Source organism: Erinaceus europaeus, chromosome 20 (genome assembly GCF_950295315.1).
Source record: "Erinaceus europaeus chromosome 20, mEriEur2.1, whole genome shotgun sequence".
NCBI classification, from domain to species: domain Eukaryota; kingdom Metazoa; phylum Chordata; class Mammalia; order Eulipotyphla; family Erinaceidae; genus Erinaceus; species Erinaceus europaeus.
The window spans coordinates 39,290,574-39,434,752 of record NC_080181.1 but is presented as its reverse complement, the minus strand read 5'-3'; the positions used below and the strand labels follow the sequence as shown (position 1 = coordinate 39,434,752).

The following is a 144,179-nucleotide window of genomic DNA, read 5'->3' as shown; positions in this document are numbered from 1 at the left end:
GAAATAGCTCACCTAGATGTGAACTTCTTTTTTATTTAGATGTGAACTTCTATGCCACGTGTATAACTCACATTTGAGCCCAACCTCCACCTCATTGGAGGAAGCTTCAGGGCTGTGATCTCTTTCATCATCTCTGCCTCTGTCTCTCTGTCTCTGTCTAAAATAATTACCCACAAATGAACAGAGTTGTAAAAATGTGTATACTAAAATCCATTCAAAAACAAGAGGTAGATCAGGTAAGGGCAGTTGATTATTTGGTGATGAAAGTAGACAAGGAGACTAGATTTTTAGTGCATATCATAACTTAACTTATACAGATGTTGGTTTGTAATGACACATAAAACCTGTAAATTTTTCTTCCAACCAAGGTTATCCTTGAGGCTCAGTGTCAGCACTATGAATCCATGAATCTCAGCCACCATTTTTTTTTTTTGCTTTCCATTTTATTTAATAGCACAGAGAAAAATTGAAAAGGAAATGGGAGATAAGGAGGAAGAGAGGGAAAAAAGACACCTGCAGACCTACTTCACAACACGTGAAGCATACCCCAACCTGAAGGAGGGGAGTGGGGCTGGAACCTCCACCCATGTGCATGCTAATATGTGCATTCAACCAGCTGCACCACCCGCTTTGTCTGTAGAATATTTTAGATCAGTGTATCTTCAGTTAAAATGCTTTAAAAACAATTTTACGTTAAGGAAATTACAGTTCCACAAGAAGCTATAATGTATCTCACAAACCTTAGAAGTCAGCTGAGCCTCTCCTTAGCACACAGATGCTAAATCTTGCCTGTCTAAATCATAGTTTCTAGTATCAAAGCCGAGATGTCTGCAGCTCTTTTTTGATTATTTCTGTATTGGGGGATTAATGTTTTACAGTGGACAGTAAGTGTAATAGTTTGTACATGCATAACATTTCTCAATTTTCCACATAACAATACAACTCCCACTAAACCCTTTAGCATCAGGTTTCAGGACATGAACTCTCCCCCCAATCAACCTAGAGTCTTTTACTTTGGTGCAATATACCAACGCCAGTAGACGTTCTTCTTAGTGTTTTCTCTTCTGATCTTGTCTTTCAAATTCTGCCTGTGAGTTAGATCATCCCATACTCATTCTTCTGTTTCTGACTTATTTCACTAAACATGATTTATTGACGCTCCATCCAAGATGGGCTGAAAATGGTGAAATCACCATTTTTAATAGCTGAGCAGTATTCCATTGTGTATATATATCACAACTTACTCAGCCACTCATCTGTTGTTTGACTTCCAGGTTTTAGCTATTAAAAATTGTGCTAGGGAGTCTGGCGATACTGCAGCGGGTTAAGCACACGTGGCGCAAAACACAAGGGCCTGCGTAACCGTATCTGTTAGAGCCCGGGCTCCCCACCTGCAGGGGTGTCGCTTCACGGGTAGTGAAGCAGGTCTGTAGGTCTCTCTTTCTCTCCACCTTTCTGTCTTCCCCTCCTCTCTCCATTTCTCTCTGTCCTATCCAACAACAGCGACACCAATAACAACAACAATAATAACTACATCAACAACAAAGAACAACAAGGGCAACAAAAGAAAATAAATATTAACTTTAAAAAAAAAATTGTGCTGCTCTTTTCCCATATTTAGGAGCTACTCTCTTCCCTGATCCATCTTTCTAGCCCTTTTTCCAGCCATGACATCATCTCCCCAGACACTAACCTGGATTCATCCACATATAAGATGTCAGGCTCAGGCAAAAACTAATAAAGTCATGAGCCCTTTGGGATATACCTAAAATTGATCTACTAGTTATCTTCAAAATGGAGACCCCAAATATTTATCTGCACTATTCCAGCCTTTAGCTTCATGATTAATCAGCAATTTGTACGGCTTTATATGCTGACTCTTTTTCAGCCACCAGGTTCCAGATGCTACCATGATGCCAACTGGACTTCCCTGGACAGATGATCCCATCAGTGTGTCCTGGAGCTCTGCTCCCTCAGAGCCCTGCCCAACTAGGAAAAGAGAGAGACAAGCTGGGCGTAAGAATTAACCTGCCAACACCCATGTTCAGCAGGGAAGCAATTACAGAAGCCAGACCTTCCACCTTCTGCATCCCATAATGACCCTGGGGTCATACTACCACAGGGTTAAAGAATAAGAAAGCTATCAGGGGAGGGGATGGATACAGAGCTCTGATGGTGGGAATTGTTCCCCTCTTATCTATAATCTTGTCAGTGTTTCCATTTTATATATAAATACATTAGGATAAATTTTTTTAAAACTGTGCTGCTATGAACATAGATATACACAAATATTTTTGGAGTATGCTTGGCTCCTTAGGATATGTCCCCAGGAGAGGAATTGCAGGGTCATAGGGTAGGTCCATTTCTAGCCCTCTGAGAGTTCTCCAGACTGCTCTCCACAGAGTATGGAACAATTTACATTCCCACCAGCAGTACAGGAGGGTTCCTTTGTCCCCACAACCTGTCCAGCAAATCTTTTCTAATGTATGACATTCTCACAGGGATGTGCTGCTATATCATTGTTGTCTTTATTTGCATTTCTCTGACAATCAAAGACTTGGAGAACTTTTCATATGTTTCTTGCCTTTTGAATCTCTTCTGTGGTGAATATTCCATTTATGTCCTCTCCCCATTTTTGGATAGGGTCATCTGTTTTCTTGTTGAGTTTGGCAAGCTCTTTATATATTTTGGTTATTAGCCTCTTGTCTGATGTATGGCATGTAGAGATCTTCTCCCATTCTGTGAGGGGTCTTTTCGTTTGGGTAGTGGTTTATTTTGCTGTGCAGAAGCTTTTTAATTAGATGTAGTCCCACTGGTTTACGCTTGCCTTAGTCTTCTTTGTAACTGGATTTGTTTCATTGAAGATGTCTTTAAAATTTATGCGGAAAAGAGCTCTGCCAATATTTTCCTCTAAGTATCTGATAGTTTCTGGTCTGACATCCAAGTCCTTGATCCACTTAGAATTTACTTTTGTGTTTGGTGAAATATAGTAGTTCAGTTTCATTCTTCCTCATGTTTCAACCCAATCTTCCAATACCATTTGTTGAAGAGACTCTGCTTTCCCCATTTAATAGTCTGGGCACCTTCATCAAAGATTAGATGTCCATAGTTGTGGAGGATTACTTCTGTGCTCTCTATTCTGTTTTTTTTATTATTATTGTTGTAGTTATTATTGATGTCGTTGCTGTTGGATAGGACAGAGAGAAATGGAGAGAGGAGGGGAAGACAGAGAGGGGGAGAGAAAGACAGACACCTGCAGACCTGCTTCACCGCCTGTGAAGGGACCTGCCTGCAGGTGGGGAGCCGGGGTTCGAACCAGGATCCTTATGCCAGTCCTTGAGCTTAGCGCCACCTGCACTTAACCCGCTGCGCTACAGCCCAACTCCCGTGTGCTCTCTATTCTATTCCACTGGTTAGTGTGTCTATTCATGTTCCAGTACCAAGCAGTTTTGATGACAATGGCCCTATAATACAATTTGAGATCTGGGAGTGTGATGCTTCCAGATCTGTTCTTTCTACTCAAGATTGTTCTGGCAATTCTAGGTCTTTTCTGGTTCCAGATGAACATTTGTAGCATTTGTTCTATTTTCCTAAAAAATGTGGTTGGAACCTTGATGGAGATTGCATTAAATTTGTATATTCCTCTAGGTAGTATATTCATTTTAATGGTATTAATTCTTCCAATCCCTGAACATGGAATACCTTTCCACTTCTTTGTGTCTTTTTTATTTCCTTGAATAGTGACTCATAATTTTCAGTATACACATGTTCCACTTATTTGCTTAGGTTTATTCCTAGATATTTTATTGTTTTTGTTGCTATAGTGAAAGGAATTGATTTCTGGATTTCATCTTTTTCGTGTTTGCATAGAGGAATGCCACTGACTTTTGTACATAAATTTTGTAGCCTGACACCTTACTGTATTATCTGATGATTTCCAAAAGCTTCTTGCTGGATTCCGTAGGCTTTTCTATGTATACTATCATGTCATCTGCAAATAGGGAGAGTTTGACTTCTTCTCTTCCAGTCTGTATCCCTTTAATTCCTTGCTCCTGCCTGATTGCTATGGCAAGAACTTCCAACACTGTGTTGAATAGTAATGGTGATAGTGGGCAGCCCTGTCTAGTACCTGATCTGAGGGGAAATGATTCTAGTTTTTCACCATTGAGTATGATGTTGGATTAGTTTTTCACCATTGAGTATGATGTTGGTTTGCTATATATGAACTCCATTACCTTGAGGAATTTTCCATCTGTTCCCATTTTTTGTGGTGTTTTTATCATAAAGGGATGTTGTATTTTGTCAAAGGCTTTCTCTGCATCTATTGATATAACCATGTGGTTTTTGGTCTTGCATTTATTGAAGTGGTGGATCACGTTGATTGATTTACATACATTAAATCAACCTTGCATCCCTGGGATAAACTCCAGTTAGTCATGATGGATAATGTTTTTAATATATTGCTGTATTGAGTTGGCTAGAATTTTGTTCAATATTTTAGCATCTATGTTCATCAGAGCTATCAGTCTATAGCTTTTTTTGTTATTGTTGTTGTATCCCTGTCTGCTTTTGGTATCAAAGTGATGCTGGCTTCATACAAGCTGTGTCTTCAATCTTTTGGAAGAGTTTTAAAAACAGAGGAATTAGCTCTTTCTTGAAGGTTCTGTAGAACCTTTGTATCCCTGTATCCCTGTCTGCTTTTGGTATCAGAGTGATGTTGGCTTCATAGAAGTCGTGTTTTCAATCTTTTGAAAGAGTTTGAAAAACAGAAGGATTAACTCTTCCTTGAAGGTTCTGTAGAACTCATTCTTTCCAGTGCACTGTTCATTTCTGGTTTGTGGTGATGTACAGGACAGAACCTGAGACTTTAGAGTTCAGGCATGAGAGTTTCTTTGCATAACCATTATGCTATCTTTCCTCCCTTTATCTGTCCAGAATTGTATGCCAAGCAAAACTGTTCACCTCCTGGGCCAAAGTTCTCATTCAGGTGGGGAGAGAGAGGGGAATGAGGCAGGAGGCATCACAATTTTAAGTTTCCCCTGATGCCCTTATACTCTCATGTGCTGTTCAATACAAAGATGTATATAGAATGTATCTGATCTGGTCCATGATAAAAGCAATGTTAAGATAATTTTAGGACAGTTAAAAATGATACCTCAAATTATTTACTTCTTTATAAAAACCAAATTAAAAGGTAACAGGGGGGTCAGCACACTGGATTAAGTGCACATAGTTCGAAGCACAGGAACTAGAGTAAGGATCTCTGTTCGAGGCTCCCCAGCTCCCCACTTGTAGGAGGGTCATTTCACAAGGGGTGAAGCATGTCTGCAGATGTCTATCTTTCTCTCCCCCTCTTTTTCTTCCCCTCCTCTCTCCATTTTCTCTGTCCTATCCAACAACAACAACAAAAAAGGAGGAAAAAAATGACCCCCAGGAACAGTAGATTTGTAGTGCTGGCACCAAGCCCCAGTCATAACCCTGGAGACAAAAAAAAAGTAATGGTGGGGAGATGACAGATGACAGAGTGGAAAGCACCAGAAATATCTCTCTCCACGAAAACCAATGCTTTTATTGGCAGGATCTTTTTTATATAACTAGATTGCAACTGTAGAGTATATATTTTTTCTTGAAAATTTGACTTTTATTATCTGATTTCATCAGAAAATGAAAATAAAAGTCATAGACTTGGAGAAAATATTCTCCAAACCATACATAATAATAATACCAACATAATAACAAACCAACAAATAGAAATGGATATATCTTATGATTCAGCAATACCACTCCTAGACATACACCCAAAGGCCGTGAAAACACTAATTTTAAAGACATAGGCATCCTTATGTTCATTGCTGCACTATTCACAATAGCTCCATTTTGGAATCAGGGGCACTGGACTTTGGTGGTGGGCAAATTTAAAATTATCTTTTAGGGGGTTCCAGCTGTGGTGCAATTGGTTAAGCACACATATTACAGTGCACAAGGACCTGGGTTCAAGTCCCTGGTCTCCACCTGCAAGGGGAAAGCTTCATAAGTGGTGAAGCAGGGCTGCAGGTATCTCTTTACCTATTTCCCTCTCTATCTTTCCCTTCCCTCTCAATTTCTCTCTGTCACTATCCAACAATAAATAATAATAATAATAATAATAATATTTTAAAAGAAAAAAGTAATAAAAATTTTATTTATAAAAATAATAATAATTTAAACTTGTCTTTTAGTTTGATCCCCAGCCTAGAGGAACATCTTAAAAACAATCATTTGTAAAGAAAGGTATTTAAAAACTAAAATGAAAGTAAAAAATTAATTAAGTGGAAATATAATGCAGTGATAGAAAATTTAAGAGGAATTAAATGAAGTTATGTAGTTGAAAAGTAAATTACTGAAATGAACATTTTAAAAGAGAGGCTGGAGGTGGTCAGGTGGTAGTGCAGCAGGTTAAGTTCATGTGGAGTGAAGCGCAAGGACCGGCTTAAGGATCCAGGTTGGAGCCCCCAGCTCCCCACCTGCAGGAGAGTTGCTTCACAGGTGGTGAAATAAGTCAAAAGGTGTCTATCTTTCTCTCTCCCTCTCTGTCTTGCACTCCTCTCTCCATTTCTCTCTGTCCTATCCAACAACGATGACATCAATAACAACAACAGTAGTAACTACAACAACAATAAAACAACGAGGTCAACAAAAGGGGGGGAAGCTAAATTTTTTTTTTAATTACAAAAAAAAAGAGAGGCTGGGTGAAAAGGCAGACTTGAATGAAAAGGATCAGTAAATTTTGAGATAGCACAAATGAAATTATTGAGTTTGAGAAACACAAAGAAAAAAGACAGAGGAAAAGTGAACAGAGCCTAAAGAACCTATGAGAAAGTATTAAACCAGTCAACACAGGTATTGAGAGAGCAGAACCAGAGAAAGAGAAGGACAGTTCATTTCAGGAAAAGATGGTTGAAAACTCATCAAATTTATGTAAGATGTAAATTTTCATAACTAAGAAGCTCAACAAACTCAAGGAGAATACATCCTAGAGTATAATACATCCTAGAGTATAAGATAATAGTTACAGCGAGTTAATAAAGACATAAAGGCAAATTAGAAATATGAAAGCAGAGAGGACTAGTGAAATCGCTCATTTGGTGAGTGTGTTTTAAAAAATGTAGAAGGGGGAGTCGGGCTGTAGCGCAGCGGGTTAAGCGCAGGTGGCGCAAAGCACAAGGACCGGCATAAGGATCCTGGTTCGAACCCCGGCTCCCCACCTGCAGGGGAGTCGCTTCACAGGCGGTGAAGCAGGTCTGCAGGTGTCTGTCTTTCTCTCCTCCTCTCTGTCTTCCCCTCCTCTCTCCATTTCTCTCTGTCCTATCCAACAATGACAACAACAATAATAACTACAACAATAAAACAACAAGGGCAACAAAAGGGAATAAATAAATAAAATAAATATTTTTTTAAAAAATGTAGAAGCATTGGGTAGCATAGCGTTAAGTGCACGTGGCCTGAAGTGCAAGGACCTGCATAAGGATCCTGGTTGGAGACCCGGTTCCCCACCTGTTGTTAAAATTCGGAGGCTCCAGCCGGGCGGGCTTCACTGGCGGGTAACAGAGACGACCAGAGACATACGGCTTGGCAGGGAAGCTGTATTTCTTTATTCAGGAACAACGATTCATAAACTAAACCAAACTAATCACCAAACAGAACTCTGCTGTCTCTTTGTGGCGGCACAAGCACTCTCTCTAACTCTGCCACTCTCCAACTCTGGAACTCTAGAACTCTGAAACCCTCTCTCGGGGTTCCTTGGGGCGGGGCCAAGCAGCCCGCGAAACTAACTGGACGGATCCAATTCTCTTGGCGGGAGAGAACTAGAACAACCCAATGTAAAGCATACAACACCCACCTGCAGGGGAGTCACTTGAGAAGCAGTGAAGCAAGTCTATGGTGTCTTTCTTTCCCTGTCTTCCCCTCCTCTCTCCATTTCTCTCTGTCCTATCCATCAACGACAACATCAATAACAACAGCAATAACCACAACAATGATGAAACAATAAAGATAACAAAAGGGGAAAAATAGCTTCCAAGAGCAGTGGATACGTGGTGCAGGCACCCAGCCCCAGCAATAACTCTGGAGGCAAAAAAAAAAAAATGTAGAAGCATTATGAAATACTAGTATTATCAGGATAATTCTCAGAAAACCTAATTTGTGGAGTAGGTTTACATATTTGATGTACTAAAAAAAGAAAAAAAACCTGGGAGACCAGGCAGTAGCGCCCCGGGTTAAGCACACATAGTGTGAGACCCTTATGGGGAACTCGGTTGGAGCCCCTGAATGGAGGGAGAGGGAGGGTCGCTTCACAAGAGGTGAAGCAGATCTATAGGTGTCTGTCTTTCCTCCTCTCTATCTTTCCCTCCCCTCTCAATTTCTCTGTCCTACCCACCCCAATTTTTTTGTGAAAAAAAAAAAGGCTTAGTAGTGTAGGCACTGAGCCCCTGGAGGCTAAAAAGAAAAGAAAAAAAAACTGTAATGCAAAAGTTCTATGTTAGACAAAATAGTTTTTCAAAAAGAGGTGAAATTAAGATAAAAATATTACTAAACTTTCTTTTTAAGAAAGATCTCAAACTATATTACAAGGCCATCATCATTAAGACAGCCTGGTACTGAAACAAAAATAGGCACACAAAGCAGTGCAACAGAATTGAAAGCCCAGATCTAAACCCCTACACCTGTGGACATCTAATCTTTGATAAGGGGGCCCAAAGTATTAAATGGAAGAAGGAGGATCTCTTCAATAAATGGTGCTGGGAAAACTGGGTTGTACCATGCAGAAGAATGAAATTGAACCACCTTGTCTCACCAGAAACAAAAATCAACTCCAAATGGAACAAGGACCTGGATGTTAGACCAGAAACTATCAAATACCTAGAGGAAAACATTGGTGGAACACTTTCCCACCTAAACCTCAAGGACATCTTTGATGAAACAAACCCAATTGCAAGGAAGACTAAAGCAGAAACAAACCAATGGGACTACATCAAATTGAAAAGCTTCTGCACAGCCAAAGAAACTATCACACAAACAAAGAGACCCCTCACAGAATGGGAGAAGATCTTCACATGTCATACATCAGACAAGAGACTAATCACAATATACAGAGAACTCAGCAAACTTAGCACCAAAAAAGCAAATGACCCCATCCAAAAATGGGCAGAGGATATGAACAAGACATTCACTTCAGAGGAGATCCAAAAGGCTAACAAACATATGAAAAACTGTTCCGGGTTGCTGATTGTCAGAGAAATGCAAATAAAGACAACATTGAGATACCACCTCACTCCTGTGAGAATGGCATACATCAAAAAGGACAGCAGCAGCAAATGTTGGAGAGGCTGTGGGGACAGAGCAACCCTTCTACACTGCTGGTGGAAATGTAAATTGGTCCAGCCTCTCTGGAGAGCAGTCTGGAGAACTCTCACAAGGCTAGACATAGACCTTCCATATGTCCCAGTAATTCCTCTCCTGGGGATATACCCCAAGGATTCCATAATGCCCAACCAAAAAGATGTGTATACATCTATGTTCATAGCAGTACAATTCATAATAGCTAAAATCTGGAAGGAACCCAGGTGCCCAACAGCAGATGAGTGGCTGAGAAAGCTGTGGTATATATACACAATGGAATACTATGCAGCTCTTAAGAACAATGAGCCCACCTTATCTGACCCATCTTGAACAGAGCTAGAAGGAATTATGTTAAGTCAGCTAAGCCAGAAAGATAAAGATAAGTATGGGATGATCCCACTCATCAACAGAAGTTGAGAAAGAAGAACAGAAAGGGAAATTAAAAGCAGGATTGGACTAAATTTGGAGTAGGGCACCAAAGTGAAAAACCTGGGGTGAGGGTTAAGGTGGATATTTGGCTTCCCGGGGTGGCGGGGGGAGTTGGGGGTGTGATGAGACACAGTCTTTTGGTGGTGGAAATGGTGTTTATGTACACTCCTATTAAAGCGTAGTCATATAAACCACTATTTAATTAATATGAGAGGGGAAAATTTCATCATATGTCTCGAACTTCTTAAAACACAGACTGAGTCTTTTTAATACATAGGCCGAGTCTTTGATATGTTGACTCTCTCAAAAGCCTAGACCAGGGAGAACAGAAGCAACTGTTAGCACAGATATATACAAGATGCTGGATTACAAGATACAGCAAACCCTAACAAAGGGACTTTTTAAAGTTAACCCAATTACCAAATAATGAGATGATAACAATAACTAACCATTGTCTTCTTGAATCCTAAGACAGCAGAACCTCACATTTCCACTATAGAGCCTATATTTCCCCCAGTCCTGGAACCTTAGGGTAGGGCCCACTTTCCTGCATGCTTCTCTCAATTCAAATAAAAAAATATTGCATCCACGGATCACAACCCAATCAACACGAGTGCCACCCCAGCATGCTTCACTTCAGACTGTGTCCAGAGACTTCAGGTGTGGAATGACAACCCTTCAGCTTCATCACTCGGGTGAGACCTTTCCTTTCATAGTATTCTCCAGTTCTATTCCAGGTGGTCCACTCCCTAGTAAAATCCCCAAACCTAGATATAGTCCAGGTCCCCTGAGATAGAGCATATGTTCACAAGTGCCTATAAAGCAGGGAAAAATATATACCTGAAAGCAGAAGTACACAAGAGTCTGCAGGGAGTATCCCCCCCAACACTTCATCTGCACTATTCCAGTCTTTAGGTCCATGATTGTTCAACAATTTGTTTGGCTTTGTATGTTAACTCTCTTTTCAGTCACCAGGTTCCGAATGCCAGCATGATGCTGACCAGACTTCCCTGGACTGACAACCCCACCAATGTGTACTGGAGTTCCGCTTCCCCAGAGACCCACCCTACTAGGGAAAGAGAGAAACAGACTGGGAGGCTAGACCAGTCAATGCCCATGTTCATCGGGGAAGCAATTACAGAAGCCAGACTTTCCACCTTCTGCAACCCGCAATGACCCTGGGTCCATACTCCCAGAGAGATAGAGAATGGGAAAGCTATCAGGGGAGCGGATGTGATATGGAGATCGGGTTGTGGGAATTGTGGCAAGCTGTACCCCTCTTATCCTACGGTTTTGTTAATGTCTCCTTTCTTAAATAAAAAAATTTTTAAATGCTAAAAAAAATTCCTCCATTTGAAAAACCACTTCAGAAGGCCGGGTGGTGGTGTACCTGCTTAAGCACATACAGTACTACGCACAAGTATCCCTACAAGGTCCCAGATTCAAGTCCTTGCTCCTCACCTGCAGGGGGGATGCTTTATGAGCAGTGAAGCAAGTCTGCAGCTCTCTCTCTCTCTCTCCTCACCCTATTTATCTCTGTCCTATTGAATATAAATAAATAAATAAATAAATAAATACATGCCAGACTGCAAATGAAAGCCTGTGGGGAGAGTAATGAATGATCCAGAAGGAAAGTTAACACACAAAAGAAAATCACAAAAGTGAGTATTTCAATTTCTGTTTGTAGTTCTATTTCTTCATCCAGTACACGATTTAAAATACAAACACCTGTGGAATGTTTGAGGACACTAACTATTTAGAGACACAATCTCCAGCATTAGTAGCTGAATAGAGATGAAGACTGAGCTGAATCGGGGCACAGTTCTTGGATGCTATTAAAGTTAAACATTCAAGTTACAGTGCTATAATTTTGGAATATGAAGGGTAGTCACCATGGTAACCATAAAGAAAATAGCTATAAAATGTACACATAAAGCAATGAGAGAGAAAGAAAAGAAAAGAAAAATGAGAAAGGAATGAAAATATTTTACCACAAAAATACCTAGATACAAAATAGTGCCACAAATGAGTGGACTATATATCATGATGCACATTTAAAACAAGTAGCAAAACAGCAGAAACTAAATCCTTTTCCAATGATTATATTTGTATAATTAGGTTAAACTCTTCGATCAAGAGTAGAAGAATGGATAGAAATCATGACCATGGGTGGGGGGGGGGTGGTCAGACAATAGCGCAGCGGGTTAAGCGCACATGATGCGAAGCTCAAGTACAGAACTAAGTATCGCAGTTCCAGCCCAGGCTCTCCAACTACAGGGGAGTCACTTCACAAGTGGTGAAGCAGGTCTATCTTTTTCTCTCCCTCTCTGCCTTCCCCTCCTCTCTCCATTTCTCTCTCTTAGCCAACAACAATGACAACAATAAAAACAACAACAAAGGGGAAAAAATAGCCTGCAGGAGCAGCGGCTTCCTAGTGCAGGCACTAAGCCCCAGCAATAACCCTGAAGGGGGAAAGAAAAAAAGAAAAGAAATCATGACCCTGGGTCCATACTCCCAGAGGGATAAAGAATAGGAAAGCTATCAGCAGAGGGGAAGAAATAGAGTTGTGTTGGTGGGAATTGTGTGGAGTTGTACCCCTCTTATCCTATGGTTTTTGTCAGTGTTTTCTTTTTATAAATAAAAATAAAAATTAAAAAAATAAATCATGATCTGTCTGTTTACAAGAGATTCATGTTTGATTTAAAATCATAAATCGGCTGAAAATGAAAAGATAGATGAAGTTATTCCAGGTAAATAGTGACCAAAAGAGAGGAGTAGTGAGTATACTAAAACCAGACAGCAGAGACTTTCAATTTAGAAGTTTCATTCAAGATTCAAAAATAATATTATATGTTAATAAAATTTAAATACAAAGGAAAGCATACCAATTTAAAACATTTGTTGTGCTAATAGCAGGGCCTTCATGTATATGAAGAAAATCTTGCATCACTATATGGGGAAAATACAGTTTCACATTAGTGATTAGAGATGTAGATATTTCATTGCTAGTTATAGATGGAGAAAGGAGGCATGTAAGCTATTTTCCAAGATAGATTGTTTATTAGACCACCAATCAAGTAAGTCTCAGTAGATCAAGTCAACTCTTGATAAGAAAATCCAGTGGCAGTATCATAAATATATCTGACAAGTGACTGATATTAGAACTCAATAACAAAATGACAGAAAAATAAGAAATTTGTTTAAATTAAGCAACACAGCTGTAAATGTCAAAAAGTAAATGTCAAAAGTGTCAGAAATAAAAACCACAAAAGATACCAGAGACATTTAGAGAAGAATGAAAATGAAAACCTATTGAATGAAAAAAGTAATGCTAAAAGAAGCATTTATGCCCTATGCCTTATACTTATTTTTAATAAAAATATAGTAAATTAACAATCTAACTCTACAATTTGTTTTCCCTCCAGGGTTATTGCTGGGCTCGGTGCCTGCACCACGAATCCACCGCTCCTGGAGGCCATTTTTCCCCCTTTTTGTTGCCCTAGTTGTTGCAGCCTCATTGCGTTTATTATTGCCATCGTTGATGTTGCTTTGTTGTTGGATAGGACAGAGAGAGATGGAGAGAGGAGGAGAAGACAGAGAGAGAGGGGAGAGAAAGACAGACACCTGCAGACCTGCTTCACCGCCCGTGAAGCAACCCCCCTGCAGGTGGGGAGCCGGGGGCTCGAACCGGTATCCTTACGCTGGTCCCTGCGCTTTGCGCCACGTGCGCTTAACCCGTTGCGCCACCGCCCGACTCCCCTAACTCTCCAATTTTACCTATTAGCTTACAAGTACAAGCTAACTACAAGGACAAATTTAAACCAAAAAAAAAAAAAAAAAAAGATAGGAAGAAATAATAAAGATTGAAGTGAGATACCCATGGAATAAAAAAGGAATAAAGAAAATCAACCGAACTAAACACTTGAGTCTTTAAAAATAAGAACAAATTTGTAAATAAAAAATGTTTTAGGAGAGAGAGGATACTCAATTAAAAATTAATACAATCAAAAGACAGTAACATAATGCCACCAATTCTAGAGGAATAAAAGGATTGCAAGAAAGTACTATAAGCAATTATACACCAAAATACAGAATAACTTAAGTGATGTGGAAGATTCCTAGAAACATCAAACCTATCTATACTGAATCCCAAAGCAACAGAAAATCTGAATAGATCTATAAACACTAAGGACATTGAACCACTAGTCAAACACTGCAGAACAAAAGCCCAGAATTAGATTGTGACTCTAGTGAATTCTAACAAATACTTAAAGAAAAACACCAATACACTTCCCAAACATGAAGATGATGGAACACTTCCTAGCTTCTTTTTTTTTTCTTCTTTTTTTAAATCACTTTATTGGGAAGTTAATGGTTTGCCATACAGCTGGTGACACATGGGTGCTATTTTGCATCTCCCCATGAGATATGTCTTCAAAACACTCTCACCTCCCACTTTTCTTATTCTATGAGACCAGTTTCACCCTATTATCAGAGTCAGATAAAGGCCTAAAGGTAAATAAACTACTACCAGCATTCTTTTTGATGAATGCTGACACAAAAAGAATTCTCAACAAAATGTTAGCAAATACAATTCAACTGAATATTAGGACTGTACACAATGACCAAGAAGGATCTATTTCTCAAGGACATTTGTTCAACAAAGAAAGTCAATATATATAATTCCCCAAATTATCAAATGATTAAGAAGAAAACATGATTATGTTGGACTGGAAGAAATAGTTCACGTTGGCACCAGGAGGTGCTATGATCCAGGAAAAAGTTCCAGTGCTGTAGTGCTGCATTTTCCGCTTGTATTCTTTCTATTTCAATGAAAAGTGGCCCAGGGTCCAGGTGGTGGTGAATCTGGTTAACCATATACATCACAGTGTGCAAAGACCCGGGTTCAAGCGCCTGGTCCCCAGTTGTAGGGGAAGGTTTCACAAGTGGTAAAACAGGTCTACAGGTGTTTCTGTCACTTCCTGTCTCTCCCCCTCTCAAACTTTCTGTCTCTGTCTAATAAATAAAAAGATAAAAAAAGAAATTTAAAAAATAAACATTAAAAAAAGTGGTCCAGTAATATTGACATCTTGCATTTAAGTTACTTTGGCTCCACAAAAGAAAAGATTGTTTCAATTGATATGGTAAAACCATTTGACAAAGTTGGTATCTTGTAATATATTTACATAACAATAGAATGTAACAAACTAAGAATAGAATGAAACTGTAATCAGGTTAATGACCTATGAAAAAAGGCACTGTATTGCAAGGGGAAAGCTTTATGAACAATGAAATAGTGCTGCAGGAGTCTTCTCTTTTTCTCTCCCTCTCTCTTTTCCCCCTTCCATCTCAAGTTTCTGTTTCTAATAAGTAGTAAATAAAGTATTAAAGAAGAAAACCACTGTACCATCATATTCAATGATGAAAGACTAAAAGTGTTTCCTCTAAGATTTAAAAAATCACCACTATGCTTACTACTGTGCAATCTATTAATAAACATTACAGCCAGAGAAATTAGGAATGAATAAAATATTATAGAGAAGGGAAACTTTTGTTTGATTGTTTTTTGTTTTTTACTTTTATCTCAAGGGATATTTCTGGGGCTCAGTGCCAGCACTAGGAATCCACTGCTCCAGGAGGCGATTTTTTTCCATTTTTTAAATTTCTTTATTGGGGAATTAATGTTTTACATTAGACAGTAAATACAATAGTTTGTACATGCATAATATTTCCCAGTTTTCCCTATAACAATACAAACCCCACTAGGTCCTCTGTCATCCTTTTTGGGCCTGTATTCTCCCCCCGCCCAACCCACCCTAGAGTCTTTTACTTTGGGGCAACATACCAATTCCATTTCAGGTTCTACTTGTGTTTTCTCTTCTGATCTTGTTTTTCAACTTCTGCCTGAAGTGAGATAATCCCATACTCATCCTTCTGTTTCTGACTTATTTCACTCAACATAAATTTTTCAAGGTCCATCCAAGATCGGTTAAGAACAGTAAAGTCACCATTTTTTATAGCTGAGTAGTATTCCATTGTGTATATATACCACAACTTGCTCAGCCACTCATCTGTTGTTGGACTCCTGGGTTGCTTCCCGGATTTGGCTATTACAAATTGTGCTGCTACGAACACATGTGTACACAGATTTTTTTGGATGGGTATGTTGGGTTCCTTAGGATATATCCCTAGGAGAGGAATTGCAGGATCATAGGGTAGGTCCATTTCTAGCCTTCTGAGAGTTCTCCAGACTGTTCTCCACAGAAGTTGCACCAATTTACATTCCCACTAGCAGTGCAAGAGTGTTTCTTTGACCCCACAACTTCTCCAGCATTTGCTGCTGCTACCTTTTTTGATATATGACATTCTCACAGGAGTGAAATGGCATTTCATTGTTGACTTTATTTGCATTTCTATGACAATCAAAGACTTGCAGCACTTTTTTGATGTGTTTCTTGGCCTTTTGGATTTCTTCTGTGGTAAATATTTTATCCATGTCTTCTCCCAATTTTTGGATGGGGTTATTTGTTTTCTTATACTTGAGTTTGGCAAGCTCTTTAAATATTTTGGTCTCTTGTCTGATGTCTGGCATGTAAAGATCTTCTCCCATTCTGTGAGGGGTCTCTTGGTTTGGGTAGTGGTTTCTTTTGCTGTGCAGAAGTTTTTTAATTTGATGTAGTCCCATAAGTTTATGCTTGCTTTGTCTTCTTTGTAATTGGATTCATTTCATTGAAGATGTCTTTAAAATTTATGCGGAAAAGAGTTCTGCCAATATTTTCCTCTAAGTATCTGATAGTTTCTGGTCTGACATCTAAGTCCTTGATCCACTTGGAATTTACTTTTGTATTTGGTGAAATATAGTGGTTCAGTTTCATTCTTATGCATGTTTCAACCTATTTTCCAACATAATTTTTGAAGAGACTCTGCTTTCCCCATTTAATATTCTGGACACCTTTATCAAAGATTAGATGTCCATAGATGTGGGGGCTTACTTCTTGGATCTCAATTTTATTCTACTGGTCAGTGTATCTACTCATGTTCCAGTATCAAGCAGTTTTGATGACAATGGCCCTATAATACAATATCACATCTGGGAGTGTGATGCCTCCAGTTCTGGTCTTCTCAAGATTGTTTTGGCAATTCTAGGTCTGATCTGGTCACAGATAAACATTTGTGGCATTTGTTCTATTCTCCTAAAAAATGTGGTGGGCTCTTGATGGGAATAGCATTAAATTTGTATATAGCTCTGGGTAGTATATTCATTTTGATGATGTTAAATCTGCCAACCCATGAACATGGAATATCTTTCCACTTCTTTGTGTCTTTTTCAATTTCCTTGAGTATTGACTCACCATTTTCAGTATACAAGTCTCTCATTTCTTTGGTTAGGTTTATTCCTAGATATTTTATTGTTTTTGTTGCTATAGTAAATGGAATTAATTTCTGGATTTCAGCTTCTTGTAACTTAGTGTTTGCATAGAGGAGTGCCACTGACTTTTGAATGTTAATTTTGTAGCCTGACACCTTAGTGTATTGCCTGATGATTTCCAAAAACTTCTTGCTGGATTCCATAGGTTTTTCTATGTATACTATCATGTCATCTGCAAATAGGGAGAGTTTGACTTCTTCTCTTCCAATCTGTATCCCTTCGATTCCTTGCTCCTGCCTGATTGCTATGGCAAGAACTTCCAACACTATGTTGAATAGTAATGGTGATAGTGGGCAGCCCTGTCTAATACCTGATCTGAGGGCAAATGCTTCCAGTTTTTCACCATTGAGTATGATGTAGGTTTGCTATATATAGACTCCACTATCTTCAGGATTTTTCCATCTATTCCCATTTTTTGTAGTGTTTTGATCATAAAGGGATGTCGTATTTTGTCAAAGGCTTTCTCTGAGTCTATTAATATGACCATATGGTTTATGGTCCTGCTTTTATTGATGTGGTGAACCACGTTGATTGATTTATGTATATAAAACCAAACTTGCTTCCCTGGGATAAACCCCACTTGGTCATGGTGAACAGTCTTTTTAATATACTGCTGTATTCAGTTGGCTACAATTTTGTTCAATATTTTAGCATCTATCATTTTGTTCAATATTTTAGCATCATCAGAGATATTGGTCTGTAGTTTCCTTTTTTGGTTGTGTCCCTGTCTGCTTTTGGTATCAAAGTGATGTTTGCATCATAGAAGCTGGGAGGGTGTATTCCAGTGTCTTCAATCTTCTGGAAGACTTTTAAAAATAGAGGTATTAGTTCTTCTTTGAAGGTTTCGTAGAATTCATTTGTAAAGCCATCTGGTCCAGGACTTTTATTCTTGGGAAGGTTTTTGATAACTATTTCAATTTCATTAGCTGTGATGGGCCTGTTTATGTTCCTCTTTACTTAATTTTGGAAGTTCATAGGTATCTAGGAAATCATCCATTTCTTCCAGGTTCTTTAGCTTGGTGGCATAAAGTTTTTCATAGAAGTCTCACATGATAGCTTGAACTTCTGTGGTGTCTGTTGTGATATCTTCTCTTTCATTTATGATCTGATTTATTTGGGTCTTCTCACTTTTATGTTTTGTGAGTCTGCCTAAAGGTTTGTTGATTTTGTTAACTCTTTCGAAGAACCAACATTTACTTGCATTGATGTTTTGTATGCTTTTCTTATTCTCAATGTTATTGATTTCTGCCCTAACTTTAGTTATCTGTCATTCTGGTTGCTTTAGGGTTCCTTTGTTCTTCTTCTTCTAGGTCTTGAAGATGTGTAATCAGGTTATTTATTTGTGCTTTTTCTTGTTTCCTAATGTGTGCTTGTATGGTGATGAACTTCCCTCTCAGTATTGCCTGAACTGTGTCCCAAATATTTTGATAGCTTGTGTCTTCATTTTCTTTTCTTTTCTTTTTTTATTTAAGAAAGGAGACATTAACAAACCATAAAATAAGAGGGGTACAATTCCGCACAATTCCCATAACCCGATCTTCATATCCCCCCTCCCCTGATAGCCTTCCCATTCTCCATCTCTCTGGGAGTATGGATCCAGGGTTGTTGTAGGTTGCAGAAGGTGGAAGGTCTGGCTTCTGTAATTGCTTCCCAGATGAACATGGGCGTTGACTGGTCGATCCAGACGCCCAGTCTGCCTCTCTCTTTCCCTAGTAGGGTGGGGCTCTGGGGAAGCAGAGCTCCAGTACACATTGATGGAGTCATCTGTCCAGGGAAGTCTGGTCAGCATCTTGCTGGCATCCTGAACCTGGTGGCTGAAAAGAGAGTTAACATACAAAGCCAAACAAATTGTTGAACATCATGGACCTAAAGACTGGAATAGTGCAGATGAAGTGTTGGGGGGTATTCCCTGCATGCTCTTGTGTACTTCTGCTTTCAGGTATATATTTTTCCCCTAGTTTATGGGCACAGTTGAACCTATGCTCTATTTCAGGGGACCTGGACTATATGTTTGGGGACTTTATTGGGGACTGGAATGGAACTGGAGAATACTATGAAAGGAAAGGTCTCACCCGAGTGATGAAGCTCAAGGGTTGTCATTCCACACCTGAAGTCTCTGGTCACAGTCTGAAGTGAAGCATGCTGGGGTGGCACTCGTTGCGTTGATTGGGTTGCGATCCGCGGATGCAATATTATTTGATTTGAATTGAGAGCAGCATGCAGAAAAGTGGGCCCCACCCTAAGGTTCCAGGACTGGAGGAAATATAGGCTCTATAGTGGAAATGTGAGGTTCCTGCTGTCTTAGGGTTCAAGAAGACAATGGATAGTTAATGTTATCGTCACATTATTTGGTGATAGGGTTAACTTTGGAAAGTCCTTTTGATAGGGTTTGGGGTATAATACCCAGCATCTTGGATATAGCTGTGTTACCGGTTGCTTCTGTTCTCCCTGGTCTAGGCTTTTGGAAGAGACAACATATCAAAGACAGTCTATGTATTAAAAAGACTCAGTCTATGTTAAGAAGTTCTAGACATATGATCATTTTTCCCCTCTCATATTAATTAAATAGTGGTTTATATGTCTTCAATTTAATAGGAGTGTACATAAATACCATTCCCACCACCAAAAGACTGTGTCCCATCCCCACCACCCACCCCTGTCCCCCCACCCCCCGCCGTGTCGGGAAGCCCAATGGCCACCCTCCCCTTCACCAAGGACATCTTTGATGAAACAAACCCAATTGCAAGGAAGACTAAAGCAGAAACAAACCAATGGGACTACATCAAATTGAAAAGCTTCTGCACAACCAAAGAAACTATCACACAAACAAAGAGACCCCTCACAGAATGGGAGAAGATCTTCACATGCCAAACATCAGACAAGAGACTAATCACCAAAATATACAGAGAACTCGGCAAACTTAGCACCAAAAAAGCAAATGACCCCATCCAAAAATGGGCAGAGGATATGAACAAGACATTCACTTCAGAGGAGATCCAAAAGGCTAACAAACATATGAAAAACTGTTCCGGGTTGCTGATTATCAGAGAAATGCAAATAAAGACAACATTGAGATACCACCTCACTCCTGTGAGAATGGCATACATCAAAAAGGACAGCAGCAGCAAATGTTGGAGAGGCTGTGGGGACAGAGCAACCCTTCTACACTGCTGGTGGAAATGTAAATTGGTCCAGCCTCTCTGGAGAGCAGTCTGGAGAACTCTCACAAGGCTAGACATAGACCTTCCACATGACCCAGTAATTCTAATTTTATTGATGTTTATCTTGTCATATATGAGAATAGCTGTTCCTGTCCATTTTTATGGGCCACTGGCTTCTATGATAGTTTTCCATCCTTTTACTTTGAGTCTGTGTTTGTCTTGTTGAGTTAGGTGGGTTTCCTGTAGACAGCATATTATTGGGTTGTGTTTTCTGATCCATCTTCCTACTCTGTGCCTTTTAATAGGTAAATTCAGGCCACTGGCATTTATTGATATCACAGATTGAAGATATTTTAATGCCATTCATGTAGATTTTTAGAGTGTTCTGATCTATGGCATATTTATGGTGTTCTGACTGTTTATAGTAGAACTTCCAGAACTGTTGCTTGTCTGAGAAGGTTTTCATGCCTCCATCTAGACTGAATGACAGTCTATCAGGATACAGTTGTCTTGGTTGAAAGCCTTTCTCATTGAGCACTAGATAGATATCTTGCCATTCTCTTCTGGCCTATAGTGTTTGTGTGGAGAAGTTTGCTATTAATCTTATGAGTTTTCCTCTGCAGGTGACTCTTTTATGTTTTTCTCTTGCAGCCTTCAGGATCCTTTCTTTATCCTTATTCCTTCCCATTCTAAATATGATGTGTCTTGGTGTCTTTATGTCTAGGTTAATTCTATTTGGGACCCTCTGGACTTCTTGAACTTTTATGTCTTTTATGTTGTCTAGACTAGAGAAGTTCTCAGCTATTATGTCCTGAAGGATGCTTTCTTCCCCTCCCTCTCTTTCTTCCTCTGGTAATCCAGTAATGCGTATATTATTTCTTTTGAAGTCATCCCATAGGTGTCTGTTGTTGTTTTCAGTATCTCTTAATCTGTTTTTGAGATCTCTTACTTCTTTTTCAGTTGTCTCTAATTCGTCCTCGATTTTGCGAATTCTGTCTTCAGCCTCATTTATTTATTCTCTCTCCCTTCTACTGTTGGGGGAGTCTCTCTCTCCCTTCTACTGTTGGGGGGGTCACCTCATGTGGTGAAGCAGGTCTGCAGGTGTCTATTTTTCTCTCCCGTCTCTGTCTTCCTCACATCTTTTGATTTCTTTTTTTTTTGTCCTATCCAACAACAACAATGCAATGTCAACAATAACAACAACAACAAGGGCAACAAAATGGTAAAAATGGTGTCCAGGAGCAGTGGATTCTTAGTGCAGGCACCAAGCCCCAGTGATAGCCCTAAAGGCTAAAAGAAATATTTTTTTTTAAAAAAAGAGCTAACTGTTAATAAGTGCACTATGTAGGAATCTTAAAAACAAGCTAAATGGTGTAAAATAAGTGGAGACAAAGGGAGAATTGTTAAATGATTTCACTTAGAGGTAACTCCTCAGAACAGTCTTGGTGACTGAAAGAAGAGCCATAGTTCCTAGCAACTAAAGTGGGGGAGGAGAGGATGGTGAGCTTTTACTGAACTGTTAAAAGAGTTTCAGTTGGAAGGAGTGAGAAGTTCACGAGGCAGGTAGTCATGAAGGTTGTGTAACACCAGTGAACGCTACACTGTTGAATGGTACATTTAAAGCCCCAGTTTTAAAAATGCTAATTGACTGTTAAAGTAAAAGGCAATTGACAAATTAAGCTATGTAGAAATATCTGGTGTGGTGACAGTAAATAAGAAAATAAGACGGGGGGGGGGATAACAATATGTTGTGAGCCACTTAGATAATTCACCTTGGAAGGTGACTGCTTTGTCACACATATGAGACTGATGTGCAACCTACTGCACTAAGGAGGCAACTGACCTTTTGTCACACATATGACCCAGGTCCCAGCAGCCCCCCCCACCACATTGGGGGAAAACTTCCAGTGGTCTGGTGTTTTCCCCTGTCTCCCTGTCTCTCAGTTTTTCTTTTTCTTTTTTTTTACCAGAGCACTGATCAGCTCTGGCTTATGGTGATGCGGGGGATTTAAACTGTAACTTTGGAGACTCAGGCATGACAGTCTGTTTGGATAACCTTTATGCTATGTACCCCCACTCAGTTTTTTTTCTATTGGAAAAAGTTTTTCCAGAGTAGTGAAACCAAAGTGATGACAGAAAAGGGGGAGAAATATATTATTATAGGAACCATCTATCTATTACTCATGAAATGATTCTATAGTGCTTAGTACAAAACAAAATGAAACAGGAAATAAAATGATAATAAAAGATGGAATAACTGATGAATTAAAAATACACAGAGTGCTTTTCTGTGAATATTTATCACTTAGTGCAGTCTATACCATACCTCTGGATTTCTGTTTTTTTGTTTTTTGTTTTGTTTTGTTTTGTTTTGGGTGTTTTTTTTTTCACCTTTTATGACATTTCTATTTTAAAAATCCAAATCAGTTGGCATCATTTCCTAGGAATTTTCTCCTGTCTTCAAGTCAGACTTGATTTTTCTTGACCTTTTAGTTTCCTTAGCGGAATAATACCCTTCAGTTTCAGTTTGGACAAAGCACTCAGCTCTGTTTTGAATACATGTGACCAAATGAGTTTATCATTCCATTAATGAAGTAATCCTGGCACTTACTCAATTTCCACCATAAGCTGATCATATTTTCAGAAAGGATTTGCTCCTCTCAACACAATATTATTATTATTACTATTATTATTATGAAATAGCTGGAATTAACCTTTTCTAGAAGCATCTTCTTTCCATGAGCAGTGAAACTGTTCCTTCTTGCTTACAGGACAAAGTTAACTTCCTAAACCCATATTTCCATGTTGTTGAACTTGACTTTGCCTGCCTGTCTTACTGTCTTTCTTGTTGTCTTTACCCTGCATTTGGTTCTCCATAAATATATAATTATGCACAGTCCTATGAATGCGTTTACTATGTAAGATTGAGTTTTCAGCTTTGGACATGTTTTATTCAGCTTCTCAAGCACTGTTTTCTATTGACCACACTGCTTCTCATGGTTTAGCCATCTCATTACATCATCCACACAAACACAGCCTCTTTTCTTTGCCTCTGTTCCAGGTAAGACAGAAAATTGGTGGTCTCTGGGCAAGTGGATCCTTGCCAAACTTCCTCAAACCCAACTATTTTAGGCTCTCCCACTGAAACCCATCTTTCATCCAGTCTAGACAACACTAAAGTTATGTAGAACTGGGGAGCCCTCTACTGCCCACAAAGAAATATAACATCTTTACCTGCTGTTCATTCAGTAAAAAAAAAAAAAAAAAAAAGGAAACAAATAGGAATTCAGCTGATAGACTGTTATTTCTCAAGGCAGCCATTACAATTCATATTAAAATAGACATTATCGAAATGGTAATGAATATTCTTCTAAAGTGTAAACTTATAGGAGTCTCTGACACATTATTACTGTTTCACTATTCTCTTAGGTGCAGCTGACTTGGGTATCTTCTACAAATTCATAGATACTAGGAGGAGGAACTAGGTCACAAAATTTTTTTTTTGGATTGTTTGTTTTTGCCACTGTAGTTATCTCTGGTTTTGGTGCCTGTATTAGTCTATATTTCCCAGCAGCTTATTATTATTATTATTATTATTATTATTATTGATAGAAAGTGAGATGTAGAAGACAGAAATATCTGCAGCATTGCTCCTCAGCTCATGAAGTTTCCAACCTGCTGGTGGGTACTAGGAACTTGAACCTGGGTCCCTGATGGTGGCAATATTTGCATTACACCAGATAAGCCACCACTAGGCCCTTAGATCACCATTTCTTACAGGGAGGAGGTAGGCATTTAAGACATGTACTTAAGCATGATATTAAAGAATGGATCATGTTTAAGGTAATTCTCAAAGGTTTAATAATATGAATTGAATTTTAAACAGTAGAAAATCTACCCAAAACATGGGGATTTGTGAAATAATTCATTAAATACAGCAGTTATTTTACCATTTGCTAATAACACTTTGAAAAGATATTGCTGTTGAGAATTAATGTCCCATAACCCTAACTAGCCCAAAAATAATCCCTGGACTGCTTGTCTTTTGGTAATGTTGTTTGTTTGTTTTTAATAACACATGTCTTTGCATCATAGTGTGTAAAAAATTCACATGATCTGAATTCTTTGAATGGCTCCATGCTTTGTTATTATTGTCCATATGAGAGGAATATAGCTCTTTCTCACTGGCACTTTTAAACCTAGAATTTTAACTTCTAGTAGGTGAATACTACATTAAATCCACTCAAACTGCTTTTTAATATAAACAATTTTGGTGATCTGGCATCCTTATTTTAGTGTATATCTTGTCACTATTTCATTGTGAAATGAAAAAAAACAGAGCAGTACCTGTGGTCTCTTACAGTCTTCCTGCCTGTCTTTACCTTTTAAAAAGTGTGTGTGGGGGGCAATGTGTTCAATTGGTCAATTCTAGAAGGAGAGGTAGAAAGCCTTTCAAATGAGTATTTTAACTAATTTATATTTTATAGTGAACCACTAGGTTAAGAGTTACTTAATACTGTGGCTAAATGTATATTCATAGTAACATTTTATATTTACAACATCTACATTTTGTCTCCTTACTCAAACAGATTTATCTCTTCTCATATTTGAAAAATCTTAGTTTTGGGAGTATGCAAAATTATCAGCAGGTAGTTTCAACTTGAAGTACATGTATTAGACATGACAGAAGAAGAAAGACTTCAATAACTAAAAAATTAAAGAGTCTTTCTAGAGAGTTGTTAGAAATTTGCCTTTAGGGTGGGAAAGGAAGCATAATGGTTATGCAAAGAGACTCTCCTGCCTAAGGACCAAAGTTTCAAGTTCGATCCCCCAACCACCCCAAACCAGAGTTGAGCAGTGCTTTGGAATAAGAAAGGAAGAATAGAAGGAAAGAAGAAAGGGAAGGAAGGGAGGGAGAGAGGGAGAAAGGGAGGGAAAGAGGATTTTGCCTTTAACCCTACAACTATTCTATTAGAAGTGACAGTGAAGATCAGGGAGCTGTGCATGGATAGCACAAATGGCTTGCACTGGAGAGGTTGCAGGTTCAGTCCTAGACACTACTAATAGCCAGAGCTCAAACAGTGTTCTAGTTTAAAAAATAAACTAAATAAATAGTAATTGTAATCTATGAAAATACAGAACAGGTGAGGAATGATTATGTAACCCTCAGTGTGTTTATGGAGGCTTTGTTTTCATGTTTAGGAGGCTTTGTTTTTATGATTGGCTGTTTTCACTAAGTATTCTTTTTATCAAAAGGCATATGTCTCCTGAGGGAAAAGATGTCCCAAACTTAAAAATCCAGGAATATACATGGATTTGCGGCCATCTTTCTGGTGCCCCTTGAAAGAGCCTGTGTTTGTTTGCCCAATTGCCATTAGTGTCATCCTCATACTCTGCATACTGACACAGCCACACATACTCCTAATACAGAACCGACACAGGGTGATGGGTACTGTACGCACTCCTCGGGCTTCTGGGGGAAGCTCTGGATCCTCAACCCCGATACTCAGTGTTAGTGTCATAAAATGGAGGGTTAAGGCTTCAGCTGTCATCTATTCCAGAGTTACTTCTGCAGCTGTAAACTACAGATTTGAATAAAAAAAGAAAGAAGTAGGGGGAGAGACTGTATAATGGTTATGCAAAAGGACTACCCCGCTTGAGGCTCCAAAGTCCCAAATTCAGTCTCCCACAACACCTTAAACCAGAATTGAGCAGTGCCCTGGCCTCCTTCAGTCTCTATCTCTCTAAAACAAAAAGGATAAATACACGCATATTTTAATATTTTTATTAATTTATTTTATCTTAATGAGAGAGACATACAGACAGGCACGGGAGTACTTCTCAGCTCCAGTTTATGGTGGTGCTGGGGATTGAATTTGGGACCTCAGGCTGGAGTCTTTTGCATAACCAATATGCTATCTCCCCAAGCTTTTTTTTTTTTTTTTTTACTATTTTTAATTTTTAAGTTACCTTTATTTAATAGAGACAGCCTGAAATTGAGAGGAGGGGGAGATAGAGAGGGAGAGAGACAGAAAGAGACACCTGCAACCCTACTTCACCATTTGTGAAGAATTTCCCCCCTTCAGGGGGCTTGAATCTGGGTCCTTGAGCATTGTGATTTGTGCGCTCAAGTAGGCGTGCCACCTCCCAGCCCCCTATTTATTTATTTTTTTTAACAAAAGAAAAAGGAAGGATCACAAGATTCTTCCTAATGACAAACGATGTAGGCAGACTCCTCTCTTCTAGTTGAAGACAAGAGGACAAGGCTAGGAGCATGCCAATGGTCCCAGAGAAGAGGAAAGTTCTCTAAGCAATGGCCTCTCGATTGCTGACCACTGCCATTGCCACTGCACCTGCACCCTGGTCTGGGAAGGGGAACCTGTGTCTGTGATGCTGGAGGCATTGAGAAACTTCAGCAGAAATCCGGCCTATCCCCAACCAGGCCAAGCCTTGGGTCCTGAGCACCCCCACCCCCTCTGCGCGGAGCCGACCTGAGGGCGCATTTGATGAGAGTGTGGCGACCTCTACCGGAGCCTCTGCAGACGAGCATCTCCCCAACCCCGAGACGACAGACATGTGGCGCTCAGGAGAGGTGAGCGATCGCGCGAGTGCGCCGGGGCGCGGGGCTCTGCGGCGGGGCAGCGCGCGGCCTCGGGCGCGGCGCAGAGCGGAGCCGCAGGGCGGCGGGGGAGCGCGGGGAAGCGCGGGAGTCGCGGGGCCCGGGAGCACCCGGCAAGTTAGCGGTGGCGGCATGGGGCGGTGACGCCGCTGCACTGGCCTCCGGCAGCGGGGCGCGAGCGGGCGGCGGCAGAGCGGGACGATGCACCCTCGCCGACGGCTCGCCTCCCGGGATCTGCGCGCAGAGTGAGCCGGGGGTGGCGGGGTCAGCAGGTACTGGGCTTGGTGGGCGGTCCCAGCACGGACCGCACCCTCTTCTCCGGGCGCGGGAACTGCGTGCTGCGTGGCAGCGAAGGGGAGGCGGAGAGCTGCAGGGTGTGCAAACTTTGCCCCCCGTGAATGTGGGGTTGCAGTCCGCGCTGGAGGGCAGGGGCGTCCTGGGCGCTGCAGCCCTGCAGACTGGGGGCCCCTGGGCGCAGCGCCCACTGGCCAACCGGTAGGAATTTGGGGCGTGGGGACCCCCCCCCCCTCTGCCGCCCTCACTGGAGTCAAGGGCTGGGGGGGGGGGAGCCAGCCCCCGGGAGGCCCTCTTTACTGTCCCAGGTTTTGACGCGAGAAAAGACCCGGCTCGATTCGCGGGTGGGCGCATGCCCAGGAAGGGGGGTGCTTGATGCTGGGGTCCTTGGAGCAGCAGCAGCAGAGCTCGCTGGTAGTCAAGCAGGAAGGTGCTACCTGGCGGGGTGCAGGGCTCGGACCCCGGACTGGAGCCGCTGAGGGCCGGAGGGCTGGAGGTGCCCTGTGCACTGCTGCGGATCCGGATAGAGGCCGCCCTAGCCGCGCTGCCCGCACCCGCGTGGCCGAGGTTGCGGCTCCGCAGTGCCACCCCCGCGCCCACCTGCACTTGCGAAGCGTCGTGGGTGCCCGGGGATCGTGGAAGCATTGTTTCTTTTGGGGGGCGCGGGGTGTGTGTGTGGGGGGAGTCCTGACTTGGGACTGAGGGGCAGCTGGAGCAGCCGCCCGCGTTTCCCGCATGCAGCGCCGCGTGCTCTCCGCCAGGGCCAGTACTCCTTGCCCGCGTTGAGCGACTAGCCTCAGGACTCGCCCAGAGGAGCACCACAAGACCCCCTTGCCATCTCGACATAGGGGCCTTGATCTCTGAGTTGGAAGTACCTGTTGTGTGTTCCCCACTTCCTGGAGTTTGGCCAGGGTCCCCTTGGGGAAAAGATTTTTCTCTTGAGCATTCCATGTTCCTATGTCAGGTGCACTTACTTGCTTTATGCGCATGTTGAGAAATAATGTGCCATCACTGAGCTGAGCTGAGGTTAGTTGCAGAGCCCAGGGACAGTGCCTGCCTGGATTTCCAATACATTCATTAGGACCCAGCAGAGAACTGAGAAATCCCCCCTTCCCCAAATGTAGTGCTTTTGAAGTGATTTAGACTTGGGGACAGAATGCTGTGACAGTGGCAACCCTCTTAGAAGCAGTTCTATATCACCATCATCTGTTTCTTAAATGTGCCTTTTTCCCCCCCTTTTTCCACATACTTTCTCTCAGCATCTTGCAGAACAAGGAGTAACTTGCTGGCTTTGAACGCGTGGCCAATATTTCAGAAAGGTAAAATCACCCCACTTGTGGATTTGAACAACACAAAATGCAGTCACTCATAGAACTCCAAGCAATTATTCTAGTAATGTGAGGAATGGCTTACTTGATAACACAGTAAAAGTAAAACAAAGGAGTTGAGACATGGCAACAATAAATTAGAATGATTCTGCACTTTTAGTAAAAGGGATAATTAAGCCCCGTTATAACTTGTCATTATTTATGCCCCCAACTTACTGCCCAATGAACATAGAAAACACCCTCTGTGGAGCCTTTTGGAGAAACACCCTAGGTTCCTTTGTAAACTGAGTGTCTCTGCTGTGGGGTTTGAGTCCAGGAGCTGGAGCCTGAAAGCATGAATGTTTATACTTCTCTTTTTTTGTGTGTCCCTTTCAGTTTCAAGATCCAATTGGAGAAAGGAACAGTTATTCTTCCAAAATTACCTGCCCCAACCAGTATTCTTATTGGGAATGGACAATGGAATGTTCTCTAGCTTTATCATGATCAGAAACCTCCTGCTTTTTTGTATTTCCATGAACCTAGCCAGTCACTTGGGGTAAGTTATCATCTGAGCTTTCATTTTATGATGTTTTAGGGCACAAGGGCCTTTCAGAAACTTTGCTGTGTAGCCTTGGAGTCCCACACTCTTTCATTTGTTGTAAATAAACAAAACAGTCCTTGCCCTACCCCACGCTTTTTCTCTGAAGGAGGCTGCTCCAATTATGGGGTCTCAGATATGAGTCAGAGGGAAGAGACAGATTATGTTTTCAGAAAAGGCAGAAGATGGTTTTAGAGTCAGCTGTATTTCCTCCTACTCAGGTTGAAACAAGATTCTGAAGTTCAGGGGTATTTGCTACTTGTTAGGCAAGATAGTGTTTAATCTTCCAAGCACTCTCCTTGGTTCCATGATACAGAGAAATTAGCCTTGAAAGCCAACGACTCACTACTTGGAATTGATAAGAATAAGACCTTGAGGTTCTAACCTGAGCAGAAGAAAGACTCCCAGCTGTGACCATTAAATCCAGGAGCAGAAACCAGAAACTACATAGGAAGATCTGCAGGGCACTCATGGACACTTGGCGTCATCAATTCCTTGGTTCTTTTATCTTGATCTGTAAATACTAATTTATTTGGATAGACACAGAGAAAACTAAGAGGGGAAGGAGAGACAGACTGGGAGAAAGAACCAAAGATACCTGCAGTCCTGCTTCACCATTCTTGACTAGGGGCTGGAAGCTGGGTCCTTGCACACATTGTAGCATGTGTGTTCTATATGGTGTGCCGCTGTTTCTCCTCCCTTTTGTAGATGGTTTATAATTATTTTAATGAAAGACAGATATGGGAAAGAGATAGACAGATAGATTGATAGATAGATAGCTATAGAGGGTGGAGATACAGTGAAACCAGAGCACTGCTCAGCTCTGGTTTATGGTAGTGCTGGTGACTGAACCTAGGACTCAGAGCCTCAGGCATGAAAGCCTTCTGCATAATCAGTATGTTATCTCCAGCCTACAAATCATCTTGACCTTTAATATCATGGTATGAATTCTAAGCCAGTGATAACTAGTATTCAAGATAAATGATCTTATGAGGTGCTCATGTCCTTTTCTTGTCCCCTCTCCTCACCAAAAGTGTCCAGATTAATCAAAGAGATTGTAACTTGAAGTTGATGGAATCAAGACATTAAATCTCAGTAGAAATGTTGCAAATACTCTTTCTGCCCAATATGGATTCAGTCTCTCTCTCTTTCCCTCTCCTTCTCCCTCTCCCTCTCTCTCTCTCTCTCTGCATGGGGAAGGGGGTTGTCTTGAGGGTCTTGAGTCCACAGTGGAGAGATACCACAAGATTAGGTCCCTGACAGTCTCTGTTTATACTCTGGACTCATTTTTCTCTTCAGATCTTTTGAGGACAGGAGAAAACTGAGACTGAGCCAGTGAGGACCTTGGCATTATGGTATGGGCCATCCCAAGACATTTCTGTCCCTTTGTACTATGAGGGGAGCATGCACAGATCCATGTTAGTCCAAGATATTTGTTCTATTGCAGTCCTGCTGATAGCACTTCCAAGAAGTTTCTTGGGATGGAACTGTTATCCCTGCTTTACTGCTCGCCTTGAGTGAATACCCCCACTCCCCACGACCTCCAGTTTCATTATCCATTCAATGAATGTTTTGTTTCCCAAGGTGTCTTTCAGCTATTAAATCCTATTAGCCACGATGCTCCCAGTGTTTCACTGAATGAAAATTTTGTGTATAAGTGATGTCTTGCACAGTATTCAACTCCCAACACAGTAGATTGGGAAGTTGGTCTGTTTACGGAGATACCTCCTGTATTTAACAACACTTCAGAGGTGAAGGATGTACTAGGATTGGAAGCACGTGTTTTCATTTGAGATAGTAGTTGAATATTCAGTGTGAATTTGCATTTTAGCGGCATGAAATTATCACACTCTCAAGTAGATGCAAGTCTAAAATGAAGTGCTTAAGGAATTTAGCCATTATACACAGTTATTCTATATTTCTTACTTGACTGGATGGTATTTTGAGGTGATTTTCAAAGTATATAGATAAGTTTTGATTTCCAGAAATTCTGAGCAAATAGTAGAAGCTTCTGTCTCCCTGGAAAAAATAACTGTTAGAGAAATTTTGCATCTTTTTAATATAAAGTTGATAGTTGACTCAAAAACAGTACTTGTGAAGAATCAATAATATTTGAGGTGCAGAAGAGCATATACTTAAATGCACCACAAAGAGATAGTCTTCTTCATAATTTGGTATGTTTTCTTCCCCTTGCATTTATGCATTTTTCTTTACATTGCTAAGGTCATATTATGTATTTTGCGCATTTTTCATACCTAGTATTTTGTTATTACAAGCTCTTTACAATGCATGATTTTAAAATAGAAGCATGTTACTACAGGATAATAATTATTTATCATCAGCTATTTCTCTTCTTTGGGGTGTTTACAACATTTCTGATTTTGTTGTTACCAGTTTTCCTACAGTGACTGTATTAGACTCATAGTTTTAAGTATTTTAGGCCATTGATATTAGAAGACATTCTTGGAGGCCAGGTGGTGGTGAACCCAGCTAACACACATATATATATATATTATCTACTACCATGCACAAGGACCCAGGTTCCATGCCCTGATTCCCATATGCAGGGGGGGGACTCTTCATGAGCACTGAAGCAGGTCTGCAGGTGTTTATCTTTCTCCCACTACCTCTTATATACCCCTTCCATTTCAATTTCTCTCTGTTCTATCCAATAAAATAGGAAGAAAAAAAAAAGGACAAAATGGCTCTCTAGGAGCAGTGGATTCATAGTGCTGGCACTGAGCCCCCAGCAATAACCCTGGTGGCAAAAAAGGCGGGACATTCTTATAAGAGGAATTTCATACTGTGTTTACCTCTTAATTCTGTTAATCCAGTTGCTTTTGATGAGACAGGATCTGTAGAATAGTAGAAAGCAGAATTTCTTATACCTTGGCCAGCTGGGCATGGGTTTCAACAACTACAAAAGAGAACCTGACCTCTGGGAACATAAGTTCTTATTTAAATTTCTCCTTCTTACACAAGGCTTCTTTCACATGTTTCTTACTCAGAATGCTCTTTTTAAAAAATTATTTATTTATTTATTTTCCTTTTTGTTGACTTTGTTGTCTTTTTGTTATTGAAGTTATTATTGTTGTTGTTATTGATGTCATTGTTGTTAGATAGGACAGAGAGAAATCGAGAGAGGAGGGGAAGACAGAGAGGGGGAGAGGAAGATAGATACCTGTAGACCTGCTTCACTGCTTGTGAAGTGACACCCCTGCAGGTAGGGAGCCGGGGGCTCGAACCAGGACCCTTAGGCTGGTCCTTGCTCAGAATGCTCTTTTTAAAAAATATTTACTCTTATTTTTTTATCTTTTTTTTCAGTATTTATTTATGCCCTTTGGTTGCCCTTGTTGTTGTTGTTGGATAGGACAGAGAGAAATCAAGAGAGGAGGGGAAGACAGAAAGGAGGAGAGAAAGATATACACCTGCAGACCTGCTTCACCGCCTACGAAGCAACCCCCCTGCAGGAGCCAGGGTTTGAACCGAGATCTTTATGCTGGTCCTTGCACTTTGCGCCACGTGCGTTTAACCTGCTGCTCTACCGCCCGGCTCCCCACTCAGAAAGCTCTTAAGAGTCATTTTGTTGACATTTTGTTGTTTTGTCAAGTCTTAGAACAGCAGCTACTTGATACACATTCTTGGCAAAATAATAGCTTTCATTGAGGGTAGATAGCATAACAGTTATGCAAAGTGATTCTCATGCCTGAGGCTCCAAACTCCCAGGTTCAATCCCCCGCACCACCATAAGCCAGAGCTGAGCAGTGCTCTGGTTAAAAAAATAAATTATTAATAATAATAATAGCTTTCACAATCCAGAGCACCTGCTCCTATGTGATCTGTTTTAAGTATATCCTAAAAATCTTATATGCTAACTACCGTGAGTCTGTGACAGTGAGGAGTAGTTATGGAGAAGTTCACAAGCTGGGAACTGTCAGGATTCCTCATGCCACACTTCTCGGAGTGCTGCCCTCCCTTAATCTTTTGAATCCTCTCACTTAACTGCATATGGTTTACTGGGCAGGTCTAAATCAGACTGATCTGTAGAGGAAATAATGTATTTCTGAAAGGTAGTCTCTGTGTCAAGGAAAATAGAGAGGACTTTCTGTTGTGACACTAAAGAAGGGAAGTGTATGTTGGGGACTGAGGGTGGGGGGCCCTCTGTTTTGTCCCCCCAAAGAAAGAGTTTATGTCACAAGTTGCAGTGAATGGTGATGAGGAAGCACAAAAGATCCCAGTTTGGATATTTTGGGACAACAGAAATGTCAGCACATGAAAGAAATCAGGCAACTGGTAGACTCTAAGGGGGATTACAGAAAACCAGCCAAGAACCCCCGAGAGGGACAAGTTCTGGCTTTGGTGTGTGTGCAAGGCTATAAGAGTGTTTGTGAAATATATATAGGTTTGAAAATCAGAACATTTCTAAATGTAATGGGTGAAATATACTGGATATATGATCATTAATGTAGAACTGCTTTGGAAACCTCAGTATTGTTTCTTCTTCCCTTGTTCAGATTCCCAATCTAATCAGTCATCCTGGAGCTCACTTTCAGTGGCCTTTCTAATTCCTCTGGTGGTTTTGAATTATATAACAGAACATGAGTCAAATATGTGTCACCACAGAGGCCTAACCTGACAGCCAGCTGTATGTGATGTCATGGTTAGAGACACAGTATTTTTTGAGATATTATAACTATCTTAATGAGGCCAGGAATCAAAAGTACCCAGCATAGAAAAGCTGGCACAGAAACAATATGTGAATAAATTCAGTGTCAAAATGTGTAGTGTTAAACTTAAACAGGGCTTGATTGATCAACATTTAAAAAATCAGACTTTATCAGATTCATTTGACCAGTGATAAATTTGAGAACACTGAACTCAATAAAGTAGATCTGATTACAACCCCCACCCCATGAATTTAGTTGAGTTAAGCATTTGGTTACATTTAGAGGCATATCCATCAAAAAAGAATGTGTCAAAATTTTACTACAGATAGCTACTGCCCCAAAAGACTTTGGGAGACAGTATTTTATAACAGGCTATACAAGCAGATTCCTGTAGAAGTGAGTTATAAATATGACTATTCTTTGTCATATGAACAAATGCCAGCGGTATTTACTGTCATCATTATTTTGTCTTTATGAGCATGCCAGCCTCCTCGTTTGCTTTCATGCAGAAGGCTTTTACTTTCTCTCTCTCTCTCTCTGTCTCCAGGACAGATCTAGTCTTAACCAGAGCAGAAAGTACATTCTCTCTGCACCACACAATGTCTTTTCAAAGGGTGATTCTTCTCTTGTCACCCCTCAGATGGCAACTTCTTCTGCTATGCCTGCAGGTTCACCAGGACCAAGACAAATGGTCATTGTAATAATTATGAGAGTACACTGTTGTGCCAGTGCAGCTAGGACACACGTGGGTGCTTGGGCATAGAGTGGAGGCTGCAGGAACCACCAGAGATGACAAAGCTAGTTCGCAACTAGAGAAAAGGCCAACACTGCCTTTTTTTTTAAAAAATTTCTTTTTAATATTTATTTATTCCCTTTTGTTGCCCTGGTTGTTTTATTGTTATAGTTATTATTGTTGTTGTTGATGTCATCATTGTTAGGACAGAGAGAAATGGGGAAGATAGAGAGGGGGAGAGAAAGATAGACACCGACAGATCTGCTTCACCACTTGTGAAGCGACTCCCCTTGCAGGTGGAGATCCAGGGGCTCGAACCGGGATCCTTATGCCAGTCCTTGCACTTTGTGCCATGTGTGCTTAACCCTCTGTGCTACCGCCGGGCTCCCCCAACACTTCGTTTTTAAGGTATCAAAAGAAGATACTTCTAAAAGATTCGCTATATTTATTTATTTAAGAATTTCTTGTTTTATATACATATATTTAAATATTTATTTTATCTTCATGAGAGACAGAAAAATACAAAAAGAACAGAGCACTGCTCAGCTGTGGCTTATAGGGACTTCAGAGCCTCAGGCAGGAAAGTTTACTGCAAAACCATTATGCTGTCTCCTCAGGCCTTTTTATGTATATTTTATTTGCTTATCTTATTGGACACAGAAAAATCTAGAAGAGACAGAGGAGAGAGATACCCACAACACTACTTCTTTCTTTCTTTTTTAAAGTTTCTTTAGTGGGAGATCAGTGTTTTACAGTTGACAGCAAAACACAATACTTTGTACATATATAACATTTCCCAGTTTTCCACATAACAATTCAACCCCCACCAGGCCCTCCTCTGCCATCATGTTCCAGGACCTGAGCCCTTCCCCCCAACACAAGTGTCTCTTACTTTGGTGCAATACATCAACTCCAGTGCAAGTTCTGCTTAGTGTTTTCCCTTCTGATCTCGTTTATCAACTTCTATGAGTGAGATCATCCCATATTCATCTTTCTGTTTCTGACTTATTTCACTTAACATGATTCCTTCAAGTTCCATTCAAGATGGGATGAAGAAGGCAAAATCACCATATTCCATTTGTATATAACACTATTTCATCACTTTTGAAGCTTTCTCCCTGGAGGTAGGGACCAGGGACTTGAACGTGATTTCTTGAATATTGTAACATGCATGTTATCCTGTGTGCACTACCAGTCCCAGGACTGGCTTTGTAAAAGAAACTTAACATGTCTATGAGGAAGTGAGCTAAACAAAGCTTAGGAGGACAGCAGCCCAAGTTGAGTCAGCTGAACTTATCTGCAGTCTGCTTCAAGATGAGGCCCTGGTGGGACTTCAGGAGAAGAAGGAGGGTATGTGTGTTTTCAGATGTTTTGAAAATGTGAAATTTTATAACATTAATGTCTGAGCCAGATGTGAGGTTTCAGGGGGATTACTGTTGGAATTATAAGTAGAATCAAAAGTAAAAAAAAGAAATGTTGTCACCTAGCTCTGATAGTGGCTCCAGCCATTCTCTGTTTTGTTAGTATTTCTCTGATATGTGCAGAATGAATTTTTTTCAAGATACATGCTATTTCATTTTACCCAAATCCACTTTCTGTTGGTGAAAAGTTGAGGTGTTTTTGGTGGATTTCATTCTTGGAGAATTAGAGAATCAGGATACAGCTCAGATTCAGGACTTGAACTACTGTTACCTGCTATAAACACTCTTGGTGCTGGCCCAAGAATATATGTTCTTAGGAACCATATATTCTATACATGGATCTATCCATCGGGAAGGAATGACTGACATAATCTTGAACTCAAGTAATGTGTCTCTAATGACAGTTGGGTTTATTGCAACTGTAGTAAAATTAAACAAACAATAGGTACTATGAAGTATAACATATACTCCTAACAGAAAGGGGTCAGATAATGGAAAAGTCCAGTACACACTATGAAACAGATATTAACCTGTTCATTAAGACTCAATTAGAATTTATTTCCCAATCTTTAAAAAAAATCAGGAGATAAACCTAAAAACAAATGAAGCTCAGAACTGGTTCATTTCCAGTTTTCTTTATTGGAATAATATGAGATGGAGGGAGGGAGGGAAAGAGAGAGAGAGAAAGAACGAACCCACTGGGTATCATTTGTAGTACATTTAAGTCTTGCATTGCCACTGAGCTAGAACCCAAGCTGCTCACTTTCACTTTGAACAACAGTAAATAGACCATCACTCAGCCATCAGTTTAGCTCCTATTTCAGGACCCTGGGCAAGCCTGTTTGAGCGCCATTTTGATAGCAGGTAGACAAGTTATCCTGATCTCTGCTGCTGCAGACACGCTGTATTTGGCATCAGAATGCCTACACTCACCTAAAATGTAGTGTCCTAAATTCAAAGAGGGCTTCATAGTGGAGCCTCTATCAAGAGTCTCATGTGGTCCATACATTTCTGAATGCATCTCAGATGCTGAAAGAAATCCAGCTTTGTGGGCAGGGAGATGGCCAGTCTCCAGGCTACTTGTCCTTCTGGGAGATGTTATCAGAAGACACCAAAAGTTTACTTCACCTGGCAGTGTATGTGCCTCTGGACCTGGGACTCTTCAACATCATGACCCAGAAGTTGAGCAGAGAGTCCCAGACCAGTGTGTGAGCAAAGCATACAGTCTTAATCCCATCTGTGTGTTGTGTCACCTGAGGTAGAACAGTCACAGGTTGAGGGCTTGTCATCTGAGGGATACTGCCCTGCCTCTGCACTAGTATCTTCCAGACCCTTACTCTGTGCAGGCACCATCCCATCCAGGGACTGAGACACATAAGTGGGAAGAGAGGACAGTCTGTCTTAAGGAAGGTGCATTTTGGAAGTAGGAGGGAAGGAGACAGTGTGCTGGGAAGAGGGCTTGGAACAGGTGTCTGAGAGACAGGAAGACCTGAGCGATGCTATTTGTGAAGCTGGAACAGATGGAAGGAGCAGCAAGCAGAGGGGCATTCTTGTTACAGCAGGACAGCTTTGAGGCCAGCATGTAGATGGGGGAGATTGGTAGGAGGCATAATCAGAGGCAGAAGGGTGGGGCAGGGGAAGAAATCTCTGTGGAAAGGTCTTTTTGGTTTTTTTGGTTTGTTTTTTTTACCTCCAGGGTTTATCAGTGGTGCTCGGTGCCTGCACTATGAATCCACTGCTTCTGAAGGCTATTTTTTTTCATTTTGTTGCCCTTGTTATTTATTGTTGTTGTTGATATTATTATTGTTGTTATTGTTGCCAACTGTTGTTGGATAGGACAGAGAGAAATCCAGAAAGGAGGGGAAGACGAATAGGGGGAGAGGAACTAGGAATATCAAAGGAGACCACCTGGGACCACAACAAGATAGGACTAGAACTACTCTGGGAACCCACCAAATCACCAGTGAGTACAAACACATGTGGCTCGTGGACAGAGAGGAGCCCAAGGAGAAACTTCTTGGGCTAAAAGCCTGTATCTACTCCCGAACTGCTGGTAACAGTCTGGCAGTTTGCCAGTTGACTTGCCACTTCCAGTCTGTTTTACCAACAGAAAGACTGCTGAAAGGAGGAGAGAATCGCCTAAGGCTCACCAAATGCAGCTGTGAGTCTCCATTGTTACTGCCCCTTGGAGGCTAGTGCAGCAGCCAGAAGGCCCTGTGCTGACTTCAGGTGAGGCCAATGCAGAGAACTGGCCCAGAAACTGAGAAGAGCTACACCCTGGTGGTCTGGAAGTGATACTGTATAGTGGGAGCCTTTCCACATTGTTCTCCTGATGAATTGGGGGGACACAGTGAATAATTGAAAATGGATTCCAGAAGAATTTAAAGACGGGTGCTGTCTTTGTTGATCTCACAGCAGCCTATGACACGGTCTGGCACCGTGGTCTCCTAGTCAAGATCTCAAGATGCCTGCCTCCATGGGTGCCCAACACTATATCGTTTCTTCTCCAAAACAGAAGATTCCGGGTGCATCTGGGTGACAAGTCTAGCAGATGGAGACCTGTCTCAAGTGGCCTCCCCCAGGGCTCTGTTCTGGCTCCTACGCTATTTAATATTTACATCAATGACCTCCCAGAAATTTCTTCAAGGAAGTTCATCTACGCCGATGACATCTGCTGTGCAACTCAGGCATCAAAGTTCGAGGAAACACTCACGAAAGACATGTCTCTGATATCTGATTACTGTAAAAAATGGCGACTAATCCCTAGCACTGCAAAAACGGTATCATCTGTTTTCTATCTACACCATGCCTTGGCCTCGCGTGAGCTTAATGTGCAGCTTGGCGATACGAGAATCCGGCATGAAGCCCAGCCAGTCTATCTTGGCATTACTCTCGATCGCACTCTGTCATTTCACCATCTCATAAAAACTGCAGCAAAGGTGGGCGCGAGGAATAACATCATTGCAAGACTGGCCAGCTCCTCATGGGGCGCGAGCGCTTCCACACTACGATCATCATCTCTGGCATTATGCTATTCCACTGCAGAATACTGTGCCCCAGTATGGTTCCATAGCCCCCATGTCCACTTGGTCGATTCCAAATTATATTCCTCCATGAGGATAATTTCTGGAACCATCCGTTCCACCCCGGTTCCATGGCTGCCAGTTCTTAGCAACATCGCCCTGCCAGATATTCGTCGGGATGCGGCATCATCTAAGTTCATTTCCCACGTCTACGCTCGACCGGACCTGCCAATATATGTGGGTGGTTATCTTCGCCTACCCTGTCCAACACTTGATGTCTCGTCACCCAATCTGGTCCCCTACGCCTACACTGAACTTCTCTGTTCCAGACTCTTGGAAACAGAGTTGGCAGTCAGCTGAGGTAAAGAACAAACACCTCATCACAGACCCCTGCAAGCGTCAACCCGGCTTTGACCTAGCACGTTATGATTGGGCCCTCCTCAATCGCTATCCAACAGGCCATGGCCGGTGCGCCGCTATGTTCCATCGCTGGGGAGCCAGAGACGACCCGAACTGCCCCTGCGGCTACAGACAGACTATGATCCACATATTCAACGACTGCCACCTCTCCAGATTCAAAGGAGGTCTCGAAACTTTACATCAGGCTCAACCTGACGCTGTTGACTGGCTACAGAAGAAGGGCAAATTGGGGGTCGGGCGGTGGCGCAGTGGGTTAAGCGCATGTGGCGCAAAGCGCAGGGACCGGCGTAAGGATCCCGGTTCGAGCCCCCGGCTCCCCACCTGCAGGGGCGTCACTTCACAGGCGGTGAAGCAGGTCTGCAGGTGTCTATCTTTCTCTCCTCCTCTCTGTCTTCCCCTCCTCTCTCCATTTCTCTCTGTCCTATCCAACAACGAACTGCATCAACAAGGGCAATAATAATAACCACAACGAAGCTACAACAAGGGCAACAAAAGGGGGGAAAAAAATGGCCTCCAGGAGCGGTGGATTCATGGTGCAGGCACCGATCCCAGCAATAACCCTGGAGGAAAAAAAAAAAAAAAAAGAAGAAGGGCAAATGCTAGAAGAAGAAGTGAATAATTGCCACAGAACCCACATAAAAACGGAACTTGTTTGGAAACTCACAGGGCCCAGTAATACTTCCATCTTGGCTCTGGCTGCTGGAAGAGTGGCTAAATTGAGCCCAGGGCTTTGGATTCTTGGGGTTTGGGAGTCTTTGTGCATAACTGTGTACTCTATCTCCCCCACTCTGATTTATCTCTTGATCAAGAGTGTGTGATTAAGCTAAAAATCCTGCTTATAGTTAAAGAGCCCTGAGGATCCCATAGCCTGAAGAGAAGAAAAATAACAAAAGAGGCTTTAACAGCTGCTCTGCTTCAACTCAGGGACTGAGCTAATATTGAAACAACTGTTAATTTCCACAACTGTGAACTCTTTAAGTACCTTACTTAGACACAAGTCAATCCAGGCAACAGTGATCAGTAGTTTGAAAAGTACTGAGAGAGGGACCTCATAGCATACTATATACAATGGTTAAACCAAGAAGAAACATTGGAGAAATGAACCAGGACAAAAGCCCAGCTAAAAGCAGAGATAAGGAGAGAAATATGGACACCTACAGACCTGCTTCACTGCTTGCAAAGCAACCCCCCTGCAGGTGGAGGCCAGAGGCTCAAACTGAGATCCTTGCCCCTGTCCTTATGCTTCATGCTATGTGCGCTTAACCCGCTTCACTACTACCCAGCCCCAGCAAAAAGTATTTTTAAATGACTGAAAGCAGGGTTGTGACATGAGTACTTTCATTTTATTTATATCTCTCTCCTCCTTCCTCTCCCTGGTCCTCTACCTCTCTCCCTTTCCTTCACCTTTACCCTCACCCTCACTTTTCCCTCCCCCTTTCAATTTATCTCTGTCCTATCAAATAAAAGAAAAAAAGAAAAAGAAAAATTGAGAATGTAAAATAGAATTGACAATGTAGTTTATATTGCTCGCTCTGGAAGGAAGATTTTACTGGAATATAGATAAGAAAGGTATGACTAGTGCCACAAGAGAAGGGAGAGATCTCCACAACAGAAATTTATTGCGGAGAACTTGTCAGTGAGTTGATTCCTGAAAGGGAAGATGGAGTGAATGGCAAACTTTTAAGATGGAACAGTGCATTACAGCACATAAAATTGCTGGTGGGAAAGCCCAGAGAGGGAGATTAAAATCTTATGTGAAAACAGCCAAGTTGGTATCTGTGCTACATAATCACATATGTGAGCATTCAATGGAGTTGGAGCCAGGAAAGGAAGCTGAGTCTGGAAAGAGGGTGGGACTAGGTGAAGGGGGTGTGGCCTGTTTAAAGGGTTCTAGATTTTAACTTAACTGCAAGATACTGAGTTGGACTTTAAGAATAGGGAAAAGAGTAGAACATTTGAAAACCAGTAATTTGGGGTAGACTTACACTGTTTGGGGAGTTGACAGGATGGGAGCACATATTTTAAAAATTTTGTTGGGGTCAAGTTAATAGTTGACATTACTAACTAACATATAGGCATAACCTCTCAACGCCCCTTGATTCGTGTCTAGGAGATACAGCAGGACCCCAGTGTCCCTTCACCTGTTCCCTTACCCTCCTTCACCAGAGTCCTTTGCTTTGGTCCAATATACCACACCCAGTTCATGTTTCTTATGTTTTCTCCTACTGTTTTACATTCTTTAGTTCTACCTGTAAGTGATGTCATTAGGTATTGGTCTTTCTTTTTCCAGCTTGTCTCACTCAACATGATGTCTTCAAGTTCTGACCACACAATTACAAAGGAACTGACCTCATCATTTTTTAACAGCTGCAGAGTGCTGCACAGTACATAGTACTCTTTTGTGAATGTATACCATAACTTCTTTAGCCATTCATCTGTCGTTGAACAGCTGGGTTGCTTCCAAGTTTGGGCTATTACAAACTCCTCTTGTGAACATTGGTGTACACAGTTATTCTTTTTCTCCTAGATAAATCCCTTAAAAAAGGATTTCTGGGTCATAGTGTAAGTCCATTTCTAGAGTTCTGATGTATCTCCAGACTATTTTCCAAAAGGGTGGGACTATCTTACATTCCCATCAGCATAGTCGAAGAGTCCCTTTCCCCTACAACCAACAGTTGGTATTTCTGTTTTTTAATGTGTTATATTCTCACAGGTGTAAAGTAGTATCTCATTGTTATTTACATTTATTTACCTGATCAACAGTGACTTGGAGCATTTTTTTCATATTATCTATTGGTCCTTTGGATGTCTTGTTTGGAGAAGATTCTGCCCATATCTTCCTTCCATTTTTCAGTAGGGTTGTTTATCTTCTTTATTGTTGAGTTTGGTGAGTTCATTATGTATTCTGGTTATCAGTCCTCTGTCCAATATATAACACACGATTTTTCTTCCATTCCATGGCACGGGGGGGGGGTGCAGGGGGAGTCATCTCTTTGTTATGGTAGTGGTTCCCTTTGCCATGCAGAAGCTTTTCAGTTTGATGTGGACCCTTTAATCTGTGTTTGCTTTTGTTTGCCTTGCAATTGAAGATGTTTCAAAAACATATATAGAAGAGAGTTCTGCCTATGTTTTCTTAGTATTTGATATTATTGAGTTTGACTTCTATATCTTTGATCCATTGGAGTTAACTTTTGTACATGATGAAATTTGCTGGTCTAGTTTCATTCTTCTGAGTTTTTCAACCCAATTTTGCCAACCGACAAACTGGGGGCTCTCTTAGTGTCCTGGTATGTGTCATCATCATTATTTGAGTCCCATTATAGCAGGAAATGACTCACCAGTGAAAACCTTCATTGTCTAGCTAGTGTCTGTCATGTTTTTTCTCATTTCTCTCTCTCTCTGTCTCTCTTTCTCTCTCTCTCTCTCTCTCACACACACACACACTTATTTTTTACTACTTTATTTATGTATTGGATAGAAACAGAAGTCAAGAGGAAGGGGGGAGTTATAGGAGGGAGAAAGAAAAAGAGACACTTGCAATACTGCTTCATCATTTGTGAAGCTACCCCCCCAACCAGATGGGGACTGGAAGCTTAAACCAATGTTCTTGCACAGTGTAACATGTACACTCTACTGGGTACACCACCACCTGACCCCCTGGACATATATTTTAAACCTGGTTAACTAAAGGGGTGTGTGTTGGGAATTTGAGGGGAAAATACCACAAAGTGCATCCATTTAGAGGTGCCTATTTAATTAACTTTAGCAAGCAAACAAATATATTATTTCTCAGAAGTAATTTCTGAGAAGTAATAATGGAGAAGGAAAGCAAAAAGGACAGCCACTTAAGAGGACAGATAAACTGGCACTTAAAAAACGATCCTCTTCAATTCCCAAAGTCAGTCCCCATTAAAACCAGTCAGCAGTTGCCATTTGCCAGTATTGATCTCAGCTTATGTTAATCAAAAGTGGCTGTCTACATGGGCAGAGATAATATCACTAAGAAATGTGTCACATTTTGTCTTCAGTAGTGCCACTTGTGGTTGGACAATGCTCCAAAGATTTTTCTTCCCCAGAAAAAATAACTTAACTTTTGAACTGAAATACAGAGACATCATCAGGCATCTGCTGGTAAAATGAAATGCTTTATACAGTGAAGCCCCAGCTTCGGTCATGCTCTCCATCACATTGGAAGGAACTTAAGTGCTGTTAGATCTTTCCTTTACTCTTCCTTTCTTCTTCCCTCCCTCTCTCCCCTCTTTCCACCTTTCTTCCTTCTTTTCTTTCTTAGTTTCTCACTTTGTTTAATAAGATTCTTTTTTTTTATTTTTCAAGCCCAACACCCTTTATTGAGGACATGTTGATTTGTAGGAATTTTGTTACCACAAAGTTACATTTCTACACTGTCCCAAATAGGTATCACTATGTTTCATTCTCATACAAGCCATCGTCTTATTTCACCAGAGACCTACATCCCTAGCCTTCCTGTAGTAGTCCTCCCTTCCCCCTTCTAGTTCCCTGACCTGCTGAGATAGACTATAGTCCTTGATTCAACCTTGTATTATCCTTTGCATTGTTTCTTAGATTCCATCTGTGTATGTTCCTCTACATATGGTAAGGTAAGGCTGGAGCAGTAAACCCTGATTCATAATAACTTTAAAAAGATAAAGTCTACAACATATTGTGGTTATTATCATCAACATTATTATTATTAAGGATTATACTAGTGATATACCTATATATATGACATGTGTAGGAGTAAGATTCTACAGTGTCTCAAAAAGAAAGATAAGCTCATACAATAATGAATAATGAGTGAATTCTTTTTTAAATTTTGTATATTTATTTTCCCTTTTGTTACCCTTATTGTGTTTTATTGTTGTTGTAGTTATTATTGTTGTTGTTATTGATGTCATTGATGTTAGATAGGACAGAGAGAAATGGAAAGAGGAGGGGGAGAGAAAGATAGACTACCTGCAGACCTGCTTCACCGCCTGTGAAACGACTCCCCTGCAGATGGGGAGCCAAAACGGGGGCTCAAACTGGGATCCTTACTCAAGTCCTTGCGCTTCGCACCACATGTGCTTAACCCACTGCACTACTGCCCAAATCCCTAATGAGTGAATTCTGCTGCAAGGTTAATCATGTGTTGGTTGCTAGCTGATTTTGTAGAGAACTTTCTCGGGATTCCCTGACCTGATGTGCTTCAAACTCTTTTATTTTTCTTTCCACTCTTTCCTTCTACTCTTCAATTAGAAACCTTGCTGATAGACTTAGCCACCCACTTCTGTTCCAGCTGTTGCCCCTGAGGTTCTGGCCTTTGTGCTTTTGGTCTTGTCTCTGCCAACTCCATATTCCACATGGTACCCAGGGCCACAAAGAAAGGAAGTGTCCCCTGCTTAAAGTGTCCTGAGATTCTCATCACCTTCTGGGCACAACTTGTAGTACAGCATGGCAGGCAAAATTCTTGCTGTGTTAATGAGTTAATTACTTGTAACTTCTTTTTTTATTAGTGATTTATTATTGATTTATAAAATTATGAGGTAACAGGGGTATGATTCCACACCTCTCCCATCACTAGAGTCCTGTATCCTTATTCCCTTCACTACAAACTGTAGTAGTTTTCCCAAGTTATAGGTTGACTATTATTTCTATCACTATCTATAATTATATATACCTGCCTGTTTTTCTTTTTTAAATAATTTATTTCTTTATTGGGGAATTAATGTTTTACATTCAACAGTAAATACAATAGCTTGTACATGCATAACATTCCCCAGATTCCCATTTAACAATACAACCCCCACTATGTCATTCATCATCTTTCATGGACCAGTATTTTCCCCACCCACCCCAGAGTCTTTTACTTTGGTGTAATACTCCAATTCCATTTAAGGTTCGACTTGTGTTTTCTTTTCTAATCTTGTTTTTCAACTTCGGCCTGAGAGTGAGATCATCCCATATTCATCCTTCTGTTTCTGACTTATTTCACTCAACATGATTTTTTTCAAGGTCCATCCAAGATCGGCTGAAAACGGTGAAGTCACCATTTTTTACAGCTGAGTAGTATTCCATTGTGTATATATACCACAACTTGCTCAGCCACTCATCTGTTGTTGGACAACTGGGTTGCTTCCAGGTTTTGGCTATTACAAATTGTGCTGCCAAGAACATATGTGTACACAGATCTTTTTGGATGGATGTGTTGGGTTCCTTAGGATATATCCCCAGGAGGGGAATTGCAGGGTCATAGGGTAGGTCCATTTCTAGCCTTCTGAGAGTTCTCCAGACTCTTCTCCACAGAGGTTGGACCAATTGACATTCCCACCAGCAGTGCAGGAGGGTTCCTTTGACCCCACACCCTCTCCAGCATTTGCTGCTGTTACATTTTCTGATGTATGACATTCTCACAGGAGTGAAGTGATATCTCATTGTTGTCTTGATTTGCATTTCTCTGACAATCAGAGACTTGGAGCATTTTTTCATGTGTTTCTCGGCCTTTTGGATCTCTTCTGTGGTGAATATTCTGTCCAAGTCCTCCCCCCATTTTTGGATGGGGTTATTTGTTGTCTTGTTGTTGAGTCTGGCAAGCTCTTTATATATGTTGGTTATTAAACTCTTATCTGATGTATGGCATGTAAAGATCTTCTCCCATTCTGTGAAGGGTCTCTTGGTTTGGGTAGTGGTTCTTTTGCTGTGAAGAAGCTTTTTAATTTGATGTAGTCCCATAGGTTTATACTTGCCTTAGTCTTCCTTGTAATTGGATTCGTTTCATTGAAAATGTCTTTAAAATTTATGCGGAAAAAAGTTATGCCAATATTTTCCTCTAAGTATCTGATAGTTTCTGATCTAACATCCAAGTCCTTGATCCACTTGGAATTTACTTTTGTATTTGGTGAAATACAGTGATTCAGTTTCATTCTTCTGCATGTTTCAACCCATTGTTTCCAACACCATTTGTTGAAGAGACTCTACTTTCCCCATGTAATAGTCTGGGCCCCTTTGTCAAAGATTAGATGTCCATACGTGTGGGGCCTCATTTCTGGGCTCTCAATTCTATTCCACTGGTCAGTGTGTCTGTTCATGTTCCAGTACCAAGCAGTTTTGATGACAATGGCCGTATAATACAGTTTGAGATCTGGGAGTGTGATGCCTCTGTTCTTTTTTCTGTTCTTTTTTCTCAAGATTGTTTTGGTAATTCTAGCTCTTTTCTGATTCCAGATAAACATTTGTAGCATTTTTTCTATTCTCCTAAAAAATGTGCTTGGGATCTTGATGGGGATAGCATTAAATTTGTAGATGGCTCTGGGTAATATATTCATTTTGATGATGTTAATTCTTCCAACCCATGAACATGGAATATCTTTCCACTTCTTTGTGTCTTTTTCAATTTCTTTGAGTAGTGACTCATAATTTTCAGTATACAAGTCTTTCACTTCTTTGGTTAGGTTTACTCCTAGATATTTTATTGTTTTTGTTGCTATAGAAAAAGGAACTGATTTCTGGATTTCAATTTCTTCTAACTTAGTGTTTGCATAGAGGAATGCCACTGACTTTTGAATGTTAATTTTATAGCCTGACACATTACTGTATTGCCTGATGATTTCCAAAAGCTTCTTGCTGGATTCCTCAGGTTTTTCCATGTATACTATCATGTCATCTGCAAATAAGGAGAGTTTGACTTCTTCTCTTCCAATCTGTATCCCTTTAATTCCTTGCTCCTGCCTGATTACCTGCCTGTTTTTCTATGGTCCTCTCTTCTCTTCCTTTCTAAGTCACACCTATACCTATTACTAGTGTCCTTCCTTTTTTCCTCTTCTCTCTCTGGGTCCTGATGGAATTGGAGTTCAGAACCCTCTGGTCATCTTCCCCTAACATTCCTCCCTCTGGGGTCATGGATCAAAATTATTGGGGGTGGTGCAGAAGGTGGGAGTTCTGGCTTCTGTAACTACTTCTCTACTTGACATGGACATTGGCAGGTCAGTTCATACTCCCAGCCTGTTTCTGTCTTTCCCTAGTGGGGTAGAATTCTGGGACACATTGGTGAGGCTGTTGGCCCAGGGAGTTGAGGATGGAATCATATTAGCATTTGCAACTTGGCCGAGAGGACTTAGAACTTATTAGAATGGGGAAGCAATTACAGAAACTAGACCTTCCGCCTTTTGCAACCCACAACGACCCTGGGTCCTTACTCCCAGAGGGATAGAGAATGGGAAAGCTATCAGGGGAGGGGATGGGATATGGAGATTGGGTGGTGGGAATTGTGTGGAGTTGTACCCCTCCTATCCTACGGTTTTGTTACTGTCTCCTTTCTTAAATAAATAAAAAAATAAAATGAAATAAAAAAGAACTTATTAGAGTTCTTGCATAGCCTCTGAAACCATCAGAGGTGTTCTTCTCTTGTCTCTGACCTAGAGAAAGCTTCATTTCCGTCCCGTGGACTGCTTAATCATCTTACCTAATGCCTAGATCCTATATCTGTCATATACTGTTGTCATCTTCTGCAAACACAACCAATTCACCTAGAACACAGTTGTGTCCGTGCCATCAGGAATGCCACCTTTGCCATCTTTATGTCTTTTGCACTAACCATATTGCCAGGTTTGGAGTAGATATACAAAATACATTTCTTGGACAGAAGTGTTGGAATAAGCACTGAGTTCAACCCCATGGCCTTTCAGAAGATGCTGTGGAGGACAAAAGGTCCCTGAGGTCATTTAGAGTCACTGGCAGTTGGCTACTGGAGCAGCCTTTCCATTTCCACCTCAGACGCAGTCTGAGTCACTCTCCACCATGGCTGCACATGAGGATCACTTGGGGATCTTAAAAAAATACAGGCTCCCATTCGCTCCCAAAGCAATTAAACTTGAGTCTCTAGGGCCTAGAAATTGAGAAGAAGCTAATGCAAGAATCCCAGAATCAGATGCCTTGAAGATGCCAGATGTAGGGCAACAGAAAGAGGTGGGAAACTTGCACAATTTCAAGTTTGCCCTTTCTTAAAGACATTCAAGCTAGTTTTTTTCTTAATGCACTCTGCTGGTGAAATAAACCCATTAGAGAACCAAGTTTCACCGGTTTCCTGCCCCTCATACCCTCTTATAAGAAGCTTCTGAGTGGCCTGAACTCTCGGTCTGGCAGGGCACCATTACATAGCCTTTTAGGAAGCCCTTCCACTCCCTGAGCATTTCTCTCCCCATCTAAGTCTCTACATATTTCACAACCATGGAATAGGGGGTTCTATGATTTTGTTTCATTACTTCTGAAACTGAAATCCCTGGAAGAATTCAGAGTTAAAGATAGAGTCTTATATTGGCCAACAATGAGGCAACAAAATGTAAGAGAAAAGAAAATGAGGATGTTCTTAGTAAAAAAAAATAATTGGCTCTACATTCCCTTCATGGTCACTTCTCTGGAACATGAATAATTTGAAAAATTTGGAACTGTTCACATGGATTAAATGTTCCTTTTCGTAGAAAATAGAATGCTAAATAAAAGGAAATAATGGTTTTTATTTTTATTTTTTTATTGCCTCCAGGATTATCACTGGGGCTTGGTGCCTGCACTATGAATCCACTGCTCCTGGAGGCTATCTCCCCCCCCTTTGTTGCCCTTGTTGTTTATCATTGCTTTTATTATTGTTATTGTTGCTGTCATTGTTGGACAGGACAGAGAGAAATGGAGAGGAGGGGAAGACAGAGAGGGGTAGAGAAAGCTAGACACCTGCAGACCTGCTGACCTGCTGACCGCTCGTAAAGCAATCCCCTTGCAGGTGGCGAGTCTGGGGCTCAAACCAGCATCTTTACACCAGTCCTTGCACTTTGCACCATGTGTGCTTAAACTGCTACCACCCGACCCTCCCAATGGTTTTTATTTTAAAAGAACTCAGTTAATTGACTCCAACTAATACTGTTCCTTAATTTTTTTGTCTTTTTATGTCTGGTTTATTGTACTTTTTTAACATACTACATTCGAAGTTCACCTGTTTCTTTGCAAGCAGTAAAATTGTACCATTCTTTCTTCATTTATTTATTTAGCTGAGTAGTATTCTTATGAGGATAACAGTCACATATATTTTAGCCTTAATCTGTCATTGGGAACTTAGGTTATTTCCATGTGTTAAACTCTTGTAATGCTACAGAGAATATAGGGGAACAGATAACCTTTCAAGTTACTGCCTTTGTAGTCATTTGATAATTACTTGTAGGGGAGAATAACTGGATTATATGGTATTTTTTACTCTTAATTAATTTTTTATTTTTTTAAATTTTTATTTATTTATTTATTTATTTTTCCTCCAGGGTTATTGCTGGGCTCGGTGCCTGCACCATGAATCTGCCGCTTCTGGAGGCCATTTATTCCCCCTTTTGTTGCCCTTGTTGTTGTAGCCTCGTTGTGGTTATTATTATTGTCATTGTTGATTTTGTTCGTTGTTGGACAGGACAGAGAGAAATGGAGAGAGGAGGGGAAGACAGAGAAGGGGAGAGAAACACAGACACCTGCAGACCCACTTCACCGCCTGTGAAGCGACTCCCCTGCAGGTGGGGAGCTGGGGGCTCGAACTGGGATCCCCACGCCGGTCCCTGCCTCTACGCCACATGTGCTCAACCCACTGCACCACTGCCTGATCCCCCTCTTAATTATTTTTTAGGAGTCTCAAAACCCTTTCCAGAATGGTTATACCAATTGACAGCCCCACAGTAGTGCACGTTTCTACCGGTTTCCCCATCTTCACCAACACCTGTTATTCCTTGTCTTTTGGGTAACACTCATTCTCAAAGGCTGAGGTTCTATCTCATTGTGGTTTTGATATTTATGTTTCCTAATGATAAATCACGGTGAATAGCTTTTCCTTTGTGTGCTGGTCATATATATTCTTACGGTGACTGGGGATCTTTGCTTAGTAATGTGTAATCGATCTATCAGGTGATTCGCCTCTTGGCCTCCTTTAGTTTATTCTTGAAGCAACCCAGCCTGTACCCATGATGACCTAAGGATAAGGTCAGCTTGGATTTATTCATTATAGTTAAGAAAAACTGAATTTGAGCTAAAGAGCTAGGCTATAGTTGACTCATGTCTGAGGCACTAGAGGTCCCAGGTTCAATCTTGGCACTGCCATAGGCCAGAGCAGAGCAATTGTCTGGTAGAAGGAAGGAAGGAAGGAAGGAAGGAAGGAAGGAAGGAAGGAAGGAAGGAAGGAAGGGAGGGAGGGAGGGAGGGAGGGAGGAAGGAAGGAAGGAGAAGGGAAAGGAAAGAAAGGGAAGGGAAGGAAGGGAGGAAGGGAGGGAGGGACGGAGGGAGGGAGGAAAAAAGGAAGGAAAAGAAAGAAGGGACAGGAGGCACAGCAAGTTGTCCAAACATCTGCTTGACAGAAGCTGAGCAAATACACCCTTCATATTCTGTGTTAAGAAAGGGCTTTTTAATACCACAAGATATTTGTAAGATCCTAGTTAATACAGCAATGAAGTACCATCCAATTAAGTATTAAACTTTATAGTGAATGGTGACATAGATTAGTGATATGCGTCCTCCCCCTCTCTCACACAGATGATAGAGAGATGAATAGCTTGATTAGACCAAACTACAGCATTGCAGCTTCCTTCAATGCCATGAAGGCTGGCTTCAAACTTCAGTCATACACATGACAAAACAGAACTATCCAAGTGAACTATTTTGCTTGTTCTGTAGTATGCTTTCTCTGCTACTTTATATGCTCTCACTTCAGTTAAAGATACAGTAGGAATTTGTTTTTCCAAAAAAATTCCTAGAATTGAATAACCAAACTGCGAAGAGTTTTAAGCACCATGATAGGTAAACGGTAAAGCCCTATTTAATTTAAGCAATTATTACTTAATCAGGCAGGTGGAAAATACAGTTTCTTTCTTCTTAAATTTTTTTTGGTAATAGCTTTATTTATTTATTTATTTATTTATTTATTTATTTATTTATTGGATAGTGACAGCCAGAAATCCAATGGGAAAGGGGTGATAGAGAAGGAGAGAGACAGATGCCTGCAGCACTGCTTCACCACTTGCAAAGCTTTCCCCCTGCAAATGGGGGTTGGGGGACCTGGGTCCTTGCACATTATCACTCGTGTGTTCAACCAGGTGCATCACCAGGTGGACCATCCTAATACATGTAATACATGTAATACATGTCTTTGTATTACAATAGTGAGATCAAATGCATTATTGTCTTAAAGAGTGACACTCTAGTAGATCGTAAAAGGGAAGTTGACATTTTATCTGTTTATTTATTCTATTTTTATTATTTATCTAGGCTTTAGCACCATATAGGTTTCAGATGTGCAACTTTGTCACTCCAGTAACTGTATCTATTTCATGCTTCATGATCCACACAAATCTAGTCTCCTTTCTCTGTCACACAGAGACCTTTTTGCCCAGTATAGCAGCCTCTCAACTCCCTTTTCCTCTGGTAACCAGAAATCTGATCTCTGTATCTAAGAACTGTCAGGCTGGGGAGCCAGATGGTGGTACAGTGAGTTAAGCGCACATGGCAGAAAATGCATGGACTGGCATCAGGATCCCGGTTCGAGCCCCTGGCTCCCCACCTGCATGGGGGTCCCTTCATAGGAGGTGAAGCAGGTCTGCAGGTGTCTATCATTTCGCTGCCCCCTCTGTCTTCCCTGACTCTCTCAATTTATCTCTGTCCTATCCAACAACAACAGCAATACCAACAACAAGGATAAACAACAAGGGTAGCAAAAGGGAATAAATAAATAAATAACATAAAAAAAAAAGAATTGTCAGGCTGTTTTTAATGTTGCTCTTTTTTTTGGGGGGTCTACTACATGTAAATGAGATCTCACAGTATTCATCTCTTTCTCTCTTTTTGACTTATCTTACTCCCACAGCATCTTCTCGGCTCATTTGCATGATTTCAAGTCACAAACATTCATCTCTCTTTTTGAGCTGAGTAGTAGTTCAGTGTGTGTAGCTTCCGTATCTTCTTAATTCTTCATCTTGTCTTGGACACCTATTCCATATGCTTGACTGTTATAATGTTACAAAGAATATGGAGGAGCAAATACCTTTTTGCATAAGTGTCTTCGTAGTCTTCAGATAAATACTTAGAGGTGGAATAGCTGAATCACAAAGTTGTTTTTTGTTTGTTTTGCCTCCAGGGTTATTGCTGGGGCTTCATGCCTGCACTATGAATCCACTGCTCCTGGAGGCCATTTTTCCCATTTTTGTTGCCCTTGTTGTCACCCTTGTTGTTGTTGTTGTTATTATTGCTGTTGTTGATGGATTATTGTTGTTGCTGGATAGGACAGAGAGAAATGGGAGAGAGGAGGGGAAGACAGAGAGGGGGAGAGAAAGATAGACACCTGCAGACCTGCTTCACTACTTGTGAAGCAACCCCCCTGTAGGTGGGGAGCCAGGGGCTTGAACTGGGATCCTTGTTCCTGTCCTTGTGCTTCACGCCATGTGCGCTTAACCCGCTGTGCTACCACCTGGGCCCCACCCATCACATGATATTTTTGCTATTAATTATTTTTATTTAGGAGTTTCCAAAATGCTTCCCACTATTGTTACACCAGTTGACACACCCACCACAGTGCAGAGATATTCCATTTTCTCTGCATCTTCACCAATACAAGTTGTTTCCTGTCTTTCTGATAATTCCCATTGTCAGAGATGTGAAGTTCTATCTCACTGTGGCTTTGGTTTGTATTGCTTTTAATGATAAATGATGATGCATATCTTTTCACAGGTCTATTGACCATTTATATTCTTCTTTAGTGTGGTGCCTCTTTATATCTTTTGCTTAATTTTAAAGTTTTCTTTTAACCCTGCTGATTTATGAGAGTTATTTATAGTTTTATATGTTAAACTCTTGTCTGATATATGGTTTGCAAATATCCTCTTCCATTCAGTGAAGTTGCCTTTCCATTTTAATGATGGTTTCTTTCACTGTGCAGAGCAATGTTTGACGTAGTCTTCTCCGTATATTTTTATTCTTATTCCACTTGCCATGAGAGTCAGTTTGCCAAAGCTATCTCTCTTCCTTTTAATTAATTAATTAGTTAATTAATTAATTTGCCTCCAGGGTTATTGTTGGAGCTTGGTACCTGCACTGCGAATCCACTGTTCCTGTGGCCTTTTTTTTTTTTTTTTAATTTTTTGGACAGAGAGAAACCCCAAAGCTATCTTTAAGAGAATTTATTACCTGTGTTTACCCTTAAATATTTTGTGGTTCCTTGTCTCAGACTCAAGTCTTTAGTCGATTTTGATTAGTTTTTACATACTGTGTAAAATAGTCTAGCTTTATTCTTTTGCATGTGATCACGAGTTTTCCAACACCATTTGTTAGACTACTCTACTTTCTCTGTCTAAAGCTTTTGCCTCCTACAATGTAAGTCAATTATTCATATGTGTATTTTTTCTATACTTCCAGTCTATTCTGTTCACTTGTGTGTAGTTTTGAATTTTGACAGCATGCTCTTTAAAAATTATTATTATTACAAATTTGCAGAATAAATTGAAGTCAAAGAACATGGTAGTTCCATCTCTGTTCTTTTATCCTCATTATTGCTTTGACTGTTTGGATTTTTTGTGGTTCCATAGAGACTTTAGGATATTTTTAGTGTCTTAGAGGTCATTTTTCTTTATTATGTACTCACAGGTTCATACAAGAGAGAGAGAGAGCAAAATTCCACATACTCCTGTCCAACTTTATGTGGTGTCAGGGATGAAATTCAGGGCCTTATGCTTTCAAGGTTTGTGCTTTGCTACTGAGTCACCTATCTCACCCCAGGAATTTTTGTCCTGTTTCTGTGAATAACACCATTACAATTTTATTGATTAGGACTTCATTGATTAGGTAAAAATAGCCATTTTGACAATATCAACTTTCCCAGTTAATGAAACAAATTTTTTTTAAATATTTATTTTATTTATTTATTCCCTTTTGTTGCCCTTGTTGTTTTATTGTTGTAGTTATTATTGTTGTTGTCATTGTTGGATAGGACAGAGAGAAATGGAGAGAGGAGGGGAAGACAGAGAGGAGGAGAGAAAGATAGACACCTGCAGACCTGCTTCACCGCCTGTGAAGCGACTCCCCTGCAGGTGGGGAGCCGGGGTTCAAACCGGGATCCTTATGCTGGTCCTTGTGCTTTGCGCCACCTGTGCTTAACCCACTGCGCTACAGCCTGACTCCCCTGAAACAAATATTTTTAAATACTCAATCTTGGAGTGAAAAATTCTCTGGGAGCTCTATACTAACAGGGTTGATATTTATTTACTTTGCCATCAGGGTTATATCTGAGGTTCACTGTCTGCGCATGAATTCACTTCCGGTGGCCATTTTTTCCTTTCTTTTTTCTTTCCTTTTTCTTTTGTTTGATAGGACAGAGAGATGAGGAGGAGGTAGAGAAGGAGAGAGACAGAGAGACACCTGCAGTATTTGTTTCACCACCCATGAAACATTCCTTCTGCACATGGAGACAAGGGGCTTGAACCTTACACACTGTAATATTTGTTCTCAAATAGATGTACTACTGCCCAGCCCCTAGGACTGATTTTTGTAAAAGCCTCGACTATATGAATTTTAATGATGATGTGAAAATTAGATTAGAAGAACTATATACTCTCATTCAAAGAGGAATAGCTTTAGGCAGGAAAGAATTGATCTGTTTAGATGCAATCTATGTAAATGACTAGTTTTCAAGAACTGGGTGGGGCAGACACATATCAGTTCTGCCCTCAGTATTCACAAGGTGCTTTCAGCTCTCATTTCAGCCAATTTCTGCAATAGAAAGTACAGTGAATACTCCACTTCACTTATCATTAGAGAAATGCAAATTAAAACTACACTGAGATAGCATCTCACACCTGTGAGAATGACCTACATCAACAAAACACAAAATGACAGGTGTTGCGAGAGGTTTTGGAGAAACGGGGGCTCTTCGACATTGCTGATGCAGCCCTTTTGGAAAATGGTATGGACAGTCCTTAAATAAAAATCGAATAATCTTGTGATCCAGCAATACCACTCTAAGGCATTTATTCAAAGGATGTTCAAACACTAATTTGAAAAGACACATGCCACCCCTATGTTCATAGCTGCATTATTCACAATAGTCAAAGAGTGGATGCAGCTTAAATGTCCATCAACTGATGACTGGCTAAAGAAGTTATGGGATATATATTCCATGGATACTACTCTGTAATCAAAAAAATGATTTTGTGTCCATTGGGACAAAATAGATGGAACTGGAGGTGATTATGCCTAGTGAAAACTAAGTAAAGAGATGAAAGGCAACTACAGGATAATTTCATTCATATGTGGAATCTAAAAACCTGATACATATGACTTGCAAAAACAAACATAAGCAAACAAATTGTTTCTAAGACTTTCTGAGGACAGTGGTGGTTATCATTGCAAGGTGGAAGGATGAAGATACAGAATTTTGGTGGTCTGTGCACTGTGGAATTATACCCTATAATCTTACAATCTTGTACGGCACTATCAATAAAAAAAGGTTTTTTTTTTTCTTTTTTCTTTTATACTGCAGTAAGCAGAGCTAGGCCCATAGCCAGGCCCTTCAAGAAAGTTCTGAAGTTGCCTCTTCTTCCAGGCAGTAAAGGTTCTGGCTTTTCTTTCTTTCTTTCTTTCCCTCTTTCTATCTTTCTTTCTTTCTTTCTTTCTTTCTTTCTTTCTTTCCTTCCTTCCTTCCTTCCTTCCTTCTTTCTTTCTTTCTTTTTTTCTTTCTTTCTTTCTTTCTTTCTTCTTTTCTTTTTTTCCTCCAGGGTTATTGCTGGGGCTCTGTGCCTGCAGTATGAATCCACTGCTCCTGGAGGCTCTATTTTCCCTTTTGTTGCCCTTGTTGTTTATCATTGTTGTTGTAATTATTACTGTTGTTGCTGTTGTTGTTGGATAGGACAGAGAAATTGACAAAGAAAGGGAAGACAGAGAGGGGGGAGAGAAAGAGACACCTGCAGTCCTGCTTCACCACTTGTGAAGTGATCTCCCTGTAGGTGGGGAGCCAGGGGCTTGAACCAGGATCTTTATACAAGTCCTTGCACTTTGTGCCATGTGTGCTTAACCCGCTGCACTACTGCCTGGCCCCTGGTTCTAGTTTCTTAAGATTCACAGTTAGCTTTCAGACGTATAAGTTTCCCTGGATGGCAAGCCAATTGTGTAGGTCAGCGTCTAGATTATTCAGAACATCTCCCTATAAGCAGCTATGGCAACTTGAGGTGTCTCCATCTTTAGGACTAGAACTTTTCTTGGTCTCCAATCACTTCCTCTGTTTGCTCAGACTTACTCAGGGCAGTTTCCTATTTTCATCTGCTTCATCTCCATAAACTTTGGGGACTGGTAGAACATCAAGGAAGTGGACAAAGTGTCTGTTCTATGAAGTTTTAATCATTTCTTCTCTGGATTCATTTTGAGTCTGATGTACTGATTGATATTAGGTCACACAATGACTTGGGCTACCCAGTTTCTGATCTAAGGCAGCATTGTACAAGTCCCAGTAAAGGTTTTCAGACTTGATTTCACTTCAAACTGAATGCTTCATTAGCTAGCAGTGCTGGTAGGTACAGAAGTCTAGAACAATTTCCAAACTAGAACATTTCTGTCACCAAATGCTTTAGACCGAACACCAGGCTCAGGATACAGTTACTCCCAATTAGGACTGCTGTGACATTTGGACACAATGATCTTACCTTCCAACATGAAAAAAGGTTTAAAATACACACTTCCCATTCCCCATTGTCCAATACAGATGATTCAGTAGAAATATAAAGACTCACTTTGTTTTCTTGCATTTAAACCAGACTTCTCAAATCTCCTAGAGTGGCTTAGGATCTGCCATCTCCTGTGCAGTGACTGATGGTGGTTTTTTTAAATAGTGATAATATTGGAGCTGGGTAGTGGCTTACCTAGTAGAACACTCAAGTTCAACACCATGGCCCTTACCTATGGAGGTAAAAATCAAGAGTGGAAGAGCAGTGCTTCAGTTGTCCTTCCTTCTTTCCTTATCTATCTATCTATCTATCTATCTCTATCTTTATGTTTAAAGGCTTTGACATTCTTTTGAAAAACTTTTTATTGTCTGTATTTATTGGATAGAGACAACCAGAAATTAAGTGAAAGGAAGAAAGACTCCTACAACACTGCTTCACCACTCACAAAGCTTTCCTTCTGCAGGTGGGGACCAGGGGCTTGAACCCAGGTCCTTGCACATTGTAATATGTGTGCTCAACCAGGTGCCCCACCACCTGGCCCCTCTGTCTCTATCTTTCTTTTCTTTTTTTTAATTTATAAAATAGAAATATTTGTCTCTATCATTCTATTTGTCACCTCTATAAAAAGATAGTCACCAGAAATGGTGGAACCGTACAGCCACCAAACCCCAGAGATTACCCTGGTGGCACAGAATAATAGTGAAATTACTACAGTAGTCACACAAGTGCCTTCAGAATCCTGGGGGCTAGGTTGATAGACACTTGCTCTGAATATTTACAAATTCAGCCAGATCTCTTAAGAACATAGGCTAGATGGCCCAAGATATAGCTCTCAGATGTTCTCCCTCCAAGACTAGTCGTCACAACATTCTCTGGCTTCTGTATTTTGGGAAGAATGTACAAAAAAATGATTAATATTAGTTGGAACACTTTCTCTGTTTTCTCTGTTTTCAAAAGCTTTTCACAAATGCCCACCAGTTCAGTGACGGATGAGACCAATGACAACATCACCATATTCACCCGGATTTTGGATGGGCTCTTGGATGGCTATGACAACAGACTGCGCCCGGGGCTTGGAGGTGAGAGCTTTTCCCAAGGGCCTTTGTGCGGAAGTCCCAGTATCCAATTCATGCGTGTGTCATCTCCACAATTCCTCCAAGAGCTTCCCAGCCAGGAATTTGAATTGACGGTTTGCTGTCAGGGTTCCTCTGCGCTTAAGATTTACAGATGCCAGAAGTGTGCGTGTGCGTATAGAGGGTGGTGTCAGTGCTCTCCCTGACAATGTGTCCCTGCAGACTCCCCACATCATCTTAATGTCTTTCTGATTCACTGAAGTAGAAACCAGTTTCCTAATTGTCATTCAAGCTGAGGTTGCCCCACGTTAGGACATAATTTAGAATCAGCTGCATCCTTTTTATCTGTGCAAGTCCTTTTCAGAAGTCACTGTTTAGGGCTGGGAAAGTAGCATTGCCCTATTAGAACATAGAAAGTACATACCCAAGTCCTCAGAAGTTACGTGTTTAATCAAGCATAATTTTGTGCTGAGAACTGAGTGCTGTGTCAAGGCACGTGTGAGGTACCTTTGGCTGAAGTCAATTTAGAAGTGGTACATTTGAACTTGCCCCATTAGCCAATGGGAGTCCCTCCAGCAAATACATAGTTGAAGGGAAAATTTTTTTTTGTTGCATTCTTAACAGAGAGAGAATCCTCCTTTATGACTCTTGTTTCTTTTTCTCTGCCTTTCTCATGTCTAATTGGACCATGTGGATTATGTTCCTGGATCTCTATATCTAGCATTGCCTGTCCCTCTGAACAAGCCCAGAAAGATCAGAGCATCCAGAGAGCCACTGGAGTTCATTGATGCTCCCTTGTTTCCATGAATGAGCTACCATCATGTGAAGGGGACCTCAGGAGATAGGAGAGCACTAAATGGATATCCCTGTGGGCCCAGCATCTCAGCAGGAAGATGAGAACAGGAAATTCATGATATCGTATAAGCACCAATGTCTATGCAAAGTGCAACAATGCCAGGAGCTGGAAGAGAACATTCCAGAAAGACTATGATGTGGCATGTTGCCATCGCACTGTTCAGTGCTATTTCCAGTGGGTTGCAGTGTTTTTTGAGGACTGTCACTCATTGTCATAGGGGGTCACAGGGCTTAGAGACCCCAAGCAGCACACACACTTCCTCTTAATATTTTCAATTCTGTTAAGGTACTATAATGCTGTGGTTGTTAGCTAAATAGTTTTTTTTTAAATACAAGTAGAAGGGATAAAGAATAGGAAAGCTATCAGGGGAGGGGATGGGATATGGAGTTCTGGCAGTGGGAATTGTGTGGAGTTGTACTCCTCTTATCCTATGGTTTTGTCAATATTTTATTTATAAATAAAAAAATAAATAAAATACAATTAGGAATTAATTTGTTGATATTAAAAAACACTAATGAAATAAAATATGAGACTACATTATACAAATGCACTACCGCTTGCACATTGTTCATACTAACATATTGGCACACAGGATTTTTCAAATGAGATGACGCTTGCAAATAGTTTATAGTCTACAACTGACCTTGCTAAAGATAATACGAAGGAAGTGTCACATAATATATAAACGTTTAAATATATTTCAAAGAGTGAACTATAGAAATAACTTTTGGAGGGGGTGATGGTGTCAAAGCAAAAACTCCTGGGGCCAGGCAGTGGACAACGGTAAGCACACATGGCACAGAGTTCAGTGACCTGCACAAGGATCCCGATTCAAGTCCCCGGCTCCCCACCTGTAGGGGACTCACTTCACAGGTGATGAAGCAGGTCTGCAGGTGTCTATCTTTTTCTCCCCCTCTCTGTTTTCCCCCTCCTCTCTCATTTTCTATCTTATCCAACAACAACAACAACAAAATGGAAAAAATGGCCACCAGGAACAGTGGATTCATAGTACTGGCACCGAGCCCTAGTAATAACCGTGGAGGCAAAACAAACAAACAAAAACAACAACAACAATAAAAATAAAAACTACTAATGCTTTAGAAATCTTTTCCTATAAGGAGAACAGTACAATGCAGTTCTCAATTAAAAGTATTTGCCTAGAAACAGGTATTATCTATAATCTTTTAAAACATATTTTATGGGAGGTGGGAGCTTAATGGTTTACAGTAAATTAGCTAAGTTGCTTTATGCTTTCAATAAGTATGCAAATATACACTATGTCAATAAGATAGCTCACCTAGTAGGACACTTGTTTTGCCGTATGTGCAGACCCGGTTTGGACGTCAGACACCACATGGAAGATGTTATTGCACCACAGGAAACTAAGGTGATGCTGAGTGCACTTTCCTTTTTTCTTTATTTCTTTTTGTTTTTTGCCTCAAGGGTTATTGCTGGGGCTTGGTGCCTGCACTGCTCCTGGAGGCCATTTTTTTCCCCATTTTTGTTGCCCTTATTGTCATTATTGTTATTGTTGTCATTGCTGTTGTTGTTGTTGGATAGGACAGAGAGAAATGGAGAGAGGAGGAGGGGAAGATAGACACCTGAAGACCTGCTTCACTGCTTGTGAAGCAACCCCCCTGCAGATGGGTGTGGGGACTTGAACCAGGATCCTTTTGCTTAACCCGCTGTGCTACCGCCTGCCCCTGCACTTTACTTAAGTCACCCCTGTCCCTAGCCACACATGAGGGGCACTTTCTCATATGTTCTTCCTCCAGAGAACTGCCCAGGGCAATGGTTTGGGGTGTGAATTCCTTCTAGGTTGTAAATTCATTGATAATTGTCTGTTTTTATAGCCCGATATAGGAAATGCAGGGTGGGAGTGGGCAGTGTCATTACAGGCTCAGGAAAAAGGAGTGTAAAGCTCAGGTGTATAGGGAACTCCCTAGATAGGTGCTCAGTACTGGTCCCCACCCCTGTCTGCTCACCACGAACCCCCGGCCCCTGACTGAGAGCTGAGCCCCTCCATGATATGATGGACATTTTATTTCATATTCAAGTTTAGAGTGTCCTGGATTAAAGTTGTGATTGTTTCTTCTTCTAAATGTCTTGAGCACCGAGTAAAAGCACTCTGACTGCTGAGGGTGGCTACCAAAGCAAGAACCAAGATACCCTGTGATGGGCTCCTGGCATCTCAGCCCTGGGTCAGGATGCCTTGTCTCTGTTTCAGAGCGAATTACCCAGGTGAGGACGGACATCTACGTCACCAGCTTTGGCCCCGTGTCTGACACGGAAATGGTAGGTTTCCCCTGAGTCCCCCACCCCCATCTTCCTATTAAAATACTGGAAGAGCCCAGATAGGCCCTTGTGGATTGAGAGGTCACCCTCGGCCTTCCTTCCTCTCCACCAGGAATATACCATCGACGTGTTCTTCAGGCAAAGTTGGAAGGACGAGAGACTTCGCTTTAAGGGCCCCATGCAGCGTCTCCCACTCAACAACCTTCTGGCCAGTAAGATCTGGACCCCGGACACCTTCTTCCATAACGGGAAGAAGTCCATCGCACACAACATGACCACCCCCAACAAGCTGCTGCGGCTGGAAGATGATGGCACTCTGCTCTACACCATGCGGTATATGGTGGGCTAGACCAGATGGTCAGCGGGGGCTGCCTCAGCATGGAGTTGGGTTGGCATGGGATGGGGCTGGGGTGAGGCCACAGAAAATGCAAGGCATGTGCTGGAGAGGGTTCAGAGACTTGTTGAGCAATATGGGGGTGATAGCAGTGAGGCTGGAAGAAGCAAAGGTGGACATCAATCATGGAGTGTAGGAGAATCATGGGGAATGGACTGCGAGGGGTAAGAGAGAAGTGACTTGTTGGGAAGTGGTGTGTGTGTGGGGGGATAGTTTGATGGTTCCTGAGGATTATATGGGGGGGATTGTGAGATGTGGGGCCAGAGGAGCAGGGGCTTCTTGGGTGAGGAGCTTTGGTGCATCCCAGGGCCTTGTCACAGAACTTGAAGCTGTGAATTCCTTCCCTGAGCTGCTATGGATCTAGAGTTGGCGATCTCTCAATTTGACTTAGCCTCAAAAATTGCAACAGCGACCCAGATAAGAATGTAAAGACAATGGGCCTTGCATTTCATGAGCATGCCCATTTAGAACACCCAAGGAGAACCCGTTCCTACTAGTTGTGCAGCCTTTTTGAAAAAGTCGATTTCTCCTGTGGTTCAGAAATAACGTTCCAAGACTGGTTAAATTTTAGTATTTCTGGGGGCTGGACTGTAGTGCAGCAGGATAAACGCATGTGGCGCCAAGACCAAGGACCAGCGTAAGGATCCCAGCTCCCCACCTGCGGTGGGGGTGGGGGGGGTCTCTTCACAAGTGGTGAAGCAGGTCTGCAGGTGTCTTTCTCTGCCCCCTCTGTCTTGCCCTCCTCTCTCTAGATTTCTCTCTGTCCTGTCCAACAAAAACAAAAGCAATGGCAGCAATAACATAACAACAACAGGGTCAAAAAATGGGAAAAATGTTCTCCAGGAGCAGTGGATTCATAGTGCAGGCACCGAGCCGCAGCAACAACCCTGGAGGCAAAAAAAAAAAAAGTATATCTGATGGGGACTGTATGGAATAATACCCCTGTTATCTTACAATCTTGTTAATTATTATTAAGTTACTAATATATATTTTTAACTTTTAGTATAAAATACTAAAAGTATTTTATACTTTTATAGTTGGAAGATGATCATTGGTTTTATTTTTATTCTGTGTTATTCATTGCATCTGAGTAAATCAATAGACTGACCAGGGAGGAAGGCTTCTTAATAGCTTTTCAGTTTCCATGTCTCACTGAGGTAAACTTCAGAAAAGATTTATAAAGTAAGATTTCATGTAAAAAGCACAGCAGCCAAGTTATTTTTTAAAGCACATACACATTTGTTTAGGTGGAACTTTTATCTCTTTACTGTTCTTCATGTCTTTATTTGCTTTTTGTTTATCCATTTAGTTACACAGTGTCTCAAACAGGATTCCACTGCTTTGGGGCCAACTTTTCTTCTTCTTTTTCTTTCTTTTTTTTTTTCAATTTTTAAATTATATTTATTTTCCCTTTTGTTGCCCTTGTTGTTTTATTGTTGTAGTTATGATTGTTGTTATTGATGTCGTCATTGTTGGATAGGACAGAGAGAAATGGAAAGAGATGGGGAAGACAGAGGGAGAGAGAAACCTACAGACCTGCTGCACCACTTGTGAAGCGACTCCCCTGCAGGTGGGGAGCCAGGGGCTCAACCAGGGATCCTTACACCAGTCCTTGTGCTTTGTGCCTTGTGCGCTTAACCCACTGTGCTATTGCCCGACTCCCTCTTTTTCTTTTTTATTGTCAATGGGGAGAGAGAGAGAGGGAGATCACTGGGAAATTCCCTTACTAGTAGAGCTTCCTCTGATGCTATGATGAGCCCCCATGGTGCCTGCAGCATTCAGTATGGCGAGGTATGTTCTACCCAGTGAGTTATTTCTTTTTTTTTTTGTAATTTTTTAAAATATTTTATTTAATTTATTTATTCCCTTTTGTTGCCCTTGTTGTTTTATTGTTGTAGTTATTATTGATGTCGTTGTTGTTGGATAGGACAGAGAGAAATGGAGAGAGGAGGGGAAGACAGAGAGGGGGAGAGAAAGACAGACACCTGCAGACCTGCTTCACCGCCTGTGAAGGGACCTGCCTGCAGGTGGGGAGCCAGGGGCTCGAACTGGGATCCTGAAGCCAGTCCTTGAGCTTAGCGCCACCTGCGCTTAACCCGTTGTGCTACAGCCCGACTCCCCAGTGAGTTATTTCTAATACCCAATATTTTATCTTTATATTTTGAAATATGCTATTATTTATTCACTTATTGGATAGAAATAGACTGAGATGGAAGAGGGGCATAGAAAGGGTGAGAGACAGAAAGAAACTTGCAGCACTGCTTCACCACTTGTGAAGCTTTCCTACTGCAAGTGTGGTCTGGGCGTCTGAAGATGGCAGCATGTGCACTCAACTAAGTGTGTCACCACCAGTTCCGGTATTTTGTATTTACAAAATCAACTATACAGAACAGAAAATAACATCAGTACTGATGTCTTCAGCAGCATGGTTAAAGCTTTGACGCGTTACGTCCCAAACTTATTTAACAACTGAGCTTGTTTTTTCTCAGAACAACCCAGTAAGGATTCTGAAAAATGAGCCTAGTGTGGAGAAATGGATGTCTTGTGTCCACTCATAATTTTTTTTTTCCTTTCCCCTTTCTGGCTATTGAACATGTTTTACCCAGGCATGCAGACTTGGATTGTGAACATCACATCCCAACCTAAGTACAGTTCTCTCTCTCTCTCTCTCTCCCCCTTTCTCCTTCCCTTACTCCCCCCTCTTTCTTTATTTCTTTCTTCCTTCCTTTCTTTCTTTTTCCTCCAGAGAACTGCTCAGCTCTCGCTTATGGTGGTGTGGGGAATTAAACCTGGGACTTTGGAGCCTCAGGTATGGGAGTCCTTTTGCATAACCATTATGCTATTTATCACTCCAGTTCCTTTTCTATGTGGAGAATTACACTGGGAAACTAAGAAACTTTTCTGAAGTTGGATGGGTGGTGGTGCACAAACTTGAATGCAAATGCTGCCGTGCTCAAGGACCCATATTCAAGCCCCCTGTGGCCATCCCCGCCCCCAGCAGGGGGAGAGTGTCACAAATGGTGAAGCAGTGCTGTAGGCATTTATCTTCCTTTGCCCTCTCAATTTTTCTGTTTTATCAAAATAAATAAAGCTAAATTCTAAATAAATAAATAAGATGGGGCCGTGTGGTGGCACACCGGGTTCGGCATACTTTATAATGTGCAAGGACCCGGGTTTGAGCCCCCAGTCCCCACCTGCAGGGGGAAAGCTTTGCAGGTGATGAAGCATTGCTGCAGGTCTCTCGATCTCTCTCTCCCTCCCCTCCATTTCTGGCCATCTATATACAATAAATGAATAAAGATAGTAAAAGAAAAGAAGAAACTTTTCAGAGTTGGAAGGATTTTTGCCCATTATTCTGTAGAGAAGTAAAACCATGCACTGAACACAGCCTTGTGGTCAGAGAGCAGGTGTGGAGGTGAGTCCTATGTTTTGAAGTATGCTGGGGACTATAAGCAGGATGAAGAGGAAGGACTGGATGTAGACATAGTGGGGTTCCTGCATTGCTCTGTTCATCGCCTACAATATCCCCAGCCCCAAGCAGTATAGTACTCGGTTGATACTGGGGCCTGATTTTTGGAAGTTTCACTAATCCCATATCCTAAGACAATGAGATGATTGCTTTTTTTTTGAAGCAAGGTAAAAAAAGAATCTCTTCTCTCTTTTATGTTTTATTTTATTTCATTTTATTGTGTGGGGTTAATGAATTACAGTACATCTGCTCACACATGTGTATGGTGTCTGCTGCACACTTTTCTCTTCCTCACCATCGGGAGCTTCAAACCACTCTCCCCCCAACCAGGCTTCCTGTTCCTTCCCTCCCCGGAGTCCCTTTCTTTATTGCAGTGCCCCTCCCCTAGTCCAAGTTTTACCCAGTGTTCCCTCCTTCCTAGCTCTGTCTCCCAAGTTCCACTTACATTAAGAGTTACCCATATTCATCCTTCTTTTCTTTGCCTTTTGCCTCCAGGATTATCGCTGGGGCTTGAATTGCTGCGTTAGGAATCCACTGCTCCGGTGGCCATTTTTTTTTCTTCAGTTTTTTGGATAGGACAGAGAGAAGTTGAGAGGGGAGGGGAAGACAAAGAGGGGGAGAGAAAGACAGACACCTGCAGACCTGCATCACCGCTTGTGAAGCACCCCCCCCCCCACAGGTGGGGAACTAGGGGATGAAACCAAGGTCCTTGTACTTTGTACTATGTGCCCTTAACCCACTGTGTTACTGCCTGGCCCCCCTCATCCTTCTCTTCTTGACCTATTCCACCCAACAGTTTTCCTTCTGTTACCAACAAAAGTGAGGCAAAGATTGACATTTACATTTGTGAGATTCTGTTCTGCTCTCTAGGCTATTGATGGTCGGCCTTGGTTTACTCACAATGGTCACATGACTGTCCTTTCTGCCCTCCCATGAAAGGGCCTCGTACTGATGGGAGTGCACTAGGAACCTTCACAAGCAGAATCCTTCTATCCTCAGCTAACTTGGCCAGCTAGGAGACAGACACCCTTGTCATTAACAAAGAAAGAGTGAGGTGCAGAGATTTTTGGTAGCCAGCCCAGTAAGTACGGCAGAAGTGATTTCCTACTTTTATCCACCACGTTTGAAAATAGAAAGAGTGCTGCATGAGGGGAAATAGCCCCACCTTCTTCCTGTCCTCTTCAGAGTACTATGTCCAGAAGGAGAATGGGAAGACCCCCCAAGTTCCTACCAGCAGTGATTTCTCTTGATTAATGCAGAGGACGTCAGCTAATGAATTGCCTAGCTGATAGATTTTTTTTCAGACCTCCTCTACATCATTTGAAAAATTGATAGAATTCCACTTGAGAATGTTATGAATTTTAATGTAATAGAGCTACTGCTGTCGTTTAATAGCGTTACTACTGATTGATTTAGCAACGTGTTAGAGGAAATGTTAATACAGATTGCCAGTGACAGGACCAGACCAGTCAAGTAGCCAGCAGGCCACACAACTTTGGGGTCCCCACTCATCACTGAACGCTGTAGAGGTTCAAACTCAGGATTTAGCATTTAGGCCAAAGCCAGTGCATCTCCTTGTAGTATCAGTCTTAACGAAATAACTAGGAGTTTGGATGAAGCTTTATACACAAGAGGTCTCTGTGATACCAGACACTGGAAGGAATATTAAGATTCTGTGCATCTTGTAGTTAAAACTATATTTTTTATTTTTTAAAAAAACTTCATTCATGCTGGTGCTCATGTGGAGTGGCTTCAACCAGGGGGTAAGCCACCAACCCTCCTTCACCAGCTCTAGGGACCACGCGATTCAGAAAGGAGGCCTCGGGGAGTATTCTGGTACAAACACTCATTTGTTTGGAGAAGGGTACAGGTTTTTATAGAACATTTTTCACATATATCAGAAATTATAGGTTTCTTAAAGGTAAACTTGCCCCTATGGTAGGGTGCTGGTATGACAAGAATTGATGCGACAATTAGTCTCCATGATGCAGACAAGTTAATTATCCAAAGGTATTTGAGAGAAGCATAGGTGAGGTAGAGAAGAAGAAAAACAAAGCTTAATGTAAATCACAGATATGAAAGTGCACAAGGAAATAGGATTTGGGGTTTTCATTGTCTGGTGTTGTGGAGGTGTATGATAGAGTGTGTGTTCTCCTTTGTGATCAAAAAGTGAAGTGGATGTGTGAACATTGAGTGAACCCTAAAACAGGCAACCATTTGGCCTGCTGCTAGCAGGGGAAACTAAGTGTGAGAGGCCTGTAGGCTTTCTGTGAGCTTGAGAGACTAACAAGGAGAAACTGAGTCTGGGAGACTTTTCCCTCTTGGCTCATCTCTATAAGGAGAGAGGCTAACAAGTGGGGTGTCTTTCCAGACCTCCATCCAAGGATGGGAGAACTCCCCTAAGCTCTACCAAGCTTTCACATAGTCCCACACATTCAGGCATTAGATCTCATTCAAAAGACAGAAACGGGGCTGGGCTGCAGGTTAAGTGCACATGGCAGGAAGAGCAAGGACCCTGGTTTAAGCACCCCCCCCAACCTGCAGAGGTGGTCACTTCACAAACGGTAACACAGGTCTGCAGGTGTTTATCTTTCTCTCCCCCTCTGTCTTCCCTTCCTCTCTCAATTTCTCTCTGTCCTATCCAACAACAGCAACAGCAACAGTAATAGCAGTCATCGTGTGGGGGAAATAGCTGCCAAGAGCAGTGGATTTGTAGTGCAGGCACCAAGCCCCCAGGGATAACCCTGGAGGCAGGCAGAATGTAAGAATGTAGAGCAAACTAAGTAGGATCTGTGCAATGCCCTTTGAGCCTAAGATCAATATCTAGAAATGTTATTCCATTGTTACAGAAAAATCCTTGGTACAGCTCTGAAGAGTTCCAACTCTAGAGTTTTACAGCTTTATTGTAGCCAAAAACAAGACCAAGGCAGGGTGTTAGGTTTATTTCTCACCAGAGGAATCAGGTAGATTTGTACCACACCTGACTGTATCTTCCACTCTCACGTGCAGCTTTTGTCCTTTTCAAACTGGGCTCCATGCAAGCTGATTGGTTAGAGGGCAGGACTGAAAATCAGGCGCAGGCTGACTGGTTACAATTTGTGCTGAATCAAAGGCACAGATGGACTAGCTATAATCAGAGTTAGCCAGGGTGCCCTATATTCAAAGGTGGGTAGGTACCAAATCAAACACATCCAAAAAGATCTGTGTATACATATGTTCAAAGCAGCACAATTTGTAATAGGCAAAACATAGAAGCAACCCAGGGGTCTACCAACAGATGAGAGTGGTTGCGAAAGTTGTGGTTTATATAAACAATGGAATACTACTTAGCTACTAAGAATAATCAATCTACCTTTTTCAACCTATCTTGGATGGAGCTTGAAGAAATTATGTTAAGAGAGATAAGCCAGAAAGGGAAATCTGAGTATGGGATGATCCCACTCATAAACAGAAATTGGGAAAGAAGAAACAGAAAGGAAATCACTGGATTTGGAGTATTGAAAATAATAAGAGTGGTGGTGGAGGAGGATAGATTTTTAAGCTCATTTGTAGAGGGTAGCATAGGGACATAGATCTATGGTGTCGGGAACTAGTTAATTAATTTAAAAAAAAAGAATGGAAGGATGTGAGAAGATTGGCTGTAATCAGAGTCTGCCAGAAGTGTGCAGATTCCAGGATGTATGCGGGATTACTCATTTCACCATCTTCGAACCCCAGAGATGATTGATTGTACATGGATAGGACTGATTTACCCCCACTGTGCTCCAGAAATGACTTCAAGTAGCAGGCAAGGACATATGACAAAGAGATTTCAAAGAAGCCATATGACCCTCTTGCTGAGTCCAGGAGATGCTCAAATGTGCACCCAAAAGTCTGGTTTCAGTTCTGATGAACTTTCAACCAGGAACAGAAAGAATGGGGCAATTTAGGACATATGCATTATAAATGGCAGGCAAAATAATTTGTTCTGGTCCTGCCAAGGCAACCTCAGGTGGGGTTCAAAATTCAGTAATCTAGGAGCTTTATTCATAGCAACACGAAGCACTAATTTTTAAGTTGATAATTTTTCCATGACTCATGGAGTGATATTAGAAATACTCAAATGACCCATGGCAAAAATAAAAGGTTTCCCATCCCTGGTTTCAAGGATCCAAAGACAAAAACCACAGGTTTTCTTTCTTTTCTTTTCTTGCAGACAGGGTTATCGATGGAGCTTAGTGTTGGCACTGTGAATCCAATGTTCCTAGTAGCCACTTTTGCCTTATTATTATTGTTGTTATTATTATTATTATTATTTTTATTGTATAGGACAGAGAGAAATTGAAAGAGGAAGCGAAGATAGAGAAGGAGAGAGAGACACCTGCAGACCTGCTTCACTACTTGTGAAGTAACCCTCTGCAGGTGGGAAGCCGGGTCCTTGAACCAGGATCCTAGTGCTGGGTCCTTCCTCTTCATACTATGTACACTTACTTAACCCAGTGAACCACCACCCAGCCCCCGAAAACACAGATTTTCTTAGAGTAAAGCCAGAAAGAGTAGCAGACATTTCCTGCTAGAACCTCTAGAGAGATAACTTAGAAACAGCCAATGTATTTGAGAACAATATCTGGACAAGCAGAATGATACATTTACAAGGCTGCCTTTACAAGTTCAAGAGGATGGCTGAATCCTGTCCAAGGACCTTCAACGGAGCTGTGACCTGGAGAGGAACAAAGATCCCACCTAGAGCCTGATTTCTACTCTCCTAAGACTTCAGAGAAAGGATTCTCCTGCTTACCAGTCTCCAGAATTGCTTTTGGATCTAAACAGAACCACTGGGTTCTTGTAATGACACATAACTAGGAATTCCAAACCCAGTTCTAGGATAGCCCATGCAGAACAAGGAGACCACAATTCTCAGGGATGCCAGATCTCACTTCTTCTGTGAATGGAGAGACAATGGTCCTCTCTCATTGCTCTTTCTTCCACACCCCTTTACGGATGCAAACTGAGTTTCCACAGAGGATCACCTGAGGGCACATGCTCATTGCCAGAAAGGAAGAGAGCCAGGGAGGGGAGATAGCATAATGGTTATGCAAAATGACTTCCATGCCTGAGGCTCAGTGGTTCCAGATTCAATCTTCAAGGCCACTAAGGCAGTCAGTCACTTACAGGAAGAAAAGACAGTAAGATAGAAAGCAAACCTCTAGTTTGATTTAGAAAGACCAGCTGTGCTTCAGATCTCTACGCAAAGTTGTGGAATAGGTCCGTGTTCATGTCTCCAAGTCTTAACTGTTAACAGAAAGCACTGTAACCTTCTACCTTTTGCACCTACCTCATAAGAAATTTTTGGTCCATACTCTCAGAGGAATAAAGAATAGGGAAGCTTCCAATGGAGGGAATGGGACATGGAACTCTGGTGGTGGGAACTGTCTGGAATTATAGCCTTGCTATTTCACAATCTTGTTAATTATTATTAAATCACTAACAATTTTTTTTAAAGCACTTTAGCTAGTGAGAGAGCCTAGCAGTAGTGCACATGCCACTCAATGTCATCACTTGCTGTGTTTGTTTTGAGGAAGACATTTTTTTTTTCAAACTTTTTAATGAACAGGCCATAGGCCTAGTCTTTGAAATGTTGACTTTTAAAAGCTTAGACCGGGGCTTGTATTGTTATATGGAAAACTGGGAAATGTTATGCATGTACAAACTATTGTATTTACTGTCAAATATAAAACATTAATTCCCCAATAAAGAAATTTAAAAAAAAAGAAGCTTAGACCAACCAGGGAGAACAGAAGCAACCAGTGGCATTACTCTATAAGACACAGCTATATACAAATAATATCAAAGAACATAAATTATGGTGATGTTGTGTATGATACAGAAAATCCTAACAAAGGGAATTTTAAAGTTAACCAAATTGCTAAATAATTTGATTACAGTAATAACTATCTATTGCCTTCTTAAACCCTAAGACAGCAGGAACCTCCCACTTCCTCTACAGAACCTATATTTCCCCCAGTCCTAGAACCTCTAGGGTGGGGCTCACTTTCCTGTATGCTTCTCCCAATTCATATCAAATGATATTGCATCTGCTGATCTCCACCTAATCAACACAATGAGTACCACCTCAGCATGCTTCACTTCAGACTGTGTCCAGAGATGTCAGGTATAGAATGTCAACCCTTCAGCCTAGTTACTCGGGTGAGACCTTTCCTTTCATGGTATTCTCTAATTCCACTCCAGGTGGTTCACTTCCCAACAAAATCCCAAAACCTAGATATAGGCCAGGTCCCATAAGATAGGGCATATGTTCACAGGTATCCATAAATTAGGGCAAAATATATACCGGAAAGCAAAAGTACACAATAGTCTAGAGTGAGTCAGTATATGCAGTAAGCAAGTAGAAAGACCTAAAAAGACACCATAAAGTTTCTAATGAAATAGTGTCTACTTAGACTTAGATATCCTCCTCACCTACTTCCTATTGCACTCCCCTCAGTCACTCCAAAGCTCACCTTATCAACATAAGGAAGACATTTTTATTACTATTGTCATTTCGGTTTCCCCCTCCATCCTTCCATTTCTTCTCTTTATTCTCCTTTTCCTTCTCCTTCTTCTTTTCTCTCAATCTCTCTCTCTCCTCTAAATAGAGATAGCAGAAAGTAAAAAAGCACAGCACCTGAAATTTCCTTCAGTGCTATAGGGCCCAAGTTCAAACCTGGGTTTTGCACATGACAAAGCAGCACACTGCCTATGTGAGCTTTTTCACTAGCCTTCCATTTAGATATTTTTTACTATTTATTTATTTATTCCCTTTTGTTGCCCTTGTTGTTTTATTGTTGTCGTTATTATTGCTGTTGTTGCTGATGATGACATCGTTGTTAGATAGGACAGAGAGAAGTGGAGAGAGGAGGGGAAGACAGAGGGGGAGAGAAAGATAGACACTTGCAGACCTGCTTCCCCACCTATGAAGCGACTCCCCAGCAGGTGGGGAGCCGGGGGCTCGCGCCATGTGTGCTAAACCCGCTGCGCTACTGCCCGACTCCCTCATTTAGATTTTTATCACGAGTGGAAAACATTACTTCCAACTAAGGGTATATAATAAAAACAATAAAAACTTGGGGTTTAGAATGATCTGAGTTCATGTCCTGACTATTGCTCAAATAGTCACAAGTCCCTAGTCACTTTGCTTTGATTTCTTAGAGCTTCATGTTGCTATTCATTTCTTTTCCTCCAAGTCTGAGAACACTTCTCCATTTAAAAATGGGTAATTTAGATACATTCCTTGAATGGCCACTGGAGGGCAGCATGCCCCCGTTTTTGCTTATTGACAACATCTATTAAGTCACTTTCTGTAACTTGAAGGATTAGATGTAGACAAATATATATATTTTGTTTGTGGGTATTTGATATATAAATATATAGGGATATATACTTACATATCTGATTTTGCATATATTTTTATAGAAATTATAAATAGGAAAGTAGAAGTTTAAAACTAGGCACTAGCAAATATTTTGTGCATTTATATACAAGCATTTTTATATTTCTGTCTTATTCTCACCACTAGTATGTATTTAATGCCTTTCATGAAATTTATACATTGGTTGAATTTGCAGTTTTCTAGCTATCATTTATCTTACTGACAAGAACCAAGTACAGTTTAAAACTTGTAAGCCATAAAAAGTCAGAAGTGGGGGACCGGAAGGTAACACACTGAGTTAAGTGCACGTGACGCAAAACCCAAGGACCAGTTTGAGCCCCCAGCTCTCCACCTGCAGGGAGGTCACTTGCTTCTTTCTCTCCCCATCTCTGTCTTCCCCTCTTCTCTCCATTTCTCTCTGTCCTATCTAACAACAATGATAGCAGTAATAATAGTAACAACAAGGGCAACAATGACTTCCAGGAGCAGTGGATTCATAGTGCAGGCACCGACACCCAGTGATAACCCTGGAGGCAAAAAAAAAAAAAAAGTGAGCTGTGTGGAACACAGTTGTAATAACCCCCAAACCAGAGAGCCAGCATGAGCTAACTGTTTGTCTGTGTGTCCACACACACTCACCTGAAATTTTTGAATGGTCTCATTCTTTGAAAACTGTTGCCTGTCACTTTATAATTTAAATTACACTTTGGCTCCTGTAGACAGTGCAGTTTGGACATAGAAGTGCATATATCCTTTTGGATTAGTGTTTCTGTGTCCTTTGGATATATACCTAAGAATGGTTGATAGATGGTAGGGCATTTCCATGTTTATTTGCCCCAAGTGTTTTGCACAAGGGCTGTACTAACTTAAAATGTACTGGGAATCATCACCCTATTGTTCAACACTGTTCTGGGACTTTGTGATCTATCAGATTTCACCATGGGGATGTGCTGTCATGACTAACCTCTTGTAAAATTCATGGTGTTTCCTTTTTTTTTATTCTCTTTTGTTGACCTTTTTTTTTAAATTGTTGTTGTCATTGTTGGATAGGACAGAGAGAAATGAAGAGAAGAGGGGAAGACAGAGAGGGAGAGAGATAAGACACCTGCATACCTGCTTCACCTGTGAAGCTACCCCCCACCACAGGTGGGGACCCGGGGACCATGGTGTTTCCATTTTTCCCTCTGTAATAACATTATTATGAAAGCATATAATTACATCCTTTGAGTAAATTTCAAGGATTGGGGGCCATGTGGTGGTGCACCTGGCTAAGTATAAGATACCATGCATAAAGACTTGGGTTCAGGGAGTCCAGTGTTGGTGCAGCGGGTTAAGTGCACGTGGCGCAAAGCACAAGGACTTGCATAAGGATCCCTGTTTGAGCCCCCAGCTCCTCACCTGCAGGGGCATCGGCTTCACAAGTGGTGAAGCAGGTCTGCAGGTGTCTGTCTTTCTCTCCCCCTCTCTGTCTTCCCCTCCTCTCTCCATTTCTTTCTGACCTATCCAACAACAATGACATCAATAATTACATCAATGTTAAACAACAAGGGCAACAAAAGGGAAAATAAATAAATATATTTTTTAAATCTTTAAAAAAAAAAAGACTTGGGTTCAAGCCCTTAGTTCTCACGAGCAGGGAGAATCTTCACTTGTAATGAAGCAGTCCTACAGGTGTCTTTCTTTCTCCTTTGTCTCCTCCTTCCCACTCACTTTCCCTCTGTCACATCAGAATAAAAGATGGAAGAGTGGAAAGAAGTGACCACAGAAATAAAAGTCAAGAGGGCTGGGTGGTGGCACGCCTGGTTGAGCGCATACATTACAGTGCATAAGGACCCAGGTTCAATCCCCCAGTCCCCACCTACAAGGGGAAGAGCTTCACTAGGGGTGAAGCAGTGCTGCAGGTGTCTCTCTGTCTCTCTCTCCCTCTCTTGATTTCTGGCTGTTTCTATAAACAAAAAATAAAGATAAAAAATTTTTAAATATATAATAATAATAATAAAAAGAAAAAAATCATGGATTGGCCAAAAGATGCACATTGCCAAGCTGTTCTCTAGAAAAACTAGCAATTTTATTCAAACTCACAATGGAAATAGAGATGGCCTTTATGACTTCTGCTCTAACATTTTATAAGAGAAAATTCTGGTTGCGTTCAAGGGCCTGGGATTGAGCCCCAGGTCCCCAGCTGCAGGGGAAATGCTTTGTGAATGATAAAGCAGGACTGCAAGTGACTATATATTACATATATACAGCCTGTGTAATCATGACTTGTCCTGATATTTGTAGCGATACCAGAGTTCGTTCCTTTTGGGAGATGAGTCTCATAGAGTAAATTGTATATCGATATGACTGAGAATGATCTTTGTCCCTGAATGTTGGGATAGGGAAGCTGCCTGGCACACACCACTCATTTCCATCTCTCCAACAAACTCACCCTTGTGATCTCCCTCAGTTTCCTCAGTCATTGAAGAATCAAGGCTTCTCTAAGACCTCTTCGTGAAGTTTCCTTCTCTCTGCTAGATGCTGTCTCTCTTTCTTGGCTCTGGGTCCTATGTGTGTCAGAGCATAGAGCACCCCAAGTAGTCTTGGTCAGAGCGCTGCCATTGAACTTCTGAACATTTTTGCAAAGGATCTGTGTTATGTCTGACCTGTGTGCTGTAATGCGCTGTGTACTGTGTGCTGTGTAATTCTACAAAGCCCATGTAATCCTAGAGCCCCAGAAAGGAACGTTGCCCTTACTTGTGAAGAAGGAATAAGAGTGTTGGAGACCTCCTTGTCTGAACCCCGACCTTCTCATTCCTCAGATTGCAATGTGAGTTAGAATCCAAACCTAGGGCATTTCTCCTATACAGCCATGCTCAGTGTTTAGGTTTCTGTTAGTTTTGTGAAGATTCAATTTGAAGCCTGGCTAGCAAAGTGTACTTGTGGGACACAGATGAGGACTGTGACATACACATTCCTTGCATGTTTGACACATGGCTGGCATTCATCTCGGACACTGGAACACACCAATCTAGTAGGCCAGGTTTTTGAACTGTCAGGCTCTCACCTCAGAAACTCCCTCCTCTTTCCCTGAGAATAGCCACAGCCAACACATCTTTGTTGGTCCTGAGTCCGTAAAGGCTGTCATCAAGAGAGAAGGCAGGTTCTTGTGATTTCTTATCCAGGCCTTCTTGAAAATGAACTACCTGCAAACTAAACTTGATTGCTTCCTTCTTTCTTTCTTTTTAAAAAAATATTTATTTATTCACTTTTGTTGCCCCTGTTGTCATCGTTGTTGGATAGGACAGAGAGAAATGGAGAGAGGAGGAGATGACAGAGGGGGAGAGAATGATAGACACTGGCAGACCTGCTTCACCGCTTGTGAAGCAACTCCCCAGCAGGTGGGGAGCCAGGCCTAGAACCAGGATCCCTACTCGGTCGGGTCTTTGTGTTTGCACCACCTGCGCTTAACCCGCTGTGCTACTGCCCGATTTTTCCCCTTTCTTTTTTTAAAAAACATTTTTACTTATTTATTATTGGATAGAGACAATGAGAAATTGAGAGGGGAGAGGGATAGAGAGAGACACCTGCAGCCCTGCTTCACCACTATTGAAGCTTTCTCCCTGCGGGTGGGGACCAGAGACTTAAATCTGAATCCTTGCACACTGTAATGTGTGAGCTTAAGCAGGTGCACCACCACCTGGCCCCTTTGCTTCCTCCCTCCTTCCCTTCCTTCCTTTCTTTCCTTCCTTCCCTCCCTCCTTACTTCTCTTCTTTCTTTCTTTCTTTCTTTCTTTCTTCTTTCTTTGCCTCTGGGGTTATTAGTGGGGCCCTCTGAATCCACTCTTCCTAACAGCTAGTTTTATTGAGTAGGACAGAGAGAAAGTGAGAGAGGAGGGGGAGGGAGAAACAAAGATACACACCTGCAGACCTGTTTCCCCACTTGTGAAGCATCCCCCCAAAGGTGAGGAGCAGGGGCTTGAACCCAAATCCTGACATGGGTCCTTGAGCTTAGGACTACATGTGCTTTACCAGGTGTGCCACCACCTAGCCACCACCATAAGCTTTCCGGAACTCTCTAGGGACATCTTGGATGTTGCTGGAGTGAGGGAGTCCCTGGATGGAGAGCCCCTGGGTGGAGAGCCCATGGTCTTCAGCCCCTACCTCACAACAGCAAAGCTGCAGACTTCAGTAATGTCTGACTATAAAGCACCACTTGAGTGGACCACCCAAAATTGGTCCTCATGCCTGAGAAATTTCAACTCATTTAATTCTCATGGGTGCACTCCCACACATCAGTGTCCTCACTAGTGTATGAAGAAGATGAAGTCAGTGAAGATGAAAACACCTGGGTTAGTCCATTAGTATAACCCACAGACCCAAACCCGCATGCCTCATCTATGTTAATAAAGTGAGAAATCTACTACAGGAAATCTGTTTAGCCTTCACTAGGTGGCGCGACTAGACTGATATTTTGGATACTACTACTACTACTACTAGCGTTTGCCCTTCTTCCGTAGCCAGTAGCCAGTCAACAGCGTCAGGTTGAGCCTGATGTAAAGTTTCGAGACCTCCTTTGAATCTGGAGAGGTGGCAGTCGTTGACTATGTGGGTCATAGTCTGTCTGTAGCCGCAGGGGCAGTTCGGGTCATCTCTGGCTCCCCAGCAATGGCCTGTTCGATAGCGATTGAGGAGGGATAAATAGGCCCTACTTCCTGAGAGCTGGCTGGTGAAGCAGGCTCTGGTAAAAACACTGGTCTCAGTGAAGCACTATGGGGGGGGGATAAGTGTCTTATTTCTAAACTATGCTCTTGTGGAGATGCAGTTGGTCATTGTGCAGCCCACCCTCCACAGCACACATCCAGCCTGCTCCTATGGTCAAACTTTTAGGATCTCAAGAGTGCTGACTCAATGTTAAAAAGTTACTGGGAGAAGTCCTCCTCTCTCTTCTGACTAATCAGCTTCTTATGTCAGCTAGGATTATGGTTCTTTCAAGATTCTGAAATTGGTCGTCTCATCTCATGCAGTGATTGATGTGACTTGAAGTGGGTGTGATCCTTAAATATTAGTCAAGTCTAAAATTCAGAGGATTTAGCTTCTCACAGTAATGTCAGTAGTGCTGTGAGGATTTCTGGTTACCCTGAAAACAATCATGCCTGTGTCTGTTGCTTATAGAGAAGGAAGAATTGGCAGAGTTCTCAAAGTTTAAACTATGCCAACAACAATGTCCAACAGAGAAACAATTACAGAAGCAGGAACTCCCACCTTCTGTATCCCAAAAAGAATTTTGATCCCTATTCCCAGTGGGGGAGAAATGACGGGGACAATGACTAGAGGACTCTGAACTTCATCAGGACCCAGAAAGAGAGGAGAAAAAACGGAGGGGCATTTGGATGTAGAAACAGGTATATGGATGACTTGGAAAGGAAGAAAAGATGGGACCCAGAACTTAGAAAAGTAAAAAAGGACAAATACAGACAGATAGTTGTAGAGATAATATTTAGCCCATATATGCAACCTTAGGAGAACTGCTGTAGCTTACAATGGAGAGACTGGGAATTCAGAACTCTGGAGATGGGAATAGAGTGGAATTGTACCTCTGTTATTTTGTAAGTAAATATTAAATCACTAATAATTTTTTTGAATTTCCAAAAGTTTTCTGTAATCAGCAAGTCTTGAATATGTGGAACTGTTTTTTCCTGTCATCTGTGCACTCTGATGTCCACAAGTGGCCTACAGATACATATATTAAACTCAAATATAATTAGAAGTGCAGTTCATCAGTCATAGGAGCTACTTAATAAGACAGGATGAGGGAGTTTGGTGGTAGTGCAGCAGGTTAGACACAGGTGGTACAAAGCACAAGGACCGGAATAACGATCCTGGTTCGAGCCCCCAGCTCCGCACCAGCAGAGGAGTCACTTCATAGGTGTTGAAGTAGGTCTACAGGTGTCTATCTTTCTCTCCCCCTCTGTCTTCCCCTCCTCTCTCCATTTCTCTCTGTCCTATCCAAAAGCGATGACATCAATAACAACAACAATAAGAAATACAACAATAAAACAAGGGCAACAAAAGGGAATAAATAAACATTTTTTTAAATCTTTTAAAATTAAAAAAAAAAGACAGGATGAGATACGGTGGGGTAAGTTCAGCATCAGAGAGTAGAGAGAAAGGATTTCTCTATCATCACAAGGGTTCATCCAGAATTCAAATCTGATCCAAGAGAAACAGAAATCATTTCTAGGGGCCGTATTTCCACACTGGCCTTGATCAAAGCCGCTTTCTGCTGTGACACATGACGATAAGATGGCAGATAAGTTGAAGAGTTTATACCATAATCTTTTATTTATATATTTGTTTTCCAGTTTTACTGTGAGATGCCGACATGATGGTGAGTAAGTTTAAGAAATGTAGACGATGATGCATAGTCATTATAGCGTTAGTCACAGCTAACAACTACCATTATTTTCTTTCTTTCTTTCTTTCTTTCTTTCTTTCTTTCTTTCTTTCTTTCTTTCTTTCTTTCTTTCTTTCTCTTTTGGTGATGAAAGCCTTTAAAATGTACTCTCTCAGCAACACTCAAGCATAAAATGCGCTACTAATCATAGCTGCCACACTGTACATCACATCCTCAGAACTTACTCATCCTGTAATGAAGACTTTGTACCCCTCAATCTCAAGCTCTTTTTTTCCACCCACTCACCTTGAGCCCCTAGCAACCAACCACCAGTCTACTCCTTATTTCTAAGTTTTGGCTGTTTTTCAAATGTCAAATGTAAGCGGTACTATTCAAAACTTGTCTTTCTCTGTCTGACTTACTAATATTTTATTTAGTACAAGGCCTTCAAGTTTCACTTGTGTTGTCAGAAATTACAAGACTTCCTTAATTCTCATGGTATGCATGAGTGCGTGTGTGTGTGTGTGTGTGGTCTTCTCTGTTCATTGTTCGCAGGGTATTTAAGTTGTTTTCTTATAATGAATTCTTCGTATCATTGTGAATAGAGCTGCAGTACATGGGAGTGTGGATATCTATTTTTTTAAATTCTTTTAATAATTATTTATTCCCTTTTGTTGCCCTTGTTTTATTGTTATAGTCATTGCTGGGTAGGACAGAGAGAAATGGAGATAGGAAGGGAAGACAGAAAGGGGGAGAGAAAGATAGACACCTGCAGACCTGCTTCCCCGCCTGTGAAGTGACTCCCCCACAGGTGGGGAGCGGGGGTTTGAACCGGGATCTTTGTACTTAACCCACTGTGCTACTGCCCGGCTCCCAAGTGCAGATATCTTTACAAGATACTCCCCCCTGCCTGCTGTAACTACCTAGAAGTAGAAATGTTGAATCATGTGCTATTTCTATTTCTAATTCTTTCATAAATCTTCATACTGATTTCCATAGTGGCCAGGCCTGCCAACAATGTACTGAGAATCCCTTTTCTCCTCATCCTGCCAATACTTATTTCCTGTTTTTCTGATGGTAACCATTCTAAACATGTGAAGTTGTAGTGAATTATGGTTTCAATTTATATTTCTCCTGTGGTTAGTAAAACCAAGTAACTTTTCATGTCCCTGCTGGCCATTTGTATATCTTCTTTTGAAAAACATCTTTTTAGCTTATGAAGCTCTTGCCAGCTTTTGTTTTATGAGGTTTACATAAATCAGTTTAGAGATAAAATTAATATTCTTGGCAGGTAAAAATTGGTCCTCAAACAATAAAGGATAAATGATTTATTCCTTTAAACTTGTCCTTTTAACCCTCCTTTTATGTATTTCACACCAAAATTTGCCTATTTTATACTATTAGCATTAGTGAAAGTTTTTGCATATTCTTAATGTTTTTGTACTTTAATATTTATAATAGAGTTAGATAGTTAATATACCAGTAGATTACAGCATCACAGTTTCCAGCATCTGATTACAAGCTTGCTTTTGCCATACTGGTTATATTATGTGTATTCATGTTACTAATTAGTGTCTTTTTGTTTGAACTTGAACTACACCTTTAGCATTTCATTGTTTATAATGATCTATTTATAGGATGGGGGTTGTTGGCATAATGGTTATGCAAAGAGACTTGTATGCCTGAGGTTCCAAAGTCCAAGGTTCAACCCCTTGCACCACTGTGAACCAGAGCTGAGCAGTGCTCTATTGGGAGTGGGATAGGGGGCAAGCAGTAACGCAGTGGGTTAAGCACACAGGTGGGCATCGGCATAAGGATCTCAGTTCAAGCCCCCAGCTCCCCACCTGCAGGGGAGTCGCTTCACAGGCAGTGAAACAAGTCTACAAGTGTCAATCTTTCTCTCCCCCTCTCTGTCTTCCCCTTCTCTCTCCATTTCACTCTGTCCTATCCAGCAATAATAATAACAAAGCAATGATAAACAACAAGGGCAACAAAAGGAAAAAATAGCCTCCAGGAGCAGTAGATTTGTAATGCAGGCACCAAGCCCCAGCAGTAACCCTGGAGGCAAAGAGAGAGAGAGAGAATAAGGAAAGATTTATTCTTTTCTTAATTTAAAATTTTTTAATTATCTTTATTTTATTTATTTATTTTTAATGTTTTGTTTATTTCATTTTAATGGGAGACTGATAAAGAAAGGCCACAGCACTGCTTAGCTCTAGCTTACATGGTGCTGGGGATTGAATCTGAGACCACAGAGCCTCAGGCATGAAAGTCTTTTTGCAAAACCATTATGCTCTCTCCCCAGTCCTATCTTTCCTTACTTGTTGAATAGAGACAGCCAGAAATTAAGAGGGAAGGGGGATGATAGAGAGGGAAAGAGACAGAGAGACACCTGCAAGACTTCTTCACCACTCACAAAGCTTTCCCTCTGCAGATGAGGACCAGGGGTTCAAACCGGTTCTTGAGCATAGTTAACATGTGTTCTCAACCAGTTGCACCACCACTGGACCCTGAGAGTAAAGATTTATTTATTTATTTTACCATAAATAAAAAAAGGCAGAGAATCAGGACATCACCATGATCCATGAGATGACAGGAATCAAACTCGTGACCCTATGATTGTAAGTTTAGCATTCTAACCAACAGCCTTCTTTGGTATTTCTTGTAAACAGTGGTTATAAACTTCCTCAGATTATGTTTGTTGGGGAAGTTTTTATCTTACCCTATTTCTGATGGACAATTATCCTGGGTAAATTATTCTTTGTTTTCCATTTCTTTCTTTCTGTACTAAATATACCATCCTCCTTCTCTCCTGACCTGAAAGAGCTCTACTGAAAAATCTCCTGGTCGTCTTTTATAGAGGTTCCCTTTCTATGAGGGCTTTTTCTTTTACCTTGCTGCTCTTAAAGGCATCTTTTTGTCTTAGATATTAGATAATATTGTCATGCTTTGTCATGGAGAAGGTTGTTTTATATTGAAGTGCTGTGTCTACCTACTGGATTCATGAATGGGTGTCTAAATTTCTCACAGCTATGTGAACTTCTCAGCCATTGCTTTTTTTTTTCTTTCATTTGGTTTTATTTATTCACTTTTTTTTTAAAGTTGCCACCAGAGTTATTGCTAGATTCCTTGCCTAAATGATGAGTCCACCATTCTCTGTAGCTAGTTTTTCTTTTTCTTAATTTCTGATAGAGACAGTTAATACAGAAGGAAAGAAGGAGGAGAAAGAGAGAGAGAGAGACCTTCAGCACTGCTCCACCCTTCATGAAGCAGTCCCACTGCAGGTTGGGAACAGGATCTTGAACTAGGGTCATCTCACAAAGTAATCTCACCATCAGGTTCCTCATTATTTCTTTAATAAAGTTTCCTATCCTTTTCTCTCTTTCTCCCCCCCCCCACTTTATTTTAGTTTATTATTATTATTGATTGATTGATTGATTGATTTAATAATGATTGGCAACACTGTAGGATAAGAGGGGTACAATTCTACACAGTTGTCACCACCAGAGTTCTATATCCCATCCCCTCCATGGGAAGCATTCACTTTATTTATTTATTTATTCATTTATTTTTGCCTCCAAGCTTATTGCTGGGGCTTGGTGCCTGCAACTATGAATTCACTGCTCCTGGAGGCTATTTTTGTTGCCCTTATTGCTGCTATTATTGTTATTGTTGTTATTGCTGTTGTTGATGGATAGGACAGAGAGAGATGGAGAGAGGAGGGGAAGACAGAGAGGAGGAGAGAAAAGAGACACCTGCAGGCCTGCTTCAACGCTTCCCACACTGCAGGTGGGAAGACAGGGGCTCGAACCAGGATTCCTTATGCCAGGCCTTGTGCTTCATGCCATGTGCGCTTAACCAGCTGCGCTACCACCCACCACCCACCTCGCTTTATTTATTTTAATGTGAGAGAGCTATCAGAGCACTGTTCAGTTCCAGCTTCAGGTGGTGCTGGGTTAGGGTTAGGGTAAAGGTAAGGATTAGTCCCAGGCATGAAAGTATTTTGCACAACCATGATGCTATTTCCCCATCCCCTCTTTTTCTTCATTTTTATAGACCTTATGGGACTCCATTCAAGTATGCATTCTTTTCTTGTTGACATAGGTTCCACAGGATTTCCTCATTCCTTTTAGTTTTTAGTTTAACTTTTATTAGTGATTTAACATATTTTAGCAGGTCTCCTGTGTATCATATTTTCATGCCTAAATATGATGCATGTCAATGACCATTCCCCACAAGGTTCTGTTCTCCACCACCACCACCACAACTACCACCACACTTTGTCCCTCTCACCACCTTAACCAACTTAGCTATTTCTCTCTCTCCCTCCCTCTCTCTCCCCCACCCCCATCTCTCTCTCTCTCTCTCTCGCTCTCTCTCTCTCTCTCTTTCTCTCCCCCCCCCCCTCTCTCTCTCTCTCTCTCTCTCTCTCTCTCTCTCTCTATATATATATATATATATATATATATATATATATATATATATCCACTAGGGTTATCTGAAGTTTTATCTGAAGTTTGGAACGGGCACTATGAACTCACTGCTCCCAGTGGTCATCTTTTCCCATACTTTTTTCTTTCTATTTTATTTGACAAGACAGAGAGAAATTGAGAGAGGAGGAGGAGATAGAGAAGTAGTGAGAAAGATAAGCACTTGCAGACCTGCTTCATTGCTTGTGAAACATCCACCCCTGCAGGTGGGCAGTGGGGGCTCAATCCCTGGGTCTTTAGCATGGTAATAAGTGCACTTAACTGGGTACTTCACCTCTCCTTCCTGCACCTCGGTTCTTGCACTGTGTGAGGTACAGTCTGGTTAATTTTTTTTAAGTTCATTTGCTTTAGTCATTTACATTCCACATAATAACAAAATCATCTACTAGTTTATTTTATTTATTAATTTTACTTTACTTATTTCACTCAACGTAATCACCTCTAATTCCATTCATTTTGTCACAAATAATACACACTCATCTTTTTTATTGGAGAGTAGCATTTCATCCTTCAACTTCTTTTTATTCTGTTTTGTTTTGCTGCTCTGATTTTTATATTTTTTTTCAATTACTTTGTCTTTATCTTCACTGTTTTTGGCTTGTTCCATTCTTTAGGGCAGAAGAAATGTTGGTTTGTTTTGTTTTTTTTTGCATTGTGGTGTGTGTGTGTGTGTGTGTGTGTGTGTGTGTGTGTGTGTGTGTGTGTGTGTTTTCAGTATTTTTAAGTTTTTGGAGACTAATTTTCCTTTCTTTCTTTCATTGGGGCTCAGTGCCAAGTGAATCCACTGCTTCTGGTGGCCATCTGTGTTCTACTGTTGTTGCTGTTGTTTTTGTTGCTGCTGCTACTGTTGTTGTTGGATAAGACAGAAATTGAGAGAGGAGAAGACAGAGAGTCAGAGAGAAATATAGACACCTGCAGACCTGCTTTACTGCTTGTGAAGTGACTCACTCAAGTGGGGAGCCTGGGGCTCAAACTGGGATCTGTGTGCCTCGCAGCATGTATGCTTAACCTGGTGTGCAACCACCTGGCCCCAGAGACTAATTTTATGTTTGAATTTAGATAGTCTATCCCAGACAATGCTTCATGTCTCCTTGATAAGAGAGTTTATTCCACTGCAGTTGGAAGGGGTGTTCAATATGTATCTGTTTGAACTAGTTAATTTACAGTGTAGTTTAAGTCATCTGTTTTCTTGTCAGTATTGTCTTGTTGCACTAACCATTATTAGAAGTGGGATATTGATGTCTATTTTTCATTTAGCTCTGCCCTCTGCATATATTTTTGGAGTTCTGTTGTGAGTTTCATATATCTGTGATTTGTTTTATGTACCCTGGAGGTAGTAGACTCTGTCTCTGTATAGTCTCCCTTGCCTCGTGCAACAAATTTTGTCTTAGAACTTTCTTTTGAATATGGTTTTGGGTGGTCCAGGAGGTGGTGCAGTGGATAAAGTGTTGGACTCTGAAGCGGGAGGTCCCGAGTTCAATCCCCAGCAGCACATGTACCAGAGTGATATCTGATTCTTTCTCTCTCTGCCTATCATTCTTCCTGAATAAATAAATACTTTTTTTTAAAAGAGGTTCAATAAGTAGATTAAGGTTTCAGTGGATGGCATTTTTCTCTATTTTCACTTTCAACTTGTGGGATTGAGGGAGATTAAAGTCAATGTATTGTAGACAGTGCATGCTTAGTTCATATCTCCCTATCCATTCTACCAATCTCTACCTCTTAAACTGAAATTTTTGTTCCATCTATAGTTGATATCACTACTGACAACAGAGGACTTTGCCTTATCTTTATTTGCTTGCTATGTGCTTTATTCTTTTCCTGTTCGTTAATGCCTCCACTGTTAGTTTATTTTTTTTATGTTTGTCACCTCGATTTTCCATCTTATTTTTCATTTTCTTAGGATTTATTGTATTTCATAGGAGAGACAGAGCATCTCTCCAGCATATGTGTTGTTAGGGATTGAACCTGAGGCATTCCCCATAAAAACGCTGTGCTCTACTCACAGAGCCACTGCCCTGAATGTCTACTTATCATTCTGTATATTGTTTGGTTATTTTCTCAGTGATTAATCTGGTGACTTAATTAATATCTACATAAATGATAGTTTAACTTGAATAATTCTGACTTACTTCCCACAATATATAAAAGCTTTGCTCTTATATGTTTTTTTAATTTTTTACATATTTTATTATTAGATATAGACAGAGAGAAATTGAGAGAGGAGGGGGATATAAAAAGAGAAAGAGACAGAGAGACACCTGCAGTCCTGCCTCACCACTTGTGAAGCTTTTCCTCTGCAGGTGGGGACCAGGGGCTTGAACCTGGGTCCTTGCACACTATAGTGTGTGCGCTTAACCAGGTGCTTCACCACCTGGCCCCAGCTCCTATCTCTTTGCTGTTCTCTTGTCGTTATTCACAAATCAGAGCTTTCACACATAGTGCTTCCCCTACAAGAGATTTATAATTTTGATCTAATATTCCAGTATTTTAAATCATAGGAGATAAAAGTGAGTTACAGACCCAAAATATAAAATTCTATAAGTTTTTGTTTTCTTTTATGAAATGTCTCTTTATTTTTTTCTTTGCCTCCAAGGTCTATCACTGGGGCTCAGTGCCAGCACTACAAATCCACCGCTCCTGATGGCCATTTTTACATTTTATTTGATAGGACAGAAAGAAGTTAAGAGAGGCTGGGGAGATAGAGGGGAAGAGAGAAATATAGACATCAGCAAAAATGCTTCACCATTTGCGAAGCAAACCCTCCCCCCACCCCTGCAGGTAGGGAGCAGGAAGTGGGGGGTGGTCAAACCCAGTTTTTTGTGCAGGTCCTTGCTCATAGTACTATGTACACTTAACTGGGTGTGCCACCGCCCAGCCCCCTGCCTTTTAGGACCTTTTTTGAACACTGTTTGTACTCACTATTATTTGTGGTCACTTAATAGCTTAGTGGCCAACTAGTGACTAGACAGAGATTCTCAGCAACCTGGAACAAGATCTGAAAATGAGAAGCCCCATTAGTCTTTGCAGATAGATGAGACCTCTGGGTTAGAAGGCTCCTTAACACTTTATGAGTTTTGCAACTCTGCCTTCATTTTAACCTTCTGCCTGTGCTCAGTCTGGAGGCCAACTGGAGATAAGAGCAGAGGCTGTTTTCAGAGAATAATCTAGTTCTTGACATGAACACAATCTCTCAGGCTCTGTGGAGTATGTGAGAGCTTATCAGCTTTTACTTTTCCACAGATCTCTTCTCACTCGTAAACTCTTCAGTCTGTCTCTGGATAATAATTTACCCATCTTTTACCCCTGTGACTTTAATCCTCTATTATCCCTGTGACTCCTGACTACATTTACTTTTCCCTATTTCCAGCAAATGCTGTGTAGCAACATACCTCATACCTAGAAGTTTGGAGTCACATGAAAAAAATTGAATTAAAGACAAGTTCCAGAGCTAGGTGGTGGCACCCCTAGTTAAGCACACACATTACAGTGTGCAGGGACCCAGGTTCAAGCCCCTGGTCCCCTCCTGCAGGGGGAAGACTTCATAAATGGTAAAGCAGGGCTGCATGTATCTCTGTCTCTTTCCTTCTCTCATTAAAAAAAGAAATTGGTCTTATCTTTCTTTATTTGTTGGACAGAATCAGCCAGAATTTGAGAGAGAAGAAGGTGATAGAGAGGGAGAGAGACACAGAGACACCTAAAGCCCTGCTTCACCACTTGAAAAGCTTTCCCCCTACAGGTGGGGACTGGAAACTTAAACCCAGGTCCTTGAGCATTGTAACATGTGCTCAACCAGGTGTGCCATCACCTGGCCCTCTCTTTTCCTCTCTGTCTCTTCCTTTTCTATAAATTTCCTTCTATCTAATAAATAGATAAAATTATTTTTTAATTTTTAATATTTACTTATTTCCCCTTTTGTTGCCCTTGTTGTTTTAGTTATTATTATTGTTGTTGGTGGTGTTGTCATTGTTGGATAGGACAGAGAGAAATGGAGGGAGATGGGGGAAGACAGAGGGGGAAGAGAAAGACACCTGCAAACCTGCTTCACTGCGTGTGAAGCGACTCCCCTGCAGGTGGGGAGCCAGGGCTAGAACCAGAATCCTTATGCCGGTCCTTGTGCTTCACGCTATGCGTGCTTAACCTACTGCACTACCACCCAACTCCCAAATAAAAGTATTTTTTTAAAAAAAGAAGCTGCCAAGTCAATTCTTCAAAGACCCACTAGACCTTTTGAACAATCGAAAAAGCAACTGGCTTTCTTTCTTTTTAAAAATACTTTATTTATTAGGTAGGCAGAAACCAAGAGGGAATGGAAAGATACAGAAGGAAAGAGAGCAGCACTGTGCTTCACTGCCTGTGTGAAGCTTCCCCCTTGCAAGTATGGCTGGGGGCTTTAACCTGGTCCTTTGCTCATGGTAACATGTGTACTCAACTGGGTGCACTTTTACCCTGCCCCTATTTCTCTTAGAGTTTCATATCATTTCTGTTACCAGCAAGCTGCATGAGAATATGGAATGCCGTGTGTGTGTGTGTGTGTGTGTGTGTGTGTGTGTGTGTGTGTGTGTGTGTGTGTGTGTGTGTTAGATATAGATAGAAAGACATCAAGAGAGAAAGTGACCACAGTCCCAAATCTTTTTTCAGTGCACTGTGGCCCAGGCACAAGCCTGGGTCAGACACATGGCAAAGCAGCACAGTACCTAAGTGAGCTATTCCACCAACCCAGTCTGAACATCTTTTTCCAAGTCACTGTCCACATTTGAGCAGGGACTTGTGACAGGGACAATTTAAATGCCATAGATACTGTTTAGTGAATTTCAAATATGGCTTCCTTCATTAAGTCATCTCTTGAATGTTGTAGGTTTTTTTAAAAAACAAAATTAAGAAAATTTGAAATCAATAGCTTTGGCCAGTTTATGCACTGCTTTAGTGGAGGAGCAGACTTTTGGACTTTCCCAAATAACCTTTTTTACTTAATCTTGTTTTTACTTCTTCCCTTGCATTTGACAGTATCTAATAATTTTGAAGGCTTTATACTATATGTTTACATCAGTATGTCCAAACTTAAAATGACACTATAGATAACCTTTCTAATCTTTATCGAAAATGTGGGCTCAGAAATAGTGAATAGCATTATGAAGGAGATGGACACTGGGCTAAGAATTAAAGCTAGGTCTTGCTTCATTATCCTGTCTTTTCTATCTGCTTTCTCCTAAAGTTTGCTATCAGTTGTTGTGTGCTTTTTCATTAAATAAGCACTTGAATCGCATTTTGAGAGGTTTCTTTGCCTATTTATGCTGTTCATCATATGCAGTATTTTTGTATTTGCCCAGGTTTGTTTCTATTTTCCTACATTTGAGCTATCGACAAGGTTTATTGCTATCTGTATGAATACACATAAAATTTTTCAAAAGTATTTCCATCCTCACATTCATCTTAAGAATGCCTTCCTGAGACCTCAATGTATTAAGGAAGGAAACAGCCATTTTGAATAACATAGATCAATGAGGTTTATGTCTCTTTTGGATAAGAAATATGATAACTGAAAAAAGAAAATTGGCAGAGTTATGCTACCTCTCTCAACATAAATAAGAATTTCTGACATCTTCCCTGGTACTGAAAGAGAATATGAATTCCAATAAGTAGTACAAAGCTCAGAGAGAATTTTTCAGCCCAGTATTAAGTTTCATAGTTGGTCTAACATTATATTTATTTCAATGAAATATGAAAAAAAAATCCATGAACCATAGAATAAATCGTGATATATTTAACTCTAATTTGAGGTGTGTTGTAGAATTTGGGTACATTGTTAATGAGAAGACATTCTAGTTTATACTATCTCAGTAGCAATTTATAAAAAAAAAAAAACAAGTTGTACCCCTCCTACCCTATGGTTTTGTTAATTAATCCTTTCTTAAATAAAATTTTTAAAAAAGTAAGGGATTTTATGATTGTGTAACCAAAAATGTGCATCATTTTAGTGTAAACTTATTTGATCTTTTAGATGATTTCCTAAATTCTGACTCTTACAAGGTTGGGATTCACTAAATGTTTTATCAGGGTCATTGCATACTTCATTCTTTTAGTTCCTCCATTCTCCTTTTTACATTCCCTCACTTTGTATCTCTTCTTCTTTTTAAAAAAATATTTTTATTTATTTATTATTCCATAGAGACAGAGAAATTGGTAGGAGAGGGGGAGATAAAGAGAGAAAGAGACAGAGAGACACCTGCAGCCCTGCTTCACCATTTGTGAAGCTTTTCCCCAGCAGGTGGGGACCAGGGACTTGAACCTGGGTCCTTGTGCCCTGTACCATGTGTGCTTAACCAGGTATGCCACCACCTGGCCCCAGTACCTCTTCTTATGCTCTTTTTCCTCCATTTTCCCCCCTGCTACCATACTAGGGTTATTGCTGATGCTCAGTGCCTACAGAAATCCACCATTGCTAGCTGCCATGTTTTCGTTCTTTTTCTGTTTCCATAGAAGATGGGAGACAGAAAAAGAGATGATGAGGAGACATAGGGAGAGAGACAGACAGAGGACAAGAGGCCAACAATACTGATCCACAACTGGTAAAGCTTTCCCTCTTTGCAGGTGGGGCCTAGAAGCTTGAATAAGGACCCTCATGCATGGTAATATGTATGTTCTACTGGGTGTGCTACCACCTTGTTCCATCATCTCTTCTTAATCACAAGCAAAATCTCCTGCTTTAGATTTAGGTAGTACTAGGGTGAGCGCCAAGATTCTATAGGACATTGATAAACAAAGACAAATACAATAGTCAGGTTTGAAAGAAACTAACCAGCAGTTCTTGTTTGTATCAAGCACAGTAGCTCTAGCTACAGTTATACCAGAAATGACCAATAGTTACACACTATGATTGTTAAATGAGCTTTGCAGTCACCTTTGGTTTTGAAAACAGTATTCTTAGCTTGACAATGCTTGACCTGATTCAAAATGTGTGGTTTTTATACAGTTGACTGAGCTTTCGAAAGTATTTTTCCTCAAACCATTGTTAAAAATTGTAGTGACGTCCCTAGGAAAACCAGCAGTGCCTCACTGACAAGTAATATACATTCTGTATTAAGTTTGGTTATTGTTTACAAGAAAGCAGATGTATTCATGCATTTTTCCCCCTTTATTTAGTGAGCAAGTTTGGAATTATTTCTGAGAATAGGTATTACAGGAGAACTCCAGTAGGGCAATGTTTTGCATCAGGCAGGGTTCAAAGGAAGGTTCCTGAAGGAGAAGCCAGACTATCAGTATAAAACATATTATACAGTATAAAATATGTATTCACAAGTAATTACACATTGCGTATCAGATATGATTACATTATGTAATTGACGTAGCATTCATATATGCAAATATATTTATAGACATAAATGTATGTGCATATTAATAAAAGAGCCAAGTCTCTATAACTGAGTATGCAATGTATCTCTTCATTTGCAACTTAGAGACGAATCAAATAGAGCCAAGTGTAATCCTCCAAACCAGGTTTCTTTTCCAGAGACCAGACTCCACACACTAGCACAGAAGATACTTCCTTGGGTCTGAGTAAATGCACAGTTCTCTCATGTATAAGGATGTGACCAGGCATAGAACAAGGAGTATTCTATAACAGCATCCCTGCCCAGAGCAGCCCCGAGAAAGTGAGAAGGAGCCAGAGGCACAGTAAAGAATCTGCCTCCCTGACACCAGGCAAGCTGTGCCAACTTTATTCCAACTCCCAAACCTACATCCTGAAAAAGAAGAGAAGTACATTTACATATTCAGCTATGGAGACGTGCTTCCGTTTTATAAGGATCCTTGTAATGTAGCTAGCACCTGCCTGATCATTTCTCCATTTTAAGACCCTTTTCCTAATCACTTCTGCAAAGACTCTTTTTCTATCTAAGGTAATGAGTATAGGTGTCAGGGATTAGGGCCGGCTGCCTTTGAGGACCCATAGCTTACTGCAATGATTTCTAAGTTCTGCTTGCCACAGAATCGTAGACATATTTCAGTTAAATCTTCTCACATTATAGAACAAAGATCTACTTTCCTCCAGTTTCCAACAATGCATTATTCAGTTTCTTCTGGGATCACCATATATCTATGAATAGCATTTTTATGACCATCAAGTGTAGAGTTTCCCTGCCATGTTCCTCACATCACAGGTTCATCAACACCGTTCCATTAGCAGTCTGTTCAGGGACATCTAGGGATTATTTTTATTATGCACATCAAAATTCTTTCAGTTTTTGCTTACTGCCCGTTTTCAAATTTTCCGTAGACATCTACATTCAGGTGGGAGTCAGGCAGTAGCGCAGCGGGTTAAGTGCACATCGCGCAAAGCGCAAGGACCAACAGAAGAATCCCAGTTCGAGCCCTGGCTCCCCACCTGCAGGGGCGTCGCTTCATAGGCAGTGAAGCAGGTCTGCAGGTGTCTATCTTTCTCTCCTTCTCTCTATCTTCCCCCATCTCTCTCCATTTCTCTCTGTCCTATCCAACAACGACATCAACAACAATAATAATAACTACAACAGCAAAAACAACAAGGGCAACAAAAGGAAATAAATAAAATATCAAAAATAAATAAATAAACTTTTTTTAAAAAAGAAATCTGCATTTGGGTACCAAATCTTGCATTGTTTTCCTGCTGATGTAAACAAATCTTCTACAAACTTATTTGGTAAAAAGCATACAGTCTTGGGAGGAAGCTAAAATCAAGTGGTTTTCATTCCTTCCAGAATCTCTAGGACAGAACCTCTCTTTTGCTTCTTCCAGCTTCTAGAAGTTGTCTGCATTCTTGGGTCTGGGTGGCACCACCCTGACCTTTGCTTCCTGTCCCCACATTTCTGACTGACTCTGACACTTCTACTTCCCTCTCCAAAGACCTTTGTGATTAGATTCAACCCATCTGGATAATCCAGGATATTCCCTCCATCTCAAGGGACTTAACTTAATTGAATCTGCAAAGTCCTTTTGGCAAATAAGGTAGCACAGTTACAGTCGGGGGGGGGGGCATTTAGATACATATCTTTGCAGGGCCGTTCTTCCTACCAGCATCACACCTTCTGCTGTATGATGTCGTGTTTCTTTTTTTTTTAATAGATCACTTAATTTGATCTTAATATTTATTTATCTATTCCCTTGTTTTGTTGCCCTTGTTTTTTATTGTTGTAGTTATTATTATTATTGTTGTTATTGACGTCGCCATTGCCCTATAGGACAGAGAGAAATGGAGAGAAGAAGGGAGACAGAGAGGGGGAGAGAAAGATAGACACCTGCAGACCTGCTTCACCGCTTGTGAAGTGACTCTCCTGCAGGTGGGGAGCTGGGGGCTCGAACTGGGATCCCCACGCTGGTCCCCTCACTTTGTGCCAGGTGCGCTTAACCCACTGCACTACCGCCCAACTCCCGATGTCATGTTTCTATGTCAAGGTGGAAGACTCATCTCTGAAAAGAGTATTGGGTAGAAATCTGAGAATCAATCATTCTTTTTCATACCTATCATCCACACACAGAATAAATAAAACTGTTCTTATTGTCTTTCTTTTCCAATCAGAAAGACTACCCCAGAGAAATGAATTAATGCCAAAGCTTCTCTAGCAATTGGCTAAAGCACTGGCCACCTTGAATTGCCCCTGGTCAAGAGGACATGTTTCTAGTGAGCATAAGATCATAAGCGCCTGGTTAGGATGATATAATTCTAGGTTAATGAAAATAGTTTAATTTATTAATGAATATTATTTTTCACCGGAGCACTACATATCTCTGACTTATAGTGCTGTGAGGGATTGAACCTGGGACTTCAGGATTATAAACCCTTGATTAGGATGATATAAATCCAACTTGAGTAATAACCAAAACCTGGAAGCAACCCAGGTGTCCAACAACAGATGAGTGACTGAGTAAGTTATGGTATATATACACAATGGGATACTACTCAGCCATTAAAAATGGTGAATTCACCTTCTTCACCCCTTCTTGGATGGAGCTTGAAGGACTCATGTTGAGTGAGATAAGTCAGAAACAAAAGGATGAATATGGGATGATCTCACTCATAGACAGAAGTTGAAAACAAGAACAGAAGGGAAAACACAAAGCAGAACTTGGTCTGGATTTGGCGTATTGCACCAAAGTAATGGACTCTCAGGTTGGGGAGAGGGTTCAGATCCTGGAACATGATGGCAGAGGAGGACCTAGTGGGGGTTGAATTGTTATGTGGAAAACTGAGAAATGTTACGCAAGTATAGACAATTGTATTTTACCGTTGAGTGTAAACCATTAGTCCCCCCCAATAAAGAAAAGAATCTGACTTAAAGCAAGTAGTTTAACTAATTAACCAATGAATTTTTTTTAATTTTATTTATTTATTCCCTTTTGTTGCCCTTGTTGTTTTATTGTTGTAGTTATTATTGTTGTTGTCGTTGTTGGATAGGACAGAGAGAAATGGAGAGAGGAGGGAAAGACAGAGAGGAGGAGAGAAAGATAGACACCTGCAGACTGCTTCACCGCCTGTGAAGTGACTCCCCTGCAGGTGGGGAGTCGGGGTTCGAACCGGGATCCTTATGCCGGTCCTTGTGCTTTGCGCCACCTGCGCTTAACCTGCTGCGCTACCGCCCGACTCCCAACCAATGAATTTTTAAACTATAACACTACATTGGGGTGTGTCAGGGGTTGAACCTGGGACTTCAGAATAACAGACATGAAAGGCTTTTGCTTAACCATTATGCTTTCTCCCCTACCTGTAGTTAATGTTTTTAATCCTTTTAAGCCACCTTAAATGTTAAAGGGTGGAGGGGTTGCATTGTTTTCTAAATAAGTTAATACATAAATGTCTTAGTAGAATTCATCTATTTTACTATCACCTCCAGAGCTTCACCACACTCTACTCTGGCTTATCAGATGAAAAAGAGAAAGAGGGAAGTACCACAACACTGAAGCTTTTCCCCAGTTCAGTGGAGACCAAGCTGGAACCTGGGTCACATGCATGGCAAAGCAGTCACCCTCCCATGAGAACTATCTTATCATCCCCTTAGTAGAATTTAAAACAAACTGGACCTTTATAGGAGGGTATGTGTATCAATACTGAGTTCTTAGAATCAGTAAAGTTTTTCCATAAACGCATTTTTAAAACTCTGTGTTTCAAATTCTTATCTGAAAAAATGGGGGCAGGGCGGTGGCACACCCAGTTAAGCTCACAGGTACTAAGCACAAGGATCCATGCAAAGATCCAGGTTTGAGACCCTGGCTCCCCATCTCCGGAGGGAGTAGGGGATGCTTCACAAGGGGCAAAGCAGATCTGCAGGTGTCTTTATGTCTCTCTTCCTCTCTATCTCCTCCTTCTCTCTCAATTTCTTTCTGTCCTATCCAATAAAATAAAAATATTTTTTAAAATGGCCATCACGAGTAGTGGATTCATAGTGCCAGCACCAAGCCATAGTGGTAACACTGGAAGCAAAAATAAAATAAATAAAAATAAAATAATGATGGGTTCTAGGGCTGGATGATAATTTCTTCAGAAAAGAACACACCTTACTGTAACTTAGGACCTGGTTTTAAGCCTGGGAACCACATGAGAGCACCATGACATTTGGAGATGTTCCTTAGATGTGTAGAGTGCATTCTCTCTCTCTCTCTCTCTCTCTCTCTCTCCATCTAAAATAAAAGGAGTGAAAAATGTTGACCTGGATTAAATACAAAGTGATGGTTTCCAATAGATGACCTAGCTGGCTCCTTTGTTCTATGTCATTCTACCATTCTCCATGCAGACTTTGATCTCCATTCTGTGTGAAGGAAGTGCTATACATAAAACCACTCTACATTTCAAGGACCCCATAATGGAAGGCTCCCTTTTATCTAAAGTTATTTTTTGAGTGTTATAAAAGCAGAGGTCATTTTTGAAATGTTTTAAGAATTGGCATCTTGATTTTGGTCTCTTACTGATGCTGGAAACTTTTATTATTTGGGGGGGGGGGTTACATGAACAATGCATTCATTAAAGGAGAGACACTATCATAAAGGACATTTATTTTTCTGAGGGAAGCTGTCCATAGGGAATTCTACTAAACTGGGGAGTAATCCATGAAATTTGAAGATAGCATTTATCAAGATACTAATTTTAGAACTAATATCTTTTTATGTTTTTACAGTAATCATTTGTCCTTGGAAAGAGTCCTTTTTTTTTTTCCAGATTCAGTTAAATTCTGTCCACCTGCCTTTAGACTTTCTCTGATCCTTCTCCCTGGCACTATATGCAAAAGCCAGACTTCATATGCCACTTGTTATCTTCTAGATGCTTCCTGTACAATGGTTTTCCGCAAAGGACAAGCCTCCTAAGACCAAATAATCAGAGTGAAACATGACAGTAGAGGATGTTTTTAGTAAGGACTGAGACCAATATGGCAGAAAGAAAAGATTCCATTTCCTTTTACAAACATGTGACATTGTCCAAGAAAGGAAGGCATGAGGAAGAGAAGTCAGAGTAGAAATGGCTCAAATAATTGAAATGAACAGTACCTATGGCCAGGTTAAGACAGGATCCTGGCAAACATTCTCGGCCCATGTCCCACCACTGAACTGAGCTTCTTCCTCTCTCTCTCTGTCTTTCTCCCTCCCTCCCTCTCTGCCTTCCTTCTTCCCTTCCTTTCTTTGCTTCCTTCAAGCTTTTATAGTGCCATTGCTTCCCATGTACTTCCTTTTGTGTTCATTGCTTTGTATCTAGCACGATAGTTTTAGAATTCTTTCTGCTACCTTACTAGAATTTTTCTTTGTAAGGAAATTCTTGTCTTTCTGAGCTCTTTGAAGTTTTGCTCTCAAGACAAATTTAACTCGGTGAAGTTGTCTGTCTCACAGCAGTTCAGCTTTAAACATTATTTAAGTTTGCAAACAACTACATGAACTAATGCTATGTTCCTTTGTGTTGACTGCATGATCTCACAAACTGGGTTTTAAGTCACAGTTTTCTCAATTGTAATGAAATATGTTTGTACATGGCCCATCTTATACTCTCTAATAATATGCTTTTTTAAGCATGTTTTATGTTTGAAGAGGTCCATTGTAAAGACCCCAAACAACTGATTGGTTTAACACAGGTGCATATACAGAAGAAACACACCTGTACATTAATATTGAATGTTTCATCTTCCATTGTCATGATCATGATTTCAGTGATGTGTGAAATGTCCCTGCTTAAGGTTAGGAATGCAGATAACTGAATTTAAAAAGCAAATACAGATAACTATGACTTCCTTTCCACAGCCATATATTCTAGTTTATTTCAGAGACATAAATACAATGATGACTTACACTATCTGTAGTCATCAAGTATGAATTATAAGCATAGTGAACAAACATTTAATCTGTCTGAACAGGTAGAAAAAGTAAAGGCAAAACTAAAGATTTTTACATTGAGCTATGTATCTAAAAGTAGAATGATGACATTGTTTAAAACTGAGCATTTTGGGGGTCGGGCGGTGGTGCAGTGGGTTAAGCACACGTGGCGCAAAGCGCAAGGACCAGTGTAAGGATTCCGATTCGAGCCCCCAGCTCCCCACCTGCAGGGGAGGCGGTGAAGCAGGTCTGCAGCTGTCTATCTTTTTCTGCCCTTCTGTCTTCCCCTCCTCTCTCCATTTCTCTCTGTCCTATCCAACAATGAACAGCATCAGCAATGGTAATAATAATAACCACAATGAAGCTACAACAACAAGGGCAACAAAAGGGGGGAAAAGTGGCCTCCAGGAGCGGTGGATTCATGGTGCAGGCACCGAGCCCAGCAATAACCCTGGAGGGAAAAAAAAACTGAGCATTTTGCATGTGGATTTCACTTTGTTATTAAATCCACATGCTAGGCCTCTTCTATAATAAAAAAATTAACTAAAGACTACTATATTGCCCAATAAGATTTTAGTGGGGATTATGCTGAGACAGAGAAAAGTGAAAGCAGAAGGGAGTCTTATCAAGAGAAGAGATGAAAGCTTAAGAGAAAAAAAAAAATAAAAGAAAGAAAGAAAGCTTAAGAGAGACCTTACTGGCTCCCTGAAGAATTCACACAACAGTTTCACAAGGAGCTCAGAGGAGACGGAGCATGTTCAGGGTGGTATGGCCGGCCATGTAGACAAAAAGTAGCTCAGCCGCAATTTGTATGTCTGAGGTTTCACCTCTGTCGGCACGTGTACTGGAGTGGTGCTCTGATTTGCATTTCTTCTCTATTCTCTTTGAGACACAATAAATAAAATGAAGAGTCTGGCAGTGGCATACTCAGTTGAGTGCATACGTTACCATGTGTTAAAGACCCAGATTCAAGCCCTGCTGCTCAACTGCAGGGAAGAAGCTCCTGAAACTATGAAGCAAGGCTTCATACAGTTCTCTCTCTCTCCCCCCCTTTCTTTCTCTCAATTTTCTGTCCTAATATGAAAGAGAGCACAAAAAGAAGAAATAAAAGTCACCAGTAGTGGTGGACTCATTATATATGCATTGAGCCCCAGAAATAACCCTAGTGATAATAAAAAATATATTTTTAGAAGTTAATACATCACTTTAAAAAAACCAAACATTTACTTATCCCCTTTTGTTGCCTTTGTGTTATTGTTGTAGTTACTATTGTTGTTATTGCTATCTCTGTTGTTGGATAGGACAGAGAGAAATGGAGAGAGATAGGGAAGACAGGGGGAGAGAATGATAGACACCTTCAGACCTCCTTCACTGTCTATGAAGTGACCCCCCCCCAGGTGGGGAGCCGGGGGCTTGAACCGGATCCTTATGTGGGTCCTTGTGCTTTGCACTGCCTGCACTTAACTCACTGCACTACCGCCCTACTCCAATATATACATCACTCTTAAAGAGATAGTAACATGCAGATGGCATGTGATTCCTTCCAATAACCAGTCAGGAACAACAATGCATTTCTTCTGCACATAGGCACTCTTCAGCTGTCGTATGCTTTACATTGGTTTGTTCTAGCCCTCCCCCCGCCAAGAGAATTGGATCAGTCCTATTAATTTCGCGGGCCTGCTTGGCCCCGCCCCAAGGAACCCCGAGAGAGGGTTCCTGAGTTCGAGAGTGACAGAGTTCCTGAGTTCCTGAGTTCGAGAGTTTCAGGGTTACAGAGTAAGAGAGAGTTCCAGTGTGCCAGAGTTTCAGAGGGCTCTCAAGTACGAGAGTTCCAGAGTGCCAGAGTTGGAGAGTTCCTGAGTTCCAGAGTAAGAGAGAGAGTGCTTGTGCCACCGCAAAGAGACAGCAGAGTTCTGTTTGGTGATTAGTTTGTCTTAGTTTATGAATCGTTGCTCCTGAATAAAGAAATACAGCTTCCCTGCCCAGCCATTGTCTCTGCGTCTCTGTTACCCGCCGTGAAGCCAGCCCGGCCGGCAAGAGCCTAAGAATTTTAACAACATTCAGCTGCTCTTTGAATGAGTGGGAATAATTCTAGGTGAAACATATCTGGGTGAGAAACTCCCAGGCTATGGAACACTGGGTTAAGTGCACACATTACCAAGCACAAGGATCTGGATCCCAGCCCCGGCTTTTCACCTGCAAGGAGGACACTTCATGAGAAGTGAAGCAGATGTTCAGGTGTCTCTCTTTCTCTCACTATTTCTCCTCATTCTCTGAATTTCTCTCTGTCCTAGCTAATAATAATTTTTAAAAAAAAGGGGGGGAAAGGAAAACATGGCTGCTAGGAGCAGTGAATTCATAGTGCTGGCACCAAGCCCCAGTAATAAAAAAAATTGAAAAAAATAGAAAGAAAGAAGTCCATAGTTATGCAGGTAGAGATCGAGATCCTATTTCAATTTAATATTGTTTCATTTGAAAACACAGGATTAAAATTAAGTAATAATTGCACCCACCAGTTGATATCACTATTCACTTTAGATGGAAAGATCTCTTCATTAAGACTGGCTTTGATGGGAGTCGGGTGGTAGCACAGTGGGTTAAACGCAGGTGGAGCAAAGTGCAAGGACCAGTGTAAGGATCCCGATTCGAACCCCTGGCTCCCCACCTGTAGGAGAGTCGCTTCACAGGCGGGTGAAGCAGGTATGCAGGTGTCTTTCTCTCCCCCTCTCTGTCTTCCCCTCCTCTCTCCATTTCACTCTGTCCTATCCACAATGACATGAATAACAACAACCACAATAACTACAACAATAAAACAACAACGACAATAAGGGGGGGGGGGAAGATTGGCTTTGATGAGGGCTGGGAAGTGGCACACTATGTTAAGCACACATAGTACAAAGTGCAAGGACCCATGCAAGGATCCCAGTTTAAGCCTCTGGCTCCCTACCTGCAGGGGGGTCATTTCACAAGTGGTGAAGCAAACCTGCAAGCATCTATTTTCTCTCCCCCTCTCTATCTTCCCCTCCTCTCTCAATTTCTCTCTGTCCTCTCCAACAACAACAGTAACAGCAACAACAACATCAATGGAAAAAAGATGGCCACCAGGAGCAGTTGACTCGTAGTACAGGCACAGAGCCCCAGCGATATTCCTGGAGGCAAAAAAAAAAAAAAAAAGAGCAATAAAAGGTGAATGAAATTGAGTCATCCTCCAGTTAGTAAATTTCATAGAAATATGAACAGGACAGGGCAGAGTGGTGGTGTACCTGGTTGAGCACACATGTTGTAATGCTTAAAGACCGGGATTCATGCCCCCGGTCCCCACCTGCAGGGGGGGGGGGGAAGCTTTGAGAGTGGTTAAGCAATACTGCAGGTGTCTTTCTGTTTCTCTCCCTCTCTACTGTCCCTTTTCCTCTCAATTTCTGGCTGCCTCTATTCAATAAATAAAAGTAATAAAAAAAGAGAGATGAAATAACTACAGTGTAACAGCTCTGCAAGGGCATTCTGCTCTTGCAGACAGTACAAGGTCTGTCTAACAGGTGAAGTTAGGGGCATCCAAGAGCATGGACTGAAATCACAGCTCCACTTTGACACAGTGCATCCCTGGCCTGATCCCTTAATAGCCAAGTTTCACTTCCCTGCCTTTTGAACAGAGATTATAATGGCAATGACTCATCTACTGTTTGATGTGATGTATTGAATCAGGTAAAGCACCCAATATGGACTAACTTGACAGGCTGTTACAATCTTTGCCATTGTAGTTGCTGGTCATGGTAGCAGTGGGCAGAGATATAACTATTTGGAAAAGCAGACTTGAATGAAAAACAATAATTAGGTTGTACCAGGAGATTGCTGTTATGACATAATTCCAGCAACACTGGGGTCTCATGATCAACATGGGCCCAGAACAAAATAATGATAGTCAGGTTCCAGTGAAAATTTAGACTGCATTTCTTCCGCATGATAGTTTTGATCTATTTTTTGAAGATAATTATATTTACAATCTTGTCAAGGGAAGTATTTTAGATTTTCCTGGGAAAGGGCTGGAAAACAAAGATTAGAGGATGTATAAGGGCATTTTAAATTGCTTTTTCAAGTGGTAATGTATGTATGAACACACACACATCAAGGCACAAAGCGTTAAGCATATTTGATTTGAAACTAACTTCTAAACAATATTAATCTTCAGCACAATGCTATGCAATTTGGTGGAGACACGTTAGACGATTTCATAAAAGGTATTACACAAATTAACGAGTACCTATTATAACCTTCTGGAACATAGCAATGGCTTAATAGTAGTCAGTGAGTCACTTACAGGTCTTCCTCTCTTATTTTTCAGCCTGACTATCTCTGCTGAGTGCCCCATGCAACTTGAGGACTTCCCTATGGACGCCCATGCTTGCCCTCTGAAGTTTGGCAGTTGTAAGTTATTTTCACAAGTAAGAAGCATGGCTACAACTTAGGGTTATTTCCACATTCATCCAGAGGAATTAAGGGCCTACCTCTGAGTGTGTTTGACATGAGCTCAATGTGCTTGAGAAGACTGGAGACTACTGTGGGATGCGTGCCCCTCCTTTGTCCTCATAGCCTGTTTCTTTGTAACTGATAGAATGCAAGTGGAGGTACTGACCATCTAGAATATGCTCCCTGGGGATTTTTTCACACCCTGACTCCTGCCCTGGATGTTTATCTGGCAGATGTTTCTTATTTTCACCTCTCAGATTGCAAATCACCTCTAAGAATCAACTTCCTCTACCCATCTGGTAAATTTTTGTGCAATGTAGTCTTTGCTATGTTGACTCACTTCTAGAATGTTGGTTTTTTTTTTTTTTAATTTTATTTATTTATTAATGAGAAAGAAAGAGAGAGAGAAAGAACCAGACATCACTCTGGTACATGTGCTGCCAGGGACTGAACTCAGGACCTCGGCTCCCGGACCACATGTTTTTTTTGTTGTTGTTTTTTGTCTCCAGGGTTATTGCTGGGGCTCAGTGCCTACACCATGAATCCACTGTTCTTGGAGGCCATTCCTTACCCCCCTTTGTTGCCCTTGTTGTAGCCTTGTTGTGGTTACCATTGTTGTTGTTGATGTCCTTCCTTATTGGAGAGGACAGAGAGAAATGGAGAGAGGAGGGGAAGATAGAGGGGGGAGAGAAAGATAGACACCTGCAAACCTGCTTCACTGCCTGTGAAGTGACTCCCCTGCAGGTGGGGAGCCTTAGCCAATCCTTGTGCTTTGTGCCACGTGCGCTCAACCCGTTGCGCTACTGCCCGACCCCCCTTTTTTTTATCTTGCTGATTCTCTATGTCATATTTGCATATCAGCTATCACAAAGAATATGCTGAAGTCTACAGACATAATAACATTTTTGTCTCTTCTTTGAATTTTATTGCAGTTTTTAATCAAGTGTTTTTCCTCTGCTAATTTAGTGCATGTGTATTTAAGGTTGCTATGTATCCTTGGTGAACTGGCCTTTCATAATAATATAGTTGTATCTCTCCTTCCCCCTCTCTCTTTCTCTCCATCCTCCCTACCACCCTTCCTCCCTCCTTTTATTTTAGTTAAAACCTTTTCATTGGATATCCTCATGGATGTACTTGCTCTTTTGATCACTGTATTATATCATTCTCGTGCTTATTCTCTATGGATCTACATCTCAACAATTATTAAAAAGTGAATTTTTTTTGTAGATGTCAAGTCATTATTTTTAATCATTTTGCCAGTTCTTGCCTTTTAATTTTTTTCATCATAACTCCCATATCATGGTTTAAACTTGCCTTTTTTCCTATTCTCTGTGTTTTGTTTGGTTTTTTTTGTTTTCTTTTTTCTATCTGCCAGTAAGCTAAATGGACATGTTTGTGTAGGTGTTACTTTGCTTCTGTTTTTTTATATTAGTAATTTAACAGTATTTTGCAAATTATTAGGTTTCAGGGATATAATTTTAAACACATATTTACTTGTACTCCGAATCTGCATAAAAACCTCTTATTAACTGCCCTTCTTTACTTACTTCACTTAGCACAGTCACTTCCGGCTCCTTCTATTTGTTTCAAGGGATAAAGTTTCATCTTTTTTGATTACAGAGTAGTGTAGTTTGTCTTCATATTTGGGTTATTATAAATAGTGCAGCTCTGAACTTAGGGCTAGATATATCCTTTAGAATCACTACTTGACTACTTGATTTCCTTTGCATATGTATAGATGGACACTTATCATTATTCTATTCTTATTTGTGACATCTGCATATTTTATATGACTTTTTATGTTACTACACACACACACACACATTTGTTATTCTACTCTTGTCCTTGTTTTGCTGGTTCAAAGGAAGAATAAAAACCTTACTTTACTCTATGTATCTCTAACTTCCCATAATTATAACACTGCCTTAAGTATTTCATCAATAGATATCTAGCGCTATTTCATAGAGTTCCATAATTTTTACTTTGGCCAACCAACTTAATTTTGAAAACACAAAAGTGAAAGTAAAATCTATAAGATTTACCACATTTTACTTGTTATTTTTTATTTCCAGTGCCACAAACTTTCTTCTTGACTTAAAATTATTTTCTGTTAAAAATACATATGTCTATAATAAAAGTTATTCTGTATCCATAGGAAACTTTCTCCTACTACCAACTTTTAGATTAGAGCATGGCAATAAATTTTCTTGGTTTTTCTTCATCTGAAAAATATCTTGATTCCCCCCCCCCTTCATACCTGAAGGATATTTTCACTGTATATAAGATTCTATTCTGACAGTTCTGTGGCACTTGAAAAATATGCTATTTTATTCTTGCCTCCACGGTCTCTAATGAGAAATCTACTGTCATTCAAATTGTTTTGTCTTATAGGTAATATGTCATTTCTCTCTTGTTACTTTTAAGTCTTTTATTTAAGTGTCTAGTTGTTTGAAGTTTGACTATGATGTATATTGGGATACATTCCTTTGCTCATGCTCTGGAATTTAGAAATTATTGCCAAGTTTATGAAATGTTATTAGTTGTTTTTAATACAATTTTTGTCCAATACTTGCTTTCCTGACTCCGGTGATATATTAAATCTTGTATTATATGTACACAAATACTGACCCTCTTTTTATTTTCCTCTATGTTCTATTTTGTTTTCTTGTTGTTGTTCTGTCTACCAATTTTTTCTTTAGTCCCTTTCATCTTGTTGATCCCATTCACTGAGGTTATGGTTATTTATTATTATTGTTGTTGTTGTTATTGTGTTGTCCTATTCTTTCATGGTTGATTTTATGGTTTTTTATTTTTATTATCTTTATTGAATAGAAACAGCCAATTGAGAGGGTGCAGGGGACAGGTAGAGACAGACACCTGCAACAAAGCTTTCCCCCTCCAGGTGGGAACTGGGGGCTCAAACTTGAGTCCTTATGCATTTAAACATGCACACTCAACCAGGAATGCCATCACTTGACCCCCTGATTTAATGTTTTGATTGCTTATGGGATGTGGAGATATTTATTTGAACGTTATCCTGAGAATATTTATGTATCAGAGTTATATTTAAATTGGTAGACGGAGTGAAGCAGATTGTCTCCCTTGTCCTCAGTCAGTTGAAGATCTTCACAGAACAAAAAAACCTAACATCTCAGAAGGAAGAGACTCCTATCTTGTTGCCTTGATCAGGAACACAGGTTTTTTATTTTTTTATTTATTACTCCTAACTTTGGATTCAAATTAAATAGAAAGTCTTCTTCAGTCTCTACCCAGATAGGTCTCAGATTGCAGCCACATTATTAATTCTCTTGGGTCTCCAAGTTGCTAACTGAAGGCTCACACGCATGTGTGTGTGTGTGTGTGTGTGTGTGTGTGTGTGTACGTATGTATGTACGTATCCTTGCTAAGGTTTCAACACTCTGGGTCACCATGTTTAGACAGAAAAAGCAAACAATGGGGGGTAGGGAGGGAAACCATGGCACTGAACTGTCCTCCAGTGTGATGAGGATACAGCTCAAATCGAGGTCCCACTCATGGCAAAGCAGGCACTCTGTCCAGATGAGGGGTTTTTTTGTTTTGTTTTTTTCTGATTTTAAATATTTACATAGGACTTTGGATGCTGTTGAAATGATTTGAGTTTGTATGTGGGGGGACTGGGATGGAATTAGTATATTTTGTATGCAAGAAGGACATGAATTTTGAGATGCCACTGGTAGAATGCTGGGGACTTAATTTTATCCTCCAAATGCAAGTTTTGAAACCCTAATCCCTTATTTGGACATAGGGTTTTAGTAATTAAGCTTAAATGAAATCATGATTACAGAACCCCAATGTGTTACAATTGCTGCCCTTATACCATGAAGGAGCAGTGGTATTACTGAATCATAATGGGATTCTATTTTATTTGTTTGAGGACTTCCCAGACAGTTTTCCGGAGGAGCTGTACTAGTCTGCATTCCCACTAACAGTGTAACAAACAGAGTCCCTTTTTCTCCACAACTTCGCCAACACCTGTCATTTCCTGTTTTGTTGATGTAGGCCATTCTAACAGGTGTGAGTTGGAAGCTCAATGTAGCTTTAATTTGCATTTCTCTAATGGTAACTGCAGTTACACTATAATTTTCCAATCTTGTAAACTACTTTTAATCACAAGTAGAAATGGGTTGTAAAAAGAAAAGATGGGAGCCAGATGGTGGTGCTACCCAGTTAAGCACACAAATCACAGTGAGTGGGGATTTGGGTTCAAGCCCCTGATCCCCACCTTCATGGGGAAAGCTTCAGGAGTGGCGAAGCAAGGCAGCAGGTGTCCTTCTGTCTCTTTTCCTTTTTACCTCCTCTGCCCTCAATTTCTCTGTCTCTATTAAATCATAAATTAACTATATAATTTAAAAAATGAATGAACAGTGGTGAACATGTGAATCTCTACTAATCCTCCTGTGATTCCTTTTTAATTTTTATTGTCACTGGAGCTTTACTGCTCTGAGTTTACTTGCTTAATTAGAAAGAAAAAACAGAACAAAATTGTTTAATAATCAGGAACCTAAAGGTAAGAGTATAGCAGATGAGAGTTGGGGTCTTTATGTTGGAAGAAGCTAGGAAAACTATTTTAGGTATATTCCAAGTGCCCTATGACTTTCCTAATTTTTGCCTGAGCCTGACAGCTAACATGCAGGTGAGCTAAGAGTATTGTTTGGAAAGATGGTGTTGGAGTTGAAAACAGGACTAGAAAGTTGGATCAGGGCAGAGAGAAGCTCGTGAATCTAGGGAAAATATATAAATTCCGTTATCCGTAAACCCCATCAACCTGACCTAAGGCCCATGTCTATTCATATTTAGCACAGGAGCCTGTGTAGCCTCTGCATCCCTTTAAGTTTGAGCTCACATTATATGTTCATAGCTAGGAACATTCTAGGCTGCACTCATTTCAGGATCCATCTTCCTCAAATGGCAGAGTGTGTTGACCCAGCCTCCCTTAGGTAAGTGGGGTAATTTCTGTCATTGTTATGCTACACTGAGGGCAAGGTCCTATAGAGGCCAACAAGAGGGTTTATGTTGTTGTTCCTGAAGGAGATGACCAGCAGTGGTGGAGAGAGGGATCTGTTAGAGGTCTAGGCCTACCAGGATTCCCTGACTAGGGCCCCAGATGATGAGGTGGCCTGGTAATAAAGCAAAAAAGCTTCTTTATCCAGCTTTTGTAGTCCTTAAATGAACTGACATGGTTGTACTTAGAGTGATTGAGGCAAGTGAAATGGGAAGTAGGTAAGTAGGGTATCTAAGTCAAAGTAGAAAATATTTGATTTAGTACTTCATGGTATGTTTTCTAGGTCTTTCTACTTGCTTGCTGTACTTCTTGAGTCACTGTAGACTATTGCACACTTTTACTTTAAGGTATATGTTTTCTCCCAACTTATGGATACATGTGCACAGTTTTGCTTTATATCTTACTGCTTTTCAGCCACCAAGTTGCAGATGCTACCATAATGCCAACCTAACATCTTTGGTAGATGACTTCACCAATGTGTCCTGGAACCTTCTCTCTCCACAGTCCTGCCCCACTAGGGAAAGACAGAAACAGGCTGGGGGTATGGATTGATCTGTAAATGCCCATGTCCAGTGGAGAAGCAATTACAGAAGCCAGACCTTCTACCTTCTGTACCCAATAAAGATCTTTGGTCTATATTCCCATAGGGCTAAAGCATAGGGAATCTTCCAGTGGAAAGGAAGGGATATGGAACTCTGGTGATGGGCATTGAATTGTATGGAATTGTACCCCTCTTATCCCACAGTTGTGTCAGTATTGTTAAATCAATTAAAAAAAAGAAAAACAGAGAGACCTCGGGAGAGATGGAGAGCTTTCACAGCTCCCTTCAGTACAGGAGATGGAGGAGGATGAGTAGGCTCAAACTTAGGCTGTGAGCATGACAAAGCAGGCTCACTAATTAATCCTTCCTGGAAACCACTCCAGCAAGGAGCAGAAGGGCCCTGGGTTAGGGTGGAAATTCATGTTTCTTCCCATAGCAGAGAATGGATGTCTTCTCTGCAAAGTGGAGGGTGAAACTCTGTTTGCACTTGACCTTCTGCCAATGCCTTTGCTATTTAGGGACACTTGGTGAGGATACAAGTCTATGCCCTTTGAGGTCGGGCGGTGGCGCAGTGGGTTAAGCGCATGTGGCGCAAAGCGCAGGGACCGGCGAAAGGATCCCGGTTCGAGCCCCCGGCTCCCCACCTGCAGGGGAGTCGCTTCACAGGCGGTGAAGCAGGTCTGCAGGTGTCTATCTTTTTCTCCCCTTCTCTGTCTTCCCCTCCTCTCTCCATTTCTCTCTGTCCTATCCAACAACGAATTGCGTCAACAAGGGCAACAAAAGGGGGAAAAAATGGCCTCCAGGAGCGGTGGATTCATGGTGCAGGCACCGAGCCCAGCAATAACCCTGGAGGAGGAAAAAAAAAAAAACAAGTCTATGCTCTTCTCTCTGTTGGTTCCAGCTACATTTTCCCCTGTGGGTTTTGATCAAAATAGAACAAATATTGTCTAAAGTTCTCTGTCTTTCTTGATCCTTGGCTAGACACCACCCATTGTTACTGTAATTTTGTGTAGACTCATTGACATCTCCAGTTTGCCAACTTCTCCTACTCCAAAGGAATTCAACACTGTCCCAAGACCCATCTATATTTTTCTTTCAAACTTTCAGATTCTTCCCATATCTAGTTTATATACAGCATACAAGGTTTTGAGTTAGTGATAAGAATAAGGAAGTCACATCTAAATTTCCCTGGAAACATAAGTTCCCTACATTTGTTTTTAATTTCACTTATCCTTCTTGAGGTTTTCTGAGCCTATTGAGTCTCTAAATTTTTAGTCTTTCAGCCAAATTTGTGGTATGTCAACCACTGTTCTTTCTAATACTTTGCATCATCATTTTTCTCTTCTATCTGGAGTTCTAATATGTGTTGTATTTTTTTTTTTTAACATAGAGGCAGAGAGCGTGAAAGAGACCATCACACCAAAACTTCCTTCAATGCAGTGGGGTCCAGACAACTTTTTTTCTTCATTTTTTAAATCTGTGATGAACAGTAGATTACAAGATTGTAAGATTACAGAGTATTATTCCACATCATACTCACCATCAAAGTTCAGTATCCCCACCCTCCCAGCTCCTAAATATAACAACTTATAGTTATTCCAGATTGAACTCATTTCTCACCGAGTATGAATCATATTTCTCTTTTTAAAAAAAATATATAATAATTTTGAATTGTTTCCTGAGTGCCTTAATCTTATGTTTCAGCTACTGGATACTGCTATATATATATATATATATATGGCTGAATTTAGAGCTCAAACTCTATCTTTCCTATGATAGGCAGCAGTTGAAATGTCAGGTTCTTTTTTTTTTTTGCCTCCAGGGTTATTGCTGGAGTTTGCTACCTGCACTGCAAATCCACTGCTCCTAGAGGATATTTTTCCCATTTTGTTGCTCATCATTATTGTTGTTGTCATAGTTGTTGGATAGGACAGAGAGAAATTGAGAGAGGAGGGGAAGACAGGAGGGGAGAAAAAGATAGACACCTGCAGACCTGCTTCACCTCCTGTAAAGTGACCCCCCTACAGGTGGGGAGCGGGGAGCTTGAACCAGTATCCTTACGCAGGTCCTTGCGCTTCGCATCACATGTGCTTAACTCACTGCGCTACCGCCCTGCGGCTCCCAAATTATTCTTTTTATATGTTATGATAATAGGATTCTCTATGTATGCATGATTATTCTCTATGTATGATTCAGTACTGAGTTAGCTATATTCTAGCTGTTCACACATCCATGTAAGATAAATCTGGGCTTTTTTTTTCCCTATTTATAACCCTACACCTACCTTACTTTCTAACCAGGTAGCTTTGATAGTTTTGGGGAAGTCTTTCTTTTGATTGTTTAAGCCAGTCAGACTGAAGTCTTTTGTCTGCGCCTTTCAACCACCTCACCACTCTGACTCAACAGTTTTTGAGATAAAAAGCTGTTTCTTTTTCTCAAGTGCCCACTCCCCTATAGCTTTTTTTCTGTGTTGGTTTACTCTCCACTGCCTCCAGACAGTTATTTTACATTGTTTAATCTTTAGGAGAGAAACAGAGACTAGAGCATATCTTAGTTCTATCATACAAGTTCCCAGTGATGGGCCCTAAGCAATAAACCCACCACCCCTGATATTTTTTTTTCCCTCCCTAACCCTTCTTTCTTTCATTTGAAAGGACACAGAGAAATCAAGAGTGGAGGAGTAGGAGATAGAAATGGAGAGAGAAAGAGAGACACCTGTCACACTGCTTCCCTCACTGCTTGTGAAACTTTTCCATGTAGGTGGGGCCCGGGAACTTGAACCTGGGACTTGGTGCATGGTAACATGTGTGCTCAACCCAATCCTACACTCCAATATATATTTTTGATGTGGTCTTGTATCAGAGTTAGTAGTTTACCTAATAGTTGCCACTCTGCCTGGAAACAGGACCTCTTTTGATTTCAATAACTTCCTTTATTTATTTTATTCCCAGAGGGTTATTTGAATTAAAAGAGTTACTTGCATTTGATGAGGCAAAATTTAATATTGGATGGCAATAATTCATTGTTTTTTAACTATGATCTTCAGATGATGCAGAGAGATGAAATATGCACTTACTCGGAGAAGCAGTTTAATGGAAATGGAGTCTCACCAGGATTTATTTGTCATTTGCTTCCAGGGGTGGTTGACCTTATCTATATAAAGAACAACAACCTCCAAAGATCCCTAAAGTCTCTCATTTGCAAATCACTGAATCATGGGTCTGGAGGAAAATGTTCACATCCCCAAGAGCAAAGCAGTTAAAGCATGCATCACTCTCTGAAAATGGAAATTATACCCTTGATTTGATTAAAGGCAGAATACTAAAAGTCAAAGATTGTTAGCTTTTTCATTAGTTAGAAAGGTTCAAGGCAATGTTAGACTCACACTTAATAGCCATGAGGTGCAGTAGAGGAGACTCAAACAATTTTTGGTAAATGAAAAGATGTGATCTTTAATTCTTCTTTATCAAATTACTCATGATCAACAACCAACCAGACAGCTAATTCCTTTATCACATTCACAGCTAAAATAAGCATTCAGTAGGATTCCTTCACTACTATCATCAATCAAAATGATTGTGTGTATAATTATAATATAACATAAACTTTTCTTAAACTCAGTAGAGATTGTGGTTATATGGCAATTTTTTTTTCAACCAGAGCACTGCTCAGCTTTGGCTTATGGTGGTGTGGGGGATTGAACCAGGGACATTGAAACCTCAAAGCAAAACAGTCTCTTTGTATAGCCAATATGCTATCTACCCACAGCCCTGGCAACTTTCTTTTATCTGGCAGTTATTTTGAAAATTGATTTATTAGATGTGGATCTTTATATTTTGGTCTTAGTATCCTTACTGCAATATGCAAAACAATTAGAAGGATCTTATTCAAATGTCACTTTTGTATACAGTTGGCCAAGAGCTAGAAAGCTTCACAATCTCACTGGTCCTCAGCTTCTGTTATTTCAGTTCAGGACACAACATTTTTAGAAGAAATATTATTCAATTAAGTAGATTTTTTCCCTTGCTTTTAATATTTGAATTTACTAAAAATAGCTGCTGGGCTGTCTCCTTCACCTAGACCATTGGCAACTGAGGGTGCAGAGACTAAATGTAATCATTTAATGAGTTTCAAATTACCCAATCCAACAGTTCACTGCTATTAGGAGACAAAGGAATGCAAATAGGTGTCATTATTCCAATGAGCCACATGCTCTGTCTTCTCTAGTGGAGGACTGAATTAACAGACATTTCTGTTATTGCTTTCTGTACTTTCAAGAATTCAAACACATGTTGAAATTAACTCTCGCTTACAGAGGAATGTTTCACAGCCTGTAAGGGAAATTTCATAAAGATAATGGCATGGCTTACACTTAGAAGGGGGTACTTAAACAAACCAAAACTCTTAAGATGAGAATTATTTTTTAAATGCACTTAATTTTCATTCATTTTCTTCATGGAGCGATGCATTAAATATTTGATTAAGTCACATCTGTGTATATGAAATTGTATACTAAATTAGACAAGAGGACCTCTTTGGATATCCAGTGAATAGCAGTCAGGAAAACAGGAGTTAAATCTTTTTGAAGGGAGCAATTAGTGCATTCAGACTTTGGAACTGTGGCTCCCTTGATGTTTCCTTAAGGCTAGTGTGTATGGGTGGTCTAGGAGGCAGGGTGCGGGGTGCACCATGTATGTGTAAAGGGCTGCTGGGATTCTTGTGTCCATATTGTGTCTAGTTTAGGCTGATTACTAAACCTTGATTCCTATATAGCAGACACATTGGGTGTTTGAGGCATTCAGCTTCAGTACTCTGCTATGTGTAGAGGGGGAAAGGGGAAGCTTGAATGCACTCTCCCTGCTCCCAGGGTGATGGACTCATAGATAATGGAGTTAAATACCCTTGTACAGCTGAAAGCCATTTAGAATTCCCAGACGGGGAAACTCATCACGTGGATCATATTTTGCATTGAGTCCGGATAGATTTAAATAGAAGAGGGCAGAACAGAAGTCAAGGTAATGCACAGGCAGCAGGGGCTTAGTCAGTGGAGCTGATCAGATGCCTCTTCTTGGGGAAGGGACAAGTTGACATCACACCCAGAATGGGAAGGAGCTTAAATCCAAAAATATATTTAAAAGTTGTAGGCAGAGCAGTTGGTTCTTGTGGTACAAAGGGTAATAAGTGTTGAAATCATGGCTATGGAACTGAACACAAGAAGTGCATCTTACTGAAGCACTGGCAGTAATGAGTGCTGAGAGCAAGGCGGTGGCCAGATGTGAGAAGGAGACTTGTAGGATGGGAGGGAGACACAAGGCAGCCATGGCATCCTAATGTTAAGGTGACTTGGAAATTACTCTTTCCCAGGAGGAAATTGAAGCCAGTTGATATAGCTGCTGGCTGTGGAAAGGTAATTAGTTTATAGGGAGGTGAGGGATTGTGATGAGAGTTTCCTCCTCAAATCTGGCTGGTTGCCCTGCTTCTCAGTAATCTTCACAAGGGTTAAGGTCTTTCCTTTTCTCTCTCTGTCTCTCCTTGTGTGTGTTAGAGATAGATACATACATACATACATACATACACACATACATACGTAAATGCATACATGCATGCATGCCTCCTCTCTAGTTTTATCTCACTAAAGTTCAAACACAGAGAGCAGAAACTATTTGACTTTGCTCCTCACACCAGACATGACAGACTCCACTTCAGGTGTTCATGGGCCATTTTACCAGCAGATTGAAACCCTTCAGCACAGCTGCCTTGGTAACAGGATAGAAATATTCTTTGTTGGGGCCGAGTGGTCGCACACCTGGTTGAGTGTACGTGTTACAGTGCGCAAGGACCCAGGTTCAAGTACCCCGTCTCCACCTGGAGGGGGAAAGCTTCACAAGTGGTGAAGCAGTGCTGCAGGCGTCTCTCTCTCTCTCTCTCTCTCTCTCTCTTCCTCTCTATCCCCCCCTTCCCTTTTTGATTTCTGGCTGTATCTATCCAATAAATAAATGTAATAAATTTTTTAAAAGAAATACTTTTGTTGTCTGCATCTGCAAAGTGATTCCAGGCAAAGAAAATAGTGTGACATAATCTTACTGATCAAATTACCTGCAAAACTTAATCCAGGGTTACTGGGGAGCAGCTAATGAATCTACAGACATTAAATGTTTAACTTTAAAAATAATTTTTGGGCAGAGGTAGATAGCATAATGGTTATGCAAAGAGACTCTTGTGCCTAAGTCTCCAAAGTCCCAAGTTCAGTCCCCTACACCACCATAAACCAGAGCTGAACAGTGCTCTGGTAAAAAACAAGTGAATGAATAAAAAAAATAATATTTATTGGGGGGCAGGTGATGGTGCACCTGGTTAAACGCGCACATTACAGTGCTCAAGAGTTTGAGCTCCTGGTCCCCATCTGCAGGGGGAAAGCTTCACGAGCAATGAAGCAGGGCTATAGGTATCTCTCTGTCTCCCCCCGCCCTCTCAGTTTTTGGCTGTCTCTATACAATAAGCAAATAAAGATAATTTAAAAAAAATTTTAATATTTGTGGTTTCAAGCATTTTTTTGGGAAAAACTGTAATTCTATAATGAAATACATAATAAAAACCTTTCACTATCACCAGAAAAAAAAAATTTAAGGAAAAAACAGCTGTCAGAAGTGGTGGATTTACAGTGCCAGCACCAAGCCTCAGCAATAATTCTAGTGGCAATAAGAAAAAAAGAAATGTAGAAGAAGGTAAACAGAAGTTGTTGAAAGTTGAGTCATACTGTACATTTCCTTTATAGCAAACTCTCATTGCTTCTGGTAAGGCTTGTAAATAAGGAGGGTTTGGGTGGGTGTGTCATTACCACTTCCTGATCAGGATTTTTCTCAAAGAAGACAGGCAGGATGTGTCAGTCCAGGTGAAGGAGCCACCGTGGAAGTGATGGATTCCTGGTTCTGCTGATCTATAGGAGAATGCCTCACAGTCTGTCTCTGGAACTGTAAATTATGACAAATAATAGCACAGCCAATTGGATTGCCTCATTTACTATTGTCCCTGGCTGGGAGATTGAATGCTACACCGCTGACACAGAATGAAGAATTTAATGTCTCTAAATGCCTGAGCTGAGACAGGCACCAGCGGTCATTTATTCCCATACTTAATTTGATGAGGAGAGCGGAGCTCACAATGTTGGGGCTGTCACACAGCAAACACAGCGCCTCCTGATGTTTTTATTAATGCTGTTAACATTATGGATATTGAAGGTCATTTCATACTAATGTCTCCCTGGTGAAAAACGGGTGTTGCAGCCAAATATCCGGATGTCTCTGTGTCAGGAGAGCCTAGTGCTGCCCTGTGAAAAGCACACCCCTGTGTCACCTGAAACTTGAAAACATCAGGTCAGTTCTTTTCGAAATCATGTCAAGAACACTACTTGATATTCATCTGCAAAATGAATGAAGTATCCTTACTTGTAGAGCAAGTCTATTCCCTTTGCTAATATTTCATAGCTTGCCGGCATGTTGACTAACACTAGAATCATCTCATGAGTTCTCTTGGTTCTGATTCCGTAAGCAATCTCCTAAGAAGTTTTCCACTCCTATGACTTTTACTGATTAGGGTCACGTTAGTTATTGAGAAAGAGCATTGAGTTCACCTATTGAGTGGGGAGAACATCTAACAAAAGGTGTGCACGAGAACTAGGCAGGAAATAAGCCGGCTTTCCTGGAAGATAGAGTTCAACAAACATACAGGACTGGGGGGCTAGGCAATAGCACAGCAGGTTAAGCACATATAGCACGGAACACAAGGATCGGCGCAAAAAACCTGGTTCGAGCCCCCAGCTCCCTACCTTCAGGGAGGTCACTTTACAAGTGGTGAAGCAGGTCTGCAGGTGTCTATCTCTCCTCCTCTCTGTCTTCCCCTCTTCTCTCAATTTCTCTCTGTCCTATCCAGCAATAACAACAATGACAAGGGCAACAAAAATGGAAAATTGGCCTCCAGGAGCAGTGAATTTGTAGTGTAGACACTGAGCCCCAGCAATAACCCTAGAGAAAAAAAAAAACATACAGGACTGTTGCTTGGACCTTTCAGCTTATAGCTAGTGATGAGGCTTTGAATGACTGTGGGTAGGCACTTGGCCCCATAATCTATGGCTCCACATTCCAGTATGCTTTCCCAGGAAACACTATTGTCTCTGGGTCAGCCTTTGTAATTCATATTACGTGTTTAAGTCACATCTAGCAACCTTCACAACACAGAGCTTACTACTCAGTGGTCCTGGATGGAACCACATAGGAAGGTGACAATAGAGGAGACAGAGTGAGACAGAGACAGAAAGAGACAGAGAGGAACAAGAGACTAGAGGAAAGAGAAATGGGAGAAAACCATGGGCCTCATCAGACTATACATTGAACAGGGTCTCAAGGGTGGGTAGTTCCTAGGGTTCACTCTACTGGTAAATTTAAGACATAAGAGCGGGCTCAGGAAGGGAAGGGGGTGGTCACTTATCACTCAAGTGGTTAGTTACCTGTGTCACCAAGGCCTTTCTAAAGAGGGAACCTATCTTGATCGAGTTGTGTGGCTGGGGAAATGAAAAAGCTTGTTGTCAGCATAGACACACTAATTTCTGGGATTGCAAATGTCCTTATCACGCAGCTGCTTATCATCAGGAGAGGTCTCCCCAGTCTACAGTCTTTGGAGTCAATTCAGTTCCAATTCAAGTCTCACTGGAACGTTTTAATGAAGCCTGATGAAAGGATTCTAACACAAAAATGCATGAGTGGAGAGCCCAACATGAGGAAAGGGCAGATGTGCTTCTCCAGATGTCTGCACCTGCTGGATTCCAAGGCTGTTCTTCCCTCGGTTGCAAATTCTGCCAGATCCCATGGTCATTTCTCCCTAGGTGGCAGAGCCAGTTTGAACCTGAGACCACTCCTCAGTCACTGTTGGCACCTTTCCCATGCTTTCCCATTGCAGTGGGCTCTGCTCTAGTGCCTCTGATGTTTCCCCTTCATTCCCACATTTAAAAAAAAAATACCTTTGTATGTTTACTGAATAGAGACAGTCAGAAATCGGAGGGAAGGGGGAGATAGAGAGAGAGACTGAGAGACACCTACAGCAGCACTGTTTCACCACTCACAAAGCTTTTCCCCTGCAGGTGGGAACTGGGGACTCAAACTCAGGTCCTAATATGTTATAACACCTGCACTCAACCAGGTGCACCGCCACCCAGCCTCTCTCCACAATTTAAATTTTTTAAAAATTTGTTTCACTTTATTGTTTCAGTTTATTATTATTATTATTACTTATCACAGGGGCTCAGTGCTAGCACCATGAATCCACTTCTACCATTGGCAATTTTTTCCCTTTTGTTTTTCTATCATATTTGACAGAACAGAGAGAAAATGAGAGGGATGTGGAGGTAGAGAGAGAGAGACACCTAGAGACCCCTTTTACTGTGTTCCCCCTGCAGGTGGAGAGTGGGGACTCGAACCTGGGTTCTTGCACATGGTGATAATGTGTGCTTAACAGGATGCACCACTGCCAGGCCCTACAATACAGTTGTTGATCTCTCATCTCCCAATAAGAGGTTTTTAGGTGCTCTGTCAACCCAGATCCTCTTGCTCCATCATACATCAGGACCCCAGCATCCCTCTTTTTCATCCCTCTCCTGCCTTTCCCAAAGTCTTTTGTTTTGGTACAATACACCACACCCAGTCCAAGTTTAACTTATATTTTCCCTTGCTGTCTTTGCTTCTGAAGTTCCATCTATGAGTAAACATTGGATTTGGACCTTCTCTTTCTAGCTTATCTCACTCAACATGATACCTTCAAGTTCTGCCCAAGATATGACAAAATCAATGACTTGATCACTCCCCACATTCTGCATCTGGCAACTCCCTGGGACTTGAGACCCTGCTCTCTAGACCCCACCAGCACTCACTCCCATTCCCATCTTACAAAGTAATATCTCTGTGCTGGTGAGTCCCACCCAGAACCATTCATGCTGTGAGTCACCCACTTCCTGCTCAACATCTATGGGCCCCTCAGCACTGAACTACCAACTTTCCCAGCAGGAGTCAGAGCCTTCCAGAATCTTCATTCACTTAGTAAGTGCATACTCAGCCTAGTCACCGTGTCTTCCTCACACTGCTCCTAACTGGTCTGTTAGCTGATTGGGTGAGTTCCCCCTTTAAAATGCACCTTCAGTGGCGCTGGGCAGTAGCACACAGGTTGAGTGCAGACATAATCATAGGTAAGGACCTAGGTTTGAGGCACTACTCCCCACCTGCAGGGAGGATGCTTCATGAGTAGTGAAGCAGGTCTACAGGTGTATCTCTTTCTTCTTCTCTGTCTCCCCCTCCCATCTCAATTTCTATGTGTCCTATCAAATAAAAAATAGCAAAGAAAAAAGGAAGGGGGGGAGCTGCTAGGAGCAGTGGATTCATAGTGCAGGCATCAAGCTCTGACGATAAACTTGATGGCAATAAAAAAAATGTGGAAAATATTTTTTTTAAAAATGCACCCCCAATTTCTCCTCTTTACTCCACTTCCTAACTATCATCTTCTACCTCTACTGTTTAATCTTGCCCAAGTCATCTCCCCTTTTTATCCCTTGTCTACCTGTATTGTATTCTTATTTTTTTTTATTTCCTGTATTACATTTTATTCTCATGTCTCAGCCACAGTGATCTTATTAAATTGAGAGTAAAATCCTTAAAGTGCCCATGAGGCACTGTCCTTCATGTTCAGTCATACTGCATGCCTTGCTTCTTGGGCATTGGAAGTGTCTGATTGCCTGCCTCAGGGCCTTTGCACTTGCAGTGCCTTTCCTGGGGTGTCCTTCCTTCTGACAGCCACTGGGCCAGCTCCTGCACATCCCTTGGGTCTCTTCCATTGGACCACTCCACTCCCACTCATTCCATTGCAAACTGTCTCCTCCTGCTTCAGAGCTTGTGTTTTTCCACCACACTTAACTTCCACCTCTCAACAGTGCCTGCTTTCTAGCTACCTCTTTTCTTCTTGAGGAGCGTGTCTTCTGTTTGTCTGTCCTTCATCTGCCTCTTCTAGTTCCTATTGTTACTGTTAAAAGTTATCACAAACTTAGTTGTTTGTCTAACACCACATGTATTAACTAACCATATGGGGGTATCTTTATTTTGCAGTATGTCGCATATCACCTGTCCATCATTTGCATTCATCATTTCCATTAAGTTTACACAATGTTATGTGTCAGTTTCATCTTAATAAAGTTGGGAAAAAATTCAAGCAACACACAAAATTACCCCCACAACTTTACAGATTGGAAATCCAGTAGATTGTCTTGTTTCTCTGCAGGGAGTCTTCTAGCATGTTCTATACACAGCAAGAAGCAGAAATGCTTGTCTGAGCACTCAGACCTTTAGCAGTGGGAAGGACCAGCCTAGGGTAGTATCTACTTTGGTCTGGTAGTACACACTGTCCCGGTTGCTTAACTTTGACTTTCCAAACATTCCAATCATGTCTCTCTCCTATTTCTCTCAGAAATATCTAGAGCAAGTCCACGTGCATACTACTTTATATTCTTCCTCTCCTCCTCCATACAGATGCGTACCCTAACTCTGAAGTCATCTACGTGTGGACCAATGACACCACCAAGTCAGTGGTGGTGGCAGAAGATGGTTCCAGGCTGAACCAGTACCACCTGATGGGACATACAGTAGGCACGGAGAACATCAGCACCAGCACAGGTGAGACCCGCACAAACACCAGGGCCCCCAAAGCTCGGTAGGGTGGGCACACCTCATCCTGTCCAGATCCCTTGGGGCATGACAGAGCTGGGCACAGGGAGCACAGTGCATCTGTGAACATACCTCCCTCCCTGTAGCTGAATTCAGAGGCACCGGCTTGCAGCAGCATTACTATGAGCCACTAATCTGTGGTGCATTTACCTCCACGTGAGCGGGTCACTGCTTACATAACATTGCCCTGCCCTGGCTCTGAGATGCAGAACAGAGGGAATGGGTTTCTTGCAGATTACTTCTGTTTACTCACTCCCTTACCTCCTGCTTGGACCACTTCAGACATTTCCCTGGAGTTGCATTTTGCAAGCTGCAAACAAGCAGCATAGTGACAGACCAAGCAAGCAGGTACCCACTTGTAGCAGAGCTGATTCCAGTGACACCAAGGGTGAAGAACCTGCCTCCCATAGCAGTCTCCACACAGATGAAGAACCTGCCTCCCATAGCAGTCTCCACACAGATGAAGAACCTGCCTCCCATAGCAGTCTCCACACAGGACAAGACCTATTGCAGAGTGAAGTGTTTATAGCAGCCTATGCAAGCCGAGTAGTTCCTAGTATCTTTTGCATTTATCACACATTAGGCCATTGCAGAGGTCACATCACCATAGCAGCAGCCTTAAGAAGCAGGCATTGCTACTCTGGTGTCACGTAGACTGAACACAGAGCTTTAAAGATGTGACCAAAGCCACAGCACTGGGAGAGCTTGTGTGGTAGTGCATGCTAGTATTTTTTTTCTTTCTCTTTCTTCGTTCCTTTCTTTATTTCTCTCTGCTTTTCTTTGTTCCCTCCCATTTTCTTTCTCTTTCCTTCTTTATTTTCTTTCTTTCTTCTTTACTTTTTCTCTTTCTTTTCTTTTATTTTTTTTATTGGTTTATAGTTGACAGTAAAATACAATAGTTGGTATATCTGTAACATTTCTCCGTTTTCTATATAACATTAACTCCCCACCTACATCCTCCTTTGCCATCATTTCCAGGACCTGAACACCACCCCTACCTCAAGGTCCTTTAATTTGGTGAAATATACCAACTTCTGCTTTTTTTTTTTTTTCCAAGTTCTGCTTTTTTTTTCATTTTGTTTTTATTTTTTAACTTTTGTCCATGAATGAGATCACCCCATATTCATCTTCTCTTTTCTGACTTATCTGAATTAACATGACATCTTCAAGCTCCATCCAAGATGAGATGAAGAAGGTGAATTCACTATTTTTTTATTATTATTATTATTATTTTTTTCCCCTCCAGGGTTATTGCTGGGCTTGGTGCCTGCACCATGAATCCTCTGCTCCTGGAGGCCATTTTTCCCCCTTTTTGTTGCCGCCTCGTTGTGGTTATTATTGCCATTGTTGACGTTGCTTTGTTGTTGGATAGGACAGAGAGAAATGGAGAGAGGAGGGGAAGACAGAGAGGGGGAGAGAAAGATAGACACCTGCAGACCTGCTTCACCGCCCGTGAAGCGACTCCCCTGCAGGTGGGGAGCCGGGGGCTCGAACCGGGATCCTTACGCCGGTCCCTGCGCTTTGCGCCACGTGCGCTTAACCCACTGCGCTATTTTTAATAGCTGAGTAGTATTCCATTGTGTGTGTGTGTGTGTGTGTGTGTGTGTGTGTGTGTGTGTGTGTGTGTGTATGTGTGTATATCCACAACTTACTCAGCCACTCATCTGTTGTTGGACACCAGGGTTGCTTCCAAGTTTTGAATATTGCAAATTGAACATAGGCATACACAGGTCTTTTTGGATGGGTCTCCTCTCTTTCTTTTGTAACCAGGGTTATTACTGGGACTCAGTGCCTGCCTACCTCCACTACTCCGGATGGCAATACCAGAAATTGGTCTAGGTATTCTGGGCAGGATACAAAAGGAACAAAATGTTTTTACCATCTTGAGCCTGCCAAGTGTGTCATGGAGCCTAGCCCTGGCCATCAGGGTCATGTGCAGGCTATGAATGGGGAGGGGATTTCAGGGCTCCAAAGTTTCCACATTGTAGAAAAGTGTTCTGAGGGAAGGGATGTGTCCTAAAGACAGCACAAGGTCTAAAGCTTCCCCCAGATGCCCACACTGGGAGCTCTGGCTAGTGTTGCTCTGACCCCAAAGCCACATTCTGAGCTAGCAGAAAGCCCAAATGAGCATTGAGTGCCACAGCCATGCACACAGGTGCTCCAAACCAGCCCCTGGAACCACTATGGGCATTCCGGGGGAGACGGGAGAGAGCCAGGGAGGACTAGGAAAACCGGATTATACTATGGTCATCACACTAAAGGGAAAAGAAGAGGAAGTAGGTGTAATATTATGAGAACAAGTAAGATTGGCTGGTGTGAAACTGAACAAGTAAAAGTGAATAAGGTTGTTGGCAAATTTTCAGGTAAATAATTATGATGCTTGGGACCAGGCTGTGGTAAATCATGTAAAACACACACTTTACCATGCTCAGAGACTCAGGTTCAAGCCTCCCATTTGTACCTGGAATTGGGGAAGCATCACAAGTTGGGGGAGCAGTGTTGCAGGTGGCTCTCTTTCTCTTGAAACCTCCCTTCTCTATATCAAAAGGAAAGAAAAAGGGGAAAAAATGCCCAGAAATGGTGGGTTCATAGTACAGGCACCAAGCCCCAGAGACAACTCTGATGGTAAAAAAATAAAGAATTTGATGCTAATTGAGACTGCTATGTTTTCTCAAATAGTTCTTTAAAGCTGTAAGTTTTATTCATATAGTTATTTTAAAGATCCTTAATGGCCAGGAACTGGTGCTCCTGCTTGAGTATACATGTCACCATGAACAAGGACCCAGATTCAAGCACCTGTGCCCACCTGCGAGGGAGAAGCATCACAATTGATGAAGTGATACTGCAGGTGTCTCTCTCTCCCTACATCCCCTCCCCTTCTTAATTGTTTATCTGTCCTATTAAATAAAGAAAGAAATAAAGTAGAAAGTGGCCCCTGGGATCAATGGATTGGTTGTGCAGGCACTGAACCCCAGAGAAAATCCTAGAGGCAATAAAAAAAAATAAATTAAAAAATTCTTAACTTAGCTTCTGCCCCTGTTTCACTCTGAAGAGGTGGTCTTTCTGTTTTAAAGATTACCTGGGGAGTCAGGTGGTAGCGCAGCGAGTTAAGTGTAGGTGGCACAAAGCGCAAGGATCCTGCTTGAGCCCCTGGCTCCCCACCTGCAGGGGAGTCACTTCACAAGCGGTGAAGCAGGTCTGTAGGTGTCTTTCTCTCCCCCTCTGTCTTCCCCCCATCTCTCCATTTCTCTGTCCTATCCAACAACAACAACGACATCAATAACTACAACAATAAAACAACAAGGGCAACAAGAGGGAATAAGTAAATAAGTATTAAAACAAAATTACGGGAGTCGTGCGGTGCCGCAGTGGGTTAAGCGCACATGGCGCAAAGCTCAGGGACCGGCGTAAGGATCCCTGTTCAAGCCCCGGCTCCCCACCTGCAGGGGAGTCGCTTCACGGGCGGTGAAGCAGGTCTGCAGGTGTCTATCTTTCTCTCCCCTCTCTCTCTGTCTTCCCCTCCTCTCTCCATTTCTCTCTGTCCTATCCAACAACAAAGCAACGTCAACAAAGGCAATAATAACCGCAACGAGGCTGCAACAACTAGGGCAACAAAAAGGGGAAAAAATGGCCTCCAGGAGCGGTGGATTCATGGTGCAGGCACCAAGCCCAGCAATAACCCTGGAGGAAAAAAAAAATTACCTGATATTGCTACCCCCAGGTGAAAAATGTAGCTTAATGAGAATAATACAAAGAAATGAAAATTTGGAGAATAATTCCAAACTCAATCACAAGATATAAAGGTATAAAGGAAGGACATTTCACTACTTCTCAGATGTAAAGGGCAGTCAGATCAGATGGCTAAGAAGACCCAGTCCTAGGGGCCAGGTGGTGGTGCACTTGGTTGAATGCATGTATTACATGGTTATGACACAAGGACCCAGGTTCAAGTTATGGTCCCCACCTGTAGGAGGAAAGCTTCACGAGTGGTAAAGCAGTGCTGCAGGTCTCTCTCTGTCTTTCTATCCCCCCCCCTCTCAATTTCTGGCTATCTCTATCCAATAAATAAATAAAGATAAGAAAAATAGAAGACCCAATCCTTATTGGTAAAGCTTCCCCTCCTCTATCCCTGATTCTTTCTCTTTCCATGGAGCCCCAAGCTTCTGTCATTTACTCTCACTTACCTTGGGACTGTGGGCAAGGGTGATATGCACTGCTTATGTGTCTAAAGGCACAGCTGAGAAGTGGGGTCTCCTTTGCGGTCAGAGATGTAATCACGTGTTCTCGGTTTTTTTTTTTCTGTCTCCTGTGTACGGTATGTTGTGAGGAAGGTACGGTACCTAGGGACATGACTGCAGCTGGCCTCACTAAGCTCTTGGCTCTGCTTCCAATATCAAGCATTGGGACTGTCTCCAGCCTCAGACATACCAGTACTCTGCATAAGCAGCCAAAAGACCACCTCCCAAATAGGTGACCCCATCTGGGCTCTACATTGGAGTTTGGGGAACAGGGGTACAGCTTCTCTCCCCACAGGTTAGCCTGGTTCTCCAGTCATGGCACTTAAACTCTACAGTTTCATCAAGGAACTCTGCTCTTTGGATCAGTTGGAATTTGTCTCTAAATCCCAGAACATTCTCTCCATCTCCCTAAAGAGATGCAGATTCAAGGATCCAAGGAAATCTCCACCCTCAAGAACCCCCCAACATCTCCCATTCTTTCCCCCATCACACCTGAGCTGCTGATTCTCTTACCAGTTCACTATCAGTACTGCGTCATTCTCGGCGATGAAAGGGAGATCTCCACGTGCCTCCCACATAGCCAAGCAGATCCACAAAAGGCACTGGGGCATCGTCACAGAATGTCCTTGTCCCCAGAGTATAGAAGACACTTGTCTCTCTGTTGATAGGGTACAAGGGGAGCTGCTTGTCCGTTGCCCTGGGAAGCTTCTCCTTGCTGAGTGTGAAGCCTGTCCAGCGTGATGATCCCTGCTCCTTCCAACCTTCTTCCTCAGCTAGAAATAGGAAGGATATTGTCCACCCACAGTGAGGCTCTGATGACCCACATTATGTCTGGAGAAGCTAAATCCTGGAATTCTAATAGCAGTAGCAGCAGGGGATGTGAGGAGCACAGATTGTGACCTGGGATTAGGGAAAACACACAAATCTGATTTCCCCCCAGTGGTCAGGGGGATAAAAACATCTGTCAGCAAAGTTTCTTCAAAGACTGGGCTAAAAGATTCAGAAAATTACCTTTATGAAATTCAAGCATCCTCCTCTCTTTTTTACTCCACTCAACAGGTACAAAGAAATACTGGTCCATTGGGGAAGGGGAAGGAAGTAAATTTCCCAGTACCTCCTCTGACCCAGGGGACAGAAATCACTAAAATATGAACATCAGATGTTAATTGCTTTCCCATGCTCCATTGCAGGGGAATACACCATCATGACTGCTCACTTTCATCTAAAAAGGAAGATTGGTTACTTTGTCATTCAGACCTACCTTCCATGCATAATGACCGTCATCTTGTCACAGGTGTCTTTTTGGCTGAACCGAGAATCTGTCCCAGCCAGGACAGTATTTGGTAAGTGTCCCCAGGCCAGGCCTGGACACCAGAGTTGTGTCTGCTTCTAACCATCCCTAAACAACAGCCTCTGACCTTTTGGTGCTGCCTATCTGTTCTGTAATCTGGAGATTACAATCAAATGGAGCAGTTAGTTAAGAATTCAGTGTACGGAAGTCTGGCGGTAGCACAGCGGGTTAAGCGCATGTGGCACAAAGCACAAGGACGGGCGCAAGGATCCCGGCTCGAGCCCCCCTCCCCACCTGCAGGGGAGTCGCTTCACAGGTGGCGAAACAGGTCTGCAGGTATTTGTTTTTCTCTCCCAGTCTCTGTTTTCCCTCCTCTCTCCATTTCTTTCTGTCTTATCAAACAACGATGACATCAATAACAACAATAACTACAACAACAATAAAAAGACAACAAGGGCAACAAAAGGGGAAATAAATAAATAAATAAAAAGAAAGAATTAAGTGTAAGAAGTTGGGTGGTAGCGCAATGGGTTAAGCGCACATGGCGCTAAGAGCTGGGACCAGTGTGAGGATCCCGGTTTGAGCCCCTGGCTCCCCACCTGAAGGGGCATCGCTTCGCAAGCGGTGAAGCAGGTCTGCAGGTGTCTATCTTTCTCTCCTCCTCTCTGCCATTCCCTTCTCTATTTCTCTTTGTCCTATCCAACAACAATGACATCAATAACAACAATAATAACTGCAACAAAAGGGGAAAGAAAGGCCTCCAGGAGCAGTGGATTCATAGTGCAGGCACCGAGCTCCAGCAATAACCCTGGAGAAAAAAAGAAAAAATTCAGTGTTGGGGTTTAAGATAGAAGATTACTCTCTGAAGGAGGGAAAGTTCTGGAATCATGCATGGTCTATGTGATCATTGTTTTGGGGCCAAAGACCCTTTAAAAATTCTGAAGTTGCCAGCACATCTGTCTTCTTTAAAGTTTCAGTTTTGTGTTTTTATAGTTATCAGAAAGTAATACTTTGTACTTCCGTAGACAGTATTCTTTTTTTTCTCAAACAACAGCAACCTTTAAAAAAATTTTTATTATTTATTTACTTATTTTAATCTCTTTTTTGTTTTTTATTAGTAACGAGGAAACACTGACAGAACCATAGGATAAGAGGGGCACAAATCCACACAATTTCCACCACCAGAACTCCATATTCTATCCCTTCTCCAGATAGCTTTCCTAGTCTTTATCCCTCTGGGAGTATGGACCAGGGTCATTATGGGATATAGGTGGAAGGTCTGGCTTCTGTAATTGCTTCCCCACTGAACGTGGGCATTGGCAGGTGGGTCCATACTCCCACCCTGTCTCTCTCTTTCCCTAGTGGGGCAGAGCTCTGGGGAAGTGGAGCTCCAGGACACATTGGTGGAGTCATCTGTCCAGGGAATTCTGGTTGGCATCGTGCTAGCATCTGGAACCTGGTGGCCTCCCCCGAGAATCCCAGGTTGAAAACTACTTCCTTTTGGAGCTCACACCAGGTGTTGTTTCCAAGCTGCCATCTTGACTCCATCCTCATTTACTTATTGGATAGAGACAGAGGAGAGGAAGAGGAGATAGAGAGGTGCTGGGCTAGCTTCGCAGGCGGGAGAGAGAGATGACCAGGGGCTCATGGCTGAGTGGTACGCAGTTCAGTCTTTATTCATGTGGAACGCAGTGCAATCTAAGCTATCTCTAATCACAATCCTGTCCTGAGGCAGAAGTGTCAGGTCCGAAGAGGATGTAGGTAGGATAGGGGGTGGGGAGAAGGAAAAAGCCTACAAAATAGTGAGGATTAAACCAGTGCCCAGGAGGTAGGGCGGTGCTTAGTTAACAGTGGTTATGTAAATAGAATATAGTGTTAAGCAGGGAGGATTAAACCAATGAAACAGAAGGGGTCTTAGAAGCAGAATTTAGAAGCAGACCAACAGAGAGGTAAAGAGAGAGAGAAAGAGAGAGAGAGAGAGAGACCTACAGCCTTGCTTCACCACTCGTGAAGTTTTGTTCCTACAGGTGGGAACCAGGGACGTGAAGCTGGGTCCTTGTGCACTATGTGCCACCACCTGGCCTTAGTAGGCTGTTTTCTTTAAAATATTTATGCCTGTGGCCAGAACTTCCATATGTGACACGGGAGCTTGATCCCTTGAGTCACATAGGTTCTGCTCTCTTGAAAAATAAACTAAGCTGTAGAAATATGTATGCTACTTAAGACTTAAAGCACCAAGTGACGATCCATTTGTTGTATGTGATATGATAGCTAAATCATGCATGTTCAATACTGTCAGGGTCAAAGGGGAAAATTCTTCCTTCCCTCTGGGTTGGATGAACAAACAACAAACATATTATCTGCAAGGTTAATAGGAGAAAGGAAGCAGGTTTCATGACACATTTATGAAGAATCTTCATGACTACATCCTAATACAAATGACACACTAGAAGTTTATATCTAGTGTTACTTACTGGGAGTGTCTATGCCTCCCACTCTCTTCCACTTGCTCTTTGGTAAACACCATTTTTTTTTTTGTCAAAATTTAGGAAGTGTTTTTGGTGTGTGTGTGTCTGTGTGTTCCTATTGCATTTTCTTTGATATCCCAATATGAATGAAACCATCTGGTAGTTATTTCTTTCTCTTCCAGACTTACTCTATTTCACATAATTACTTCCATGTTGTTGCAAAATAAAATATTGTGTCATTTTATGGCTGCAATGTCATTTACACCACTTCTCTTTTTGTTGTCTCTAGTCACTGGGGCTCAGTGCTGGTACTAAAATTCCACTGCTCTACTTTTGGCAGCCTTTTTTTTTCATTCCATAGAGAGAAATTAACAGAAGAGGGGGAGATAGAGAGAAAGATAGACACCTACAGACATGCTTCACTGCTCATGAAGCATCCCCTTGCAGGTGGGGAGTAGAGGTTTGAACCCAGATCTTGGCATGTATCCTCGCGCTTAGTACTATATGGTTTCCAGTAGTTCCTTATTTCGTTGCAGCATGATTCCAGCTTTCACATAGTGTTTTCTTGTAAATGTGTGAGCCACATTGAATTTGATGATACCTTAATGATGTCACTTCAATATAATTATTTCTGTAGAGACTTATTTTTGAAGTAAGATCATATCTGAGGTTATGGGAGCTTGAATCAATATACAGGTTTGGAGGGGAACACAATTCAATGACAACAGCTAGATGTATGCAGTGCACCTTTATGCAGACAAAATGTAGGAAGAATGATGGCCTGGTTAACAGTGCAAACTGTGAGGGATGGTAAGGGTTCTACAAACCTGCATCTGAATATGAGTTCTCATTTGCCAGCTGCTTGGCAATACTAGATTTGGGATACACCTGTAAATACTTCGAGATGTCTAAACTCTCCACCAGCAAAATAGGTACAGTAACACATCTGGAAATGACTTCGGGTGGAACCTGGCACCTTGTAGGTGGCTCCTAATATGTCAGGCTTAGGAGGATATCCCCTTCAAGGTGCCCAGTCCTGCTGTGTGGCCACTACAATATACCCTTAGAAGCCACATCAGATGTCCCAGGACATCCTTGTGTAGAAACACTGATCTCTCACAGAGTGAGTGAGGCACCAGACTCAGACTCATGACTTCAGTTGTGAATGTGACTCCTGACTGTTTCAGGTTGGGTACTGGGCAAGTCTTTCTCATTAATCAGTCCTGAGCAGCATACTTTCAAAATGGCACAGTAAATCTCTGTGGAATATTCCCCCTGGAGAGGGAGTGGCATATCAGGTAGAATGCACAGGTTAGAATCAAACCCGCAGTCCCCTCCTGCAGGGGCAAAGCATCATGAAGCAGTACTGCAGGTGTCTCTTCCCATCTCTAGCTCCCTCCTCTCTATCCATTTTTCCCTCTGTCTCTATCCAATAAATAAATGAATGAAATGTGGTCAGGGGTAGATAACATAATAGTCATGCAAACAGACTCTCATGCCTGAGGCTCCAAAGTCCCAAGGTCAATCTCCTGCACCACTATAAGCCAGAGCTGAGCAGTGCTCTGGTAAAATAATAATAATAGTAATAATAATAATAAATATAAATAAATAATAAAAATAAAATCTTTTTAAAAATTACCACACTGGGTACAATGTGAGTGTGCTGCCCTTTCTCAGTGAGATTTTGCCCAGTGTCAGGAAGGAATGTCACATACTTTACACACCTTTTGGGGATGGCTGTATTCTAGATTCAGTTCAGAACAGTGGGAAAGTCATTAGGATAAGTGTACAAACCAGAACCAAGTTCCTTCCCCCTCTCACTTTAAATTCTAGAGTATAAATCTGATTTCTTTTGGTTAGCTTGATTTTAAATGTTGTGTTAGATGTTTTGAAAACCACAGAGAGGGAGGTTCAGACTGGGAGTGAAAATGGCCTTTCCCATTTTGGTCAGTGTATGGGTATTATAGTGGAGTCCAGGCGCTGATCTTTGTTTCTGTTCTCCAAACTGCCTGCCATCATTGACAACTACAGGAGTGACCACAGTGCTGACCATGACAACCCTCAGTATCAGTGCCCGGAACTCTCTCCCCAAAGTGGCTTATGCCACCGCCATGGACTGGTTCATAGCTGTGTGCTATGCTTTCGTCTTCTCAGCGCTGATTGAGTTTGCCACTGTCAACTATTTCACAAAAAGAGGCTGGGCCTGGGATGGCAAGAAGGCCTTGGAAGCAGCCAAGTTCAAGGTACTGTTATAAATTTTTTCTTTACTCTAGGGAAAATAGAAAAAAAAAATCAAAAAATCAGTGTCAGGTTCAAATGGAAATTTAGATGTTCCTCCCACTCCCACAACCCCCTCCCTTGCTATAACCCTTTCCTTATAGTCAAGGTCCATACAAAGCCTCACTTTAAACAGGTCATATTTTATTTACTGGATTTGAAGTTTGAGTATAATTTATCATTAAAAAATAAATAAATAAATAAATAAATAAATAAATAAATAAATAAATAGTTAGGCAATAGGAGATAGTTCACCCAGCAGAAACTAGTCATTCCCATGTGCAAGAACCTGGGTTTTAGCCTAGGAACCACATGAGAGCAGCATGTATAACACCAAGATGGTGATCCCTAAAGTGTAGAGAAGTGCTATAGCACTTCTCTCCTTTCTCTATCTCTCTCTCATTCTAACTAAAACTGAAAAGGGGAAAGAACTTATCCACTGGGAACGGTGGGATCATTCAGACAGAAGGCCCATATAAGGAAAAAAAAAAAGCAGATTTTATTTTGAATAGCTAACTTTGTTTAAGCTCTGGGAGTGATGATCTGTGAATAGTTTTGGACTTGCTTATATTCAGGCTCATTATTTTGCAAAAGTACCTCCTGTCTGTTCAGTTATGAATCCGTTCTTTTTCTCAACCTTTTGCACCTTCTATGAAGTGGCTGTAACGTCATGAAGGTAACATGCTACATATTGAAAGCATCATGTCAGTAAAACATCCCCATTTCCACTGACAAGATGAAATGACTTCTTTTTTTTTAATAAGTATTTTTTTCAAATATTTTTTTTAAAAATTTTATCTTTTATTTATTTGTTGGATAGAGACAGTCAGAAATTGAGAGGAAGGGGGGGATAGAGAGGGAGAGAGACAGACACCTGCAGCCCTGTTTCACCACTTGTGAAGCTTTCCTCCTGCAGATGGGGACCAAGGGCTCGAACCTGGGTCCTTGTGCACTGTAACGTGTGCTCAACCAGGTGTGCCACAACCTGGCCCTGAAATGACTTCTTTTAATGGTGCACATGAATTATTATAAAAATCACTACTCTGTTTAAAGCAATTAACTGTTGGGTACTTGGAGGTTGACTGGTGCTTCCACCTAATTACTATTTAAAGAAAAACGGTTGTGCAAAATTCCGAGCTGAACGATGTCTGTGGGGAGATGAGAATAATGTATATTGAACAGAAAATGGAACAGTACATGACAGACTGCTAATTATACCAGGCATTAAACAAATAAGCAAATCCTTTTCTCTGAGTGAAGAATTGCCCAGAGTCATTAGGGAAAATAAAGCTTAATCTATCTTTTGAAAAAAAACAGCTTGGTGGAGTTGGGTGGTAGTGCAGCGGGTTAAGCGCACGTGGCGCAAAGCTCAAGGACCACCATATGGACCCCAGTTCTACCCCCCCGGCTCCCCACCTGCAGGGGAGTCGCTTCACAGGCAGTGAAGCAGGTCTGCAGGTGTCTATCTTTCTCTCCCCCTCTGTCTTCCCCTCTTCTCTCCATTTCTCTCTGTCCTATCCAACAATGATGACAACAATAATAACTACAACAATAAAACAACTACGGTAACAATAGGGAATAAATAAATAAATAATTGTTTAAAAATTAAAAAAAAAACAGTTTGGAGGGAGTTCTGGAAGATGTTAGAGAAAACTGATTTCTATGTCCTAATCTCCCAAGCAGACCTACATACCAGTAATGACACATCCAGAACACTGGTCTCTGTAGACAATGAACTTTGTCTCCTTTAAGACAGCCCATGAGGGATTAGGGTGACAGCATAATGGTTATGCAAAAGTCTTCCATGCCTGAGGCTCTGAGGTCCGAGGTTCAGTTCCCCAGCACCACAGTCAGCCAGAACAGAGGTCATTCTCTGTGTCTCTTTCACTAAGATATATATATATATATGACGGCCTTTGCAGGGCCAGGCAGTGACATACCCATTTAAAAGCACATAGTACTAAGTTCAAGGACCCACATAAGGACCCAGGTTGGAATCCCCTGCTCCCCACCTGCAGGGGAATACTTCACTAGCAGTGAAGCAGGTTTGCAGGTATCTCTCTCTCTCTCTCTCTCTCTTTCCTCTTCCTCTCTTAGTTTCTCTTTGTAGTATTCAAGGAAATGGAAAAAATGACCTCCAGGAGGAGTGGATTCATAGCGCCAGCTCTTGGAGGCAAAAAACAAACAAAACAAAAAAACAGCCATGCTTAGTTTATTTGTTTGTTTTTAATTTAATACTGCTGTTTCCCTTAATATTCAGCACCAGAAATTCTGACTTGACCTGTCCTGAGTGACTGTTCTGAACTGAGCCCCCTACCAAGCCCCAGTCTATCCCTCTAAGATGGAAAAAAGTCTAGAGGGACATATCATAGGTCTTCCTGAGGAAAAAGGAGTGCTTTATAAAGCAGGAACCTTAGGTGTGGGTGTAAAGGGAACAGTTGTGAGCTGAACATAGTGGATGATTAGTGGGAAAACATGTATCAAGGGAGGGCATCCTCAGATTATGGGAGTTCTTGACTAAAGCATGGGAACTTGATCAAACCAACAGAGGGAGCCATGAAGGGTGTTTGTTGAGGGGAGGTACAAGCAGGTTTCTTGAAAGAGTCCTTCCTGACACCAGCTCTTGGGTGGCCAGGTCTGAAATGGGAGAACAAGTGAGAGTTTGCTGCATGGATCTAGGTAATCAGGCTTATATACGTGAGGGAGGAAGGTGAACCGGGCTAGTGGGGTTGATAATAGTGGGGCATGAAGAGCCCTAAACATTGTCAGATGGACTCATCCTGGTTTTCAATCAATGCTTGTTGCTACTTGTCATACATCTGCATGGGCACTTAGAGGGAGAGGAAGGTAGTGTAATTGTCCAACGAAAGCTAATGACCATCTTTGGGAATAAGTACTATATACCTCAGCAAATCTTAGTGAGCAGTGAGATTAAATGTTGGGAGCCAGGTGGAGGCGTGCCTGGTAGAGTGCACATACTGTCATGTATAAGGACTCCAGTTCAAAACTCTGATCCCTGCAGGTCCTTCAGACCCTCTGGCTTTTTATTGGGGGGATGTGATGGGCAGTGGCGCATCTGGTTAAGCACACATAGCACTATACACTGAGATCCAGGTTCAAGCCCCTGCTCCCCACCTGCAGGGGGCGATGTATCCTGAGTAATGAAGCAGATCTGCAGTTGTTGTTCTTTCCCCTCCCCTCTCAATTTCTCTCTGTCCTATCTAATAAAAAATGGGGGGAAATGGCCACCAGGATCAGTGCATTTGTAGTGCTGGTACTGAGCCCCAGCAGTAACCTTGGAGGCAAAAAAAAAAGGAAGCAAATACATGAAATAAATAAATAAATATATACATACACACACACAAGTATGGATTGTCTTAGATGAGACCTATGTTCTGGTCCATTACTACATTCATAACTTTCAGGAGGAAGCTTCACAAGCAATGAAGCAGAGCTGCAGGTGTCTTCCTTTTGTTCTCATTCAACCTCTCTCTAGCCCTTTGCATCTCTCTCAGTTTCTCACCCTCTAGAAATAAAAAGAAAAACAAAAGGGATTTGGGTGGTGGACATCTGGTAGAGTGCTCATGTTGCACTGTTCAAGCTGATACAGGTTCAAACTCCCTCTGCACAGCTGCAGGAAGGAGACTTCACAAGTGGTTTATTGTAGGTGTCTTTTTCTCTCTCTCTCTCTCTCTCTCTCTCTCTCTCTGTGTGTGTGTGTGTCTCTATCTCCCACCTCAACTTTCAATATCTCTATGTCTCTATCCAAAATAAATAAAAAATTAATAAAGAAGAGAGTCATTCTTTTTTCTTCTTCCATTTTATTTGATAGAACAGAGAAAAATTGAGAGGGATGGAGAGATAGAACAGTAGGGAGAAAGAGAGACAGCTGCAGACTTGCTTTACCACCTGTGAAGCATCCCCACTACAGGTTGGGAGCAGAAGCAAGTGTCGTTCTTTAGAAAAAGAGAGAGAGAGAGAGAGAGAGGAAGGAAAGAGTAGTTTGTATTAATAACCCTGGTGAGAATGAGAGAGAGAGAGAGAGGAGAGAAAGAGTCATTCCCTGTGGCTTGGAAGACAGAATGATTGTGAAAAAAAAAAAATTCTTACTTGCCTGAGGCACCAGAGGTTCCAGGTTCAGTCCCCAGCACCACTTCAGCTAGAATTGAAGAATACTCTGGGGGAAAAAGTCATTCAATAGAAGGGATCCTGGGGTCCTACCCCTTATCCTCTTATGCCTGCAAGACTCCATGAACTAGAATCCTCAGGACATCTAAAAATCATTCTGGTGGGCACTTCAGTTTGTAATACACAGGAAATGAACATGAATTAAGAAGCCTAGTGTTAGCCAACTCTACGAGCTGTTTATTTCCCCAAGAGCATTGCTCACCTCATGTTCATTAGTAGTATGAGCTGTTGAACCTGGGCCTCAGAGCCTCAGGAATACAAGTCTTTTGCATAACCATTATGCTATGTCCCAGGACTCCAGAAGCTGACTGTTGAAACAGAAGGAATGTGGAGGGGAAAAAAAAAACTGGCTGTGCTCACAACCGTTACAGGTTTGACCCTCCAAAAGGAAATGATGGGCCACAGTGTGGGGTTCAAGGTAGGAGTGAACCCTTGTCAAAGCACAGAGGGAGAAAGTAGACTCAGTAGAGAAAAGAAGTTGACCACAATGAAGTACAACTGTTGCAGAGGAGGGGGTCAAAGGGCATAGGAGTTCCCTTAATACTCCACCAGTAGGGTTCTAGAAAAATATCCACATGGAGAAATCCAAGAAAACCTATCAGTTTCAGTGAGATGGGAATTTACTGAAGCAACACAGAGACAGAAAAGAGAGAAGAGAGGTCAGGTGGTGGTGCACCTGGTTAAAAGCACACATTATGGGGCCGGGCAGTAGCACAGTGGGTTAAGTACACATGGCAAAGCAGATGTCTATCTTTCTCTCCCCCTCTGCCTTCCCCTCCTCTCTCAATTTCTCTCTGTCTTGTCCAACAGCAATAACAACAACAACAATAAACAACAAGGGCAACAAAAGGGAAAAAAATGGCTTCCAAGAGCAGTGGATTCATAGTGCAGGGACCCAGCCCCAGTGATAACCCTGGAAGCAAACAAACAAGCAAAAGCACACATTATGGTGTTCAAGGATGCAGACTCAAGGTCCTGTTCCTCACAGAAAGAAAGCTTCACAAGTGGTGAAGTAGGGCTTCAGATTTCTCTGTCTCTCTCCCTGTCTATCTCCCTCTCCACTCTCAATTCCTCTGTCTCTATGCACTAATAAATAAATTCAAATCTTAAAAAAAAAGACAGAAGAAGATACATGCATAGAAACAGGCCCTTAAGAGTGACAGAGCGGGAGTTGGGCTGTAGCACAGTGGGTTACGCACAGGTGGCACAAAGCACAAGGACCAGCATAAGGATCCCCGTTCGAGCCCCCAGCTCCCCACCTACAGGGGAGTCGCTTCACAGGTGGTGAAGCAGGTCTGCAGGTGTCTTATCTTTCTCACCCCCTCTCTGTCTCCCCTCCTCTCTCCATTTCTCTCTGTCCTATCCAACAACGATGACAACAATAGAACAAGGGCAACAAAAGAGAATAAATAAATTAAGAAAAAGAGTGACAGAGCAAGAGAGTCCTGAATTTCCTTGTCTTATTACTTTGGGGGAGGGGTATGGGAGAGGAATGGTTAGTGGTTTACAGTACAGTTATTTAGTGCATGGGTCCAATTTCTCATCTGACCAAAATAGGTGTCTGCAAAATACTGTCATGCCAAATTTTGTCCATCATAGTGTGCTCAGACCTGAAAGCCTGATTCCTCACCCTTCTCCCTGCCCTCCTTCCCCAGAGTCCTTTGCATTGATGCAATACCCCATGAATGAGATCTGTTCTTATTTCTGCCCATGAGTGAGAGCATCATCCTATATTCATCTTTCTTTTCTAATGTATACATCAGAAAGGACAGTAACAGCAAAGTTTGAAAGGCCATCCTACACTTTTGGGGCACAGGGTAATACTGGTTTACAGTTGACAGTAAAATACAGTAGTTTGTAAATGTGAAACATTTCTCAGTTTTCCACATAACAATCTAACCCCCTACCTAGGTCCTCCTCCACCATCATATTCCAGGACCTAAACACTCTTCCCCACCCCAGAGTCTTTTCCTCCTACTTTTAGGTAGGTTCTAGTGATGCTGAGACATATTCTGAGAGGATTAACTTTAGGATTTGTCTTCAGGTGTGCACATATGCATTCATCTACATTTTATGGCCTTAGGTGAAAGTGGAGATACCAGCATAGGATGTAGGAATCCCAGAGTGTGACCCCCTCTTCAGAGCAGGGTGCAGGGGGAGGGATTGCTTGCTTGCTGGAAGGATACTTCCAGCACTCTCCAGGAATCGCTCCCTAAGTAGATCCCTTAACAGAGCCAGAAGCCCTCTCCCAAAGGTAAGCTGGTAAGTCCCTATCTCTTTGTTAAGAGACAAGTCGAGGAGGGGTGGCTGGGCAGTGGCGCATATAGTGGCATGAGGACTGGCATAAGGATCCCAACTTGAGCCCTCAGTATTATAATTTAAACTTAAAAGGGGGTTTGGGGGAGCATTGCGGGTGTGTAAAAGGATTCACAGTGGGGAGCTGGGTACGGGTTTAAACATACAAGGTTTATTAGGGCATTACAAAAGCATAGGACATATATTTAGATACACAAAATAAGCAGTTATCATCAGGGGTTAAGAGTACGCTAGGTCCATAAAGTCTAAGTATAGTTATCCAAAGTTTAGTCCCATAAGATAAACAATTATCAGCTGAGGTGAAAGTTGCTCATGGCTGTAGAGGGGTCTAAAAGTTTACCGGCTAGCGGTCACACATGTTCGGTTCCCAGGAGAAGTAGCCATGGTGGATACCTGGAGCACCTCTGCCAAGATGAAGCAGCAGCCAAAAAGAATGACCTGCTCCAAGTCCTGTGCTTTTATACATTCCCTTCTCTGTGTGTCCCACCTCAGGCTGACGTCATTCAAATGCTAATAATACCAAACTCCTGTTGGGGTCACAACACCCAGTTCCCTACCTGTAGGGAGTAGCTTCTCAAGCAGTGAAGCAGGTTTGCAGGTGTCTATCTTTCTCTCCCCCCTGTCTTCCCTTCCTCTCTCGATTTCTTTCTATCCTATCTAACAACAATAGCAATGGATAAAAGACGCTGCCAGGAACAGTGGATTCATAGTGCAGGAACTGAGATCCAGCTATAACCCTGGAGGCAAGAAAAAAAAAAAAAAAACAGGGAGTCAGCAGTAGCACAGTGGGTTTAGTGCACATGGCACAAAGCGCAAGGACCAGCTCAAGGATCCCGGTCCTAGCCCCAGCTCTTCACATGCAGGGGAGTCGCTTCACAAGCAGTGAAGCAAATCTGCAGGTGTCTTTCTCCCCCTTCTCCACCTTCTCCTCCTCTCTCTATTTCTCTCTGTCCTATCCAACAATGAGGACATCAACAACAACAACAATAATAACTACAACAACAATAAAAAAGGTCAACAAAAGGGAAAATAAATAAATTTTTAAAAACCTTTAAAAATAAATAAGTAAGTAAATAAATAAATAAAAATAAAAAGAGAGACAAGCCATCTTGGGGTTGGGTGGCTGAGTGCACACATTACCATGTACAAGGACCTAGATTCTAGCACCCACTCCCCACCTATAGGTGGAAGGAACACTTCGGAGCAGTGAGCCGAAGTCTGCAGATGTCTGTCTTTCTCCTTCTTTATCTCCCTTCCCCTCTCAGTTTCTCTCTGTCTTGTCAAAAGAGAAATTTTTTTATTATTTATTTAAGAAAGGAGACATTAACAAAACCATAGAATAAGAGGGGTACAATTCCGCACAATTCCCATAACCCAATCTCCACATCCCACCCCCTCCCCTGATAGCCTCCCCATTCTCTATCTCTCTGGGAGTATGGATCCAGGGTCCTTGTGGGTTGCAGAGGGTGGAAGGTCTGGCTTCTGTAATTGCTTCCCCGCTGAACATGGGTGTTGACTGGTCGATCCATACTCCCTGTCTGCCTCTCTCTTTCCCTAGTAGGGTGGGGCTCTGAGGAAGTGGAGCTCCAGTACACATTGATGGGGTCATCTGTCCAGGGAAGTCTGGTCGGCATCTGGAACCTGGTGGCTGAAAAGAGAGTTAACATACAAAGCCAAACAAATTGTTGAACAAAAAGAGAATTTTTTTTTTTAAAAAAGGGGAGAGACAAGCCAATCTTTGCAAGTTTTAAAAATGAGATTTTTATCCTCTTTTGCAGAAAAAGGAGCGGGACTTCATCCTGAATAAGTCAACAAATGCTTATACTACTGGGAAGCTGACTCACCCCCCAAACATCCCAAAGGAACAGACCCCAGCAGGGACCACAAATGCTTCTTCAGTCTCAGTAAAACCTCCTGAAGAGAAGACAGCTGAAAACAAAAAGACTTACAACAGCATCAGCAAGACTGATAAAATGTCTCGAATTGTATTTCCAGTCTTGTTTGGCACTTTTAACTTAGTTTACTGGGCCACATATTTGAACAGGGAGCCAGTGATTAAAGGACCTGCCTCACCAAAGTAAAGGAATTCTTTGCCCTCCCAAATTCTAAGAGAGCCATATTCCAGCAAAAATGATACCCAGGCAAGAGTGAACTTGAAAGGACCTTTCCTACTGGGGCACTCTCTTTCAGGAATTTTTTTGCATGTTCAGTAATATGTACAAATAATATTGCCTTGATGTTTCTGTATATAATGTCAGATGTTTCCAAGCTGTCATGTTGATAAAGTGGAGCAACTTTCTAGAAAAATGGAAGACCATGGCTCTGACACTCAGATGCTCAGTAACTTACATTAATAGTTTACAAATGAGATAAGTATATTTTTAACTGTTCTTAGTGTTATCTAACAAGGTTTTTTATACTTCAGACACCATTTCATTCAAATTTTCCCTGTGGATAAATATTTTAGGAAGTGATGACTGACCAACTCTACTTGACCAACTCTCACTTGAAATAAAGATCACCAAGAGCACTTTTTTTCCATTAAAAAAGAGAGAGACTGTGGGCATTTATGTACAAAATGAATTGCCTTTGATAATTCTTATTGTTCTAAAATTAGATGAGTATTGCATGATCTTACATTATGAAATAGTATAGGTCAACATTTATGCAGACAAATTTCATAAACAGAAACCCACAGTATGTTAGATTAACAGGAAAAAAATCCCCTGAGGAAAGAAATATATATATATATATATATATATATATATATATATATATATATATATATATATATATAGTTTGGTGTAACCTTATTTGTCCCCAACCCCACTGCCCACCACCAAGCAAACACTGACCACAAAAGAAAAACAAACATTGGTGTGATGACAAGGTTGGTATTGAATCTGTTTCATCCCCTTCCAATCCACTGACCTCCTTGCTGCAGCTGGTGTGTTGTGCTTCAGTGGTAAGAAGTTGTAATTGAGTTATTTTCCATTCTATTTCCTTGTACGTATTTCCTGATTGAATTATTGCTCTGTTAGCTTTTGTATATGAACTTTAAATGTTCATTAAAAATAAAAAAAAACACAGTTGAGCAGATATTGTGGATAAATGTCATGTTTTTATAAAATAGTTATTTTGGTAGACCAATTTCCTAAGTAGGATATATTAAAAAAAAAACAACTATCCTTTCCCTCCCCTTCCCTTCTCTTCTTTTCTATAACAGAGGACTGCTCAACTCTGGTTTATGGTGGTGCCAGGGACTGAACCTGGGAGTTTAGAGCCTCAGACATGAAAGTCATTTGTATAACTACTATGCTATTTCTTTCGCTGGGAAAAGAACTCTTACTTATCTAGTGGCTTACCTCTGTACCATTCTAATTCCTTGGAGATGAATGTAGGGAAGAAATGAGATAGAAACCCTTCTTTCTCATCACTCGAGTCTCCATGACACAATGACACAGTTTTCTGTGGCTCTCAATGGATGGAGATACCAAGATGAATGTTTGCTCTGTGCACAAGTTGACTGATCCGTTAATTTACTGCTTGTGAAGACTGATGCAAATTCCAGCCTTGGAGTCATTTACATGTTATAGTTGAAACGTAGAGGAACTGCATGTATGTATGTTATGTATGGAATAGGATGTATAAGAGAACAGTGTACAAAGGAAACTTTGTTTCCTCTATGAATCCCCTGGAATTATACAGGGTCAATTATGACTGCTAACAAACAGTACTAAAACAAGACTTGTCCAAATTGACCACATAATTCTAACTAGTTTTTTGTTATTTGTTTTAGATAGAGACACTAAATAAAACCACAGCATAGGAGGCCCGGTGCTAGCACTCCAGGTTAATCACACATAATATGAAGTGCAAGGACTGGGCAAGGATCCTAGTTGAGTCTTCCCGACCCCGACTTACAGGGAGGTTCGCTTCGCAAATGGTGAAGCAGGTTTGTAGGTGTCTGTCTTTCTCTCCCCCTCACTGTCTTCCCCTCCTCTCAATGTCTCTGTGTCCTGTCCAACAATAGCAACAACAATAACATCAGCAACAACAATGAAAAAAGTTGGCCCTAGGAGCAGTGGATTTGTAGTGCAGGCACTGAGCCCCATTGATAACCATGGAGGCAAACTCCCCCCCCCCAAAAAAAAAAAACTAAAACTAACAAACAAACAAAAAAAACCAGTATTGAAGCTTTCTTCAGTGTGGTGGAAGCCAGGCTCAAACCTAGGTCATACAAAAAGCAAAGCAGTGAACTATCCAAGTGAACTATTTTGCTGGCCTGTTAACTAGCATTTAAAATCCACCCACCACTCATGTTTGGTAGCTAGAAAAAGGCTATGACCAAGCACACCTGCATAGGTAGATAACCATTGAAAACTCATAGGATTTATCCAGGAGAAAAAAAAAAACTTTTCACACAATTAAAGGTCAGTTATCATGTTACCAGAGTCTCTGAGAGCCTCACAAATATTATGTTCTTCAAAATAGCAGGTGCCCATTTTGGACATCTGTTTCTCAGAGTATGCAAAAAGTTCCCTGTCCTTCTTTGTTTCATCATAGAATCCCACAATTAGGAAGGTAAAGGTGAACAAAAATGTGTTTTTATTTTTTAAGAGTTTATTTATTCATGAAGATAGAGAGAGAGAGAGAGAAAAGAAAGTACCAGACATCACTCTGGTACATATGCTGCCGGGATTGAACTCAGGACCTCATGTTTGAGACTCCAATTCTTTATCCACTGTGCCACCTCCTGGTATTTTTAATAAAGGTATTTTTAAATCTTCACACAAAACATATTTCTTCATCACAGATGATGATAGTGGAATAATACCATGTGCTTTTCATTAAGTCCCAGCATAAAATATACCAAAACAAAATGGAAACTTAAGATCAATACAAATTTATGTTTAATTAATTTCTCTTATGTTGTCTTTAAATTTTTACTTTGCATTGTAGTTTGGAGAAAGATAATGGTGAGTTATGTGAAAATGTCTGCATACTTAACCCTGTACCTGGAGCATCTCACTCCGAATGGAAAACAATGTCTTCTGTGTCAGACAGCAATCATTTACTTGACAAGTTCTAGCCTTTGTTACAGAAAACCCTAGGAACTTTTCTGGATAAATTCCAGTTTGAATATATGCCCACAGTATTTGCATGCTGCTGAGCCTTAAATTTTCTGAATATTTACTGGGAAAGATCACATTGGTTTTCCACTCTCTTATTTTGTCTTATAGATATTTATTTCAGTGTTATTTCTAATGAGGACATCATAAAGAATCACCCTGAGAAAAAAACGATAAGTAGAGAGATACATTTTTTAAAATAAGTATAAATGACTGTGTCCTACTTTTAGAAGCATAGTATTTAAATGTATCTCTCTTGACATCACCACAAATAGAAAGACAGCCTACCCTAATAAGTCAGCAATCAGTGCTGCTTCTGTACTTTCTCACAAATCTATGGGTATATCTAGGGCAAACCTTAGCTAAAGTTGTTCCAGCTGTTTGTATAGAATAGCAAAGTTCAAATGTTTTTAGAATAACTATTAATCTTAAAATAATACAGTAAACACCCCCCTCTCAAAGGTTGACAAAGGGGCTGTAAATTTTCCATTATACTTGCCATGCTAAGTCCTTAGAAATAGTGTTCTTTGTCTCTCATGGAATGCGTTATGGTACAAAAGTATAGTAAAGTAAGAAATTAAAGAGGTTCATGGACTCAAATTGCATTTCCAAGTCAGAAGAAAATGACAATCTAGATCCCAGATCCTTATAATTTCTAACACTGGTTTCATAACATCACAAAGCTGTTTCCAGAGGAAAGTTGATTGAGAACAGAAACGGAGCCGAAAATGGAAAATTTTGCTTTCAGTCCTGGTTGAATGATTATCTATTATGAATGCCCTAGAGATTTTTTTTTTTTTTTACTTTGCACTGAGAGCATGACCTTTAAGTTTGTTCCCTCTAATATAAAAATGTATGCTTCTGTAATCATAAACTCTTCCTGACAGAAACACATCTGTCAGGGTAACATTTTCTGTCACTCCTCTCCCATGTGAGAGAAAAGGCAAGGAGTGGAGAAGCAGCGGGAGGAGGAGAGCTAGACCCACTGACTGGACAATGGTTGCTTCACTGGGGTGTGGAAACATAGCAGCAATGGCAGTGAGTCTTCAGTCAACGCTAGACTCTGTTGCAAGAACAAGCTCTAAATACAAAAAGAACCTATCTTTGGAAATTAAAAATGCCATTGTTGCCTCAGTAAAAACAGTATTTTAGATATTTAAAAATTAGTCTTTAATATCTTCTACAAGGCTAGCACATCTGGGACAATCAGTGTCAGAAGCAAACATGCTGAGTATCTGAATATGAATTACTCTGATCATTGCAATTACTTGCTGGCTTTATGGTGATGTTAGGTAAAGCAGTTCAAGTGCTCAAAAAGAGTCATTTTATCCAAGATTTGCATGATTATCTGTCTGTTACCACCATGTTCAACAGACTTGCTCAGCCCACAAATCAGACATGCTAGCATGATGCTGACCAGACTTCCTGGGACAGACAACCCCATCAATGTGTCTTGGAGCTCTGCTTCCCTAGACCCCTTCCCCACTAGAGAAAGAGACAGAGAGGCTGGGAGTATGGATCAACCTGTCAACGTCCATATTCAGCGGGGAAGCAATTAGAGAAGCCAGACCTTCACCCTTCTGCATCCCACAATGACCTTGGGTCCATACTCCTAGAGGGCTAAAGAATAGGAAAGCTATCAGGGGAGGGGATGGGATACAGAATTCTTGGTGGTGGGAATTGTATGAAGTTGTATCCCTCTTATCCTATCTTTTAGTCAATGTTTCCTTTTTATAAATAAAAAATTTAAAAAAAAGAATATTTGGAAATGAGCAATGGGTTCTTTATGGAAATTTGTGATTCAAAATCATGTACTGCACAGGGTTTCCTGAATATAATAACAGTCTGAAGCAAGATTTCCTTAACTTGTCTGACATGAAATGGAAAGAATAAAACCAAAGACCAAAAGATGGATAGATAAATAATAAATATAAACAAATAAAATAAAACCATAGGCCAGGAATGGTATTTTGAGACATTAGGACTTTAGAGGAGAATATTCAAAATAAACTCCACTTGACTTCTACATTCTTATTGTTTATTTATTTTTGGATAAAGAATTCAAGAGGGAAGTGGGGGGAGAGAGAGAAACACCTGCACCACTTGTGAAGCTTCCCCTCAGACACACACACTCAGGGGGAAACCTGGGGCTTGAACCCTAGATTTTCTACATGGATGTACCATTGCCTGGATCCTACTTCTACATTTTTCATGGTGGTCCTCCTTGTCCCTTAGTAGTCAGTGCTATTCCAAGCTTATGACAAGTGGTCTGTGACTACAAGCTGACCAAGAGAGGAGATACCAGAAACTAGGTAAGTGAAATTTGGTGAAATCCCTTTAGATAGGGAGTGCTTGGAATCCATCCAAAGAAAATATTTCTTGTTTATAAATAACCTGCTCAGTAATTTACACAAACCTATGCATATTTGATTGAGCAACACCTCCCCAAGAGGTGACATCTGCCTCAGCCTAACTAATAGGCTGATACTTTTCAAGCAGATTGACCATATGATTGGTTATCCAGAAAATGGTGAATTCAGGAGAGGGTAGATAACATAATGGTTATTCAAAGAGACTCTCATGTCATAAATCTCTGGAAGTCCCAGGTTCAATCCCCACCACCACCACCATCATAAGCCAGAGATGAATAGTGTGCTCTGGTAAAAAAGAAGGAGGAGGAGGAGGAGGAGGAGGAGGAGGAAGAGGGCGAGGAGGAGGAGGAGGAGGAGGAGGCGGAGGAGGAGGAGAAGGAGAAAGAGAAGAAGAAGAAGAAGAAGAAGAAGAAGAAGAAGAAGAAGAAGAAGAAGAAGAAGAAGAAGAAGAAGAAGAAGAAGGAGAAGAAGGAAGGAGGAGGAGGAGGAGAAATAAAGGAGAAGGAGAAGAAGAAGAAGAAGAAGAAGTGGGAGGGTGGACAGTGTGGACAGTGGTGCACCGGGTTAAGCGTACATACTGCAAAGCACAACGTCCTGCATGAGAATCCTGGTTCGAGCCTCAACTCCCCACCTACAGGGGGAAAGCTCCAATTCTGCATTAAAATTTTCAAGAACTCAGAACATATGAAGATAATGTTACCATGAATACAGAGAAAATGCCCTAGTTAGCAGTTAGCACGTATTTGAAAAAAAAATAAAAACTAGACAAAATGGACAGTTTACTGGGGGAAACAAATAATATTGAAATTGATGCTTTTAGAGAGAGACAATTTAAGTTTATCATTTTCATAGAAGAAAAAAAGAATGTTATCAAGGAAATGTCAACACACACACTCTGTTACCTTTCTATATCTCATTAAAATAAAATATCTTAAAATAAAACGGTGATGCAATCCATAAAAATTATTCAAATATAGGGACTATTCAAAGACAGATCCAGGCACATCAAGGAATTGCATCTGATGATAATGGTGGCTCAAATAAATGGGGTAAAGTTGAACTTGTAAGTAGTATGGAGAGATCTGGATAGCCATTTGGAAAAAATTAAATCTGTATCCCTTGCTTAGATTGCATACATGAGTATACAATGTCTAATGATCATATGTACATATATATCACACAGATACCAGAATAAATCATGGCTGAGTTCTTTCATAGCTTGGG

General features: G+C 41.3%; 1 protein-coding gene across 2 annotated transcripts; it reads left to right on the top strand.

Moving 5' to 3' along the window:
• The first annotated feature begins 27,071 nt into the window (after positions 1 to 27,071).
• GABRA5 (gamma-aminobutyric acid type A receptor subunit alpha5) lies at positions 27,072 to 138,201 on the top strand. Of its 2 annotated transcripts, XM_007526463.3 has the most exons (11): positions 27,072 to 27,261; positions 28,570 to 28,629; positions 29,014 to 29,173; positions 58,148 to 58,269; positions 61,347 to 61,414; positions 61,527 to 61,747; positions 101,211 to 101,293; positions 118,479 to 118,622; positions 124,102 to 124,254; positions 128,702 to 128,913; positions 137,230 to 138,201. In XM_007526463.3, the coding sequence occupies exons 3-11, from the start codon at positions 29,088 to 29,090 to the stop codon at positions 137,530 to 137,532; spliced, it is 1,392 nt and encodes a 463-aa protein (XP_007526525.2). In that variant the 5' UTR covers positions 27,072 to 27,261; positions 28,570 to 28,629; positions 29,014 to 29,087; the 3' UTR covers positions 137,533 to 138,201. The 2 variants fall into 2 exon arrangements, with proteins under 2 accessions (XP_007526525.2, XP_060035233.1); XM_060179250.1 differs by lacking the exons at positions 27,072 to 27,261; positions 28,570 to 28,629; positions 29,014 to 29,173; positions 61,347 to 61,414 and having other exon boundaries at positions 58,190 to 58,269.
• The last annotated feature ends 5,978 nt before the right edge of the window (positions 138,202 to 144,179 follow it).

Coding starts and splice junctions, on each gene's coding strand:
- GABRA5 (XM_007526463.3), top strand. CDS start 29,088: ATGGACAATGGAATGTTCTCTAGCTTTATCATGATCAGAAACCTCCTG. Junction 61,748..101,210: donor ACTCTGCTCTACACCATGCG/GTATATGGTGGG, acceptor CTTATTTTTCAG/CCTGACTATCTCTGCTGAGT. Junction 124,255..128,701: donor CCCAGCCAGGACAGTATTTG/GTAAGTGTCCCC, acceptor TGACAACTACAG/GAGTGACCACAGTGCTGACC.